The sequence below is a fragment of the Hydractinia symbiolongicarpus genome, chromosome 4, assembly GCF_029227915.1.
Source record: "Hydractinia symbiolongicarpus strain clone_291-10 chromosome 4, HSymV2.1, whole genome shotgun sequence".
NCBI classification, from domain to species: Eukaryota; Metazoa; Cnidaria; class Hydrozoa; order Anthoathecata; family Hydractiniidae; genus Hydractinia; species Hydractinia symbiolongicarpus.
This window is the reverse complement of record NC_079878.1, coordinates 9,434,242-9,557,845: the sequence shown is the minus strand read 5'-3', so window position 1 is coordinate 9,557,845 and position 123,604 is coordinate 9,434,242. Positions and strand designations below refer to the sequence as shown.

The following is a 123,604-nucleotide window of genomic DNA, read 5'->3' as shown; positions in this document are numbered from 1 at the left end:
TTGTTTATAAAAAAAAAGGTAGCATAAAAAGGTCCAAAAACTGTCTTCTATGCTCAACACTAAAGGACCCCATCTGGTGTCGTCGAATTTGTTTAGTGTAAGTTTTATCTCCTTCCCCTTGTCTCTCTTATTTGCAATTTACGATATAGCTGTTCTCCACCACACATGTTATTGCACATAGCACAGTTGTGACGAGCATAGATACTTCAGAGCACCAACACATCCTCAGTGGTATGCTAAAAAAAAGACATATACTTTATTTCAATCATAAAGTTTGGAAATCTAAAACTTTTGCCGTTTTTTAAGAGAAGTTGTACAGAGTTAACTATTAACTTTCAATCCAATATTTTGAACATTTTTCTTACTACTATGGCGGCTGTGTGATGTGGAAATTCGACTCCTGTATACGAACGCGGTAAACAATGACGTCAATAAAATGATAAACAATTTCTTATTTCGTGTTTGTCATCTTGCCCTACATTCTATTTATACCTGAGAGTATTAGTAACGAATTACTACTTTAAACCACAGTCACGTGTTTCTAAAATACAATACAAAAAGCCTCTGGTAGCGAGGTTGTAACCTGCATGATTATACTGTCAACTTTATACCAGAGGTTATGATAAGGGTTTGTTTCTTTTTGTTTGAAAGGATACTCTGAACTGCAGCTGCATCATTTTACCGCCACATTTTTTAATTCTATTGTTCTCTATTAGACTCTTTTGGATTATCGTATTTATATGAATAAAAGTCTGGGCGCTTGCATCGACTGTAAAAATGAATTTATTTGATTCGTTAACTTTGAAATGATTTATGTTCACTTTGGGAGAATTGTCTACTACATTTCGACCACTTAGTATAATTCTCAAATAAGTACCTCACTGAGAACTTGAGGGGCGTTTTTTAAAAATTTATGCCGTCATAACAGGGCGTTAAATCAAGGTCCCTTTTTTTAACTGACACTTTATCTAAATATGTAAAAATTGCCATCGTGTCAATGTTATAACATCTTAAGTTTCTTGTTTAGAGAAAAGTCTCATGTTTTGCATTTTGAAATTTGTGGTTAAACGATTTCCAACGTACACTTCAAAGTTCTCCATTTGAATTTTGTGTTGTTATAGCAAAGGGATGACCAGCAGAACAATTGCATGTTTTAGATAAGTTAAATGTTGTAGAAAAGTATAAACATGAGGAAAAAATATATACTAAAATTAGCAATTTATGCCTTTTATGAGCAACTGATCGGGAAACCAATAGGGGCAATCGAGTGCAACATAAACAAGCTAAAAATTTGTCCCTACAAGCGTTTCTCCAGTGCCCAGACCTCCGTGGTATGAAACTCCGTAATGAACGCGGATGTAAAAATTGCTAAAGTGTGGCTAAAGCAGGAACGAATTCTTATCCTAACCCAGGGTCTAAGGCAAAGGTTTTAAACTCATCAATCAGGATTTAAAAAAGAAATGGCAGTAGATCACATTAACTAATATGCCAGTATAAATGTACCCATGTGAAGGGTAGTGTTACACGTACAATATTTCTTTGAGTAACGCTTTTGCTTACTCCAGAAATTGATATTTTACCTGTACGTTTCAATCCAGTGGTCTTCTAATCTGACCACGCTTGTCCAGCCCATTACCTGCATTCGAAAAGGATCAATAAATTCGAATTTTCGGTAACCTTAAAATAAACTCAAGCATGTTAGATTTATAAGAGCTAAAATAAACAAAAAGAAGAAAACATAATTGATCATTAAAAACTAGTATGGTGCCACTTATTACCCGAATTAACTTTTTTATGTAGCTATCCAATCTTGTCATCAGCGTCTGTAGCGTTTTTTTGTATATCAAAGTGAAACCCTCATATCAAGAAAGGCTGCAGGTCCCGGGATCGAAGTTGGTAGTTATTATGATAATTTTAAGAAAAAATGTACCTGAGACAAAACAAGCTAGACTTGCAATCAGCCATGGTTTTTTTGTTTTGTTTGACAGCCGCATCAGCTCAACACAAATGTATATGAAGGTCATAAGAAGCATCGCCATAGCAACAACCATTCCATATCGCCATATTTGAAACCAAACTTCAAGTGAAAAAAATGTTTTCAGTACTGAAAAAAAATTTCAGTAACTGCACGTTTTTTTTTTGCCTTGTTTGAAAAACAACTTTGTTTTCTTTCTGAAACAGTAAATAATTCGCAAAAACGGCGATCTTTTAATTGACTCTGATTTCCATGGTCGCAAAATAATAGCACATGCTAAGCTAACACAAGAGAATAAAATCATAAGAAGTGTGACCACTCTCATAATAACTAACTTTAAAATCTTTTGATTCTTCATATCGCGGGAACGAAAGGAATAATCTTTATATTTTCCCGCCATTTGATATTTGTAGTTTTCTCGATGTTTATTACCAAAGTTATAATTTAATCTAATTTTGGCTAGTTCTGTTATTTCTAGAGTCGATTTAGTTGGATCTGACACATTGGTTTCATCAACACCCATAAACTGCTATTTTTAGCAGTTTCTCTCATTACACAAATAAATTTAACATGTCAAAATGTTGAGACAATCACCCTCTTAAGTTCTTTTCTATTAGCTGGTTTGTTCTGCTTGTTTATGTAACAACTCGTCTCCTATCAGTCCTACCTCCTGTCAAAATATTGGCATTAAAAATGTTATTTACGGGAAATCTTTTATCATGTGATAGTAAGGGGTATATGCTGGGTGAGATCTTTAAAAATATTTATAGGCTTCATTGAAGTGGCATTCTACACTTCAAACCTCTTTGAGATAAACCTAAAAACTATTCAGGTTACGAATCGCTAAATTATCTATATTGGACGTACAACCGACCCTCTATTCATTGACGAACAAAAATAAGTTAAATGACGGTGCCCATAATTTTATACTGCCCGGTTCAAAGTCCGTTTAGGTCACTAAAGTCGAATTAGGAGTTTATTACGTACCTCTTAGAATTACAGGACACATGCTACTGAATGCAACTTTATAAGTTTACCAGTAAACGACAGCGCACACAATACACTACCCTGACTTTAGCGCATACAGTACCCTGCATTTAATAAATAAAAGCTGTTACCTTGATACGCCTAACGTGTTTGCGATCTTGATACGCAGAAGAAACCGAACCAATGATATAGTAGAGATCAAAGCTGGTCCAAATTGCCATCTTCATCATCATCAGCGACAAGGATAATATAAAAACCAAACACTAAATGGGTTATATTTTTACAGATTGTTCTAATCATTTCTCAAGATACCTCACGTTAAATTTCTGTATAAAGAACTAAGGGACGCTAATTGTCACATCAGGGTCACATGTTCTGGTGATCTCACCTCAATCTCTGCTATGGTGTTTTTGTTTCTTTCTATTCTGTTTCAGATTAGATAGATATATACATATATTTCGCCGTTATATAAACGTTACAGGTTTTAATTTCTTAAAATATTTACAAAAATGGCTGGAGCAAAAAGAAGGCACGAGTGTACTCATAATCTCACTTTGCTACGTTTGAGCAAAGCCGATTTGCAGGTAGCCCAGCTTTAAATATTTCAAGCATGAAACACAGTCAAAATAATTTGGGATTGTTTTTTCTGTAAATTACAGAGGATGGAATTTAGTGACGCCATGTTTTTAGTACTCGACGTCATATCACATTTTTTGCGTCACGATTTTATTTTTAATTTTCAGTGTTATTTTTGTTGTTAACCTCAATGCTTTTTTGGTTTTTATTTTTTTTATAAACATAGTTTCTCACTCAACATCGTTCAAAACTAATGCCTTCATCACACCTATAAAGCAGACGCAGACGCAGAAACGGAAGCAGATGCAAGCACAAGTCCAGACTTTGGTCCAGAAGACTTTTTTTTAAAAAAACAACTTAAAAACTGTCATATCTTTTTCTTTTTAAAATCGCTATCTTAGATTTTTTACATACCTAGTGTATGAATTGAATCAAAACATTAAAAATGACTAAACCAATTGCATTTCTCCATAAACAGTCGAGAATAATTAAAGAGTTTGTTTACGTTTTTGTTTTAAGCACATGTCTAATAAAAAATGTTGTTTTTGATGCGAAGTTATGCTCTCCATCACTACCTGAAAAAGCCTTGACTATCATGACTATCAAAACCACGATTCAGCCAACCTCGTCCCTAGGGCATCTTGTATTTTTTCTGACATCGGGGATAGAAAAGAGACAACAAGCGCTGGGAATGAGGTTGCTATTCAGCTTATCTTTGACCTTTATTGTTAACGCTGTGATTCAATATTTTGCCTTTTCTTAAAAGATGGTTGTAGCGTAGTTTTGTCGCAGCTTCCTAGCCGACAGACTTTCTTGTTAAAAAACCTAAACCCATCCATGGCCGTAGATCGAGGATTATTTAGTTTTTTTTAGGCATTACTAATATCATTTTTTATTAATTGTACAAATAAAACCATGCGATTATTAATTAATTGTGCATTTCTTATTTTTAATTTAGTTAAAATACCCATTATTTTTAACCTCGACGGTTCGTAGTTATGTAATGCAAGTTTTAAGGAACGTCTGAAAAGTCACTGCGTTGTATGACATAGCTTTGAATACCAGATCAAAAATAATGGAAATCTTTGACCTGGTATTCAAATTTAATATTTTGTTTAAAAGGGCACAAGGTTACGATAATTTGTACACTAACAATCTAAAGAAATTTTATGCAATGTTAACCCCTTGTCCCCAGGATTTTGTGTCTCTAATATGCTTGTCTTGCTGTGAGATATACAAAAAGATACAACATGAACTGGAATCTAAGTTGGTAAAATGTGTCATGATAAATAATAATAAACTTTATTAGCAACCATTCAACGAGCTTTGTTTTTTTGTGGTTTCTTCTAAATGAGGCGCAAAGCGTCTACACACAGGACTTTAATTAATTACATCTCTAAAAGCTTACGTGTCCCGACTAATTGGAACTAAATGTATTTGGAATAGACATCAGTCTAAATTTGTTACAGGCAAAGACAGACTGCAGGGATTATAACTAGACACATTTCAAAGGACAACATTATAATAGCAGGTACAAATTTATTTCTAGCCCTCATTTGTCAGTGTACTACTCAATATTGTTAATTAGCTGGTTTATCAAGACCCTTTATTTAATTCTAGTACAATAAAATGGGCAAAAATTTTCTTCATCTATATGATGCATAAAATTAAAAAAGGTAGCAAAATCTTCAAATTAATAAGTGCAATCTTTTATCAGTTTCATTTGTTAATTTAACGGACAAAAATTCTGTTAGTTGGTAAAAAGTAACCAACGCATTTTCCAACTTTATGATTGATGTTCGTAAAAAGCATGTCCAGCTTAACCAGACTTGATAGACATTTAAATCAAGAGGTGCTTAAAAAAAAGGTGTTTAAAATTGCCTTGATTATTTTGTCTCGCTTGTTGTATGTTTTCTAAACATCAATTTGGTGTCAAATTCCAGACACATCAGGTCTTTTTAGGGTTGTTATTGTTTTTATTTGCTTTCAGAGTGAATGGAATAGCAATGACTGGAAAACAAAGTATTCGGAGATGTCTTGTTAAACCAGCCCAGGTTAATAATTGATATGCAATTTTTACAGATAGATATGTATATTTTTGTAATGATTTTTTTTCTTCAACATACGTTACATTTCACAAAAAAATGGGAGTCGTTCGAACTCAGACACATTTTGTGCGCGTCTTCTATATAAATACCCGTATTTTGTTTAGCATAGTCCAATCGCCACCCTATGCTAAGGTTACACGAAATAGCGTTACCCAGGATACATATGTACGACAGGCGAAAATTTGAGGACCAGAATATGTACAACGACCGAAACCGTAGGTTTTTTCCACGGGCCTAATTTAGAGTAATAGTTTTTCTCTGCGCAAAATATTTGCAACGCAGCGTATTTTAGATACCCCTCCCCCCACAGAATAGCTCCATGCTAACAGGCGAAATATCGCGGCTTAAAGATTATAGCTGCAATTAGTGACAGGACGATTTTTGTGGATTTTTTCACGTGTCAACGGCTTCTATACAGTAATGCAGTCATACATTTGCATCCCCAGAGCTCTTTAAGATTACAACCTACTTTCGAGTTTATCACAAAGAGCTCTTGGGTCGAGAATGGTAACCATGCTAAGCACGGTATGCCAATGCTGGACGCCGCTTGCGAATTTCGTGAGTTTTTTCTACGGACTAAAGAATTTTCTTTAAATAAAAATCGCAATGAAAAATAACTAAAATAAGAAGTTTTATTTAAAATGAGAATAGTAACTGTTGTGTTTTTTCTGATATGACTTTTATTTCAATCGCAGCATCCTTCGAATCTCGTTTTCCTTGTTATTGCAAGAGTGGCCACGACGATGTCGTTGTTCTTATGTATGGTCACACTCACAATCGCAATAGTTTATCGTCCGTGGAAGATTGAGAAATTTGGTGAATACTCCATGGAGATCGGGTTGTGGACAATTTGCCGATTTGAGGAGGATAACCAAGTTGATGATTTTAGATGCTATGATGATTTTTACAAAGAAAATGAAGTTGAGCGTAAGAATTAATTGCGCAAGCATTCTGATTTTTATTAAGTTATTAATAATAAGAGGTTTGGAAACGATATATAGGGCAAGCTGCAAGAATTTACACAATTTCGTTTCCAGTCTTTCTTTTTTCTCTTTTTATGGCTAGCGTCTTTGATATCAAGGCGGAGAATTTTTTGTTAATTTTTTAACAAATTTTTTATGATTAAGTCTCTCTACAAGGCAGAACTTTAAAAAACAAACAAACAGTAATTTGGCTGTAACTCTCAAAATAAATTTTGCACCATAGCAAGGACACCCTCTAAGAAAACGCAACCTTGTCTCTAGGTCTATCTGTTTCTTAACGGCACTGGACTTTCCGATAGTTCTACCGGAAAGTGCTGGGAACGAGCTTGGACGAATTTTCCTCGACGCATAAAAAATATCATGCATAATGTCAAAGGTTAATATACTATCTTTCATCTGTTTAATTTTCACTAGCTTGGTTTCATTGCTGGAAGTATCTCCTGATAACATCGGCTGCCGTTAATTTCTTTACTCTGGTATATTTATGCATGGAATTATACAGAAAAAGAAATGACCAAAGCAAACCCTGGTTTTTTACATCATGTTCATGTCTTCTCGCAGGTAAATAAATTTTACCCCTAAAAACCAATCTTGTCCCCCAGGGCACCCTCGTCCTCAGGGTTTCATATCAAGAAGGCAAAAAACCCTCGGGACAAGGTTGCTCAAAAAACACGAAAAATGTAGAATTCCTTTGCGTCGCATGTATTTGGTATAAACATTCGAGATAGTAAGAGCAGTGTGTCATTTTCTTAAAGTAGTTTTCAATTTCAGGATTACTGACCTTGTGTTCTTTGCTGATTTTTAACTACATGGCTGAATTTGACTTTTTGGAGGAAGGATTCCGGATGGAAATAATGGGATGGACCGAAGAAACAGGACAAGCAGATGGCTTTGAAGAGATAATAGGGTATGCTATTTTGACAGTTAACTTAGCCATAGTCCGTTAACTTAGCCGTAGTCTGTGGATCGGCTGGGATTTGTTACGTAAGGTCTTTATGAGACGTGGATAGAGAATTGCGTCTTTTATTTGTCTCCTATAAATGTCGCCTTCCAATAACCACTATTGCGCCAGTCAGAAAAGTCATTTAAAAAAATCCTTTAAATATTGAAACCTATATTTTTAATCCAACTTTGACCCCAGGGGTTCTTGCTTTTTTGACAGTAAGGCTGTCACGTACTTGATGGCGCCTCTGGACCATACAAAAAACCCTTGAACAAGAACGTTTTATTCCTATATCGTTATATTTTTGTACTTTAGATATCCATGGACAATGTGCTGGTGTTCGTTCGTTGGAATTCTTTTAACATCGTGTTTCGCATTTTACTCAAAATATCAAGAAGATTTGTACATTAACCAGAATTACTCCTGAAGAAAAAACAACAAAATCTAAATCCAGTGGCTTTTGTTATAAAAAGAAAGAAATTATTGCAGACTGAGATGATTACATACGATGACTTAGTAGTCGAAAAGAAAACATAATAAAGTATTGCTTTCTTTTCTCCAATTTTGTAACTGCCATCTTACCGACTAGCACACATAAAACACTTCTATGTTGCTGTATCTCAACCTCCTCCTCAGGGTTCTTTTTTATCTCTTTCTGACAATCTCTGACTTTAGAAAGACAAAGAGAAAGAAGGAGAAAAGAGCCTTGGGGACGAAGTTACCTGTCTCTGTATATATATGTATAGTAAGATATAAAACGTGTAATTTAGTACAATGAAAAGTCTCTACAGTGGACACCATGGAGACATCAAAAAAGTGTCTGCTATAGGAGATGTCCGCTACTTCCTCTAAAATTGCATTCTATTTCTTCATAAACCTGCTCTGAGGTGTTGAAGTGGAATTAACCACAAAGTGTGTTTAGAGCTTAGTTGTGAGACCATGTTCACATTATACAGGATAGATTTTTCATGTCGTTATAAAAATTTATCCGGTATAATGTGAACAGAATCATTGCATGTCGACATGTGTCCTTCATGGGTGTTTACATTACACTTTTTTGACTGAATCATCCCTAGCCGCACAATTTCAATTCAGAAAATCTATCTAAATAACATCAACGGGGAAGTGTATTTCCTGTATTTTTGTGGGCATATTTGGCATGTCGGAAACGTGGGTGCGGCAGGCTGACCGGGACACGGGATTTTCGTTTATTTTTAACAGACTTAACAAAGTATAACGAAAAATAACAGAATTTTAACAAGTTCAAAAGAATGTGAATTATAAAAAACACAAAGGATAAGGGAAAGCGACTTTGCTTTGAAAATTTTTAAATGTGCAGAGTGGGTAGTATTATAAAATTAAATTCAAAATTCAAAATGTGTAAAATCTTGTCCAGCAAGCTAAAATCCAAAATCCCGTTACAAAATCGTGTCCAGTAGAATAATCGAAATGCGTTCAAAATCCAGAATTGAGTTTCACACTACAAAATAATATTCACAATGATAAGAATAACAGCTTGCAATCATACAACGTCTCAAACACACTACACTGGCAAGCTACTCGCGCAAAATTTGCGAATGTTTTCAGTCGAATAATTTCCCTGATCATTTCAGTCGGATAGTTGAGTTTAGATGCGAGAAAATGAGACAGAGTTGTGTTTGCTCTTATATGCTATATGCTGTGAAAACTTGGTTTCTACTCCTAGTTTTTATTAAAAAGAAAAAAAAACAATTCGTAGGCACGAATTTTTTTTCGTTTTTCTTACCTAACGAAGTAAACACTCATACATAGACTGGTTTCTCCAATATCAACTATTTCAATCTCTTTTCAGAGTTTATAGCTCGAACGCACTACTTTTTCAGATCGGAGGCATTTACATTTGTTGCTTGACATCTCAACCTCGCCAAAGGATTAAAAGTTCAATGTCAAATAAATTGTTCGTATCACATTAAGTTCACCAAGCGAAAAAAAATTAAGTCATGCATTTCTAACTGTTGCATTCTTTTTAGAAAATTCTGGCGTAGTTTATTTTAATGCCTACGCGATGTAACAGCATGGTCCAAACTCGTCCCCAGGGCATTTTGGTATCTTTTCTGACCCCGGGATGGCGATACGTTCGTACGAACATGGTCAGTATTTTATTTCGGTGAATTTTTTGCATCCGGCATTCCGCTTCTCGTATCCCGCATCCCGATAGGTCATCCCGCATATTTCGCTCAAAGTTATAGCTAATTGCCCTTCTACATATGATAAATATCATATGAAGCCTTGATTGTAAAGAGAAAACTTGTTTAAGTGAAGAAATAATACGAAGATGGCTCCTAAAAAGGCCCAAGAAAAATATCCCTGGACGAATTCACACTCTCCCTTTTTTTCCATGTTTCTTTCGTTTTCCCAAATTAACTCTTGATTGTTCAAAAAGGCAAGTCTAAGGAGTTCATTTCTTCTTTATGTTATTCAAAATACTGTTTAATTAGGGCGGCAGTAACCCTTAGCTGTCCAAATAGCTGAATTATTTACTCAGTGTTTACTATTTCCTAAAAATATAGGCCGTAATACATAATAAAATGATTTTAACTTAACACTAAAATTGCTGAGTCAGCAGAAATCTCTATTTAAAAATGTATCATAAACAAGAAAAAAATCAGCTTCTACGAGCTCCAACTTTTTACAATCTCGTTATTTTTCATCAGCTTTTGGTTTTAAATGAACCTTGGGATTTTTAGCTTTTCTGGTATGAAAGAAGATGGGGAGATTTTTTTGTCATCGTTTTGATATCAAAGAAGTAAAAATTCCTGGAAACCAGGGTGGGATTTGTACAGAGTGCAGTATAGCAAAGTAGCTTGATCCAAAGGGAAATGGGTTCCTGTTGGAAGTTGTTAAAAAAGAGGCGAACTGCTCTGCGGCATGGCTGCTGAATAAAGTTTGACGATGAGTGTTGATTTTAGTCATCTGTTCCACAAAACCACTATTCACTATAAATCAATTTTGTTTACATCTTTGTGAGTGCTGAATTATTTATAATTGAGTATTTTTGCACATTTGCCAAACGAGTGGCTAACATAAAAGCCCGACACTACACCCGTCCATAAATCTAAATATTTATGTAAATAAATTTTTGTATTTTGTGAATTGAATAGGCGCTGCTTTTCTACCATATTGTAATAGTTCGTGCCTTTTTTACACGACTGTGCTGATCTAATATTTATAAACCAAAAGTTGTAAATAAAAAAAATAATTTATCTATAGTGAAAAAGAAAGTGCGAAAGACTTTTACGTGTACGAGAAATAGACCAACATTAATTTGACGTCAAATGTAAGAACTACATTGCGAATTATTTATCATCATTTGCAAATAGCGTTCACTTACACACACGCACATACACCTAAATGAACGTACACATTCAAAGTAAAACTGTAAGAACGATACTACACTTCATTCCATTAATCCTGTATGCAGCTACGTAGCAGACATATCACCCCTTCTCCGCAAAGTGAGAGTAAAAGAAGAATCTCGTCAAGCAACGTCGATAGTTTGAAGAGTTCACAGGCTACAACTAAAAGAAGAATCTCGTCAAGCAACGTCGATAGTTTGAAGAGTTCACAGGCTACCGCTGTTGTTGCACACCAAAACGATATTAACCCAAAAGAACCGAGTCATACGCGACGCTCTCAAAGATTATCATCATCAACGGAGACCGCTCGCTCATCTGAAAACAGCAGCAACACCAAGAAATGTTTTAAAGGTAAACCACATCAAGATTCTACAAATTCAAAAGATAACCAAGCTGACACTGTTCATCGCCGTTCGTCTAGAATACAGAGTCAATCAAAACCGATTAAGGAAAATAAAAGAAACACAACATTTAACGACACTGAGCATTCGATACAACCACCCCGTAAAAGCTCCAGGCAGTTTGAGCGATCTGATGATAAAAAACTATCACCATCTAAGCGACGCTATGCCGTAGTAAAAGCTTATGATAAAACTCTAGACGCAAGGATTAAGCTTGCTCAGAAGAAAGCAAATGTATTAATAAAGGCAGCTCGACGCTCCTCTGCGGGTAGTTCCACGAGTAAACAAGGCAAGCGAAAAACAGACTCGAGTTACGCTGTTCCTAAATCACAACAGAAGAAAATAAATAAACATGTTAAAATGATAACTGAGACAATCAACGAGTCCGGCGATGGTTCTTCTTTTGCCGATATCATTGAATACACGAAAGCAATGTTCGAAAGCGCGAATAAATCATCTTTACTCGTTTTACACGCGTTACAACACGCGTTATCAAAGAAACGTGTTTTGTTGTATGAAAATATGTTTGTACGAGATGAATGTTATCAAGAATATGTTGAGGACGAACGGAGAAGAGCAAAGAAAAGTAGAAAAACCATGCCATATGAGAAGATACCTTTAAGTAGACTACGCTCGGGAAGAAAAAGAAGAAAATAAAAATATCTCTAATGGTTAAGTAAAATACACAAGATTGTAATATTAGTATCTCGTAGTTCTAAAAAAACAAGCTGCCTAAAGAACACACGAAAAAAATGTTGTTAAACTTCTTACAATAAAAAGTCTGCCATCGGTGTAATTTTTGAGGGGCAAGAATTAAAATGGCGACAGCAAATGTCAACATAATTCTTTCTTTGTGTTAAAATATTTATAATCTGTTTGCATGGCGCTGTTCGAATTTGTCACATATGCTGACGCCAAAAAGAAAACTTGCATGTCTAAGAGAATTTCGTCAATAACTAAATACAGTTACAGAGCCTTTCACTACCGAACACCTTTTCTCTATCTGCAAATTAGAAGGAATTTTCGGTAGTAAAGTTCATTTCGTGCGCAGCAAAAACCTTTCCGCTACTTAGAAAATTTTCTGTGAGGATATGGCAGTGGATTTGCTGGCTCCATTTGCTCATTGCTCAATGGGTCAATTTTATTTATTAATAGTGTACACTTCTTGGACTATCCATAATTAGAAACTTTAGAATCAGAAAATTGATTTCTATGGAAAACCGTTATTCGACAGAGCGTTTATTTCTAACAACTTTAATGTATGTCATCATGTTTGTGATACAATTTGACGTAAAATATGGGCAAATAAAAAAATGCGATCGGGAAACTGATATAATGAAGCTCCGTAAACATACGATTTTATCTTGAACGTAAACATATTTTTGTGTATTCTCGTTTGAGTTTACATTTGTTAATCTAACTGGAAAAAAAAGTAGGCTCTCCTTCGCCTTTGAAGAACCCGTGTCTCCGCATAGAGCTTAAAAAGTATACATTAAGATATTTTTTCTACTAAAAAATAAGCAATGATGCAGAGGAAAATGACTCGTTTGTTCATACAACTTTTTGACAGCGGTACATGTTTTTGCTTTATGCAACCTCAGGGCGGTCTCTCTTTTTACAGCCGTCCCGTTATAAAAAAGAGACGAAAAGCCCTGGGATCGAGGTTGGGCTTTATGGTTATGGCTGTTTATTACTCAACCTAACAGTGACAGAGAACTTCTTTAACCCTATTCGGTTTGGGCGGATTCGCCCCCCCCCCCCCCCTCCGACGGTTTTTTTAATAACTCCTTTATTTATTAGACACTTACATGCCAAATGTTTAGGTTCTATGCCTGTCAGGGGCTTTGATATTGGCTATTACTCGAAGCTACCCCTAAAAATCACACGGCTAAAGTTTATCTAAAAGCCATATTTGTTGGTTTTGATCAAATATCATGGCCGTCATACGTGTATAATACAAAGAGATTGGAACAACTTTGAAAAAAAAACGAGTAAATAGATAAGCTACAAATAACAAGTTTTTTCAATGCAATTTAAACAAGCGATTTGTTACATGCATGTCGTCGACATATTTTGTCATCGGGCTGTTTATAATAGGAAAGCGAACTTCTTTTTTGCTGACAAATTTGATCGGTTCACTTTGTGCCGTTCCCCATCTTGGTGGTAATGTTTTCACAGGCCGTCCTTTTGAAGGCAAAATTTGTCGTAGTGTTGACCATTCTTCGCATCGTGTCGACGGTGAAAACTTGTATAATGTTTGTTCTTCCTTCCGTCTTTCAAAGAGATGTGTGGGTGGGTTTACTGGTTTTTTCCATGCCTCTGGAACTGGCGGCAATTTGGAAGGAATGATGAACTTGAATCTGGGAACGGGCGCAGTACCTCTTAGTTCTGTCGGTGTGTACCGTTGATGTACCCATACAACTTCATTTGTCTGTGGCATGATTTTTTGATACGGCGACGCCATCCTTTTATCGACCATGACTAACGCAACTCTTTACTTTTATTTTCAATAGAAAAGACTTTGATAATTTGACGTCAAAATGTTCTGACGTTTTAGGTGTGGAATATTGGATGAAAGTGCACATCGATTTTGTCCTATTAACAAGTCGCATTTTAAAGGTGGGTTGGGACATGCAATGCATTTTCGTTGCATCATCTTCATTCGGCGAATTTAAAAAAACAAGCTTTTATTCAAGTTTTTATTCCCATGGATCTTTTCTTTATAAAAAATGTGATTGCCGACCCCAACCTCGTTCCCAGGGCAAATTTGCGTTGTTGATGAAGTTGATAGCGACGATTGTTGTCCACTCCGTAATAACGGCCCAGGGGCCACAAGACCATGGGGGCGAAGCTGTGCCTGAATTTGAGATCCTTCAAAAATTAAAAAAAAACCCTAAAAACGAGGTTGGTTTTTTAACAAGTCACAGCCCAAAAGTTTTTTTATGTATTATTTTTACATAAAAGAAACGAAAATGTTACCTCTGTTGGTGCTCCTCTTTTTTTGGGGTCGGCGCTAACCTCATCCCAAAAAGTATTTCCTTCTCTACATAGCGTTGCGCTTTTTGCTCGTTTAGCCGAATCTAACATCAGATTTTGAAAGTAAAACTTGTTGCATCATTCTAATGTTCTTCAAACAAGAATTTGCATGTCGGTGACTTTGATCTTGAATAATGAATAAAAGAGAGTAGCCTCGTCCCCAGAGGGTTTTTGCTGTCCGTCTCCACAGGGGTATATTTTTGCTTTGACATCAGAAACATACCTCCGGGGGGACGAGAATTAAAACCTTCAAAGAGCTTAGGGGTCGAAAATTAGCGGGTCTTATTTTTCTTACCCTCGCTCAAGGAAAGAGCAGCAAATTCGTCGTCAAAACAGTGATGGCGGCAAGAGCTGTTGCTCACTTGTGCAAAAAAGTGTAATATAGTTATTTTTAAAATAATGACACTGAATCCTCTTGCAAATCCTAAAGGAGTTAAGCTGTGCTGTGAACTATGTTCGAAGCCAGCTTTTATATTTTGCACCAAATGTCGAGTAACCTATTACTGGTAAGTAAAGTTCGTTCTCGCCATAATTGATATAATAGAATCAAGCTGAATAGTTAGCTACCTAGCTAGTTACAAGAAGGAACTTTTAATAATATCATAAATAGGATGGATGTCATATTTCACATACATGGCTAGTCTCACAAATGTCGAGGTATATACCCTGTTTATTATTTCCATGAGAGGCCATAATACTTATTTTGAACTATGCAGTCTCAATTTAGGGTCCATGCTCTACCAGACAACTCCAACATTTAACAGGCCGTGCATTGTCCAGTCAGGGATAACCACAAATTAGGCTATGATAGTCTAATTAGTGTATGATAACCTATTTAGGCGATTTATCTCTCCTTATTAAACTATCAACATGGTTTTTGCTGCTTATCGCTGTTCTGTTGCATAGCCGCAATGATTTTATTAGCTAAAAACATTCTATATAGAACATACTTTTGATACTCCAAATATATTTTTATATATAGGTGAATATTCTGTGGCTCCCAGTTCTACGGACTGCGGATTGAATCCCGCTCACTGCTTGGCAGTATGTTAGTGATGAACAAAGTAGTTCTTCTTCAATAAAAATATATTTTTCTTTATTATTAGCACTGTCAAAAGATATAGCGCTTAGTTTGTTTTGATTATTAACGCATGCACTGTATTACGGCTTCTTTGTTTTACGGCCACGGTTGGTTCTGGAAAAAGGCTAAATATCCTGCGTGCATATTTTCACATAGCCTAAATAGACTATTTCTTGTCTAATTAGCCAATCCAAAGACTTTTGGGGTATAATTTTGGTCCTTTAAAGCAAACTATTAAAAATCTTCTTTGAAGGAAATAGGAGATGATCTCCTAACTAGTCTATAGAAAATCTCCTAACTAAGATACTATCCTAATTTGGCGAATAGCCTAATTTGCGGTTATCCCTGACTGATTGTGCCATCTCCGTAATTTTCCTTCCCTTTCCTCCTCCCACACGCCTACTATGAAGTGATCTAGCTAATAAGAAGACTCTAATCAATTGTTTTTTGAAGCTAGCTATAACCTCTTGTGTGAAATGAATTACGTACTTACTTCTAACTTAGCTAGCAAGTCAATCCATGACCATCATGTTTTACGTACGTGATTACCTAAATTGGCTCCTGTGCTAAAATGTCAATTCCACTTGATAAATAACTTTATAGTTTTTCCTATACCCACCTCTTTAACACATTATTTTGTGTACAGCCTTTAGCAAAAAAGGAATTGGCTAAAATATCCTAGTCCCATGATTTATGTCTCACAATAGTGATGTATTGATTTCCATCTAAAAGACTCATTTTAATTATTCAGGGCTTGAGTTAGAAAGATAAAGTATGCTTGCAAACTGTATCAGGATCATTTTTTTAATTGATTGGGTTTATTATGGAAATTTTAGTGATGCAGAACATCAAGCAATAGATTGGATTGGTATTCATGAAAAAATTTGTCAACTTCTAATACCCTTACGAATGCCTGTTCCTTTTATCAGTGGTTCTGAAAAAGAAAGACAATATCAAAAGCAACAGCAAAACTTAAGACAGGTAAAGAATTTATATAAACATGATTAAATGCATGTAAACATCTTGTAAAAATATTTTTTGAGATACTGTTCCTTTTTATCCCTTGTTTTTTGCTGTGATGAATTCCCAAGGTTTTATTAAAATTTTACCTGAGTGGCAACTCTAAGTAAGATAAATTTGAATCATCAATAAAGTTTTGGAAAAAATGCCTAAAATTTTTCAACAGGTTTGTTTTAAAGACCTTCAGGGCTAAGGTACACTAAATTAGCATTTACATATGTTTTTTTGCATATTTACACAGCCTAAAAATCTCCACACTATTATGAAGATATAACAAAATATAACAAAACTTGGTTCAATTTATGACTTGCTGGGTCTTATCCCTCATATAATTTAAAGAATTCATGTTTACCAATGTTACTTTAACATTTCTAAGAAGATGTACATTGTCTAGAAACAAATGATTGAATTAACTCAAACTGCTGGTCAAAAGTTATTGTTTGAAGGGAAGTATGAGTATGCTATACCAGCTGCTATGCAATCCCTGAAATTCTCAATAGCAGTGTATGGATTGGACAGTATTCATTTGGTTCCTTCCTATCTTATCCTTGGAGAAGCATGCATTGGTAAGAATACTTTGTGAAATGTGGTGATCTCCTCAATGATTCAAATCCACATGTTTGTATGAAGTATAGTCATTCCTGCAGTTCAAACCACAAAATTGAAAACTATTATGCTTTAGTGGCAGATGAAATTTAGGAACACAACAAATAAAAGAAAAATATGTTAAGTCAGTTGCACATTAGGTGGATTTCTTAATCATAAACCAATTTAGGCTGCATTGTTGATTTGTAGCATAAATTGTGCATCCTATTTGACTCACTTTAGCTTTACACACACTACTCTGGCATTTTATAACAAATTTAACCTAAAAGGTAATTTTTTTTCAGTATGGTAGATAAGAGTAGTATATATATACTAAATAGATGCAAATGGAAATTTACTACAAATTGGTATTCCTGTGCTCTTTCATAAAAGCATTTAAAATTATACACTTAAGCAGGAGTTAACATAATTTTATACGGTTGAGTTCAACTGTAAATGACGTATTATCTTTCTGTAGTTTCGCTTTCTTTTTTTAGGGCTTGGCCGTCTGAAACAAGCTGAAGATTACTTATCCCAAGCTCAATGGACTGTCTTGAAAACACCTGAATGTGAAAATGATATTAAATCAAGATTGTATCGAAATCTTGGAATGATGTATGCGACACAAGGCAATGATGACGAGGCCTTGAGATATTTAGCTGAAGATGTAGGCTTTAATTTTTTTAAGCAGAGGCTATAGTTGGTAACTGGCAACTTAGATGAGAACGGTGTATAATATTTTATAACGAGTTCCTTTGGGTACAAATGTAAATTTTAGGCGCGACTAAAGTTAAGGGTCGATTTTTAATCTCGTTGACGCAGTTTTTGTGCAACTTGTTATTTCCTTTATTATTTTTCCTATAAACGTTACTTAATTGCTCAAATTATTTTAGAACTATGCTTCTTATGACTTGTAAGACTGTAGCAAAATTTGTTTTTTAGATCTATCATGCGTCGTTAGCATTTGGGCCTGATGATATTCGTACGTCAGGAGGATATTTTCACATGGCAAATGTGTTTTACCGCAAAGATAAGCTTGATGTTGCATTCTCATTGTATTCACAGGTATATATGAAAACAGGGTAGTTCCGATTTAGATTTACGTCTCCCTGAAGGTATTGGTTAGGACGCTGCCGATAGTTGGTTTGAACTACTAGTATTCTTCGAGAAAGCGTCGGAAACTTCGGTTGCGACATAAATATAACGTGCGTGATCAGGCATCTGAGACGGATCGTTTACAGGACATACAACAAGGCGCCTGAAATTTCGTGCACGGCGAATTTTATTCCATGTATATCCATTTTTTTATTATTATTATTTTTTTAAGTTCTAAGTTCATTTACCTCTATAATGATAGCCGTAGTCTGTCTGTTCGTGCGTCTGTTTGGCTTTTTGTTATGGAAACACGAAATGCGATATATAAAGGATGGGTGACCCCGTGGACGTTTTTGCACGGGTTAACGTCTAGTCTCTATAATAATAACAGCTGTTGGAAGTGTGTTTAAAATAATAGCGGAATCACTACATTGTGCTAAGAATGCGCGAAATAGCGATACAACCTCAGAACGTGGAATTTTCCACGCGCTAACGACTAGTCTAATATTAGTGACTTCTTTAATACGAAAAATTTCATGTTAACGTTAACGGTGCCTAACTTCACTTTTTTCTCATTGTTGTGCTCGATTTTAATCGTATACGACCGCGTACCGCAATATTTTTACCCAACTCGATTTTTCGTATACAATTAAAATGAATCTTTTGTGACCTGAAATGTAACGGTTTTGTGACACGTAGAAGAATAAAAATAAGGCTATCCTTTCATATTCATTTTCTATTATCCCAGGATTTTTGTTTCGTGAAATATTAAAAAGCATGAGTGTGATCTTGGCTCCCACGCTATATTTAAAGAAAGTAATACCAGAAAGATGAAATTCGTTATTGTTCAGTGTGACCGATGCATTGGTTATAATTTAAGAATGAGCTATTCTTTTTGGTTACTTTCTGCATTGTTGTAATGTACATTATCTTCTTTAAGCTGACTACTATGTGGTACGATCACTTGTTGATGTTGGTCAAACAAAGAATTCGCGTTCCACCTCCACCAACGGGGATTGGACCAACACAAGGAACACAGCAAGACGAGGATTTTGATTTTCTTGGTAAGTCTGAAGTACGGTAACTGGCTAGACATTTATTAAAACCTCTATCGTGTAAACAGGGCTTAAGCATGATATTAATAGCAATAGTAGTAGCAATAATAGTTCTTGGATATAAAAAATGATTAATTTCGACAAGGATAATATGATTCTTCAACTTTTTAGATGAAGCCGAGGGGGCTGAAGCTGTTCAGATTTTAAATGCAATTCTTGAAGTGCGTGAAAAGCAATCTTCCTCAACACCAAGTGTATTGCTGAAAGTTTACTTTACACTAGCCATGTTATACCTTGTGTTGCAAGACAAAACTTTAGTAAGTATCCTTCTGAGCAAAATATAATCACATTTTACTTATTTTAAGTTGTTTTTGTATATTATCGTCGAAACACCAAAAAACATTTTTCAGCCCTACTTTTTTGTCGGCGTTCATCTTTGTCACTTCTTCAGAATTTCGTCATTTAGGTTCGACAAAACATTCAACCGACTAATATAATCAGGTTGCTGACTATATTAGTCGGTTGAACTAACACCAAGAATTAAAATCCAGTCCAAAGTTTGTGGACATTTTAGGACCTATTCGCGATTGATGGCATGTCTAAGAATACTTCATCATACTTCATAATTAATACGCAAAATTGTAAAAGTTAATCTTTGCAAATACGTTAAGTTGGTTAAGGCGTTCCTTTTGCGGTGTCCTAATAAAATCTATCCAAAAATTTAGATTGATCTATATTATCCGACCGCCCAATTAATTTGTCTACCCATATTTTCGTTTGCCTGAATTTTTGTCATAACTTATGGATGCCGTAAAATCTTATTGGCAGATGGTTTAAAAAATCCATTGATGGCGTCATAAATTAGGCGCGCTAGAATTAAAAGCTGATTTTTTTTTACTATTATTTAATTTAGAGGTAAATTACCTGCAATGTCTATGTCAATGTAAATGTCTGCAAAATAACCCTAAAGAAAATTTAACAATAGGATTCATTTCTTTTTTTTAAGATCTCCGCGCTGCGAACTTAAGAAAAATATTTTTTAGAAATTATTTTGAGAAAAAATTCTTGTAATGTGAAACATGTGCAGCTGTTCATGTACAACAAACATCGCGTTTTGTGCTGTAACGCGCAAACAAAAATCTTCAAAACATTAGAAATGTTTACTAAACAATCTGTTATATAAAAAATCCCCGCGAAATTAAGATTTCGTTTTAAACCATAAACAAGAAGCCCTGGGGGCTCTAAGAATTTCCGCTCGCTACCAAAATATTTGATGAAAACCTGCTAATTCGTTGTGTTATATTGTGCTAAACATTTGAGGAGGTTTGGTGCATGAACCTCTGAAGATAAAGCACACAAGTGACATTATATCTTACAACAAACGCAAACAAAACGAAACGTGTCATAATAAACTCACATTTTAAAATAAATTGCTAACAAAAAATACAGCCTAACATTCATGGTAAGTCTTGCGATTGAAACGTTTATGGTCTTAAACGGCATTTAGTTGACAAAAAATCAAAATTTTGCTGTGACCATCATTTTCAGCATACTTTTTTTATTAACAGTGCCAATTTTTGTCGAAAATAAAGCAGTTTTAATTTTTGGTTAAATTTTGGCCTAAAATGACATTTAGGTGACAAAAATCAAACTTTTGTACCATCATCATTTTCAGCATACTTTATTTGTTAACTGTGCCAGATTTAGCCGAAAATAAAATGGTTTTAATTTTTGGATCAATTTTGGCCTAAAATGGCATTTAGGTGACAAAAATCAAAATTTCGATGTCACCATTATGTTCACCATACTTTTTTTGTTAACTTTGCCAATTTTTGTTGAAAACAAATACTAATTTTGTTCTGAAACATCATTTAGATGAGTTCCCAGTAGTTGGGGAGCTTGGGTGCGAAGTTTACATCTGTGACGGAGGAACGTGTAATCCCAGGGTCGATTTTTTCTCAAAAAATGCTCCAAAAGAAAAGAACGACGGTTTTAAAGAATTTCCTACGCATTCGGGCGCGGAAATTCAATAATGTCCAAAAATCAAAAATTACTATGGCATGAAATGTCGAGGTTTTATCTTTTTTACGAAATTCTTGCGGTATGAGACTGCGATATGTACTATGTATATAACTAATATTTTATGACTGCGATATAAAAAGAAATAATTGATAGTTGTACAACATTTATTCAGTTCATGCATTAATTTATAGTCTTATGTAGAACTTTGCAAAAATAAGTCCTCACGTTGCAAATTTATCCGTTGATATTTTCTATTTTTTTATTTTTATATTTATATAAAAATATTTTGATTTTTTAATACACTAGGTGAATTTATTTTAAAAACAGGTTGACTACAAATCCTTAGTTTGCAAGTGCGATATTCACTTTTTATAAGTTGACCTTTCGCTCTATTAATATTCGTATATTCTATCTGTCCGCGAATTCAAAGTCATGTAAAAGTAACTTAAACTACACACAAAATTCCACTTGCAATGCATTTTACGGGCTTTGTTGCGATGTGAGAACTCCTGTGGATTTTCCACAGGAAAGCGACTGTTGTTTACAAAAATACGCAAGTAGAATCCTACTTTTAAACGTTTTTAGCGCACTTGCAATCGTCTGACTATGCGCGTTAGCATTTCCGTCTGTGTTTTTGCAGCTTTGTAAGTTGGCACGAAACTTACTTTCAAAGCCTACAACCAATTAAATTTTCGAAAATGCTTAAACTTTTGGGGCTGCGGCAAGAAGGCTTTTAGTTGACCGGAAAACTAGAAGCAAGACTATTTTGAAGCACTAGATAATTAGACCAGTCATCTGTTTGAAATGTTCTTATTGTGATACATTAAGTGGATAAATTTTGGCGTGCATTAATTTTGGCGAATTTGGCAAATTTTGGCGAATTTTGCCAAATTAAATCCTCGCCGAATTAAATACTCGCTAAATTTAACATAATTTACCGTTTGCAAAATTAAATTCCCGCCAAATTTTTTTAAAAAAAAACGTTTTTTTTTTTAATCAAAAAAAGAAAAACGAACTTTTTTTATTTTTACAGCAAGTTTTTACAACAAATACAAGTATAAAGAGGATTGTTACATGTAAATCGTGTGTTTTACGTTTATTATTATTATAAAACATTTTAAGACTTAAAAATTCATTTCTTTGTGTCATTCGCCAAAATAACCCCTCCCCCCAAAAAAAATAAACATTTTTTTTGTATTCACCAAATTAAATCCTCGCCAAATTTTATAAAATTGATAATTCACCAAATTAAATCCCCACCAAATATTCCATTTTGGTCATTCGCCAAATTAAATACTCACCAAAATTTATTTTATAGGCAAAAAAGTTTTCTGAGAAAGCTACAGAAATGGCTAGTAAAGGAGTATCAATGGAAGCTGGTCAGTCACGAGTCATGATGGAAGTTCAAAAAGCTATCAAGAGTAGTTAAATAATTATGATATAACTTCTCGTGTGTTTTTATGATACAGACAGAAATTGTATATACTGAAACTTATCTTAAATATTTTAATATATATTATTTTTAACCCTGTATATGTTTATCATTTTTTACGTTATGAATGGATCTTCTACACCAACGTCGACCCCAGGGCTCTCTTATTGATATCAGTAAATTTGTACCGCACAAAGAGCCCTGGTGTCCAGGTTGGTCCTAAATTTCTTAACTTCTGTCTAGGCATGTATTTCAAGTGTGGATGGATGTTGTATCAAATTATATTGTTTTTGGTGTACAATAATAAGTTTGATTTATTAACAAAAACTAAGATAAAATAAGTTAGTAGTCATATTTTTTGTGTGTAGGTTCTTGTAACGAAATGATCATGTGATGATTCCAAGGGTTTTTGGGTAATCTAATCTTAGACAATGTTTACTCTTTTGATTCACTATAGTGGTCTGCACTGTATAGTGCACTATTTTGAAAAAAGCCGAAATCATTCCTCTTCGATGTCTGAAGTGTTTGGAACTTGTGTAACTTTATGGCGACTTCAAAGTGTAGATTTTTGTGATTATATGTGCTTTTTATTTCTCAATTTATATAGTCACGTGATATCGTTTATTTGGGTAATTATCTCTCAGATTCTGCAAAACGCCTATTGACGTCACAGCAAGACAGATATACCGTCAAGGTTGATATAGCTTTTGGTGGGGTATAAAAATACAATGTCAAAATCTACAATGATATTACTAGGCTTTTGTTGAAAGAAAGGGAAAAAGAAACTTGCGAAGGAATCTGCATTAAAACTTTAATTTGGATCCCTTGATCACGTGTGTGCAAGTGTGCTTTTTTATGATTCTCTTTTCTCCTTCATTATTCCGTCGAATGTCACTTTTTCTTCTTTTAAGGTTTTCTTTTTTGTTTTCTAATTAATGTCATCAACACTTTTTCCAACACGTTTGTGTCAAAACTACGATTTTATACTGTACTTCTTTATAGCGTCAAGAATTTCATGCTCCTGAAATGCTTCCAGCCTCTCGAATATTAATCTCCGTAAGGTAGCGAAATCAAAAAGTTGAGATGTCTTTGAAGTCACTACATAATTAGAAGTTGAAATTTTTGGAAATTTTTCAACATCACGGAATTTTCTGCCTCAACTTTTGCTGACGTAATAATAAGTAGCTTTTCCTAATTTCTGAAATTAGAAGAACATTTTAATTGTTTAAAACAATTTATCCCTGGTGTTTCCACAATTATCAGCAACGCGATTGAATAAAAAAACATTTATAAATAGTTGACGTCATCTTTTCATGGGCAAATATAAATAACTTCTAAAATATTTACTAAACTTAATTTTACAAATAGATCTATGAAAATTCCAGTGTTGCAATGCGTTATAAAATTAAAACGGAACAATTCCTGGATAGTGAAAAATTCATAAGAAAAAAACCAGAGCGTCCGTAAAAACTGAAGTCACGTGAGTGCTCAATCAACCGCCCAGGCCGGATATCAAAAAAGTATTGCTCTACGTGCTAACAGGTACAAACAACGCCTATGATACTAAAACGTATTTGATTAGACAAGTTTTTTCGAAATATCGAAGGGGAGGGTGGGGCGCTTAATCAATATGGGTACACCTAATCAAGGATATACAGTAATATGCGTTAAAAGGAAACAAAAAAAGCCGGCAGTTACTAAATTTTGGTGAGTGATTAATATTTTTTGCCAACCAACCATTTTTGCCGATTTTTTCCCCAGCTATCATTTTTTACCGATTTTTCTTTTTTTTCGTTTTTTTTTTCAAATCAATATTTTGACTCTGATTTTTGCCAACTTTTTTTACCAATAAGGTAAATTACATGCACAAACTTGAGTGCGCAATACAAAAAAAAAGAGAGAGAAACTCATGACGCACTAGCATAACTAACGTTTTTATGCAGCCCTACGGGTGAATAATAAAAACGTTATGACACTCTTTTTAGCTAACAAACTGTTATTGTTCCGTAAAATTCAATCTTGGTACTCTTGAACAAAAGTATGCAATGCGTGATTTGGGTTTGGATTCGGTAAATTCGAGGTGGAGTTTAATTGGACAGCGACAGCTACTTTTTCACTTCATGTTTCTTCCTGTTCAACATCTCGCTCATCACTATCATCATCGCCACCTTGTACATTCTGTTGTCCAGCTTGATGATCAAGATTCTGATCCCCATTCTCGTCATCTTCAAGCGTGACACCTTTCACATCCATTCTTTCATCTTTGTTGTTGTTCGCTTCAAATTTATTCTGAATCATTGGTTTGTTCAATTGCGAAAGCTTATTTTCATCATTTTCATTTGAGATATCTTTCTGCTCATATACGCCGGTTTTTTTATTAACGAAATCGTCCTTGCTTTTCTAAATAAAGAAATATAATTACAAAAAACAACAAACAAACAATATCAAGAGAGAAATAGAGATCAGCCGTAAAAATAAGGGCAAAGAGATTTACTTAAAGAGTACGATAAAAATACTAGAAAATTATTACATATCAGGTTTCCACTTATACTCCATTTTCGTGTGATCACCGCATATTTTTTAGTACGCACGAAGTTTACTATGAAAAAATAGTCAGGCTGGCGTCAACAACAATTAGCATGTTTCAACAAAACCAACACCTGAAATTCTATGTCCGTTGTAAACATTTACAAGTCAACTTTTACATGTTTAAATTTCGCGACTATGTCATAGAAACAACCAGTGTGGCGGCTAAATTCGAAATTAGGCGTGCTATTAGAAAATTATTTTAATCGCAGAATTTTTTGCAAATTTTGTGAAAAATTGACATATTCGCCAAATTAATTGCCATGAAAAAAGTGTTATTTTGCCTGATTTTCAAAAATAAATTATAAAATTTTTGATTAACTGATTTGCGAAATAATTCTGTCGAAAATAATCTAGGGGAAGCTGAATGTCAAGTATTAAGTAATTCCAAGTTTTATATCATATTTAAAATGCATGTTTTGTTCCAAATCTTATGTAAATTTACCTTTCATTCTTATCTGTTTCTTTGTCAAATAGACAAATAGCTGAAGGGAAGGACAGACAGAGAAAAACAGACAGAGAGACAAGCAGACAGAGACAAACAGAGAGACAGGCAGCACACAGAGAGACAGACAGACACGTAGAGACAGACATAGAGACATAAAATCATACAATTAAACTAACCATTATTCTCGGGCGAAGAAACTTCTTGAAAAGACCAGGCATACGTTTATTCGGAATGGGCATTTGTTGTTTCGGGGCTATCATCATCTGCGCTATAGGTTTTACCTTGTTTTCTTCATTGGCTATATCTTTGGAGGGTGGTTTTAATTGATTAACTCTAGCTTTCGCTTCTAAAGCCTGTACATTTTTAGGTTCTTTAAGGTCTTTTAATGTATAGTCTGTATCGGAATTAAATTTTATTTTCTGTCCTCCATCGATCAACCCACCAATTTTCTTTATTGGTCGAATGTTTCTGTCCTCTCTGATTTTTTGGTTTTCTTCTTCAAAATGATCATCTTTCTGCGCGATGGGTTGTATAGTTGACTGATATAAAGATTGTTTTTCTTGTGTTTCTTCTTGTTGCGCCTGTGCTAACGGGCTTAACTTATCTTTATCATCGCTGGCAAGTTGACGGTACCGGCTGTTTTCTTTGATAGTCGGTTCTTCGTCTTTTCCTCGTATTATTTCGTTAACTACGTACCTATTATTCCCGTACTTTTTTCTGATGACGTCATCTTCAGTCAATTTCGAAGTTTCTTCTTTAACGGTTTTCTCGTCATCACTACCTTGATGGTCATATTTTCTTGCTCCAGGTAAACCGTCTTTAAATAATTGTCTTTGTTTATTTATAAACTGATTGGCATTGCTCTCTAATACTTCGTCTCGGTTTCTCTCGCTGACTGAATTATCAAGTTCTTGAGGTTTTTTCTCGGTTACTCCGGCAAAAACTCGTTTAACAATCGCGTCATCTGCAGGAACCGATGCTACAGTTGACATAGTGTCGCTAATTGATGGTTTTAAACCATTATCTTTAGGTAATGAATTTACATCACGTGTATCCTCTAATGCACGGTCATTTTTTGAGGATGTCAGATTTTTCGAAATATTTTCCAACTCATCAAGCTTAGCATCATCCCGATCCAACTGATCTGGAGTGTTTTTCTTATCTCCGGTACCTGAAATGTAAGATTTGCTACAGAAATAGGATAAAGACGAAAGCTTGTTTGCACAACACCCTTTTTTCTTTATACGCATGAAATATTTAAAACTTGGTATTTTTAAGCATAGGCCAGACTCGATTTCTTTTAACATTTTTCTCCAAAATGCACAGCCGTAGCAAGGCCTACGCTTTATTAAGACATAAATTGCATCGAACATAGACAATTTTAATAGTCAATTTTGCCAAATTTTTTATTGGCCATAGGGTCAACCATTGTAGCTCCTCAGGTACACTATAAATCATAAATTTGTTTTTTTAAAAATGTATTAAAATGAAACTTAATAAAATGAAGTGATAAAGTATCAAACATACGTGTGTAGTTATTACTTGAGCCAAATCTACAAACAGTAAGTTCATTCTAAAAAGAAAAATATAAAGTGAAAACACACAAAACAACAACAACAACAAAACACCACAACCACCACCACCATCAACAATAACAACAACAACAATAACAATAACAACAGCGACAACAACAACAACAACAATAAAATAAAACAACTTACTTTGACATTTCGTACTTCTTTAGCGTATAACTTCACTCGGTCTTGATATTGCCGCGCAAGCTCGGTAACTTGTTCCAAGCGATCCTAAAACGACAAGTCGAACAAAGAATAAGTGCCTCTCGTAAGTTAGTTTGTGAAAGTAGATGTGCATATTAAAGAAAAAGAAAATTAAATCTAAATCTTATTTTACTCTTTTTTTTAACTAATCCATCACAATTTCGTTTCTTCCATTATAACAAATTAATGAGATTCAACATCGAGGAAATTTCTAACAGTTCTTAAAATACATTCGTAAAATACTCGAGCAAATAAATACATGGCAAGAAAATGGAATGATTTTGCCTCTGATCATAACAAAGGATCATTAAAAGTGTACTCCTGTTCATGTTTTATTGAGGTGCTTTTTTTTTCAAAAATCCAAAAAAGAATCATCTGCGTTCATTAATATCATTAATTACCTGCAAAATGTATTTCTATAATCTGGAAAATTATTTACCCGCAAAAATTGTAATCATGAAGGTACGCTTAAAGTAATAGACCCAAACTTACCACAGTGCTTTTGTAGTTTTCTTCAAAACGTTTCGCTAATTCTTGGTACTGGACTCTTTGATTATATAACTCTTGCACTCGACCTAAATGCAAATTTCAAACAATAACTAAACAAAAGATGTGTTTATGTTAACTTTCAGTAATTTGCAGCAACAAAAAAGGACATTTTATTAAACCAAATTAATGACTTCTGTGAACTTTTGGTTCCAAAAAAATATTTTGATTACAGGGCTCCAATTAATAATAATTTATGTTTTAAATTGACGGTAGCCACCCTGTAAATATTTTTAAATAAATAAAATAAATAAATAAATAAATACTGTTATTTAGTGCTGAAGTTTTTAAAAAAATAAAGACTTTAGTCCTATCTAAACCTTAGTTGCCTATAAAAAAAGTATAAGGAACTATTTACTTTGCAGACTGATCGATTCGCTTTCTTTGGAATCCTTTAACTTTCTATAATCTTCTTTATATTCAGCAGACAGGCGAGTATGTTCGGTGCTCAATCTTGAATAAGTTTGCTGCAAAGCAAGGTAGTTCTGCTTCATTTCTTCATGGTTGGCCTGCATGAACCGAAAATTTCACACGTCAAAAATCTCAGCGAATCGACAACACCAAGTGCACATTTAAAAAAAGTTTATTTACACAAATTACAGAATTCGTCTCACAATAAATATCCTTTTTTAATTTGCCAATGTTTTCTCTACAAAATATCAACTTTTTATTAGGTAAAAGTTAATTTAATATGACATAGTGCATTTGATGCGTCCTAATGACTCAACGTGTCACTAAAACCACCTTCCATCTTTGCTTCTTATGTCTGATCAAAACAGAAATGCTCTATACAACATAAACAAAACAACGGTCCACATTTTTGCATCCTGGTCTGGTTAAACTCGGTACACATGCTTCAAGTGCTTACCTGGCTATATGTTATTTTGATGGAATTAATTTTCATAAAAAAAATATTTAATTTTTCGGCGTTAGCAAGTCCATTCATTCGATGAGTTTTTTATTCTCGATTAACATCCTTTCAAGGACTTGTATGTAGCAGATATACACATATTTTGTTTTATAAAAAATCAATTACTTAAAGAGAATCTTTAAAAATTCTTTTCAAATTTTTTAAAAAGCTCTTTCTGTTCTCAAGATATTCACATTTAAAGAATTTCAGATTTAATTATGTGCATAAATTATGATGTCATATTTAAGTAATAGCAAATTTTGACATTTTGTGTCATCAGTAATTTTAGACCTGTTACAGAATATGCATTCAAATTTTATCAATGTATAGATATTATAAGGTGAATTGGTTAACATAAACTTTTTGCCAAAATAACACTTGTTTTCTCGTCCTATAGGCCTCTTAATTTTTTGCTGATGACTCAATAACTCAAGATCTGCAACTTGGTTTGCAATTTAATTTTCTGGGTAAGCTTGTATTTACCCTATATGTACACTTACAAAATTTAATTGAACCCAACAGGCAGATCAAATTAAAAAAGACTTGTTATCCAACTTTTTAAGCTCTATAATATAAGTCCAACATCATTTTATACATTAGGGGCTCCTTTAAAGGGAACCAAATATATAAAATGATGTTGTACTTATTTTATAAGGATTAAAAAGTTGGTCTTTTTAAATTTTTTAAAAAGCTCTTTTCGTTTTAAGATATTAACATTTAAAAAATTTCAGATTTAATTATGATGCATAAATTATGATGTGATATTTAAGGAATAGCAAGTTTTGATATTTTCTGTTATCAGTAATTTTGGACCTGTTAGGATTGTACAAACTTTATTAATGCATAGATTTATAAAGGTAAATTGATTAATATAATTTTTTTGCCATAATTATTTAATTTGCCATATTGTTTGTTCGTCCCAGGCTCGTCCCAATAACTTGGAACTGTAACTTGCTTGAAGGGCTGATGTTCTTTCTAATTTTCGTCTCTGATTTTTTCTCTTTTTGTTCGAGAGTGAGTAGAAGTATTTCAAATTGTATTCGAAATAGAGAGAAGAAAATAATTTTGTCCAATCAGAAGGTGAAGTAGTTGAAATGTTAGAACGTAGATCTGTTGATATGTGTTGTGTTCAGGAAGTTAGGTGGAGAGGAGCTTCAGTGAGATTTGTGGAAGGTAGGAGGGCAAGGTATAAGCTTTTTTGGATTGGTAATAGTGATGGATATGGAGGAGTTGGCATATTCGTTGCAGAGAAGTGGGTAGAAAAAGTAATAGATGTTATGCGTGTTAATAATCGTATTATAGTGATAAAGTTTTTGATAGGTAATAGGATTGTCACTTTTCTGTCAGTTTATGCTCCACAGTGTGGACTCAGTGACGAAGATAAAGATAAGTTTTATGATGAGTTAATAGCAGTCACATCAAAGTTTGGAGACACTGAACTTGTCATGGTGGGCGGCGACTTTAATGGTCATGTTGGGAAGTCATCTGAAGGTTATAGAGGTGTGCATGGAGGCTATGGATTTGGGAGCAGAAATAAGGAAGGGGAGAGATTGCTTGAGTTTAGAATGGCAACGGACATGGTGGTTTGCAACACATCATTCAGTAAGAGACAGAGTAAGCTGATAACATATGAGTCAGGTGGTTGTAAGACACAGATAGATTACTTTTTGGTTAGAAAGTCAGACAAGAAAGTGGTGAAGGACGTGAAAGTTATATCGGGGGAAGAGTGTGTTTCCCAGCATAGGTTGCTGGTTTGTGATATTATCTTGAAGAGTGTCAGAGAAGCCAAGGGAAAGTACAGGCCCCGTCGAAAAGTCTGGAAGCTGAAGGAAGAGATTGTAGCAAGACAATTTAGTGCAAAAGTTCAGCAGTTAGCCTACAATAGTCAATGTGATAGTGACAATGTTGAAAGTACTTGGACTACTTTGAAGAATTGTCTTCTAGAAGCTTCTGATGATACCTGTGGGTGGACAAAAGGACCAGCTAGACATAGACAGACCTGGTGGTGGAATAATGAGGTTGACCAGTGTATAAAGGAAAAGAGGAAACTTTGGAAAAAGTGGAAGTCAGGTGGTAGTAAAAATATTTACTTAGAAGCTAAGCGTCGGGCTCGTACAGCAGTGTATAAGGCAAAATCAGAAGCAGAGAGAAACAGATTTGCAGATGTGTTAAGAAGGGAAGACCAGCGCAATGAGGTATTCAAGATAGCAAAGCAAATGAAGAAGACTAATCAAGATATTGTAGGTGAGAAGTGTATACGTAATGATGAAGGTGTTTTGGCTAGCACAGAGGAGGAGAAAAGGGTAGCTTGGAAGAATCATTATCAGAGGTTGCTTAACACTGAGTTTGATTGGGACGAGGATAATTTGTCTGATGATGATGTCGTAGAAGGGCCAGCCATGCAGATCAAGACAGAATGGGTAGTGGAGGCTATTAGGAAAATGAAGATTGGCAAGGCTGCAGGAGTATCAGGTATTGTTGCAGAGATGGTAAAAGCATCTGGATATATTGGAGTTGAGCTTATTACAAGTCTTGCTAACCAGATTATAAAGGATGGTGCTATTCCGAGTGAGTGGCAGTCGAGTGTAATAGTGAATTGTTTCAAGGGCAAGGGTGATGCATTAGAAAGGGGTAACTATAGAGGTTTGAAGTTGGTTGATCAAGTAATGAAAGTTATTGAAAGAGTGATTGATAAGTTACTTAGAGAAAGAATTGATATAGATAAGATGCAATTTGGTTTTGTTCCAGGGCGTGGCACTACAGATGCAATATTTTTACTCAGACAGCTTCAGGAAAAGTATTTAGGAAAGAGAAAGAATCTCTATTTTGCCTTTGTAGATTTAGAGAAAGCTTTTGATAGAGTGCCACGTAAAGTTATTTGGTGGGCTATGAGAAAATTAGGTGTGGATGAGTGGCTAGTTACGATGGTTCAGTCTATGTACAGCAATGCTAGAAGTCGTGTCAGGATTAACGATTCACTTAGTGATGAATTTAGTGTAAATATTGGTGTACATCAGGGTTCTGTATTTAGTTCTTGTTGTTTATTCTAGTCTTAGAAGCACTGTCGATGGAGTTCAGAACAGGTTGCCCATGGGAGTTATTGTATGCAGATGATTTGGTTCTCATAGCAGAGTCGATGGAAGAATTAGTTGAAAAGTTTGAGAAGTGGAAGAAAGGTAGTAGAAGAGAAAGGGTTGAAGGTAAACACAGCAAGTCTAAAGTCATGATAAGTAGCATTGCAGCCAAGTGTGACCTTGTAGTTGGAAAGTGGCCTTGTGGAGTTTGCAGGAAAGGGGTTGGTAGTAACTCAATTTTTTGTCAGACTTGCAAGCATTGGGTACATAAGAAGTGCAGTAGTATTAGTGGAAGGTTAAGAGCTGGCATACAGTTTGTATGCAAGCGTTGCAAAGGTGAGATTATAGAGAATAAAGTATTTCCAGCTTTAATGATGTACAACAGTGGCTCGTTAGAGATAGTTAAGAACTTCTGTTACTTAGGTGATATGTTGGGCAGTGAAGGGGGTGTTGGAAGAAGTGTTACTTGCAGGATAGGTTCTGCTTGGAAAAAGTTTAGAGAGTTACTTCCTTTATTGACTAGCAGAGTCCTGTCAATTCAGGTAAAAGGTAGGTTGTATGAGGCCTGTGTAAGAAGTGTTATGTTGTACGGTAGTGAGACATGGGCAGTGAAGCAGGAAGATCTTGACCGTTTAGAAAGGAATGATATGAGAATGGTTAGGTGGATGTGTAATGCCAGTCTAAGAGACAGAAAGAGTTCAGATGAGCTAAGAAGCAGGCTAAGTCTCTGTAGAATTAAAGATGTTATCCAGATAAGAAGATTGAATTGGCTGGGGCACTTGGAAAGAATGGAGGAGGATAATTGGGTAAGAAAGTGTAGAGACTTAATAGTTCCTGGGGCAAAGCCCAGAGACAGACCGAGAAAGACTTGACAGGAGGTTATAAGGACAGACTTGATAGAGAGGAAGTTGAGTTTAGATCTAACACAGTCTAGATCAGATTGGAAGAGGGTCATTAATATACCCCGTCCAACCCATGCTAGCATGGAAAACGGACGTTAAGCCGAGAATGATGATGATGATGAGAAGTTGCAAAAATTGCTGACAGATCAATAATGCCAAAATAAATCTTAAAAGATATGGTGCCTGCTCCATAATGCGAAACCTCTACTGCAGAAACTTTAGAAAGTAAAATAACTTGAGTAAAACTTTCTAAGATACTGAATAATGTAACAAGAATAAAGAAATGAGCCTTATTGTCAAAAAGTTTTTCGTTTATTTCATTTTAGTGGGAACAAATAATATCAATTCGTTAATTTAAATTAAAAGCGCAAAAAAAACAATAGACATCAGTAGAAAATAAATAGTATGTCTGATTCCTTCGTTGCATTTGTTTTCAACAATGGATGAGGTTTCTTCTTATAAATGATGACACTTGCAAGCTCAATATTTAATATTAAATAAATTATCCCTTCATTCCTAAGAAATCACATAAACTTGACTACTAGGCCCTTTGCTCTGTTTCTTATAAAAAATATATGTGTAAAATAACCAGTGATGAAGTTAACGTTTTTTTTATTGCATAATATAGTTCTATATAAATCAAAAGGGAAAATTACGGAAGCTAATATGCGTGAAGAATCTTTTTCCAAATTGTGCGAAACTGTTTTTCGAAATAGTAAAAATGTTATTCGAACTGGTGAAAATGTTATTCGAAATAGTGAAAATGTTTGCTGAAATAGTAAAAATGTTATTCAAAATAGTAAAAATGTTATTCAAAATGGTAAAAATGTTTACCGAGAAATAGTAAAAATGTTTCCAGAGAGATGGTGAAAATGTTTCTCTAAATAGAACTGGGACAAATTAAGGTCTGGTGCCGAGTATAATGGTGGTACCCTCAAGTTCCCTTTTTTAGCGGGAAAAGTAAAGTAAAGAGAATGAAATGGACAGTCCAGGGAATAGTCCATGGACATTGTCCTTTAGCTTTATTATATATTCATCATGTTTTGCTCTGAGTGTGGATTGCAGTTGACTGGAAAATTTTGTGGTCATACTTCAACTACTTGATTGATTTTCTGGGACTGTCGCCACATAAGAACTTCAACTCGGCCAAGTATTTGTATACCGTAATTTTTATCACATGCGGAAAAATAAAAATGAACTTCTCTTTGTGTTACTTCTTTTTTAGAGTTAAATGATTTCATATTTGCTCATGTTGAATCGCTATTGACACTTTCTCCAGTAATAACTGCTAGGAAGTTTAAAGGAGTGAGAAATCGTTTTTCGTTAAAGTCTGTTTTCCAATAGGTAGCGAAGCCATCGTTTATTTTGAAACACTATATTCTGATTGATTAACGTCCTGAATCTGTGGCACAAAAGTAAAAACTTGTTCCAACAATAGTTTGCTGGGCGGGGCTGTGTGCACTGGGTATATAAGGGCAAGTCTCTAACTCTGTAATATTGCTAAAATAGCTAATTTTTTATTAATTCACCTACCAAATACCAATTCAGTTGTATTTTCTGAAAATTAAAAGAGATGAGGTCTTGTACCTTGTTACTATAAGCCCTTTTACACTTTGTGGTCATAGCCTTTCGCTGTGTTCTTGTGGCCGATACAAGATATAAAATACCCTGGAAATACGGTTAGGGTCATGTATTTTGAGAAATATTTTCTCTTTTTTCTGGAAACATTTTTACCATTTTGAAAAAGATTTTTACCATTTTGAATAGGATTTTCACCATTTCGAAAAAGATTTTCATGATTTTGAAGGAGATTTTCACTTATTTCAGGAAAGTATTTTTGCACCTATTGCCTTCAGTAGAAAATAGTGTAAATCATCTTAAAAAAAAGGATCTGAATTATTGTGAAAATTAATTTTGTGAATAGTGAAACTAATTTTTTAAGAAACTAATTGATGTAAAACTGATAAAACAATAGTCTCATTGCGAAGACTTAGTAATAAACCAACACTTACTTTCGCCATCTTATAATCTGTATCCAGTGCATTGAATCTGTTCATTGCCTCATGCTAAAACCATAAAAAGGTGCATTACAATAGGTCGAACCTACAACAAAAGCTGCCCTTATGACATTATATACGAAACATGCAGTGGTCTACAACTGTTTACATACATACCTTTGTTTTTGTTAAATTGTGTGTAAACATTTCCACCTTAACCATTAATTCTAAAAAAGGGAAATTTCCTTAATATATGAGATTCACTTGGTATATTTCTGAATGTACAACTTAGTATGAACGTAAACTTTTATAATAACATGTTTAAATTTACTCTAGAAATTCGCAGACAATGTAAAAACTCAAAATATAGAAGAATTAAATGATCTTAATTTCTTTTTCAAATTATGTAAATATATAGTTACCTTGCTTTGTCTCTTTATGATTCTCCCGTTCATTTTTTAACGCATCTTCTAGTTTCGATGTGTGCTGGTACACAACTGAAAAAAACAATCAAAGAAATTATGACTAACTTGTACTTAAAAACATACCACATGCTTTAAGACAGTTATACCATTACCATACCAAACTTGCATTAAAAAACATATCATATAATGTACCTTATTATAGTTAAATTATGTAAACTATATACCTTTAAGTTGTTCTCGTAAAGTTTTGCCATTTCTTATTTGTTTCCTCAGCTCTCTTTCCTTTCGGTCAACCGTTTCTGTCAAATCGCTCATACTGTAATAACAGTAACAAAGCAACAACAAGCCACCAATGGAAATTAGAAGCACACCTGTATTTCCTCTCCTGTACAGGCTCATTTTAGCAAAGAAGTTTATTTACATATTCTCTAAAAAAATAAGAACTTATCATTGCAGTTAATATCAACTTAACTGGAATTTTTAGGTTTTTTCGCATTTATTAAATATTATAATCTGACAAGTTTCAGTCTCATTAATAATTGAACAGAACTTAAAGGAATGTGAAAATAATGTTAAACTGATGTTAAACTAATGCTTGATTTTTTAAAGCTCTTTTTTAACAAGTTCTTCAAGATTTTTAGACTTTATAATAGGCATAAACTATAATATCACATGTGAGTAATGCAGCTTAGAACTGTCAAGGAAAATGGATTTAAACTCTACCAATGTAAAGGTATTGTGAATCAATTCAAACAAGTCCATTTTGATATAAATTAATTCATTTATGTAAAAATGGCACTTGTTTGCTCATCCCAGGCCTCTTAATTATAGGGTAACTTTAAGATCTTTACATAAGATAATACAACGGTCTGTTGTTTATAGTATCTATATTATTTATATTATGTATAAACTTTATCCACATTCAGCATTTACAGTATGTTTTTTTTTGCTGTCATACTTTTCTTGCTGAACGTGACAGATTAGAAAGATGTAGCCAATCTTTAAATGTCATTGTTCACCAATTTTCAAATGGACTGTTAGCCTTTTAATTACAAAATGCGATCTAAAAAAAGCATTTCTATCGCGTTTTAAAAATTTATAAACAAATGGTTTAACATTGCCGTTTGTGATTAAAAACAAAAGATACTTAAATCTTGGTTAAATTTTATTTGACAACTACAGCAATTAAATATAACAATAAGACAAACGGACTTCACATGAGCTAATTAAATTTCGCAAACAAGACATGAACTCTATTGTTTTCAACATGCAGAAATAGCTAATAGCTAATGTATTTAACAATAGGTTAACAATAACAACGAAAGTTTTGCTCTACCAAAAGCTCATGCGACGGTGATAACTATCGCGTACAGTACCGCTCGAATGTAACTTTACATGTAAGAGCTCATTCGCTGCCAGTTTTCTGGTTGTTCTGTTGGTTCGCTGTTGACTCTTGGTCTTAAATAGTTGTGTACATTTTCAGCAGCAAGCTCTGCTTTTGGCTTTGGCGTTTGCGTGGCAGGAAAAAGATGGGCTGTTAGGTGAAGCAAAGTAATTATCAGTTCATTAATTATCACTTGATAATAGTTTATAACCTCAACAATGTTTCCAAGAGAAGAAATCCATGGGAAAAGACTTTCCTTCACCAAATCCTAGCATTTTTTGTCTGTCACGCCAAGGTCAGAGTCAAAGAGCTTACCGCTGAAAAGTAAACAAATAACGTCATGCTGGAATCCATCTATAGACCGCTCGTTTGCTGTTGGTTCTCTGATCATTCTGTGAATACTGATAGTTACCTGTTTTAGTCCTTACAGGCAATATTAGGGTAGATGATAAGAATAATAAGGTCATGGTGTATACTTTTAAAAAATTATTGCATCCGCCTGCTGATTGCTGCTGACGGCTAGTAAACGCTGGTTTCAACATAAAAAATGGCAAGCTGGCTGCTAAATTTCCTTTCAACCAAACCTCAGTAAAAATCTACTTAACAAACTTCCTGATATACCGGCGATATATACAAAAAAAATTGCAAGTATCATGCAAAAATCAATCACTGCTGCGTAGCTAAAGCTACATGACAAAGAGCAGGAAGTGTGAGTGAGTGAAATTCAGAAGTGGTTCTTGATTTGTTTTGTTTTGACATATGAGAACACGGCAACGACTTCATTTAGCACCGGGCTAAGTGGTCCCGACACACGACGTACAACATAACTAACAACCTTCATACTTTATCGACATAAAAAGCCGACAGACGTTCAGTCATACTTCTCCAACCAAATGGACCCGACAAATGAAACCGCATTATCCGACATCCTCTCTATATAACAAATACATCTTTTTCCGTCGATGGTCATACCAACGTAATATCGCATAATACTGCATAATACCTTCATAATACTCTCTGTCGCTACATAACAAATACATATTTTTTCTGTCAATAATCCATAACCAACGTAATATCGCATAATACTGCATAATACTGCATAATACCTTTATAAATCAAAAAAAGTACATAAATTTTCTGTCGATGGCCATACCAACGTAATATCGCATAATACTGCATAATACCTTCATAATACTCTCTGTCGTTACATAAAAAATACATATTTTTTCTGTCGATGGCCATAACCAACGTATTATTCCAGAATATTTCGCATAACTGCCATTTACGGAAAGCTGTTTTTATAAAGTAGACAAAGTTTGAGGTTGGATACACATCCATACACAAACAGAAACGATATTTCGCTCAAATATCCTTTTGCAACAAGACATAATAACGGCCCTATTGCAGGCTAAACAAAGAGGCGTTTTTGTACAATATATTGAACAGGCGGTGGTGTTCTATGCCCACCGATAGCCAATAGAAAAGATATTTTGGACTAATACCCCCGCGAAATTACATATCACAAGTCCTAAAAAATGCCAATCTGAGGCAAGGCATTATACTATAAATTTACCGGGCTTTACTGTTATGTACTTATCGTGCAGCAGTAGAAACAAGTGTCCTCCCTGAAAATGACGCATCAAAAGCGCTAAAGCAGGCCAATCAATCCAAAGACATTACGTGTGTTTTTTATTTCAGACCATGCAAAAGTGTAAATTCTATGTCTTTTTTTCGGGGCAGTATTTCAATAGTATAGCTTGATTAGTTCTTAAACCAAATAAATTCTTAGATGCATAAAAATTTAAATGTTCCAATGATTTTTGTCCGACTGAAGAAGCTGCTGCCGTAGAGAAGCTATATCACATTAAAGTTTAGAGCCGTTTACGATGAAATTATTCCATTGTTTGTAGTTAAAATTTCACAGGTCATAACTTTTTATCGGCAAAGGCTCTTAGGCTGAAATTCTGTAGAAGGCATGTCAGTAATATAACGTATCATTAGGAAAAAGAAAAAATACTTTTTTTAACAGATATGGAAGAATTCCAAATTAAAAGTCAAAACTTCTATTTACATGGAACAAAGATGTTCCAAAAAGGCATAAGTATAAAATTTATCTCATTTAAAGAGTCTCCGTAGATTTGATATTCCATTGAAGTTAGGATCAGAGTACAAAAGCTGAAAATAGTTCTAAATAATGTAAGTATTATTGGCTATTGTTAAAAAATCATATGGTGAGTTAACAAGATCAACTTTATGAGCAACTGACCGAAAAACCAATAGACGTATGATATCGTTAGTCTTTTTAATAATAGCGGTATTTTGCCTGTTTGTCCGCGAAGAGAATTTTGCCATAATATCATTTCTATTGGTAAATGGATGTATACTCAACCTCAATTGTTGTTTTTTTCAATATGTGATCACTTTGCATTAATTGGTCTACTTTAGAAATTTTGATACGTCATTTCCAGGGAGAACACTTGTTTCTACTGCGGAATATAATGTGGCATATTACGTTGGTTATAGCCTATCTACAAAAAAATGCATTTGTTATGTAGCGATAGAGAGTATTATAAGGGTAACATGCAATATTATGCGATATTACGTTGGTTATGGATTATTGACAGAAAAATATAATATTGTTATGGAACGATTGAGAGTATTATGAAGGTATTATGCTGTATTATGTGATATTACGTTGGTATGGCCATCGACAAAAAAAATTTGTATTTTTTATGGAACGATAGAGAGTATTATGACGGTATTATGTAGTATTATGCGATATTACGTTGGTATGGCCATCGACAGAAAATTTTTGTATTTTTTATGTAACGACAGAGAGTATTATGAAGGTATTATGCAGTATTATGCGATATTACGTTGGTATGGCCATCGACAGAAAATTTATGTATTTTTTATGAATTATGAAGGTATTATGCAGTATTATGCAGTATTATGCGATATTACGTTGGTATGGCCATCGACAGAAAATTTATGTATTTTTTATGAATTGTGAAGGTATTATGCAGTATTATGCAGTAATGTGCGATATTACGTTGGTATGGCCATCGACAGAAAATTTATGTGTTTTTTATGAATTATGAAGGTATTATGCAGTATTATGCGATATTATGCGATATTACGTTGGTATGGCCATCGACAGAAAATTTATGTATTTTTTATGAATTATGAAGGTATTATGTAGTATTATGCAGTATTATGCGATATTACGTTGGTATGGCCATCGACAGAAAATTTATGTATTTTTTATGAATTATGAAGGTATTATGCAGTATTATGCAGTATTATGCGATATTGCGTTGGTATGGCCATCGACAGAAAATTTATGTGTTTTTTATGAATTATGAAGGTATTATGCAGTATTATGCGATATTACGTTGTTATGGCCATCGACAGAAAATTTATGTACTTTTTTTGAATTATAAAGGTATTATGCAGTATTATGCAGTATTATGCGATATTACGTTGGTTATGGATTATTGACAGAAAAAATATGTATTTTTTATGGAACGATAGAGAGTATTATGAAGGCATTATGCAGTATTATGCGATATTACGTTGGTATGGCCATCGACAGAAAATTTATGTATTTTTTATGAATTGTGAAGGTATTATGCAGTATTATGCAGTATTATGCGATATTACGTTGGTATGGCCATCGACAGAAAATTTATGTGTTTTTTATGAATTATGAAGGTATTATGCAGTATTATGCAGTATTATGCGATATTACGTTGGTATGGCCATCGACAGAAAATTTATGTGTTTTTTATGAATTATGAAGGTATTATGCAGTATTATGCGATATTACGTTGTTATGGCCATCGACAGAAAATTTATGTACTTTTTTTGAATTATAAAGGTATTATGCAGTATTATGCAGTATTATGCGATATTACGTTGGTTATGGATTATTGACAGAAAAAATATGTATTTGTTATATAGAGAGGATGTCGGATAATGCGGTTTCATTTGTCGGGTCCATTTGGTTGGAGAAGTATGACTGAACGTCTGTCGGACTTTTAATATCGATAAAGTATGAAGGGTACTAGTTATGTTGTACGTCGTGTGTCGGGACCACTTAGCCCGGTGCTAAATGAAGTCGTTCCCGAGAACACTGCGTGGCAAAAGCGCTGGTGGTCTCACTTAGCTAGAGCGTATAAGTGTTAATTTTTGATAAAGAGACCGGGACAGCGAAGCCATATACTTTTGATTACCCCGCAGGAAAAGTAAACAAGTTTCATATTGGTTCGGATTTGCAAATTGCATGTCAGTCAGAAATTTTTATTTATTTTAAAATTTCCTAGCTCGCTAACTAACTTTTCTAATATTTTTAGGAAATCCTGTTGTTGTATTGGGTTTTATTTAAATTTAAAAGCGAGACTCAATTTTGTTTGGACTTTCCTTTATTGTTGGAGCTGTTGCCTGTTGCATAATAGTTGGCAGAAGGTGGCAAAAGGGGGCAGAAACCGCACCCCCACCCCTTACTCTATTTTGAAAATACCCCCACCCTTATTAAAAGGACCCAAAACCCTTCTTATTCCGAGAGTATATAGTGGATATAGATTGGCACATAATAAATTAAGGAGAAAAAGTGCTCCAGTACTCAATGAACATACTATAACATCACCTATTAGACCACCTAGAACTAACAGACCAAAAAGTTCATCACAATTAGCAGTAATTTGTAAGTTCTACTAACATTTTATTAACTTATTACATTTATTATCATCGTTTCACATTTTATACGAACTGAAACAATGATGATCATTTTAAAATGCATTATCATCTTTTCAAATCTTTTAAGATTGTTTGATAAAACATACCTAAAGCAACTTAAAGCGATTTGAAAACGATTGTAATTTATTTTGTTTTTTAAATTCAAAATGATACAAAGTGGAAGCAAATGGAACACAAATAGGATACGATTAACAAACAATTTTGAAACTATTTTGAAATAAATCTAGAAACAAAATTTGAAACAAATTCTGAAAGGAATTGTTTTCCAAAAGCAATTAAAAAACAATTAGAAATGTAATGAATTTATTATATACGTGAAACTATTTTTAAACATTCCTTTCTCACTTTCTCACAAAATTTTGTGCAAGATTGGGAAACGATTTATACGAAACAATTTTCAATAAACGAATGGATTTAAAACTATTTTTAAAATGATGGTGGAGACAACTCCTATTGTACATTGTTGTGGACTTTAAGTTGTGGACTATATATATTCCCTGGAAAATTAAATTGGCTTACTTTTTTTCTTTGCCCTTAAATAATTGCAGTTTATTATCAACAAGGCATATTTTTAGTTTTTTATAAAATTATAGCTCTCTAAATTAAACAAAACACACATTGGCAAAAAAATTGGCAATAATTTGCTCATGCAAAAATAAAAGAAGATAAAAAATATAAAGCAAGAATACATGCATGAAGTACATGCTAAAAAGAGCTCCTTTGTCATAAAAAAGCAGCTAAAAATTAGGAGCTTATTTTTAATGTGCCTCCCATGGAAGTAACAAAACATTTACTAATAAAAAATATCAGTAAAAATCATTCGAAAATAGTTGTATATATATATATTTTAATTGCATAATTTAAAAAATTTAAGAACCATTTTTGGGTAAATTAAATTATTGTAAAAGTGCTAATAATGTATTTATTATATATGTTGTTTTTTCTGCCATTCATTCATAAATCAAATATTTCTTCTACATTAATATTTTTTATACAATTGTATTATTGTGCACTCTTTGTTGTTGCAGTCTAATGAATTCTTCCTATTGCAGTTTTTTATTCATAAACTTTCAAAAGTTTCTTTATACAAGGATAAAAGAAACTTTTCTACCACATTCTTTAATCTTTCAAGTTTTAACACACAATCTAACGATGGCTTTTATCGCCATTCTTTGCTCCTGAGCTTTTAAAGCAAATCTAATGAAGCCTGTCTATCATCAATTTTTTTTGTTCACTTTTTAAACACTATTCTCCTATTACAGTCTTTTTTTCAGACTTGCAATTTATTTATGAATGCTGTAATCATTCTAAAGCAAATTGTACTGTTGCCTTTTAGATGATACAGTGCATGAACAAGGTGGAAGTTTAGATTTAGAAAGTGAGTGGTTATTGCAACAAAGAATACAAGATATGGATACACAACACGTGATCTTAGAAACCGGTGACAATGTTACAAGAGTTGAAACTGGTATTCGCTATTATAACCCTCGTACAGGTAAGAAATGTTACTTTTTATAAAATAATATATATCCTGTAAGTATTACTGTGGAAAGTTTATCATTTCTTGAACATTATAGTTTAGTAGGCGACGTTTCGGGAGATCCTTCTCCCATTATCGGCAAAGTAAAATGATGGCGCATGTATTTATATAATTGCGGAGGATTGAAATTTATAGAAATTAACCAATCAAAAACGAGCTGATAATTATAGTTAATTATGGTAATTAACATTTTCGGACCTAGATGTAGGTAACTACTTCTTCTGTAGGGCTGGTAACCAAATCTCAGGAAGTTGATACGAGATGCTGTTTATGTGTTTGTTACGTTCTACACTGTTGATGGTTTCTTTAATCTTCCTGGCCGTTGTTCTGGATTCTCTGTCAATGATTTTCTTCTCATCCCAATTAAACTGATGACTTCTGCTCCCGCTGTGGTCCGCAATTTTGTTTTTCTTCACATCTCCGTTTCTCACTGCGCGCATATGTTCTTGTACTTGTTGCTTAAACTTTCTTTTTGTTTCGCCTATATACACTGCATCACAATCTTTGCATGGGATTTCGTAAACAACATTGCTTTGTTCTTCCAGGTTTTTTTTGTCTTTTGGTTTAGACAAAGTGCTTCTTAGGGTGTCTCTAGAGGTAAAAATGCATTTGATCTTGTGTTGCCTTAAAACTCGACGAAGGATATCGCTGATACCTGGTACGAAGAGTAGGAATGCTGATGCGATAAATTCCTCTGATGTTTCCTTGTTGTCTCCGTTGCATCTTCTCTTCATTTTATTTTTCACTTGCGTGATGACTTTATGACTGTATCCATTTGACATGCGCAACATCATTTTACTTTGCCAGATGATGGGAGAAGGATCTCCTGAAACATCACCTACTAAACTATCATGTTCAAGAAATGATAAACTTTCCACAGTAATATGAATACTGAACAGACAAACTGAAATAATATCTTCAATAATATCCTGTAAGTAGTTTTAAAACTATGAATTATTTGGAAGCTCACAGCGCAGTACGATGGTAAACTTTCCTGTACGGGCTATACAACACATCTTCCTGTATGCCGAAAACCCTTTTACCCATTGTTTATCATAATTACTTCAATAATGGTCTTTGGCAGAGCTATGTTTTAAGTGATTTAACAGAATCTTCGCACTAAAACATTACAGTAATTAATCATTTATAGTCCTGTTTCGACAGTTTTTAGGCGAACTAAGGCATTAATCTCTTGTTATTAATCTTCTATGGTACGGTTTTAGCAGTTTTCAATCGAAAATACAGTCCTTTATTAGCTTTTTACGATCCTGTTTTGAGAGTTAACTAGGGTGCCGTATTAACCCTCTAAGAAACTGTTTCAATATTTTTCAATATTTTTCAAAAATCCTACATAAAAAAGTTTGTCTTGTAGCAAACATGTATCTTAATTTTATAATGTGATCCAATTGAAAAACCAGAGGTTTTGTAATAGAAAACGTCATTACAATCGCACCCACAAAGTAAAAGTCTAAGTAAATTTCTTTATGCACTTCATGTAAAAAGGCAGCATAAATGCACAATATAGTGATGCAAGAAATATGTACGATGGCTGATCCACCATGGAATTTTAAGAGGATAACAACTAGTTTCTTTCAGTTTCCAAATACATTCCTCTCATATGCATCTTGATCCGTGTTTCGTAAACAAAAGCTCCTAAAACAATAGATCTACCAAAGTTTAATAGGGAAAGATCATCTGTTTAAGCAAAAAAGATGAACACATCCATCTTTTTAAGAAAGCTGATAGGTTAAAGTTAACAGGTAAAAATAACATCAGTTTTGAAAATGCACAATATGTACATATGACACATCTGTCAGGCTCAGTCGTTTTATTTAAACTGATCATGTATTTCAGTCTTTACATTTGGACTGTACTGTAGGTAAAACTTCTCTAAAAAAATCTCTATTTTACATAGAAAACGAAAACTGTATAAGAATTTAGTACATATGGGAAGACAAATTTCACTGCGAGAGATCATGTTATTATCAAGTAATTTGCAGGAAAACAAGTCTGATATTTTAAATTAATTATAAAAACAGAAAGATTTTTTTTTAATAATTGATTCTATAAATCATATAGCAGTGACAAGTATCTAACAAAATATTGTTTAAATTACAAATTTATGGTTGGCACATTTGACCTGTGTATAGGAAGGATATTGATTGAATAACAAATTATAAGTAATTAAATTGAAAACATATACATTAAGTTTGTGACAAAATAGAACAAATGGTAAAATGCGTATTAGGTACTTTAATAAATATGCTGCATTCCCAATGTATATTTTTATATATTTAGTAAGGTATATTTCTATTGTTTTTTGTTTTGTTTTATTTTCTTTATTGATTTTAATAATGTATCTAATAATTTTAAAGTAAAGTTATTGACAGTGTAATAAATATCATATTTTAAATTATTTATAAAATAGAAAAAATTATTTATTTAATAATAGATTTTTTAAACACAACACAAACCACTACAACTAACAAACAATTGACCTGTGTGTAAAATAATATTAATTGGATAATAAAATAATTGTAAAATGATAATTAAACTGGGACCATATATAGAGTGAGATTTTACATGTTTAGCCTCACAAATATCGAGTGATATACTCTGTATATTATTTCTAGGAGGCTTCGATAGAGAGTCCTAGAGTGTTTAATGCTTATTTAAAGCAAGGCAGACCCAATTAGGGTCCGCACTCTGCCAAACAACTCCCTGCAACATCCAACAGCCCACATAGTGTGCATCTTCCCAATTTCCCAAACATGGCTTGAGTTAACCCTAACATTCACTCGCCCATATTTAATCGCCGCCAAAGGGAATCAAACCCCAGTCTAATGCACAAAGAGCAAGAGTTATACATATAGATATGTAAATTTGACAAAACAGAAAAATTGGATGAATGCTTCAGACACATTTTTTTTGATTTTCATATTTTGTTTCGTTTTATTTTTTGTTTTGTTTTATCTTTGGTGTTGATTTTAATACATACCTATTATTATTAAACATTTCTGTTTTGCAACTTATAGATTCTCCAACTCGTCCAGCAAGTACGGTAGTATTACCTATGTCTCTTGACGATGATATGTCTGATTCAGGCGATTCCTGGGGATCTGATTTTGATGAGAGCGGGGATGTTGAAGAAAGTGAAATTTACGAAGTTCTAGGACAACCCAGAGAGAAAGTTGGAACAGTAAGTTAATAATTAAATTATACAACTTGGTTGTTTTCCATACAGAGAAGTCAATAAAATGACAAAAAAACGCTAGAAAAAATGGTAAGAAAAAAGTCATAAGTCACCTTACTAAACCTTAACAAATTTATTTAGTAACAGTTTTTTTAAATAATTTTATACTTACAACTTGATCAGAATACTTGAAGTCAATAGATAGATAGATAGATGTGCATATTTTACATGGCTAGCCTCACAAATATCGAGGGATATACCCTGTCTATTATTTCCAGGAGGGGCCATGGCGTAGATGGAGAGTCCTAGAGTATTTAAAACTCATTTTGAGCTACGCAGACCCAATTAGAGCCCGTGCTCTACTAGACAACTCCCGGCAACATCCAATGGCCCACACAGTGTGCCATCTTCCCAATTTCCCTCACATGGCTTGGGTTAACCTGGGGCTATGGTAACATTCACTCGCCCATGTTGAATCGCCGTCAAGAGGAATCGAACCCCGGTCTCCCGCACAGAGTACGAGAGCTATAACCACTAATCTACGGCGCCACCAATGTGTCAAGAAAAGGTGTAATGTATAACAATTTGTTGACTTCATAACAACTTTGTATGTTTACTTTTGTACATTCAAAGCTTTTGGCAATAGACACTTTCCATACAATTTATCAACATGTCACAAGGCCAATGAAGACTTTGACAAGACTTAATGATGTTTTGGTCTAAAATCTCTAGCTTCATACCGAAATAATTCCTTGAAATGGTGCTAATTATATACAATTTGAATAAGAAGAAGGCATGGTTTTATTTAATGGGTGAAATGACAAAAGTTTTTTACATTTTTATGAAAAAAGTTGTCAAAAAACTAAATAAAATTAAATAAAACCATGCCTGTGTCTATTGCCAAAAGCTTTGAATCTACAAAAGTAAACATACAAAGTTGTTATAAAGTCAACCAATTGTTATACATTACACCTTTACCAGCTACCATAAATAACCAGTTGGCTAGCTATTCAAATTATTGTGTTGTTATAAAATGTCTTGTTACTTAAATAAAAAAGAAACCCAAGAGAACATAAAGGTCTTTTGAATTTGACTCGAAGCTTTTTCAAATTTGTTAAATGTGAAACAGTTTTATCTTCACACTTGCTAGCACAGCAATAGAAAGCAATTTTATATCTTACTCCAAAATCAATAGAATTAATAGTAAACAGATGAACCTGAAAGCATAGTCATTAAGTTGATACTATGATTTTTGTCATAAGTTAAAGCCTGCTTTTTACCAAACTGCTTTTCTTCTGCAATCACGGGTGACACACAGAATAAATGTTTGCCAGTAATCTTTCTTCTTAGCAACATTGCTCAACTTCATTCCACAATCATATATTCAAATGTTCCACTTACTTGCTGCAAGTCAATACAAAACAATTCCTTAGCCTTTTTTCAGTAGACATGAATTGGAAGCAAACTTTGGAATTGCAACTTGCCGAAGTTTGCCTAACCTATTAAACAGACCAGCTACCGCCAGGCAATAACAATAGGAAGAATAAATTATTCCTACGCACCCATCCCCTAATATTAATCTTTCTGTAACTGTAAATTTCGACAACTTAAGTGAGATTCTTCTTGACGTCACAAATTCTTTTGTTTTAAGTGAGTCCAAAAGTCCACACTTCAGTGAGATTCTTCTTGACGTCATAATTCTTTTGTTTTAAGAGGCTCCAAAAGTCCACACTTCGGTGGCTGCTGAAGTCGACTGTTTTTACAGCAGAAAACAAAGAAATCAAGAGCAACAAAATCAATGAGATGGGGCAAAATGTAGTTCGACTATTGTGAAAACCATAGTACAGACACACGTAGTTTTAATAATCTTGGAGAAAGAGTATTGTTTTCCATTCAGCCTTAAGATGGAACAGTAGTTAGTCATAACACACAGTGCTTTGTTAGTAAGTCTTCTTTTCAGAGTATTTTCAAAACAGTTTTATATCTCATCTGTTCAAACTTCACCTTTCAGGTTGAGTCAGATTATGAAGATATTGAAGGGTTTGTGGAAAAATTGGAAAGAAAGAAGCCACCACTTCCTCCCAGGAACAGTGTTATATTTGAAAGTTTGAGTGACTCATCAGGTATGTTTTTACTGAGGTATGTTTTTACTGAGTTGCATTACTGCATAAAACACTTGAATTTTGACTATTGCAAAAAACTATTTACAGAGAGGTCTTTTTGTGTTTAAAATGAGTTATTACAATAATTCGTAATTTTTCAACTCCAGTGGCACTTGCAATTACTGACTTAAGTAAGATTTTTTCAATGTATGAAAATTACAATATGCTGATTCGGACATATAAGATTTCTATTAAATAATTCGCAATCAAACTCCTGCAAATTTTAGAAAAAGTTTGTTAGCTTTAAGTGCCATTTAAAAATTTTTCTTCTATATTTTTCAGATCTTGAAAAGGATACTTATATTCCAGTAGAGATGGAAAATGAGCAACAACTTGTTCAACTACCTCCCTTAAATCAAAATGCAGATGAGTATCAAGTACGTTCCTTCATCAAGCAAAGTTTTTTGTTTGTTTTAAATACAAATAGGTAATCTACCTCAACTTACAAAAAAACACAATATAATATAAAGGTTGTATGCTGTGTGTGTTGTTTCTAAACTCTTCATCTAATTTGAATGCATTATAAAAAATTTTTCAGCCAGAGGAGGCAGTTGGTTTCATTTTTAACTTATTGACAAATATTTTATATAGTTTTTACATTACATATCAAATTTATACTATCTACAAATTTTACACAAATTATATTTGTTCAAATCCATCTAACTTGTGAGCTGCTTTTTCATTGTCAGCCCCAACTAATATCTATAGCTCAAAAACACAAAGTGGCATTCACTATGCTTTTACACAAAAATAATAGGTTTAGTAAATAAGTAAGTAATCTGTAATTTGGGGCTAAATTTACCCCTGAAAACCTATAAATTTAAATTTTAAGTATAAGTATAAGAAAATCGTTTTTTTTTTCAACCTGCATAAAAGTCATTAAAATCTCAGCATCCTATATCGAGATGTGTGCCATTGTAATGTAACTAAATTCACTGGACTGAACATTCAACACAATAATCACCCAAGGAACTTATTATAAAGAAGCCATAAAATAATGGAAATGGTAAATGAGACAGTTTGGTGTGTGCTAAAGTGCACTTTTAATAAGTGCGAATATATTTCAGTGCATGCTGACAGAACTCTTGCAGTTATAGTCTGATATTTTTAGACTTTATGGTGTATATATAAACCAAACAATTTATTTTTAGGTTAAGCGATATCAAATTGTGAAATGCATAATTGAGAATGAGAAAATTTATATGAAGTCATTAAATAGATTAATTAAGGTGGGTCAATCACTGTTAATTCTATTTTAAATGAATTTTTTTATAGTCCATGGTGTAACAATAGCTTTATTTTCTTTGCAAGTAAAGTGTAACATGCTAATATGTGACTAATAGCAAAACTGTATCCATAGGTTTATATTTTGCATTTCAGGAATATGAAGAACCGTTACTTGATCGAAAGCTTATCAGTCAAGACCGTGTCAAAGTCATTTTCAAACACATCCATGAAATTCTGCAATGTCATCAGTTATTTAACATGGCGTTGAGTGATCGTGCAAATGAATGGGACACAAGGGAGGTTATAGGAGATGTCATTTTTGCATCGGTTGGTACTTTTGATAATAAATATCACAAATTACGAATTTAGCATCTCGAGTGCTAACTTTTTCACGTTTTTAAGTCAATTTGTTTTCGGCAAGGTATAACTAACAATGTGTTACAACTAAGATTCTGTTGATGGCATTTAATTGAAAAACTGTTATGGCCAGTGCAACTAACAAGGGTTGTAAAAGTTGCACATTTTTTCTGGATTTATGTTGTTTTTTTTATTCAGGTAGTTGAAGTTTTTCTTGTTTTTACATTTTCCTCAGGTTGCTATGATTTTAATGTACTAACATAAACGATTTTATTTAGTGTAAACGTTACTTTCCTTTTAGTTTTCTAAGTCAACTGTATTAAAGGCTTATAACTCATTTGTGTCAAATTTCTCTGTTGCAATGGAGAGCATAAAGGAAACATGCAAACTTGTCCCAGCTTTTTTGAAATTCCTCAAGGTAAAGTATTATTTTTTACTATAATCTGATTATTTAGAATACCGGGCACTCAATGATATTTCTCGTTATAAATAAAAATAAAAACAGCTTTGTAATCAGTATTAAATTTCAACTAAATAACATTATATGCTGTTAAATAGGTAACAAACATTAAAAATAAAGCACTTGTAAAATTTTCATAAGTCTATTTTTTATGTTAGGCTACCTGGTGATTACTGTTATTAACATTAGGTACTTTTATATTTAAAACATCTGTTGTGTTCTCGTTCCATTAAGACTTTTACTAAATGACGGTTAAAAGGCTTAAAGTACCACGCATCCAGAATGTAGAGAGACCTAATTCCTGCTTGAATTCTTAGTACATTTCTTTCTGTCAGAATCACTATGCTTATAGAAAAAAATACAATGAGAAAAGTAATGAGTGTACTTTAAGATAAATAAAACTAATTACTTTTAGTAAATTAGGAACATAATAACCCATAGCAAAACCCCTGTTTTTTTGCAGGTGTCAACTAATGAATTATCATCATGTTATAATACAATATGCAGAACTAAAAAGTTTAAATCCATAAAATTTAATTCCATCCCTATTAACGTAAGTATCCATAGTAAAAAAGATCGTCATACTTATAAACAAAAGAAACTTCACTCAATTTCAATTAGCATAGCCGCAATAACCAGTAAATTACTACGTTATTGAATTAAAGCTTCATTATTTCATAAAGTGTTGTTATACTGAAAAAACACTGAATTTAAAAACTTGTGTAATTATAAAAAACTGTTAAATTTGAAATTATTAAATCACACAGTAATAAATGGAGAATTGATGAAAGTTAATAATGTATATGGTGTGACTGAAATAAGGTATTAACTCTCCTATCTTAAATTTAATTTTTTTGAATTCATTGTATAACTATAACTTTATAAATTTATAATGGAGTATGAAGATAATAACATTGATAGATTTCTGTAAGTTGTATGGTAACATAGCCCTAAATTTATTTTCAATTCGGCCTAATTTTAGAATCGTTTATACCGACACAATACCAAACAATCTTTGTATGACTTAATGAGGCAACCACTTGAGCGCATTCCTCAACTTGTAATACTGACCCAAGCACTTGTGAAAGTCACTCCCCTTCTTCACCCTGATCGACCACCGCTTCAGATGGCACTGACTCATTTAGAATGTTTAAGCGAGACTCTTGCAAAAAAGCGGAAAGATTCCATGTGTAAACACAAAGTGAGGCAACTGGATGGCTATTTTACAGGTCTTGATAAAGTAAGTCATTTGTTAATTAGTGTTTATTTCTCTTTCACTTACATATTTACTTGTCAGGCCTTGTATAGAAAAAATGTTTACAACTGGGCAATTTTCTTGAAATATTTTAAGAGATAATCTGTTATATTGTGTGGGTAGCCAAAAATGTTCCAAATTCTTTCGGAGACTTCAGTTTATTAACAATCTGATCCTTCACTAATGTGTTTTTAAATATATAAATTTTTACTATGCGTAGGATGTTCAGTGTTATATGATTACCTTCTTCTTATAGCCTCTTGCTTCAAAAAAGCGATACTACATAAGACATGATGATATGCTCCTTTGTGTAAGAAGCTTTATTTTGTTGTCTTTTGTTGTACATTCAGCTTTGCTTGTTTTAATTTTGCGCCTCTATGGGTTATCCACAAAAAGTTGTTGGTGCTGCCAATAAGATTAAGATCATTTGGCAAGAGAGAAATGATATCCATAATCTGTTTGTAGTTTAAGTTTTAATGCACAGTTACGCTTGAAAAGAGTGTATTAATTTTAATTCAAAAACCTAGTATATTGTATTTCTTGTGCATTTGTACCTTACAAGGTTATGTTTTTAGCTTATTGAAGACAATAAAGTTGTTAAAACCAAACTTCGCAGGATCTTTTTGTTGAGCGATTTAATTGTATGTGCAAGTATTCTCAACAAGTAAGTTATTATTTTTCTCTTTTAACATTTCCTTATTTGTGTAACATTCAAACCATTGGTGTTTATTGACTGGAAAATTGCTCAAGGTCTTCTCAAGATTGTTTTAAAGTTAACATTTGTTTTTTTAGCACCATCCTTGGCCTTTACTCAATAAACCATTTATTAATTCATCTGTAATTTAAAAGTTTTTATTTATAGTGTTTTCTCTCTATTTTTTAGACAAAAGCAATTAAAACTGATGACAAAGAAGAAGTATAAAGTGAAATGGTGTTTACCTGTGAACGATGTGGAATTGATTGATGTTGGTTCTGGTATTTCTATAAATATCGACAAGAAAACAACAACTATCAAATACTCTCAATCAAGTATGTGTCTCTTAGATAAAAAAAATGGGTGTGTCTGCAGAGTAATGCCTGAGTAATTAACTAATGATTAAAATTTCATGTTCGTGAGGATACCAATGGCATTTATACAGATTATTTTGTGCTTCTGAAGCATACTGAAGTTGAAAAAAATGCAGTAACACTTCATAATTTTTGTGAATGTATTATAGACTGTACAAAAATTAACGTATAGGTGTGTAGCTACTTGATAATGCAATCTAAGGGACTGGTTTTAAACTTGGATTTACTGTTGTCCTGGAATACCTGCTTAACAGCTCTCATTTATTTACCCCAAAAATTTAGAAACTTGAGACGCTGGATATCGACGTGTTTTTACAGATAACGTTGATTTATTGTAAATAGTAGTTTTACCCAAATTTCAACTAAAATAGACAGTTCCTCAATATTTAATATTTAAAAAAATACCCCTGTTTTCTTAAGAATCGCCTTGACTACTACTCATCATGAATAAATTTATACTATTTTGTATTTTCATTTTTTTAAAGGGGCTGCGATATGGTTTTAAACTTTAGTGACTTACACGAAAGTCGAGCTAATAGCGGTGAAACATTTATGATCACTGAGGACAAAAACAAAATCTTAAATCATCTTGAATATAATTTGGGTATCCAAATATAACTGAAAATGACAGAAGAGTTCCCCACATATACTTGATATCCATGATTTATTCGCTATATATAATATACCTTGCTTTTAACTCAAACTTTTTAATAAAATAAACTTCTAACCTTTTGAACTAGCTAGCTAGCTACATCCTTCGAAATTTTGCATAGAAACATACAAGTTTATCGCATATAATGCCAATCGCAGTATCAACAATTTCAAAATCTTTTTAGAGGTATTAATTGCCTTCTTAAAGCTAGTAACATAGCTTTTTTTAACAAATACAGCTTCTCGTGTTGTTTCTGCTCCCTCGTCAAAACAAACTTTCGATTTCCTGATATTTAATACATTTTAGAGACTGTAGCTTATTTTACCGCCAAAAAGATTATTGAAGAAAAATTTTTCTTTTTTTTTTTAAATAAAAATAAAAAGAAGCAGATTTATCATAAAAAATTAATTATTTATAAGCAGGTTGTCTATGTAGACGTCTATGTAGTTCTAATGTGTATATAATTTCTTGCACCTTGACTCTTTGAGTGGTCCGTTATTACCCACCATTCTTTAAAATGTGTGGGGATTAAACTTATTGAATCGTTTCGTAGCACCTTTAAAACACATTCTTAAATATAGGGAAGACATGGAATTCTACTGGAAAAGGATATAATATTATTTTGGATTTCAATGATACGTTTATTCACTAGTTTCCAGTCCTCGACCGGGTGGAAAGAACTCTTCCCAATTAATTGAAGATCTTCAACATGATATAGCTTTGATTGGCGAGATTGCAGGAAAAGTGGCTTCACTGCGCAGATCTTATAGGGTAAGATATTTATCTGTTATTTTAACTTTTGGTTTTTAAGGTTCTTATTGAGACCAAGTTTGTTTCTTTACCATCACGGTGATCGTTGTTATCGTTATCATGATTATCACTGTCATCATCCAGCCCTTTTTAATTTACGTCGGCACTCGTCGTTGTTGTCGTTGTCATTGTCGTTGTTGTTGTTTTTGTCTTTTTTGTCGTTTTTGTCGCTGTTGTTCTTGTTGTTGTGGTGTTGTTTTTTTTGTTGTTGTTGTTGATTTTTGCTGATGTTGTTGTTGTTGTTGTTGTTGTCGTCGTCGTCCTCTTTGTTGTGGTTGTTGTCGTCGTCGTCGTCTTCCTCTTTGTTGTGGTTGTTGTTGTCGTTATCCTTTGTGGTTGCTGTTGTTGTCATTGTGTCTGCTCCGATTTCTTTAGTTCCACGTATTGTTTTTAGTTTCTTGATACGAAAAAAGTAAACAACTGGTTTAAAGATGTGAAAAATCTGCTGGATCGCGAAACAGAAATTGCTAATATGAATTGGATCGAATTATCCATTCCAGTACGCGACAGACAGTACGTAAACATTAATGTGCAAAGATTGATCTGCTCATGAAATGACGCAGTATTTTATAAAAATAAGTGGAAATTGCAACTTGGCCATTAGTGGCATTTCCTAAACATTTCTAGTCAAAAGCGTGATATTGTAAAAGTAGTTTACAATGTTCATCTTATTTTTATTATTTTGAGTATAGTTTCTTTTTACGATGTTTTTAGTCGTTGTAGGATTATTCTAACAAAAAGAAAAAAGAAAAACAGAAAAAAAAGAACTGAAATTTTACTTTTTCTTTTTCTTATTGTTTAAAGAAGCAACGACAATAAAAAAATACTAGTAGAAAGAGTTTCTTGTTCGTTATTTCTCTGTAGCAAACAATTTAAAAAGCAGTTGCGTTATTTTATTCAGATATCAACTAATTAGAAAGGAAAAAGTTCAAAAATACCCATTTCATGTATAAGAATGTGCCTTTAACTTAAATATACGCTAATGCCTTGTCTGGTTTTTTTAAAGTTTTCTAAAAGTTTTAAACAGAATTTAGCTGGTGTAATGAAATGTACCCGTTTTTTACTGTTTTAGAAACGAGCGCATGCGCTGTTTATTCAATGTGCATTCCCCCTACAAGAAACTCGAATGGTCTGCGGAGTTGGAGAATGTGAAGTTGCGGTTAGCACACAACAATAATCCAGGATGGTTCTTGCAGGAAGAAAGCATTTACGATGGAGAGACAGCTGTTTTGAGAAGAACTCAACCGTTGGTTGCAAATATGGTACCCCTGTTTATGATTGAGCAGAAGTATAGTGTAAGTGCTTTGTGTTTCACAATAGTAGCCACTGATTAAATCAGACCTTTAATGCAAACGGATATTTTTAAGTTTACAAAAAATTTGGATAATTAAAAGTGTTTGATAACTTGCGAATATAATATTTTAAGATAAAATCTGTTGTTAGCAATATTGTTTGTACCTACGAGCCTAAAGCAGGTCAAGGTAGAAACATAATGAAAGGACAGCAGGTTTAAAGGGAACCCCAGGTATAAAATGATATTGGACTTATAGAGCTTAAAAAGTTGGTTAACAAGTCTTTTTAAATTTTTTAAGAAGCTTTTTTCATGCTCAAGATGTTCACATTTAGAGGATTTTAGCTTTAGTTATGCTGCATAAATTATGATGTCATATTTCAGGAATAGCAAATTTTGACTTGTTTTGTCATCAGTAATTTTAGACATGTTAAGGGATATGCATTCAAACTTTATCAATGCATAGATAATATAAAGGTAAATTGATTAACATAATTTTCTTTGCCAAAATGCCACTTGTTTGCTTGTCCCAGGCCTCTTAATTTTTTGCTGACGACAACTTGGAATCTGCAGGTTGGTTTGCAATAAAATTTTCTGTGTAAACTTGTACAGACCCTTTATCTAACTCTAAATTTAAATCTAAGTCTAACATCGTTTTATACATCGGGTTCCCCTTAAGGCCGTTTTGGGGGGCAAGAACACGAGATGTAATATTTTTTGATCATTTTCAACCCTAACTCTAGAGTTAACCCGTAAAGGGTAGTATTAACGCAGAATCGAAAGGAAATGCAAAAAAGTTTGAATACAGGATAGTTTTAGTTATCCGGTATTTAAATTAACAGCTAAGAAATGTGATACAAGATTATAATCTTTAAGGATGGGAAAGACAATGCTTTTTTTTGTTGATTAAATTAATGCAAGCAACAAATTTCATGGAATTTCCGAACGATTTGTCACAAAGTTGAAGAAAGAAACATTGTAATGTGGAGTAATTAGGAAAGCATTGCTGGATTTGTTTATAACCAGTCAGTTTTTGATTCAGCACTACTGCTGCCAATTTTCGAGAAGAAGGTTAAATCACCTTTATATATTTTAAAGAAAAAGATCCTCTTTTTCCCTGCAGGCCAGCAAATTAGGTTAAATTGTAGAATTTTAATATTCCATTATAAAAAGACCTTATTTTGTGAAGAATTTATCCTGATAAATGAATAAAAAAGTCCCAGCTACTCAACGTGCGAGGTAGTTTATCTGAAATTTGTTAAAACTTGAAGAAGAATAATTTAAACCTGGTCTGGGCGTGGCAACATTGTGATGACGTGTTTTTTTCGACTGTTATGAGTTATAGTTTTGAATGTTTTTCACGTATGTACAGGGTATAAAAATACTTCTTTCGTTGTCTGTCTCATAAAAACACAAGATAATTCTATGTAAGTTAATGAGAAAAAGGTCAGGAAATTCTAAATTTTGCAAAATATGACCGGTAGTATATTTTTTCATTTAAAATTTGTTGTCTTTCATGAAAATACGTGCTTTTAAAGGTTACCTCCCGCGAAAAATTAAGTTAAGCTCATATGAAAGTTCTTTGAAAGTTCTCTAGGAATGTTTTTATTTTTTTGAAATTTTTTTTTCCGTTCTCGAAATATTTGTCTTAAAAGTTGCGCTAATTATGCAAAATTACTACATCATGAGTTAGCATTAAGCATTATTATGGTAAATAAATATTGAAATTTATGTAAAATGTTTAAATGCGTCAAAGTGAACGGCCAGAAAACATTTGTAACACTATATGTCTTGTCAAACATGTTAAATTAACCTCCTTGTGCAGAGCGTACTCATGACATCATGCATAAAGAAACAACCAAGAATTTAAAAAAAAAATATTGAAACTCCTAGACAATCTTTTAACCCTGATCGATCCAAATCCGCCCCCCTGACGGTTTATTTTTAATAACTCCTTATTGCTATGTTATATGGCTATGAAACTTACTGAGTTTCAATATTTATCTATTAGACACCTGCATGCCAAATGTTTAGGTTCCATACCTTTCAGAGGCTTTGATATTGGCCATTACTTCAAACTACCCCTAAAAATCTCTATGAAATCCTTTTAATAGGGAAGATTTAATAACTTCTGTTAGGATCATCCTTAGAACTTTAAACTTGCAACACAAGTTTGTTTTATTAAAAAGAATCATTTTGCATAATTTGGACACGTGAATAATCCGATTTCCCGATTTTGTCGGATTTTACCCGAAAATCGGAAAAAAACGGATTTTCAGCCAATTTTGGGCAATTTTTTTTGCGATCTACGTAAAAACCGAAAAATATGTTAAATAACTTTTATTGAACTTTCAGAAACTTCAAACAGAATGCAAAAATTCGCTCTGGAACAAAAGTAGTTAAATTTTAAGCAGATTGTGGCATTTTTAACAAATTTCAAGCTTCTGATGACGTCACAGAAAATGTGCTGACACAAACAAAAATTTATTGCTGCCATTTTGTTCCTTTTATAACGTACTATTAGCGTGCCAAGTTTGATTCAATTTGAACAATCTTATAAAAAGATATTGAGGAGGCGGATTCCGCCCCCCTCCCCCCCCCCCCCCCCCCCCGATCATAGTATGTTTGAAAAACCCCGGACCGAATAGGGTTAAGCTTTTTCATATGCATTTAATTTCATTTTGGCGGGAGGTAACCTTTACCTTTGTTTTGTAGGTTCAATGTGTACTTGAGGTGTCAGACACCACCATTCCACATCCAATGTTTTGGGTATTCTCCGGCAACGAACACGTTGGTTTAATAACTTTGATGGAAATGAATATGACGTCCGAGCCACATGCTGTGGAGAGCTTCGTAGCGTGCAAGGCTAGAATATGTTGCGCCGAGTTGTCTCGTGAACCTGAAATCTCTTCTGGCGACGGGGATTACAGACCAAGTTTACTCGTTTGGATTGGTACTATGTCTGGCAGGTAAAACATAATTATAGAAGAATGTATAGAATTAATCATGGTTTTCATTGAAACCTAATTCCACATTGTAGTCTGGTGGTCGTCTCTTTTCGATCGCTTTTGTTTTGAAACAGTCTGTATACTGGTTATTTGACCAATCACATTGCTAATTTTCTACATTTTATAGCAATTTTATTAAATATTATTCCATAACATTTTGTGTTTCGAGCGTGCGCAATGTAAAGTTATAGATCGCTATAAATAATATTTTATCTTTTTTTATGTAGTATTCTATTATTCGACCCTCACAGTGGAGAAGAGAAACCATACACTTTTGCTATGTTGAAGGATTCTATTACAACGTTAAAGTAAGTCGAACTTTTGGACAATGACTAATCGTAGATCCTTGCCCAGTTAATATAGTGCGAATCAAAAATGTTTTTTGTGATGTTGGATTTAAGCGTATTATACCTGGACTAACTGCCCGTGGCTTCTTAGACTAAGCATAACTTTTGTTGGCACGTGATAGAGCCCTAAAACCCCTAAAAATGTCTATAAAAATGTCTATAAAATGATAGAGCATAACTTTTGTTGGCACATGATAGAGCACTAAAACCCCTAAAAATGTCTATAAAATATTTTGTTTTTTTACCTCCAACATCTTTAATGGTAATATTCTACATATGTAGCAAAGTTTAATGACATGAGCGTCAATATTTTTTGAAAAGTGGATTTTTTATCTGTATCCCTAAAATAGCAAACCTTCCGGCCAATATGCCAATGACGTCATTAAAACCTATTTTTTTAATATATTATTTTTTGGCACATAGTCCACAAATATACCAAGAATCAAGGTTGTAAGTTTGTAACATCAGTAACAATTGAGAAATTAAAGTATATTGGAGAATGGAGACAATGGCGTATCTTAAGAATGTATGACGTCATTTATACACCCCGTAACGTCATCAATATGCCTTTTGACCTGCAACGAGAGTTTTTAAGAAATTCTACAACTATACCAAGTTTTATCACTTAAGCATAGGTAGTTTGGGATTTATGACCCAGGGGCACTTTGTGTTCCCCCTATAGGGTTACACGGGCAAAACAGCGCAGGGTTGAAATTCTCAAATACATAGTAGTTAAAAGCACGAATAAAAATAATTTCCGTTGCAGTTTTATGCGAAAATTTGCCCAGTGTTATAATACAAAAAATAGATTTCATTTTTAAAAAATGCTTAATCAAAAATAAAATTTGATCTAGCCATTGTGCTTCACATGAGGTTTTGCTCACTGCGCCAGTTTCTTTTCCTTTATTGACCAATTTTAGTCATATATGCCGACAATTTTATAACCATTGGCTGGCGATTCTCTCTATGACAGCTGTAGAATAGTTCGTATTTCTATAAATAATTATAATCCGAATGTTAGAGATAAGGATTAAGTCTTCGATTGAGATACATTTCAACGTCCATTGGACATGGATAGCCTAAAGTAACTCATACAGTTATTGTTTTGTATATAAATTTTCATTTATCAAGGATTTAGTAGAAGGGGCGTTAATTCGAGCACTTTTTAAAAAATGGCGGTGTTTATAAACCGTTGCTATCACGCATCATTGTATAGTCTATTAGTCCTTTCATAGAGCATGGACAATTTAAAGCTAAGCTCTTTATGATTCTTTATATTTTTTTTAGATTTTCTCACGGTAAAATGTTTGCAGGTTTGGCGAACGGGACGTTAGCATGTTTTCAACGAAAATTAGGTAGGTTTTGTAACGGCGGGCGCAATTTTTGCAGGTGCATCTATTATTTTATTGAATCCTTGAGATTAGAATGTGAATATTGATTTTAAAAACAAGAGATGTTTAAAAGATTTGCGAAATAAAACGGCTAATTTCTTAAAACAATGAGTTTTTTTGCGAGAATTAATTTTCGCAAATGGCTGTCTTACGTATATTTCGCGAGAAGTTGTTTTTGCAAATCAAATCAATAATTTGCGAAATTTTCTATTTGAGAAATTTACTTCTCTTAAAATAAAATATTAGAGAATATTAACAAGTAGAGCACTCCCTTACATTAAGTACAATAAACCGGTAATGTACTAATGTTAGCCCATTTAAAGTCATTTATTGATTGCGACCCAACTTGTGTAGCAAGCAAGTAAAAAAAGGGAGTTAGAGCAATGTAATACTTATATCTCTTGTACCAATGTACGTAAGTTACAGTCAAAAGGGATGAAGAGTCTTCATGGTACTTTACTCTCTCTTCTAGATGGTACATGGAACTTAAAAAATCCTACTATAGTGTGTTTGGGTGTAAAATCAATCCTTGCTTTAACTGAAGCTGGTAAAAAATTGTGGTGCGCTTGTGGATCAGAAATAATTATACTGGATGCATTAACGTTGGGTGTTGAGGTAACTATGCAGACTTTTACTTGTGTGTAAAAGTGCTTGTTGCAGCATGCCTAGTATGTAATTTCTTTGTTTTGTTACAAGTAGAGTTTTTCTATCTCAGATCTTATATCGTGAACATTTCCTTATCTTGGACAAATATTTTAGTCCTCTTTTCTTTTTGTGCCCTTTCTGTCCTTTCTCTGTATCCTTTCTCAATCTACAATCGGTTACTTTGGTAAACAGCATTCGAATTTAGCAAAGAGCATCAACTCGTCAATTAAGTGCTACTTCTATATATAAGTAGGAATTATGGAGTCCCGAAAGATCACAAAAAGGAGCTATGCTGCTGACATCAGCAGAAATTAGCACAACTTAAGAGTTTGGATTTATCCACAAACCTGAGTTCGCCGTTAACATTGATAAGTGAAATTTCAAATTGTGCGAATTTAATATAGAAACAATTAAAATTACTACTTGTGGCTACAAACAATTATATATTGTTCTCCAGTTTCTCCAGTTTTTTGTGAGTTCGAAATAGAGAGAATCCACTGTATTTTGAAACGCTGACTTGTAACCTAGCCATATCTTAATTTGATCATAACAGCGAAAAATAGTTGCTGTTCTGAAGTTAAAGGATGTTGACAAATGTTTTGTGTTATGCTTTAGAAGAAAATAGACACGTGTGAATGGAACAAAATAGATGTGAAACATTTAGTAGCGTATGGTATTGGAGTATGGGTTTCTTCCTGGAAGTCTTCAAAACTGCAGCTTTATCACGCAGAAACGTTGGAACATTTACAAACTATAAACATAACAACACCCATATCCAGGATGAAAAGTGGTTAGTTTTTACATCCTAGTTACCGCAAGAAATTTGTAATTTAATTTCTTGCAAAAAATAATCATTACAACTGCCTCCATGGCTGTTTATTTAAAATTCTAACTTGTGTGTACTTTTAGAGATTGATGGTAAAATCCAGAGCATCAACATTGAAAAAATCTACGTCACTGCATTACTTGCGGAGAAGGGATTACTCTGGGTGGGAGTCAATCAAGGACTTATCGTAACCTATCCTTTGCCACGTCTTGGAGGCATTCCTACAGTAGCAGGGCAAGCCTGCGTTTCGTTTCATATCCATGAAGGACCTGTGAAGCACCTACACTCATTTAGAATATCTACGAAACTGTTTCCACAAATTGAAACAGCTTCAGGTATGTTTTTTTCGGCATTTAAATGATTAGAATTTCCAACTTGGTTTATCATCAGATGGTACGCGCTTTTTTATGTAAGCAATATTTAATAACTTAACACGAGGCTCGAATTCTACAGGAAAAAAAGCAACTTTTAAGAAGCACACAGTCTGAAGTTAGTAAAGAAAGATAAAGGACAAACAACACGGATACTGAAGATAGCCTTAGAATTTGGAATTTTACTGTTTCTAAACTGTCTGTGCAAAATCGTTAAAAGGGATGTTTGATTTCTATTGACGCACTAACCAAATTGAGCAAGCAAACACGTGAATTGATATAGGTAGTCAACAAAAAAACAAGTAAACAACAGTCGAGCCCACAAAATACAGAAACATAAGCAATTTTGAACATCAGCTTTGTATAGCTTATAAAAAATGCGTGTATGTTTATTATAGTCAGAGCCTATTTAATTTAGTCTTCCTTCCAAATTTCAAATGAGCACTGTGGAGTTTTTACTTTAATTTGTGCAATATACTTTTGCCAGCCTTGATGTGACGTATTTGAGCATTTCAATATGTTAGTTTGATTAAAAACCCCACGCAACTCAATCTCAAAAATACTGGGAATACATTTTGACGAAAATCTGAATTGGAAAAATCATATTACCAAAGTTACACAATCTTCCTATGCAGTAATTCGAGCACTTAAACAATGGAAACGATTTACTCCGTATCATGTGAGAAAGAACCTCGCTGAAACACTCATTCTATCCAAACTTAATTATAGTAATGTAGTATTTGGCCAATTACCAAAGTACCTATTAAATAGACTTCAGAGAGTGCAGAACACAGCAGCATCTTATGTTCTTGGAAGATATGTGAAAACAACAGACGTTATCGATCTTGGGTGGTTGCCAGTTAGAGAAAACATTGATTTCGCGACTGTTAAACTGGTACATAAAGCTTTACACACTGATACATGGCCAGACTATCTTCCATTACATATGAACACATTTAATCCACGTTTGGGTAATGAAATGACATTACAACATGGTGAAGCAAAAACGTTTTCTGAACAAGCTAACATATATAATGACCTACCACGTAAAATAAGAGTTTGTGAAAATTTTTACAGGTTTAAAACAGATGCAAAAGAGTATTTCAAAGACAAAGGTTTAGCGAGGCTTCTGTCATTGTGATACTTTTTCTTACGTATAACTATTTTATTTTCATCTTTAACGACTTGCTGAGATCAGTTGAATGGTACTTCAACTCTTCAATCGATTTCAACAAATTAACTTTTAGCAAGTGAATAATTTTCATCATATTTTATATATATCTTTTGTGGTTTAGCGTCCTGGTGTCTACTACCCCAATTTACTTAGCAACATGTGCCTACTTATGTCTATTTTATTCAATCTATTTAAGCTACAATTTAATTGGTGAACTCATGCACTTTTGTCTTCTACTTTTTCCACGTTCCAATTTTCTTTTGTCTCCCTTTTTTCAGCCTTTTCTCAGCGTTCTGTTCCAATTACCATGTGTCTTGACTTATCTTAAGTGTAGGATTTTATAGTATTTTATTAATTGTATTATATGTATAAATTTATCATAACTTATTTGCAAATAACTTTTAACATTTTCTCTTTTTTTATTTTTTTTTATGGAGAAGAACCATTTGTAAATAATGGAACCAAATACATGATGATGATGATGATGATGATGACGCTCTATCAATTATATATTAGACAGGCATTAAATTGGTTGTTATTGAGGTATGTTTTGTGTTTAAGCTTACTATGATGATCAAATATTTTTTTTAGCGGAACACAACGAAGTAAAGTCGATGTTAAACGTAGATATGTTCAGCGATTCAATATCAGAGGTTGAGAGCTCTATGGAGGTTGTTCAACAAAAGCCATCCGGCGAACCAGTATATTTTGTAGTGGATCCTAACGCAGAAAACCAATATGGTGGAGTGAATAGTTATGTTAAGAATAAAGATGTGTTACAGCAGGAGATGGTGGTGGTAGATAATGATGTTAAAGATGAGGACGAAGAACATAATGAGGTTAAAAGAAAAGCTGACACTGAACCTGAACCTGGTGCTGTCATGGAAGAACCTAGGGGCGTGCATGAAAGATGTGATGAAGTTTCTAATGAAAAGGATAAGCTGGTTTATAATAAATTAGCTGACGCCAGAGACGAAGTTCTCCCTGAAATTGTCCTGACTGAAAAAGAGGCTACCCAACCAACAAAGCCAACCAGGCGTGACACGTATGATAGCGATGATGACATAACAGCCGACCAAGAGTTTTCATTTATCGAAAACGAAACGAACGGCTACGACTTAGAATCATTTAAACCAGAGCAGGACTTTTCTATTTATATTGACAAAGATAAAGCCGTTGTTAAATCTACTGTCAATGCCATGCCGGTTTTAAAGGAGGGAGGGTTTGTTAAAATGATGGAGCAGTTTGAAGGGTTTTCTTTACCTCCTACATCAACTAGCACGCCTCATAAAACGGAATTAAATGTACCCTTGGTCCAATCAACACTGCCAGTAGATGAAGTACCTAAAGAAGAAAATGGCCTAAATGGTAAGAGTCTTGAAGTAATTAATGAAAAAGAACCGCAAAAAGAATGTGACGAAGAAAGCGCGAAGGTTAAAGGTGATTTGCAGGAGCAAGGGGAAGGAGAGTCTAAAGAAGAGCCTACTAAAAAGGACGAGAAAGAGATGGTGATTTGCACTCACGGCAAAGCAATCGATATGTGTGAAGATTGTGAAGACAATAGATTTCAGACCACTTCTGGTTACGAGTTACCGTTTCAAATTGAACTTCCTCCTGTGACGCAACCATATTCCGTAGTCAATAAAGAAATTCAGCTGTTACAAAGAGAGGATTCAAAGAATGCGGAACCATCTAATCCAGCTTTAGAATCGTTCTATGAACAATATAAAGTTCTACCGCTACCGAAAAGCCCTAAAAACAGTGTAAATATTCGTAGCACAAGTAACCCGGCTACTCCGAAAACGCCAATCGGGAGTTATACGGATAAAGGGATGTATACGCCATTGCTTAATAGCGATAACTTTTCGACCTCATTAACATCTACGATCGGCTTGCGTGCTTATGAAAAAGAAATATCGTTGAGCGATTCTTCTTTAGTACGTGAAACCAATGAAAGTTACTATGCTTCGTTAGTAGCCGTGTCCAAACGCGAAGAAGAAACAAGACGAGATTGTTTGCTAATGCCTTCTTATGTCGTCAGTGTTGGAGTTGGACATGTAGATTTGCGTAAGAAAGTGAGACCATTGAGTGGGCTAGATTTATTTAAATCATTTTCCGGGGAAGCTCAAGAGCCTCTCCTTATGATATGGAAATTGTCTTAACATGTGCAGTTTTTGTTCAACGCACTTTAATTAAGCTTTTAAATAAGCTCCTTTATGGTTCTCAATGTTGGAGAATGTTAATATATTAATATGCCCGATAAAATTGATAGAAATATTAAAAAACGATGTTTTTCCTTTTTGTAGTTCTGGCGTTGAACAAGCTGCAGATGTTCCTGCTTGCAATCATTCTTAAAAGGCCTCCATTTATCCTTAAAATTATCAGAATTTTTCTACGAAAGGCCTTATAAAGTGGCAATAAAAACCTTTTTTCAATTTATTCTTGCTAAGCTTGACTGTTTATAGGTTTAATACACTCACCTTTATTGGCGTTAAAAATAACTGAAAAAAGGGTCTAAAATAGTAATAATAATTAAAAATAATAATAATTGAAATCATGATAGTTTTAATTTAATATTATTAGTAAGATTGTGAAAAACATCCATAATACAAGCCCAGAAATCACGAAATTTTAGTAAATAATATTAGGGTAGTTAGAGAATATTATATTATCCTCTGGCAGCACGATGAGGCATACTTTATTTCGCCTTAATTAACATGTATCTACACTGGAATATAGCACAATATTTTTTAATTGGAATTTTTAACACTTTGTATAGGTTTTGTACCAACCTTTGAAGATATAATCATTTTCGTTAAATTAATAAAATCAAAGATAAAAACGCGTGTGAAGAGTTTCTTGTTGAGCGCGGTTCAGACTTTTTACTTCTTTTTTTTTCGCTACACGGCCAATAATTGCCAGCGCGAATCTGTACTAAGGTTTTATGTATGGCGTAATGAGTTAGCCTAACTTAGTTTTTAAAAATTATCATATTTTAAATGGTCAGCAGTTTATAGTTTGCAATTATTTTATACGGTTATAATTTAACTTTTATTAATTTGTATTTTAGATTATATTTATGTATCAGTTTAAATATTTTTTAATTCTGTTTAGGTACAAAACCTAGCCGCACCTCCGTGCACGGCTAATCAACGTTGTTCATAGAAATTATATTTTTATTGAAAAAAGTTGTGAGCCCGTGGTGGATTCCACAGGGAATCTTCCGTCCACATATTTTCTACATCGCTTTTTTATGGATTCTGTTCTCTTGTTTTCATGAAGTAATAGAATTTACTTGGACGGGGTTAATACCATGATTATAGGTACAATTTAAGCGCGGTTTTTTTAATTTAATAATTACCCTGGTTTCTAAAAAACGGCCAAATGATCACAGGGATATAATCAACCATTTTGAACAGACAAACAAAATAACTGTCTAATTAGATGCTTGCTAATTTTTTGCCTTTTTTAGATTTTTTTTTGCCATCGCACAAAAATTAGTACAAATAATGCAGGAGGATTTCCACGTCACGAATGTAAAGTTTTTTAAATTTATTAGTAAAAAAAGCAGTCGGAATGTAAAATATTTTAAAGGGCTTTTATTTTGCCAGATTTTGATTGCTTTTAGATGTAATTATATATGTATATATTGATTTTTTCACAAATAATATAATTTAGTTATAATTTGCACAATTTAATAGTACATTTTTTTGTATTTTTTTTTAAGTTTTTATAGAAAATATGTATTTAGTACTCAAACTGCTGGATCTTTTGTTAAAAAATTATTTAGAAGGATAGTGCGAAATAACGTGAATGAAAGGAATGAATAAGTAATCCAAAGTAACAAGAATGGATAGAAGTAATAAACAAAGCGTAGTTCATCCATACAAATAAAGAAGTCAACCTCGTTCCCAGGAGTTTTTGGATGTTTGCAGCGGGGCTAAACGAAATGTCTTGCTCCTTGCTGGTCATGTGACGAAATCGTAGTATCCCACTTTTTTACCTCAACTATCGTTTACATAAAAAATGAGGAAGCCTGTGAAGTCGTGAACAAAAAATTTCTGTGACACAATCTGTTCCGGTCCAAGCTTTTTAGACCTTTTCCCACCAAATATTGATTTTTCGAGCTATTACACGTTTCCCGAATTTCATAAATTATAATAACTATGACGTCATCCAAAATTTTATAATGGTTCTGTGCTCTTCAAATAAGGATATTCGGATAGAATATTAAATTATCATGACAAAAAATGAAGTTTTCAGAGCAATATAATATTCTGGTTGAATTTTATTTAGATTTAAAGAAAATAATTATTTTGAAAACGAGACTATTCTTGAAAGACTCAGAATTTTAAATGGTGTTAAACACAGTTTTGCTTAAGCTAAACCTGAACAGGTCGTAAGAAAAATTAAAAGATTTAGCATGAAAATCTTTGACCAAGGGGGAAAATGTGAATCTAAGAGATCCAAAAAAAAGGTTAAATCTCAAAATATCTCTAGTTTTTAGCAGAGAATTTTCCTGAAATCCTAGCTGTTAAATCTTGTATCTGAAATCTGCAAAATAAGTTCCACAAGAACTTTAAAAATCGGTTATCCGCAAAAATTTATTGTATCTCTATTATAATAGCCGTATTCCGTCTGTCTGTCTCTGCGCGGACCCCCCGCTGAGATAGAAAATGATGTTACGGAAACACGAATATCAAATGCGATATACTTTTATCCACTTTGTTGCGACGGGTAAATATAAAGGACGGGCGAACCCGTGGATTTTTCCACGGGCAACGACTAGTTTATATTATAATACTCGTATACGTATGTCCGTCTGTCACGCGAAATGGTAGCTTAGCTGCGCGCTAGCGAGAAGCACGCAATGCGGTATGAAAAGGACGGGCGAACCCGTGGGTTTTCCACGGGCTAACGACTAGTCTGTTATAATTTCTACTGCAAAAAAAAAATTCATTTCTTCGTGCTTCGATTTCTTGTTAAGCATAAGCTATCGAGTTATACGTAATTCTTAAAAGATACTTATCTTACATCAGCAAATTTAATAAAGTTCGGGAAAATGCAATCTTGCGCAAAAATAAATCCCGCACAATAAGCACATTAGTACATCCACAAAAAATTTACCCGTAAATAGTTTGTCGTCCCCATAAGGTTGAATAACCCACGTGTTTCCCTAATGATAATAAAATGAGAAGCTATAAGATTTGTGTCAAATACGAATAAGTTTATTCCCAAAAAGTTTGCGTTTGTGATAATTCGTACTAAATTTTGGATTTTTCTTATCCCTCATCTTCGTATGCTACCTATATATTCTGTGTGACTTATCACTTCCGCATATAACCCCAATTCTCCGGGTTATCACTTCTGCATGTAACCCGATTCTCCGGGTTAACACTTCTGCATGTAACCTGATTCTCTGGGTTAACAAAATAATTACTTGCTGTGAATAATGGTCCACAGTAAGTTGGACTTTATTTTCAACTTTATAAAGTATAATAAACAAAACTAATAATTTTGAAATTTTGTATACATATACTTCTTTCTATAACAAAATTAAAAAGGATTAAACATTAAAAACTCAAAACAATTTTTTTAGGTAGTACCACAAGAATACTCGTTTTGTGGGCGTATTATTATTATTACTAGAAATTTGCTTATTTGTTTTTCTTTATAACAAATATTCACATAAATAGAAGAAATCAGAGCATACTTGTCGGCTCTAACCCATTGCCATATTCTCAACCCTGAGCTTGACCCTTCCCACCTTTTGGTGGAAAAGGACAACTATACTATACTTTTCTTTTGCATATATTATTTTTCGAGCGGTCGCAAAAACGTTTGTTAGTGCGGGAGAATTAAATGCACGTAAAATTTAATAGTCGCAAAATGATAAATTTTTTAAGAAACAGAACTGATTACGAAAAGGTGTTTTAAAAGCTTTTTTTACGAATTTAACAAAAATAGGATAATTCTACAGTTCCCAAAAAGGTATTTATAACCTTGTCTAAAGTCCTTCCTCTTGTCACTTGGATATTATGCGCGAAATACGTTCATGTTGTTATCGCGCGAAAATTCTAGGGAAATAAAAGAGTTTAGAAATAATAAGAGAGTGAAAGGTAAAATCCAAAAAGTCGGGTTGGCGGTTAGAACCCACTTTCTGATTTAAGTCACTCTATTTACCTGTAAATTGATTAAATCTGGCCTGAAATTTAGTATAAACAAACCACCCAACAAACAAACAAAAACAAGCGAAATTAAATTAAATTTTTTAGCGTATATTTAATTTTGCCTAAAAAGTCAAGTTTAAGTCACGTAAGTTTAATGCATGTCCAGCCCTTTAATTTTCATGTCCATAACAGCTTTCTTAATACCTTCTCTATCAATTAATTTATTTAAATTAGTAGAATTCACAGTCTCAGAGTGTGTACATTTATGATCATGTTTATGACTAACGTACTTTGAAGCTGGTAATAAATTAGATTTCTTATCTGGTGATATAACTATATGTTTGTAAATAAATATGGACGTTGCACATCTAGACATTTCGTTTAAAAGTTCTTCTTTTTTATAATCGAGGGGAGTTTCGGACTTCACTTCATCATCCAGCATGCGACTTTCTTCAGAATACAAAATCTCAACAAGATCGGGTCGTCCATGCAAGCATTTCTTGCTCCAATAACAATCTGACAGAACCTGAATATGCAAATATGTTAGCAGCTGGCTTTCCACTGCTTTTTCCTCACACTGTTCAAAATTTTTACCAATGTACATAGAGCCTCCCGCCTTTAACATGGGAATCATTTGTTTAACTGTTTTGCATTGCAGATCTGGTGAATAAACTGAAATAATTCCATCCACAATACCATGATCAAATGAAACCGTAAAACTCGATTTATGCAGTTCAAATGGTTCAGAAATCTCAAACGTTCCATTAACAAGTTTACGTACATATTCAATAGAATCAGGGTCTTTGTCGACTCCATACAGTTTAATATTTGGAAAGGTACCTTTCAACGCAACAGCCCACTCGCCGCAATGAAGGCCATTAATAAAAATGCTATCACCATCATGAATATTTAACTGTTGTGCCACAATCTTTACTGGCGGATATTTACTACTACTGTTCCATTTTGTCACATGCTTGCAGAACCGTTTTTCATATGAAATGCCTAAGACACGTTCGCCTAACCAATTCGAGATTGTATTAGTTATAATATTGAGATTCACTTGCATAAAACTTCCTTTAACAAGCTCAACTTTCTTTGCGTTAAACTGCGTCGAAAATAAATAGAAAGTGATAATTACAAATACAATGCCGATAATGAGAAGTCTTTTAATTTTTACTGCACCCATGTTGAAACATCAGTCACTAATTTTGAAACTTAAAGCCTAAAAAATAAATATTAGGAATTTAATTATTAGTAACTAGTCGATAAGTAAAAAATCCAATAGGGCAGAAAAACAATGGAATAGTTTTGTCATTCTGAATTTTGCTGACGTCGTCAACAATAAACTGTTGATACACATAAAATCATTTTCTTAGAAATTTATTTACCCGTTGTAGAGCTTCAAATGCTGATCAAGAAAGTGTATAGGATCATTTGCATTTGACAAATAGTTATTTTTGATGACATCATCAATCTGTCTCTTCCGAAACAGGTGAGTTCACCCAGCTTTAGGAAATTTGTCCCAGGTGGTTCCTAGTTACCCAAGCAGAAAATGTCAGTTATCTTAACTCGTTTCCAAGTTATTTGACTTAAACTTAAAAGTGCAGTCTAATATCTAATTATCGACATTGCAATGTGACGTCAAAATGCTGTTTAGCAATTAAGATATAGTTCCTCATTTTATTTGTAATGAAAAAAGTGCATGTCACCATTGCCCCCACAAACACACTGAATTTTCGTATTATTATATAAGATTCAAAGCCACATTAGTTGGTAGCATTGCCCCCATCAGTCCCACAACAGAGGCACAAAGGCACAAAAAAGGCTTTGTTTTTGTTTTTTAGGCTCTTCCTTATGTATAATTAATTTGTATAAACTATGCTTAAGGACAGACATATAAAAGTTTTTAGCAAGCTATTAGCTTTGCTGGTCCTGTTGCTTTACACGCAACAAGTATATTATAATACACAATACGCATTTATGACGTCAACCATTGAACTTTTAAATTGCTTTTATTCAATGGTAGAATAGCCCTGAAAAAAAATCCACTTGATTAGGGAGAATCTATAAGAGAAGATATTTGATGATGTCATCAACCTGTTCTTATACAAAAAGTAATTATTTAGAAACTAATTATTAAAAGCCATGGAAGAATTCACTTAAAAAATCAATTTCATTAAAAAACCATAAAACAACAATCAAAACTTTCACACAGAATAGACAACAGTAATAAACAATTTTAACATTAATTATTTATGAGAAATACAGTGCCGATCGCGAGTAAAGCTACACATTTTCGAGAGTAAGAGTACAAAAATAAAACAGTGAGAGTGCGAGTAATTCACTCCCGAGTACAACGCGAGTACAACTAAAATGATATTACTCGCATTTTTGTTAATCATACTCTCAATGATTAATTATATTTTTACTCGCAAGTGTACTCACATAAGTACAGTTTTTAAAGTCAAAGTAATACGCGCGTGAACACATTTAATTTTTTTGCGAGAGATATTAAATTGTAAACGTTAAAAAAATCAAGTTAAAAAAATTAAACTTTTTTTGCGAGAGATAATAAATTGTAAACTTTAAAAAAATTAGGTTAAAAAAATTAAACTTTTTTTGCGAGAGATATTAAATTGTAAACTTTAAAAAAAATTAAGTTAAAAAAATTAAACTTTTCTTGCGAGAGATATTATATTGTAAACTTTAAAAAAATTAAGTTAAAAAAATTAAACTTTAATTTTAAATAGTGAAAAAGACTGTGTTGTTTAGAAAGTAAAACAAATTTATTGTGGCATAAAAAAACTGAGAGTAAGAGATTACATGTTTTTTTTTAATTTTTTTTTTGCCTATTAATAAAAAGTCTGTGCCCAGAACTACGTTTCAATATCATCAAAAACATTGAGGATAAAAAGAGAAAAAACAAACAACAACAAAAGTATAGTAAAAAATGTATTAGTTGTTAAAATGAAAGTATATATACAAATAACTTTTACCGTTCAGTTTAAAAACAATAAAAAACGGACAACAGGCGAAACATTAGTAAAACCTCAGAAGAAGTTCGTCAAAAAGGATGTTAGTTTATAAAAAATTTGTCGTAAGAATCAGCACAGAAATTTTATTCTTTATCTAATTTATGTATTATAAACTTCTTTTTAGAGTGCAGCTGTTGATAAAAGACAACCTTCATTAGTAGAAATAAATTACAAAGTCCCACAACTAAATTACCAAGTTGATTTTAGTGATGTTTTACGAGAACCGCGGAAGGCACAAAATGGTAAAGTAGAAAACACCGCCGAAGAACCGCCAAAGGATAAAGTGGAAAACACCGCCGAAGAAACGCCGAAGACGCAAAACGATGAAGTTGAAAACACATTCTCCTTTCTAAAGTTATTGGTTTCACCTGGAAAACCACTGCCATCATTTTCGCCACCTACTTCGACACTATCCACTTCTATTCTTCCCGACCTACCTTTTTCTCCGCCTTCACCAGCCAGACCTCTGCAATCAACACCTGCCGTTAGAACAACACTTTTTCCGAATTATCCCGAGCAAACAAAGCAGTGCACGTGCGATTGTGCTGCTATGCGACAAATCATTGAAAGACTAGAAAAGCGACTAGCTGCGTTGGAAGGGAATGCAATTGCCTTATCCGCAAACTTTATCGACGACAGTGACGAAGCATTACCTTCAGTCCAGGGGTTGTCTCCACTAAAGGCGATGCAGAGGACGAATATTGATGATGACGATTTTCAAATAAATGAAAGATTAAATAGAAAAAAATACAAGGTGGACACAGCTCCTACTATAGAAATTCCGACCGAATTCTGGCCGATAGCCAATGAAGTGAGACAAGGGGCGACATCTTTCAAAAACTTTAGCTATCTGTTGCTGGCTAAATTATTTGACCACAAGGAGCTTGTAGGAAGAAATTGTCGAGGAGTTAAAAAACCTGCGATTGATGGCTACAAACAAGATATTGTTAAAGCTTTTTGTTGGAAGTTTTATCCAACCAACATGGCTGCACCGGGTGCATGGAGGGACTGTCAACGTGCAATTGATGAATTTATACGACGTAGCAACAGAACAAAGAAAAATTATAAATCATGCATGTTGCAGTCATAAAACTCTTTCAGTTAATAACTTTTTTGTAAATATTTTTTTAGATGTAAATATTTTTTATTTTTAGATTTTTTTAAAAAAATATATCATTAAACATTAAACTGTTTTTTTTTATAAAAAAAATCCCTCACGTTATTTTGTTGCTTCGATCTTTAAACATCCCAACAAAAACAAAAAGATAACAAGCTTAGTGACGTCCTGTTTCTACGGCGATATTTTAAAATTATACAGATTGTTGTCTGAGTTATAAAGCAATGTTTGTTGAAAAATATTCAGAAAGCAAAGTCTGCATGTGGCAATTGATCACCATAACTATAATTAGATATCATTCTGACTCTGTGTTTGCGAAAGAACATGCTGGAAGTGATTTCACATAACGAAAGTAGCGAAAGCATTTAAAGAAGAGACACAAAAGTTGAACTTAAAAATTTATTTTTTAATTATAAACTAAATTAAAAAAAAATTAAATGGTGAATTAAAATTAATGTCTTATGTTTTTCTTTAATATAACTCGCGAGTAACATGATATATTTTTTTAAAGATTTACTCGCGGGTAGTTTAATTATTGCGTACTCGCGTTATTAAAAAGATTACTCTCGTTTATTTTACTCGCACTCGCATTGTACTCTCACTCTGAACTATTTTACTCGCATTTATTTGCACTCGTACTCTCAAAGATGTGTAGCTTTACTCGCGATCGGCACTGTAATTACATTAGCTGTGGTTTAAAACCCTTCACAGTTACTTTAAATAACAATATAATTGCTAATTTTTCAGCAAATATAAGATTGCTTATTTTATCATGTGTGATTTTCGAAAATGTAACAGCAGAAACAAAAAACTGAAATTGTATAGGGGTAATTGACGACGCGAAAACAAATAATATAAAACTATAAGCTAAATATAAAAATAAACAAGAAAAGATGAAGCATAACAAATAAATGAAATCTTACTCAAACACAGTCCATATTCCACTTCCACAAATCACATTACTTTATAAAGGACTAACACATACACAAAAACATATTACAAAAAACAATTAAAATTATAACAAATAAACTAATACAACACAATACCTATATATCCTGAGGAAATACATACAACACATTAACTTCCATGATGGAAATATAACACAATGGACTATAAATATAACTTCATAAACAACATGAACTAATGAAGTTAAATGACATGTAACAAAAATTTACATCAAACACAATTTGAAAAATAAATAAATTAAGGACATCATCAAAAACACAACTTAAAATAATACACAGAAATAACACAAAGAAAAGAAAACCAAAGGTTTCTGTGTAGGTTGTGAGGCCTATAAACAATACAGGAACAGATAACACTTCAATGTTTGAAATAAGTAATAGTTACATCTGAGATAAGTCGGCAAGCAAAAATTTGTAAAAAAACAAGTTCATGTTGTAAAAAATTTTGCTATTTTATAAAATCCTTCAATTGCCTTAAACTATTGTAAATATATAGAAAGTATAGATAGAAAAGTGATAGAAAGTATTCCTTACATGCAAGAATTAATACAGAACATAAAGTGGTTTCTGAGTATTCTTCTTATTCCCCTAAATAGAATTAAAGTAGTTTAAATGTGAACAAACTGGCTTGGAAAATAAAGTTCAAATTTTTTTGTCGAGTGAAATGGGTAAACGCTGACGCAAACAGTACAATAAAGTTTCGAAAAAATTTGAATTAGAAAGGCTGAGGACATCAAGCCTTGCATCCCAAAAGCCCTACACATAACTGACAAAAAAAAGGGTTATATAATTGAAAATATTTGTCTTTTAGGTAGTGTTTGGGGTGATAGTTTTATTCTATAGACCATATCATCATACTCTCCTTTGCCATTAACTTCTAATTTTCCATGTAGAAAACGTCCCATAGGATCTTAATGCTTTCCATTAGTGATAATTTCCAAATGTAAATAATTTTAAAAAGGGTTCATCCATTGAAGTTTCATTATAGCAATTCTATAGCAATTTAGTTATGTTCTCTTGTTAACAACCAAATAGACTGGGATGAGCAAACTTGCGAAAAAAATTATGTTAATCAATTCACCTTTATAGTATCTATGCATTGATCCCTTAAAAGGTCTAAAATCACTGATGACAGAAAATATCAAAATTTGCTATTACTTAAATATGACATCATAGTTTATGCAGCATAATTAAATCCACAATTCTTTAAATGTGAATATCTTCAGAACGAAAAGAGCTTATCAAAAAATTTAAAAAGACTTGTTAACCAACATTTTTAGCTCTATATATAATATAAGTCAAACATCATTTTTATACCTTAGGTTCCCTTTAAGGTGAGTCACATTGATTACCCAGAATATCTTGCTTCTTTTTAACAGTAAAAATCTGGCTAGAAATTGTACCTATACACTGGCCAAATTGAACCACTTAGAGTCCCATTGTTCCACGAAATCTGTGGTTCATGGGCATTTAGGATTTAATTTTTTTCATATCAAATACAGCATATTTAATCTCTAAAATAAGTCAAAGAAGGGCAATGCAACACGAAGAGAAAGGCAAAATACTAATGTTTTTGTAAAAAGTGGCAAAATTGTGCCATTGTACGATCTAAGCTTTAAATATGAAAATTAGCTGTACTTGAACCATGATTTATTTAAATCCAAAAAACATAATGGCAGAAAGTTTGTTGTTGTAGTGTTCTCAAAAAGGATTCATTTAAACTTTGTAATATTTATACTTTGAAAGTTTGGACGAGTTTCAATGTTTACGTTTACAGAATTCTTCCACATGTGCAGAAAAATTAAGAAAAATTGGCAGGCAAAAAAATGGAGACCTTAATGAAGTGAAGTGAAGAAAGTCAAATTATGGTTAAAACTTTTGTACTGTGGCTAATAGCATCTTTTTACCTATAAATATATGTTCTAAATCTAAACTACATGCAAACTATATTTTTATTTTAAGATCAAAATATGCCTGTAGATGCCAAAAGATGCCTGAGTGTCACAATGAAACTCGTCTATGGCCAACTCAGCACAACTGAAAGCACTATTTTGCATTTAGAGAATAATTCTAGTAAGTTCAGAAATAATTTGGGCCAGTTTGGGAGTTAAACTTATTTTATTATTAACTTCTTGTTAAATAATTAAAATTACAATGGAACACCTGGCTTCTTCGGAAGTTAAAATAAATTAAATGTTCTAAGAAAAAAACTAAAGAAATATTATAATTCAATAATAATTCAAGACTTAAAATGAGTTGCTAGAAAACTTGCTTAGAAGGAATATTTATAGTCTCCTAAAAATTGCTGTCCTACTTCATTTCAGCGATATTAATTTTTTGCTGTCGTAGCGCCATCATATTACATCACAACATCAAAAATTAAATTAAAATTGTTGTCGCCCTAATTTTTAGATTCAGATGGTTGCAGTACTTAGCTTGCTATAGCTATGGTGTTAAAAACAGTTTAACGGGTCTCCATTATCCAGTCAGGGAGAACTGATATTTAGCCTGTCTTGAATAGTTAGACGATACAGGATAATTATACAGTACATACAGTTTAATTAGTCGTGTAAGTGACTAGTTATACTTTTGAAGATTCTTTTTGCTTAAATTTCCACACTTTTCTTTGATATCAATCTTATAGCTAGCCATATCTATCTTGTTTCATAGCATGTTCTGCTTCAATAAAAAACAAAATAAGAACAAGAAACGACTGCACAAGAATGATATTTATTGCTTAAACTGATAAATACCGTCTTTACAAAACACTGCATGGGCTCCAACAACATCATCATAACAAATATGGTGGCTGTTATCGTATAATTAGCTGCATATATACTACGTAATTAGCCGATTTAATTTATGAATGCTCTTGAAATAAAAACGCCCTAAGGATATGGAATAAAAAACATTAAAAAGATGGAGTCAGTGTATGTAGTCAGGAATGAAGAACATGAGAAAGGCCTACAGTTGATACCAAAGAAAAATGCAGAAATTGAAGCAAAAAAGATCTCTACTTTATAATTAGCTAGTGGTAAACTATACTGTACGTACTGTATATTTATCCTTCGCATCGGCTATTACAGTACAGTTCTCCCCATGGACTGTTATACCTCTTAGTTCCACAAAGACAAAAACGCTAGGTATCTCTAAGAAGTCTTCACTATTTTGAAAAGGTGATTTAAATGAAATACTAACTATGGTTTGAGAATATAAATATGCTAGCTTGTCCAACAACATCTCAAAACCTTCCAAAATAAAGCAGTGACTCCTGGTAAAAGTTAAAATAGAACCGAAGCTTGTTTGCGTTGAAAAATACTTTTCCTTGCCTCGAAAACCAATCGGTTGTTCTCGACTGCTCAGTCATAATAAAGATAGGAGGATTTCCACGGCGGGGTCGGGAGTTGACTGGGCCTTGACTTCATTTAACACTATGAATTTTAGCCTTGTGTTGCCTTAATTGTTGTTTATATAAAAAAGCGTGTTTTTTTCTCGCTTAATCAAACTAATAAAAACAAGGCCTGTCATCCTAAAACCATGTGGGAGTATTAAAGAAAAAGGGGTGATCACCAATTCTTTTTACAAGTGGCAGGTCCGAAGGAAACAAAATCGTTTCAGAAACAGGAGTGAGGAGAGGGCAAAATTATAGTGTTTACCCCTCGTTATCCCCAGGAATTGCTATGTTATTATATCTCCGGAAGCCCTGGAGATGAGATTGTGTACCCGGACCTGCCATGGTCGCCATTCATATGATACGTTGCATTGTTACATCCCCATCCAAAAAATAATAACGGGGACGAGGTTGACCTTGCTATAAACTAATTACACACAGTTACACACTACATAAGTAATATATACTGTATTGTTTTTTTTTTCGTGTGTGGAAGCAAACTCTAACTTTACCGTCATAAAGTATTATCCCTAAGCATATTTGATTAAAAAAACTAGTACTTCTGTTCAGTTTTGCGAGAATAATTAGACAACGGGGACAGGAGCAAAATTTCTTGAGCGATAGTAAAAAAATTAAGGTAATTACTATCGCCTTAAAACTTGTGTTATAAACCTTTCTGTTGCTTACCACAAATCGTTGATTTATTTTGTACCTACAAAACTGCTGTTGTAAGTGTTGCAAAGGGTATCTTCCTTCTTTGGAGCAAAGCCTAATTCAAGTGAATAATGCGTAAAGGGGATAAAATACGATGTCCCGACCCCCGTCTAACAAATAAATAGCTAGTCGATAGCACATGTGCAGTGTTATTGAAAAGCTAGAATCCCACATCAATTTTAGAACCTTAAAGGAAGAGAACCTAGAACCTTTTGTGTATTTTCTTTGATGGTGTGAAGTTTTGGGACATCAAGCAGGTATTTAAGGTGGCCAATAGAAGTATAAGTGTGGTTTCAACAATTCGCGCAATGGCGACAAAAGTTAGGCTAAATGATGTGCATGCTATCCCAATCAGAAACGGATGTCAATGATGCTGTAAGATACTTGAACATTAGCAGTACACTTGCGGGGCATTACAATATCAACACCAACTCTAAAATATGTGATAAATGTATTTTAGTATCAATCTCCTTTGCGAGATCAAATGCTGTGACGCCAGCATAGGACGAGTCTTCTTCCTACCAGGAGGTACAGCTCAAGTGGGTTGCAGGAGGTACAGCTCAAGTCAGGTGAAACAAAAACCTAGCAATAGCGGGTAACCTTGTTAGGTGGCTTAATCAACAGTACGTTGAAGTTTACTATGATTTGTTGAAACAGACCACCATTTGATGATACCATGTGACTGGGATCACCATCAAGAAGTTTTTTGTCAGTGCATTGGTACTGAGGTGCATGGTATGCAACTGATTTGGCTTTTGTTTCGGGAGACCTTCAATACGAAAGAGTGTGGGCGCATGTGGGTGTATGAAAGAGCCGATGATTATATTGTTTTTAAATTTTTTATTATAAACATTATAACAATCCAAAATCTCATTTCTACTTTCAGTATTCACCCCGTGTAACATGTACGCCAGCTCCATTTCGCACCCCGGGCTCCTTTTTCATGGCTATCACCGCGCCAGATTCACATCTACTTTTTTTCCCTTGCGTTCCTCGTCCGTGAAAGCGATACGAAAATTTAGTTGGCTCTCTGTGAAGGAGGTTTTTTATTGTGACCAATCATCTATGGGCTTTAACATATTTTAGATTTTTACAATAATATAAAAATTCATTCCCTGTGTTCCCAGAGCATCTTGTATCCTTTTTCCATTTTGATCTAAAATGCAGCTGCCCATTTTTGACATGGAAATAAATATGACCTGGTAGGGGATTTCCCAATAAGTTCAAATGCAATACTGTAGAACTCGACATACACACATCGTCCAGGGGGCTACTTGCAAGTGGGAGGGGGAGTATTAGCATCCAAAATTTGTGGACCATCACAAAAGAATTAGTGAAAAGAGAAAAAAGAAGAAAGGACGATAACTTTTTTTATTGGCGTTTATTAGGGAACAACCGTAAAGCATAAAGGTAAGGTAATAGTAAACATGTTTTTTTACTTTCATCCCCCCCCCCCGTCACGACTGTTGATGAATGTAAAATATGTGTGACCAATCATCGAAATTTTTATTTTTAAAACGAACCGACACAAGCGCTTCACCAGACCGCAGAAAGATAAAGAAGAGTTGAGCTTCAATATATGGAGAAAAGTTAAAAGATGAATTCAGCAGTTGAATCATATGTTCACTGGGCTCATTTCAACTATGTTATTATAAAAGAAGGAAAATATTTGCTGGAGATACTCCATGATGCTAAACACGGAATTCCAAGGAATCCTCGTGATTTATACTACAAACTTCAGCAATTCAAATCATCCAAACCTTTTTCAAGCCTTCGGGGAAAGAAAGTTTTAAATCATAAGCAATGGCAGATGATATTTCCAACAAGCACAGACGAAATAGATTCGTCAAAGTTCGACGTAACTTTAATTGTGCTTTTAATTCAATATTGTACGACTATTCCAGAGCCTAGAAATGGGTGGAGACGCCCACCAAGCGAAGATGATTATAGTATGGGAGCATGTTTATTGAGATTCAAGAACTACAGAAACAAACAAGTACATAATGGACACATTGGAACTAATTTAGTGGAGATAGAAGAAGATTGGAAAGAACTATGTGACATTTTAAAGGACTTAAATCCAAACTTTAACAGCATTAGTTATCGTAAATCTTTTGACATGTTTGTTAAAGAATCTATGGGGGTGCTGCATTGCATGTGAACTTATTCTTTATACAAGAAATAAGGCTCACATGCTTGTGTAGCACCCCCAAAGACAAATTATATTTAGACAACCATGCTTAGGCACTTTTCTTGAGGTATTTCTCTCACTTTTTATTTTGATTGTTAATAAACAGACAATGAGCTGTACAACAGGTGACGAGTGACAATTAACAACAAGAAACAACGAGTGACAAGTGAGTTGTTTTCACTCGCTGACACTTGTTGTTACTTGCACTTTGTTGGTTGTTGTATAGCTCATCTGTCTTTTTATCAGCAATCAGGAATAGGGAAATAAAAAAACATCAGGAAGAGAGTCTAAACATGGTTGTGGAAATATAAATAAGAGAATGCGACAGGTTAAGCAAAGAATACTACGTTTTACCTGGTCTTTTGTCGATTTGAACCCAGGAAGAGAAAAACGAAAAAAGTCTTTTTCTTACCGTGGATACAAATTGACAAGAGACCACATAAAAACGTAGTACTCATTACTTAATCTGTCCCATTCTCTTATCTCTCTGAGGTTGTCTTTAGAGTGTGACCAAGCATCCCTTGATACATTCTGTAAATTTTTTATGTGTTAACTGTATGATAATACCAAGTGTAATGATTTTATGAAAAAAAATTTCTTAAGTTCTACTTTATATATATAGTTTTCTTCCTAAACTGCAAATAAGATTTAAAGAGCAGAATGGGGGGAACTTTTGTGACATCAATTTCCTGAAATTCCAGATTTAAAACCATGGTAATGAGAAGTAGGGGAAAACCCAGTGTAAATAATATATCCACCGCAAACAGTTTTCAAAAAGAATTTAAAAATTTGATAGAGCTCGAATACAGACAATCTATTGACTGCCATTTTTTCCTTCTTTGTTCAAATTCCTGGCATTTTCCTGATGGTCAAAAGGAATTTCTTTTGAAAAGCAGTCATAATGTGCGAAAAGAATAAATGCAGAGGCACGAATATTTTTTTAATATTTTTTTCTTTTATCAACAATGAGAAAAAGCGAAATTCTTTTTCTTAGTAAAATGTATAAGATGTGCGTAATTTATGAAATTGCTGACCCGGCCTCCTCCCTAGAGCCCGTTTTCTTTCTAGTGTGAGCCCTCTGTCACATAAGTTTTCTAGTGTGAACTCTCTGCCACATGAGTTTTCTGGCATATGAGAAAAGTGAGACCCGATACCCTATGTGATACCCGAGACCCGATACCCTGATACCGATACCCGAGACCCAATACCCTGACACCGATACCCGAGACCCGATACCCTGATTTTTTTTTTTATTAATTTTTTTCGGCGATGTTTTATTTCAATAAAAATCTAATTTTTTCTCATTATTTTCTTGTTTTTTCAACCTAACATATCAGAGATGATATGTTAAGTTTATTCGAAGCAAGACGTACGTTCGATCGAATGAATAATTAATGAGGAAATCCAGATTAAGCATGTGAAAGTGTCTGTTCGATGGATTGAATGGGAAAGGAAAAAGCAAAGAGTGAAGTTCGTGTGTTTAGTGAAGTAATAGTAATTTTAAAACGCGTTTTTATTATAATTTACATTCAATTACAACTACAATGGAATCAAGGTATGTTCTTTTTTAAATATAAATTGTTTTTCGAGTAACAGAGGCTATGTAATCTCACCCAATTTTTCTTCTAACAGTTACATTTTGAAAAAAGTGAAGTTGATGGAAGCGAGAATTCAGAAAGTAAAAGGAGATGGTTTTTGTGCACTATATGCAGTGTTGGGTGCTATGAAGCAAAAAGAATTTAGCGCAATGCCTTCGTTGGATGGTCTCATTGAAATGACAAGATATGAACTCTTAAGCAATTTAGATTATTACGGAGTGTTTACTGCCGATGACACTAATATATTATCGAAGAATTTGATGAATACGTAAAGATGAGGAATTATTAGAATATAGTTGATTTAATCTTACACGCTATTAGCAATAGCATGCATTTAACTATAAAAATATTTTTACAACAAGAAAAAGAATACGTGTTGTACGATCTCAACAATATTGTGCCCAACAGAACAACATCGTATAACGAAGTAGACGTGTTGAAAGTTGGCGAACACTATGATATTTTGACATTGGGTGAGCATCATTTATTTCCGTGTATAATTCTTAGTTTAATACAGACAAGTTTTAATTTGAATATTATTTTTTTTATTAGGCACCCATGGCATCTGTGTGTGGATTTCATTAATCTTGATTCTGACGATGAAATTTCAGACGCAATGTCCGGTATGTCTAATTATCATATACTTTAGTTTTTCTCGCATTTTGATTGAATAATCTACACAAAATATTTTTTCTTTTTCTACCGAGTGCATTTTTCACTTACTTTTTTATTTCTAACGTGCAGAAAGCTTATATTATTTATGTGTCTAAGTGATGATTCAGCATAATTTCTCTAGGCATTAAAAGAGAAAATGATGATAGAGAATGGATCCGGGTCGGAAAAGTGGGGAAAAGAAGTAAGTTAATTTTTTCGATAGCTTTTCATGGTGAAACAACGTTGGTAAAACGGTAAAATATTATCATTCATAAAGTAAAAAAAATTATCATTTTTCACTTTTTTATGGTTTAGAGCAGCGGGTAGATAACAAACATGATACGCAAAGAAAAGTTATAATAATAGGTAAATAATTTTATTTCCATTTTTCAAACTTGAAGACAAACTTGATGTTCTGGATCCTTGGGTATGGAGCTAGTAGAGTTTAACGTTATAATTGATGATAATTACATAATATTATAGATACAAGTAGTGATAGTGAAGATGACATTTTATCGAAGAATCCATTCGAATGCAACTTTCCAACAGGTTAGGAGGTTTAACATTTTTAACAATATTTTGGTGTGTCTGTTCAATGATTTTTACGTGTCATTAATTATTCAAATTAGATAACGCGGGTTTAAATGAAGAAGAAAGTATCTGTGATGAAACAGCTTCCGATAGTTTCAATATGATGGATGAAAGTGATGGTAATGAAAATGATGTGGATATCATACCAGACGGTAAGAAATCAGACGACCTCTCTTTGGTGCACCTGATGGCTTAATGAACCTTTTCAACAGGATAGCCAATAATAAAAAGATTATGTTATAGGTATATCCTATTACAATAACGACTTGACGCTACCAATTCTTAAATCTGGAAGCTCTGGGTCATGCGAAACAAAATGAATAGCAGATATGATCATTCGTCAGGACTTTCCTACCGGAAATATTGCTTCTGCAACACCCGTTTATGTTCAACATAATGTTGAATTTGTTGTCGACACAACTAAGCTTGGAGATTGGAGGGATGTGAAAGTCGATCTCATTCCTGACATGAAGAAGAAGGCTACAAAGAAATTTTACTATGTCACTGATATTGATGGTGAATTAAAATCTGCAGATCAGTTCGAGTCGCAAGAGTACAAATTCACGAGATTTGTTTATTCACATGGACAAACTGGTGATTTTCATAAAGTCATCATCACTGTAACCGAAGGAAATGGTGGAATGAACCCGTTGGTGTACATAAAATACTACTTTGATAGCCACGAACATGCAATAGATATGAAAAAAGAAGGAAAAAATAACCGCATAAAAACATTGCACTCAACAAGAAAACAATTGCTAGAAACACGTAGTAATATTTACAAAAAGGGTAAAAATACTTTCCATAAAGTCAGTGATAACATTGGTGGGTTTGAAAATGCACGAACTGTGGCTGAAATACCTAATAACTATAGACAATCATATGATGTCAGTAAAAAAACTGATGGTCTACACAGTAAAAATGAACTAGTTGAGTTGCTGGATTTATGCCAGGGTCAACTTGGCACAAGTAACGCGTTTTTGAGAGATATAAGAACTGCACCGGAGCAAACACTGTTTATGGCCACTGATACTCAGTTAAATGACCTTGAGCGTTTTTGCATTAACAGTGAACCGCCAAGTATTTTAGGTGTGGATGCTACTTTCAATATTTGTGATTATAACGTAACAATCACCACTTACAAGCATCTGTTACTTGTAAAAAGTAACACTGAAGAACATCCAGTTATGATTGGACCTACCATTATACATTCTCACAAAACCTTTGATTCATATTACACACTTCCGAGTAATATCGTCAGATTTAAGCCTAATGCTGTCAATTTGAAATCGTTTGGAACCGATGAAGAAACAAAAATCCATCGAGCATTTACAACAACCTTCCATACATGTCAAAGACAATATAGTCAAACAAGCAAAAAAACTTGGTATGGAAAAAAACGAAATTTTGTGGGATATATTTGGCAAGATCAGTGGTGAAACAAAAATAAAGGGTTTAGTGGACTGTGAAACAGAAGAGGAGTTTGAAGAAATGTATGAAAAGATATCAGAAAAATGGAAAGTTAAACCAAATGGGCCAAAATTCATAGAATATTTTGAAAATTTCAAAAAACATTCAATGAAAGAAAAAATGCTGTCGAGTGTTAGAATCAAGTGTGGCCTTGGTAATCCACCAGAACCATATTCACAAAATGCGAATGAGTCAATCAACTCAATGATAAAACGGAGCAAAGAAAGTGGAAAACTAACGTTGAAACAAACAGTGAAATTGATGCAAGATGAGGTAAAGAAGCAAGAAGAGAAAGTCAAACTTGCTTTAATTGGGAAAGGTGGGCTATTTGATATTTTATTTCTAAAAACTTTATTGCAATCGTAATACTAAGATGAAATTATATGCTTACTCTGATTCAAAGAACTCTTAACTTGTGTTTTTCTCTATATTCGACGAAAATTCGCCAAACATTTTCGTCTGGGACTTAAGTTTAATTATTTTTCCTGTGTCTCCATAGGGGATTGGAAACTGGCAAAGGGATACCAGCAGTTCTTTATAATTGAGAGCAAATTTTACAACATGATCCCGACCCAAAGGAAAGCTGAAATCGATAAGTTCAATACATTCTTGCCCGAAGCTGAAAAACAAGATACACCAAGAAAATCTGATATAATTCAGAAAAAGAAAATTACTTCTTCTCAAACTCAAAATTCAGATGGAAAAGACGTCGAGATTGTGAAAACGTTAAATTGGATTCTAGAGTCTATAGTTGAAGAAAAAATGAAAGATGCCAGATTGTTAGCTGGTAACAATGAAGATGTCATCAAAGGATTTGGCGATACATATTATGTTAAAAATGCTAAAAACGAAAAACAACCATTCACAGTTGGAATAAACAAGAAAAAAAACATTTTAACTTGTTGTGAAATTTGCTATCGGTTTAAAGGTTTTGGAATATGTGCGCATACTGTCTGCATAGTATTTAAGTTGAATGTGGTCGAACCTTTTTTAAAGCAATGCGAAAAAAAGACAACTAATGTCAGAAGCCTAGTAGACTTTTCCAAAGAGAAAAACGCTGGCAAAAAGAAAACGAAGGCAACTCAGAGAAGAAAAGGGCCAGCTAACGTTAAAAAGGTTCCAATCACAAATTTAATCAATCCACAAGCTTCTGCACAAACGAGAACACCATCAACGCAACCTATTCCACCTTCAGCAACAGTTAATAAACCAGCACCACCTGTACCAACAGATAATGGTTATGTCTTGTTCCTACTCAACTACACCCACAAAAATGTATCAACTTGCTATGGTTGTGGAGGAAAATTTCAGTCAAATATTCCATCAGACAATATAGAAAATTTAATCGTGGTTTCGAAAACTAAAAGGAGTTATTTCGACCCTACAACGAAAAAACAAACATTCTCTAATGAATTTAAAAACGTCTATTATCACTTTAATTATTCATGTTTGATCAGACAAAATAATTTTTTTGATGCTAGTTTCATTGTAGTTCCTGGTGATAAAAAACCATTGTTGAGCCAGCAACATATTCGCATATTACGTGCAACAAATATTTCCGTATAATGAAGAAATATATACATATCAAAATGTGTTTTTATTATCGTTCATATTCAAATAAAAAATTAAAAAAAATAATAAAAAAAAATCAGGGTATCAGGTCTCGGGTATCGGTATCAGGGTATTGGGTCTCGGGTATCGGTGTCAGGGTATCGGGTCTCGGGTATCACATACGGTATCGGGTCTCACTTTTCTCATATGCCGAGTTTTCTAGTTTGAGCTCTGTGTCACATGAGTTTCTAGTATGAGCTCTCTGTCACATGAGTTTTATAGTATGAGCTGTCCTTGTTTCATTTTTTCTTCGTTATACGAAGTTGTATTTTGAACGGTATTTTGTCACGTCCTACAAGACAATCTTCTCTTGCAGTAAAAATACTTTTACAGTAAAACACATGCAACACCTTTGTTTTAAAAGAATCAAAACAAATATCGTAATAGTCTACAATCCTAGACAAAAATATCGAAGCAAAAGCAATTTTGTCGTCATTTTTTTAAATATGGACAAAAGTGTCTAACAGTCAATGCTCTGCTATTTTTTCACACACGCAGGGCAGGCAGTGTTTTAAATTGCCACTCATATTCTTTAGCGCGCCTGCGCTCAATTTTTGAGCTCTTCGTAAAAATAAGTTTCTTCTAAACGGGTTCCTTATATAAATTGTTGATAGCGCACAATGTGCGTGACAAAGAAAAGCCAATAAACACTCACAGAAGTATGCTATCCTTTTACAGCGGCATCGCTCCATTTTTTTTTCCTGAGAATAAAATTGTTCTATTTTTATTTGGGGTAAAAAAATTAACAATTACTGGCTTGGTACATCATCAACCTCGATCCCAGGGCCTGTAGTGTTTTTTGATATGAGGATAAAACGCGACATCATCGGAGTAACTTATAAATTCCAAGACAAAAACAAATGTACAATAAAAATGTTTTGACAAATATTAAAAATACAAATAAATACAAATTTCAGCTTAATCTTTATTATCAGAAATAACTTTTGCTTTTTCCCATTCTGTACGAAGATCAGAAGCCACTTCTGTAAATATGCGGTCCCACTCCCAAACTTTATCGTCCTAAAAGAAGAATTCCACAGCTTGGTTTTGAATACACATAAACTTACCACCTCTATGGGCAATTACTGAATGGCTGGTGATGGTTAGAATAGTGTAGAGGATTTTGTCCTATAACATTTTTTTCTAATTTATGTACTGAAATTCTTTCTGAAATTCTAGTAAGAGGTAAACCTGAGATGTTAAGCTTAAAATTAATTTCGCTTAAAGTTTTGATTGATACACGTTTTTTATAAGAAACATGATCTTTGGGTTCAGCCTGGATATTTCTTAACTTTATAGGAGATTTTCTGACAATTTTCAGCCAGACCACTGTTTTATACCCATATTTAGTTCAACAAAATAAATCCCTGTCCATCTGTCAACCTAACTGTGCAATTTTATCAAAATTTTGTGAGTTAGAAGTAGAGAGTACATATAATCTCAGCCTCAAATTAAGAAAATCGTGTTTCTCATAAAACAGAAATTCTGCGAAGATGATTTTTCTTAAGTTTCTCTGTATATCAGTAGTATACCACGTGTATATCATTAGTATATCAGGTGTATATCCGTAGTATATCACGTGTTAAAAAACATTACCTACTGTCACAAAGAGATAGAACAGGGGCAGATGATTGCATCTGGTTTGAAATTTGAGTATCAGGGTTGACTAATAAGTTGTAAAAGTGTACACAGTGACCAAATTTTAAATGGACTCAGGCTTTAACCACATTATGTTTCCCATCTATAGCGTTTTAATCGAAATCAACCTAAGCTTGTTAGATAAGATGGTCTTTCGACATCTCGTGACTGGTTAGAATTTAAAGATTAGCGCATCACACCACAACATCATTTTTCAAGAACAACAACAACAACAACAAAAACAAAAAACAACAAAAACAACAACAAAAATCAAATCAGACATTAGACATAGTGTGAGCCAACCACCTTGGATTAAAATAAACAATATCAACATAAACAATAAAAGTCTTTACCTCGATTACTTCTGCTTCAGGGGAAAGTACACTTCCCAAAAGTTTTAAATCGATATCTCCGTCCTGTGGTGAAAAAATGAGACAAAGAAATAAGTCTTAGTAACTTTATCAATACTCGCAATAATTGGAGTACTGAGTATCGCAAGTGATGGGGACTTTTTATAAAATCACCAATAGATTCAGGACTAGTTTGTTTATAGTAGTTTAAATGCTTTGTTATGGTTGGTACACCCTCGCTGAGATTTAACAACACCGTTAAACACACCTAACAGTGCCGTAGGAACCGGGGGTTGGGATGAAAGGCTTAGACTTCCATTAGTTTTTTTGTTTTTTTTAAAAAATGATGTTCTTTAAAAAAACTTTTCAAAATCTCAAAACCATGGTTTGCACTTGCGAAGATACTAAAAACAATTGCTTTCTATCAAACTGCATAAAAGGCCAACAAAATGTCTGACTTTCCGATTTCCAGGATTTTACTTATCTCGTTTCGCATTTATCCAAAAGGTTAATTTGCAAAATTAAAATTCCGAAAATGGTAAAATCGAGAAATTAAAACACTTCAATAGACCTTTTCCGAATTTCCTAATTATGCTAAACTTAATTAAAGAGGTCGATACTAAAAATAATTCCCATCCCTAAGTTCCTTATAAAAAAGTAGAACAAATTACCTAATTTCGTAAATATCTCTGTTCCTTAAGTGCCTCAACTGCCAGCTAAAAGTTACGGTCAAACCATTCATATAGCCGAGCTTTCTAAGAATAGCCTTGTTTCAAAATAATTATTTTTTTTTAAATTAAAATAAAATCCAACCAGAATATTATATTGCTCTAAACCTACAGTTTTGTCATGATAATTTGATATCTGAATATCCTTTTTTAAAGAGCATAGAACCTATATGAAATTTTGGACGACGTCATAATTATTATAATTTATGAAGTTCGGGAAAGGTGTATTGATATTTTTTCGGCTTTTGCGAAATTGAAAGTTAAATATTTCAGGTAAAGGGTTGATTTTTCTCTTCTTTAAACATATTTAAAGTTTATTGATATAGTGAGACAAAACTTCATTTGCACACAAGCTTTACATAGCAAACTTACACACATACTCGCTTGTTCATGAAAAAAGAAAATTACGACGCATTACTTCAAACACGTTTAATTATGCATGTAAATTTACTATCCTGATTGGTTCAGATGTAATTATTTCCGCAAAATAGACAAAGAAAGTCCAGCTAAGAAGCTCACCAGTGTCAACAAGCCTGCGTGTTTTTCAAAATCGTGATCTAGTTCTTTATACGTCGCCACTCTTGTGACTTGAACACTAAACAACAAAAATATATTACTTATTTTTAAAGTTAATCCAACTGTAGGGAGGGGGACTATTGAGGAGGGAGGGACTATTGAGGAGGGGAGGGAGTAGAAGGCTGGTTGAATTGGTGGTGGTTGAATTCTTTTAACCAGTAGTTGGGGAGGGTGTTAGTACATTAAGGTTGGTGGATTTTCATTCTGATTCATTCTCAATAGAGTGAAGTCAGCAATAGCTGAATGAGGGGAGAGGGGGCTGTATCTTTTATTTATTTGGAAGCGAATTTTCTGAACTTTTTTGAACACAACGCAATTGATTTATTCTGACTGCCTTGTCATAAGACTGTTTTTTGTATAACATGACGATGCTTTTAAAGACTTTCACCGCAAAAAGATTTCATTCTATGTAATTCTACGTGATAAGAGAGGGTTCTTACAAAAGATAGCAGGTGGAGTTTCTGGGTTTTCTGTTTCTATAAATCACAAGGTATTTTCCTTAGTTACCTTGCGTAAATAATGTTAGCAATGTTGAAAATTTGACTCGCATTAAAAGAACAACAAACAGTAGTCGATGAGCCAATGCGGCTGGTATTAGTGTTTATTGTAAACCGTTTACATATGGTTTGCCAACATATTCACAGCTTATATCCATAGGTTGTTGCCGAAAATGAGGTTTGTCTCTTTTAATAAATCAAAATATGTGTAGTCGGTTTGGAACAAATTAACAATTAGGGTGGACGGGAGGGTAATTTTTATTACGCGAGTGGTTAAAAATTGTTGTTTAAGTTGCAAAAGTCTTGATTTCAGTCCTGTTTGTTTTTATTATAACCGATAAGAAAAAAGTTGGGTATTAAAAAAAAAGAAGCGATATTTTAAAGTTCGTTTGCTCAACTAGTCAATATGCAAACCTTGGCGGAGCAGCCACTTGTAAAGCCATATCATCATCCTGAACTTCTTCTAGATCTGGAATGACAGGTATGTCATCAACATCATTATCTAACAACACTGTCGCGTCATGCTTCAGTCGTTCGCTGTGAAAAAAATATAAAGAAGTTAATTTGAGGACTGTCACAATTTTTTGACTGCTACATTGAATATAGTTCCCTCGTGTGTAGATTCCATAAAAAAAACCTCGAATTTGCTACAATATCTTTTTTATTTGATCCATTTTTTTTATTTGTGTAAAACAAACTATAGACTGCCCTTTTAAAAGTAAAAAAAAAAACGAATGTAAAAATTACTGCAAGAAATTCAAAAAATGCCAACCAATCAGATTTTTTCTCTTTAGCAAGACAATATTCCTTCGTGTCGAGATTTCACCAAATAATCTTTAATTTTTCTATCTTGCCTCCTTCAATAACCATCATAATAATGATCTTGGCATGAAAATTATTCCTAGAAATTTAAAAAAAATGACTTACTCATCATCGTTATCACTTCTTCCTCCTTTGCTAAAAAATAAGATCACATACATGAATATTACTGAAGTAAATATCAACAGCGCAGTAAAAAGTGTTTTGATAATTGACAGCTAAGGAAAATTGTGTTTTACTGATATTTCTGATGGCCTTAACCTAACAAAACATTCATTGTAGTTTTTATTTAGTGATGATCAGTCAATAAACAGTTATGATCTTATAAGGGGCGACATTAATTTGGGTGTGGGAGGTGATAAATGGCAAGTTCTCTATTGCTGGTAGAAACAAAGAAATTAGAACATACTTTTATGATTGGTACTGCTTTTATGGGTGTGTTTGAAGGTGGAGGAGAGGGAAGGTGTGTGTTCAAAGGTGGGGGAGGGGGAGGGTGTGTGTTCAAAGGTAGAGGAGGCTGCCAATGGTGCCAACATCTAAGTTAAGAATTCTGAAGTTACATGTTTGTGCATTTTCAATTTTGATGTGCACACTATATTATATAAAACTAGTTTTATTAGTTTTGAATTTATGAAACACTTCGAGTAAGAATTTATCAACTTCCTTTAGATTTTACGTCAGGTTTTAAGCACAAGATTTAACTATATTTTTATGGTAAATTTAACTGCCTTTTATGTACTGCAATAAAATTTAATTTTGCAAAAATTAAAAATAAAATCATACCACAAATTTTCTTTTTGCAAAATGTACTAATGTAAAAGTAGTTTTTTCAAACACCAAATGTGAAGGCATTTTCTTACATATATACTTTATTATTTAACGGATGCATAAAGCAAATAGCGTATTAATGCAGAAAGTTTTAGTCTGAAAGTTTTTCCCAATACGATTGTGCATTATTGCGAGTGCTTCACAAAACCATATTTTTTAGGTTAAAATTTATATGATTACAACTAGTTACGTTACTAAAAGTTTTAAAATTTAAATTTATATTATTTACCCATCGTCATCATCTTCATCAAACTCTCTAAACATTAAATATTATTTTTAATAAGTCAAAAATTTAAATAACGTTTAAATGGTCCACCTTCTGATTGTACCTTTAAACAGGTACAATCAGAAAGTGAAAAGACAGATAATGGATGCCCATGAATGCAGCTCGAATGTAAAGCATGTGTACTTTATGTTACATCCAGTTGACTAAAATCCTTAAACAAAATATAATTAAACTGGCTTGGGATTGAATCTTTTCAGGCTTAGCATGATTTGTAAAAAACTTCTTAATAGGGTTTTAAAGCCTACTTTTACAAGGAATTTCTACAAAAAAACTTACTTTGGTCTTTTAGGAAGAGGAATTATTGTCATTCCTGTTATACACTGCTATTAAAATATAGAAGATGAAAAGGTCATAGTTACAGAACCAAAACCTTTGTGATTAATACATCATAGGCTGTGTCTGTAATATACTCTGTCTTACATTTTTCACCTTCATATGGATGGATATCATATGGACTTTAATTATAAATTGAACAGAAAAGATTACGATTTGGAAAATCTTTGAGCCTTTTGCTTGTTAAATTGGTGGGTTTTTTTTGTCTGATATATTTTAAAATGTTATAAAAATAAGAAAGAAATTCTTAAGTATTGAAATAGATAGATCTTCACAATGTAGCTAATAACTTTGACAAGAAATTTTATTTTCATGCATATTTGTGTAAATTAGAGACACAAAAATGTACATTACATATTGAAAAACACCAAAAGGCGTCTAATATCCCTTAAAAAAAAAGGTTTGCTGCCCTATACATTAATAGTATTCATATAGAAATTGTATACCTATCACAGTTTAACTGTTTTAAATCTCAAATTTCTCATAATTATATATGTTCTTCTATAAAAATCCCAAATGGAAAAACTGTTTTCATTATAACAGATAGATTTTTAGACATCATTTAATTAGGAACACGGTGAAGCCTTGCATGTTTCCTGATAAAAAAGAGTGCATTTTGAAATGCAAAACATACCCTTTCTTTTTACTTGCATCTTCTGCCCAACCTCCTTGTCTTCTTGCAGGACGTGGTGACTAAAACAGTATTTTAATGAAATTTATTGACAGTCACACTATGGGTTAAAAAAATCTAATAGTAACCTTTTTTCCTTTCCACTCAAAATAAAAATGTTTTTGAAATACATACAGTTCCTTGGACGCTAGTATTTGAATCACTTCCACCAGATCTTTGGCTTCCTGCTTGAAAAGGATTTCCTGCTCTCCTGCCTTGCTTAATTTCCTATGTTAACAAAGAAAGCTATAATATTAAACTAATCATTTTTTTAAAAAAATCAAAAGATTATAGAAGATTTAAAATATACAGACCCTTTTTGGTGACAATTCATCCATTTTTTTATTAGCACTCCAGATGCATTCGTTTTTACATTCTTATCTAAAGCAAACTATTTTTTTTCAAACTCTTACAAAAAAGCCTTTAGCCCAATCTTTATTTTTTTCTTATGATGGGCATCACTGCATTTACATATAGTCCACACATGTCTTTTAAAAAAAGCTTTATTCAGGACAGAATTAACATTCATTCTTACAAAAGCATGAATACTGTATGTTACTAACCAACTGACTAACAAAAAAGTGAAAACAACAAATTTTTTTTTACAGGACCAGAATGGTGCACTTTTTCTTTATTGCCTAAATGTTGATCTACCATAATCATGTTTTTCCATGACATACTATAAATTATATCATAGGGGTAGCTAATAACTAGAATTAAATCTATAAATAGAACAGAAAAATTTTTTAAGGGATCATTATTTAACAATTATTTTCTTTGACACATATTTGTCAAAAGTGTTGATCTGCTTCTGCAAAGTAGTTAACAAATGAGAAGGAACCAATTTAATTTGTAAAATTAAATTGTTTAACCTCATAGCAGACTAGTCAACATGTTTAAGCCACCTTTAAAAACATTTTTGGTTAGTATCACGTGATTGACCCACTTTGAAAAGCAAAATTTGAAAAATTTAATTAAACTAAAACAATAGTAGACTTTCACATCAGCATCTACACACAGTATAAATCAAAGTGGATTAATTACTTTGTGCACTTTTCACATAAGGCAAAAGATCACTTTAATCACAAATAATACGATGTACTTAGGGCTGCACAGCAACAGTTTGGCAACTCAAAATATGAAAAAATAGAACAATACAATTAATAACGCACATGAAACTACTTTCCCTTTATTGACTCTAATTTTATTATACACAAAATGCTCAGATAAGAATGAATGATAAAGTCATATACATAAGAAAAAAATCCTCTGTAATTTGTGTCAGCATTCAGCACTGTCGACGTAATTGCCGACGTAAACTACAAAGATAGCATAGTTCGTCGGCAAAAAAATTGCCAACGTAATATTGTTGCGAAATTTTTCAAAAAAACAACAATTGTGGTATTGTTTGAGCTACTACCACTCATTGCGACTGAAGAAAAACTACATTGGATTTTCAGTATTATTCAGTATTATCACTAACTAAAATCATTCAAGCTACAGAAATACCGTGGTGCCAATCGATTCGCATTAATAATTGACAAAGAATGTATATCGTATTAAAAGAAATCCAGAAGTTCTCTCTTCCACACAACATAGCAGGCAATAAGTCAGCCCTACCTTCAGTTTTGCGAGGAGAGACATTCTGCAAAGACTCTAACATTTGAGTCTCCTGTACAGTTTTGCTTCATGTTGAACTGTGCCTGTGACAAGCATTTTCGAACATGTCACCGTCAACTTCTGCGATATGCAACATAATGTGCCCCAACCTAATGAGTTTAACTCGAAACATAAAAAGCTAGTTGGCAGTGAAATATTAACTTAGCAAAGTTCACCATAGGGAAGGTATGTCAATGAGACTTGTACTCCATTTCTATTTGTCATTATCAATACATCTAATTTATGAGAAATCTAGCCCCAATACAAGGTGAATGGTGTGAGTTTTTTCCAGTTGAAAAATTTCACTACCAAAAAATATTGCAGACGCAAATAAGTTAAATGTGTTTAACGTCAGCAGTTTTATTGACAACGTAAAAAATTCTAATTATAAGGGCTGTACATCATAATAATTATTATCATGTCTATTCCAAGAAAACTTACATAACGATAGATTACTTTAGGATTAACATTAAAAAGCCCAATTTAAAAGAATTATAAATAGGGACATGTCTTTCTTTCTTTTTTTCTTTAAATTATTTATTTATTCTTAAATATTTACGCTGTAAGAATAACTACTGTGGTCTCTTTAGTTTATGAATCAGTAAATTTATATAAATATGCATTTTTCAACTACACAAATCTCTACTTATACACATAAAAATAAACTTACATGTGCTTTACTTACAGGATTCTCAACACAAATCAGAGTTGGAGACTCATGTCAGATTGCAAGTCCTGGATATCTATTTATCGTTTTGAAGACATTTGTTTACAGGGTTTTCTGAATCCTTTTATACATTTATAGGGGTTGTATGTATAAGTGTTCTAACCTACAAGGATCAACTGCACATATATACATTGGAGACACATTGCCAATTTGTTAATCCAAGTTGGTCAAGAATGGTAGTCTAAGTTGTAAAAAGAGAGAAAGGAAAAATTAAGTTGTTCAGCATGAGATACTTTAAAAGAATAAACTTTGATGAAAAAAAATTTCCAGGACTTTTTTAACTTTTCCAGCAGTGTTTTCCAGTAGTGTATTTTATTTTCAGTAATTTTTTAGGAGTAGTGGCCACCCTATTTTTAGGCTCATAGATTAAAGAATTTTCTTTTTGCTGTAGAGTTAAACCTAAACTTGATAAAATCTTTAGATTAAATGATACTGGTTATAGAAGGCATGTCACAGAATAACAAGTGTGTATACCCTATTTCACAGTTACGTTGTTTTTCATTTTTTGTATTATAATAAGGAAGTTAACAAAGTTTTGGCCTTGGACAATATGAAAATTTCTCATTTTCTTAAGAAATAATAATAATAAAAAATTAGTCACATTGCATGAAAATTTAGCATATTGGCAGTGAACTTACCTAAAACATATATATGTAAAGGAATTGTAGCCAATAATTTTCATTTTATTTCCATTTTCCTCAAATCTCAATAAAAGTATTTTTTCTGTGCAGTTGATTTGAGTGGTCATTTCTTTTGAAATATTAAATGTTTGGCTACTAATAGAGGTATATGCACTTAGTGTATAATTTTAAGCATGTTAACCTGGATCCGAAGAATAGCTATTATAGCTAGCTAGCTAGCTAGCTAACTAACACCTCTGGCTATACAGTAGAGATCCCCTTTAGTCCACATTTGTTTGGGGTTTTTCACATCCTCTAGCCTTGTTTCTGGTATCATAAGTAGAAATACAATAAAATGAAATATAGAAAGGGATACTTAAAAGTCATAAGAAATTAAAAATCTTTGTTTTCCACAACCAAACCAACACAACTTTATCCACTTTTGTTGTTGTTGTTATGTTTGACTCGTTTAACCCTGAATTGTGCGAACGAGACAAAAAAAACTGCCAGTCCTTGTCTCCAGGGTCTCTTGACCGCTGGGCCGTTATTACAGAACGCGGCAAACAATTTTAACCGATAAAAATGACCAAAAAAGCAAAATGTCATGGGACAAGGTTGGTCCTTCCCCGTCCGCACTTTACAGGCACGTATAGAAAGAGGGTTCATAATTTTTAATGCAGCCCAGTCGAACCTGCGCTCTGAAGGTGTCATGACGTAAAAATTGCTGCTATAGAAGATCTCGAAGTGATGCACAAATTCGACACGCCGTTTCTACTGTTGAGAGGTTTATGGACGAAACTTATCTCACTAGGCTTTTCCTGTGAAAGTTGTTGCGTGCATTGACTTCATTTTGCGCGTCAGTGAGTCAATCCACCTGTTATTTTTCTTTATAAAAATTTGGCCTGCCCGATATCTATTTTTTGGAGCTTGTTCCCCAACCTCGTTACCAGGAGTTCCCGTCAATCACATCGCGTGGCAATGCGGTCATGGAGTTCGCTTGTGATACCGGTGTATGCGTAATTCAGAGCACAGGACCCACATTGATAAAAGTGTTTTCAATACTGAAGTGGCTACATCCTGTATAAATATTCAGAATAGTAATAATTAGGCGAGGACAAGGATAAATACTGAAGTGTATGTTCTTGAAGAACAACACTTTTGGATGAACAAAACAGTTAGGTTGGAATATTTGCTTCCAGTACTAAATTACTAAAGATAATATCTCCGTAACTCGAACCTCTATTACTCGAACGTCTCCTTAACTCGAACGAATTCGTTGGCACCGTGAAAATTTCCTAATAAACTCTTATAAAAAAACCTCTACTACTCGAACCTCCATAACTCGAATGTTCCCTTAAGTCGAACAGATTATTTTGTTCTTAAAGTTTTTTGACTCCATAATTCGAATTTTGTGGCATTTTGAAAAAAATTGATAAGTTTTCCTGATCATTTAACTCTTTATCATTTTCATATTTTAATGTTTACGTGTGTTGTGGGCCTTATATTGTTCGAATGCATGATTCAAATGTTTTGTTTGTGTTTCGAACGACAACGCTTTCTCAACCAATTTTCAAAAACAGAATTTCATAGCAATCTGACAATGGCGTCTGTGTGGCAGCGTCAAAAAGAAGTAGAGCCGATAACAAGTCTTGTAAAATAAAATACAGTGTCCTCAAAGAGCTTGAAAAAGGAACTGCTCCAAAGGATGTTGCAAAAGCTTTCAATATTCCTTCAAGCACATTGTCGACGTGGAAAAAAAATAAGGAAAAAATCTTTAAACAGTTTAACAAAGGGTTAATCTCTAAGAGATCAAAACCTGAAAAATTTGAAGATGTAAACAAGGCTGTTCATAAGTGGCTACTTGTGATGAGAAGCGAAAATATTCCAATAAGTGGAGTGATTCTGAAGGAGAAAGCTCTTGAGTTCGCAGAAGAACTGGGTGTTGAGTCGTTTCAAGCTTCACAAGGGTGGTTAGCTTAGCTAAATGGAAAACCAGGTTGGGTAAACATACTTTCATATTTAAATTTATATAAATCTTATAAATATTACAATAGCTTTGGTAGTTGTCTTTGCAAAACATCAATAGATTTTTTTTCTGAGATGAAGGATAACTTGCATGGAACTTTCATCCCCAAACCATCACCAGCATTTAATGACTTTCCAGTAATTGTTATTTTGCAAACATTGAAGCTGTCATTCTTGAGAAAATAAAAAATGACTTTTGTAAAACGGCCGTACTTCCCGAGGGGTAGATGACCTATGACTTCTGCATCATTTTTCTTGACTGCAACTGCATATTTATCCATTTTATTTGTCGGTTCCATAAAACCATAAAATTCGTCTCCGGTAGAGCGTGTCCAGTTACTTTTATAAACATGATAACCCATTACAAAAGCGTTGATTTCGTAAGTAAGAGCCTAATGATGGGAAGTTCCTTGCAGCAAATAATGTCTTTTAATTTTTTGACTTGTTTGACTTCCATGGCATCCATACTTTTTTTAAAATTTTGTTCCGAAAACAAAGTAAACAAATTTAGAAAAGTCGAATCTTTTATATTCGAATCAAGCAAAGATTAAAGCTCTAATCACACTTGACAGAACAACGGAGATACACATTTTTCTTATCTTATATTTTCAGGTATGGCGTATCCTTCAAAACCATCGCCGGCGAATCAAGATCTGTCACTGAGGAGATGACAGCACCATGGTCAGAGACAACCTTACCAACCATTTTGTCCCGCTATCCTTTGGAAAATATTTTCAATGCCGACGAATTCGGGCTCTTCTTTCAATGCCTTCCAAATAAATCTCTGCACATGGAAGGTGAAAAGTGCTCTGGAGGAAAGCATAGTAAAGTCAGACATACTGGGTTAGCTGCTGGCAATGCCTTAGAAGAGCTTTAAACGTCTCTAAACGAAAAATTGCTCTGATTGTTGACAATTGCACCGCTCATCCTCATGTCGAAAAGCTGGAATGGGTAGAATTAATCTTCCTTCCTCCGAATACAACGTCGCATACTCAACCTATGGACCAAGAAATCATTCGTGCACTGAAAGCGAAGTATCGATCGTTAGCAGTCCGCAAGTTGATAAAAGCATTGGATGAAAAAGTCTCTATCCCGAAGTTCTCGATTCTTGTTGCTATGTTCATGCTTAGAAAAGCGTGGGACGATATTGACAACCAAACCTTTACCAACTGTTTTCGGAAATCAGGAATTTCCCAGAAGGATGCTGAAAATGTCATCAACAATGATGACGATCCATTCAAAGACCTTGCCAGTAGCGAGGTAGAAGAGGACCCAATCCCAACCCTCGATGCTGATCTCTCGTACATAAAACGAAGGTTTCCTGACCATATTGATTCTACCATATCAGTTGAGGATTTCATTGATCTCGATATCGGGGTGAGCACATCCCATACAAGTCTAAAAACTGCTGACATCATTGCTGATATCACTGGAACTCAAAATGAGGAAGATGAAGAGGATGAAGAAGATGACGATGACAAGGATGAGGATAATCTTTCAAGACCAACGGCCGAACAAGTGCGTTCAGCAATCACCGTCCTTGAGGACCTAAGCGTTTTCTTGAAATTTGGGGAAGAAATGTTGGCTTCCCTAAAGGACTTGAATAAAAACATCAAACGAGATTATGATGATACTTGTATAAACAATCAATTATAACTGATTTTTTTCAAAAAATTTGAGCAAAAAGCAACTAAAACGCTCTGTTTTTGTATTTCACCAACCCAGAACCCCCAATAAATAAGACTACGTACTTAATATACTGTTTTTGTTCATCTGGTAGGCAAATAAGGGAAAAATTTGGAAAAAACTTGAAAACCTCTACTACTCAAACGTCTCCTTAGCCGTACGAGTTATGGAGACTCTACTGTAACAAAATATAATAATCTGGCATCGCTACTGTATCTCGTTCTTTAAACTTAACTCGGTCGATAATATGGAATGACGTGTTGAAATTAGCAGATGATTTTGGCTTTATGCAGCAAGAAATATTTCGCAAAAGAGACATTTGTTACTCCAATGTGCTTTAAAACAAGGCGTATATTCGTTACGAGAAAAATAAAAATTGGGTTTGTGAAACTTGATTGATAAAACGTTTTGCAGCAATGACTTTGGTCATGTCAACATTTGTATAGGAACGAGTTGCAGTATTATAGTTTTATATTGTTTGTCCAGTTTCTCTAAGCGAAAATGTACTTTACCATTCCCTCCTCGTCTACATATTCCGGAGTAACATATGACGTCATTTTGAATAAGTCATGATATCTGACGTCAATTTAGTTTTCGATGACGTTAAATTGCATCGACGGATTGACAATTCTTTGGTTTCAATCAAACCTTGCTACAGAAAAGACGTATCTAAGTAGAAAATACTAAACTAGTTTAATCTGTGGTGTTTGAAAGAAGTAGCTGAAATGGAAGTTAATATTGCTGAAGCGATGTTTAAAAAGCGTTCTTATGAACATAAATACCGGTTGCCGATCGTATACAGCGTACAGATGTCTTTTAACAGCAACGACGATGACCGTGGTGATGCTGAAGATGATACTGCTTCTGTGATCAGCTTCGGCAGGATTGATGTACCTTTGTGTGATAACAGTACGAATGATTTAGTTGATGAACTGTTTCCAGCACGAAGACATGATGAAGACGATTCTGTAAGCGTTTGGAGCAGTCAGTTTGGAAGTGTGGAAAGCTTAGTTGACGACGAAAAGTTTATAAATGCTGTAATGAGCATGTATGATGAAAAGAAAGCAAAATTGAATTCTGATAATCAAGGTACGTGAAAAGAAACAAGCATCTGATGTTTACTTTTTTTATCTTTACCTCTTTTTTAACATCACTCTTTTAATCAACAAATAATCAGCTTCTCAAAAAGTAGGGCAAAACAGTTTATGTTGGGCACCCAATTAATCCTCTTCGTAAAATATGATTCCTCAGAAGTTATGGCGGTTTAACTGTGGCGCTTTTTTGACTGATTTTACCCGGATATTTGCAGAACCCGTTCCTTAAGAGTTAAAATCGTTAGCATAACCACAATTTTTAGCCTCTTTGTTTTCTTTGACGCTAAAACGCTGGTTATTGAAAAGCGAACAGAAGTATAAATTTTAGTTCAAAGTCAATTTTATTTTAAACATTTATTAATTTATTGTTTAGATATCTACGATTCACTTCAGCAGTTACACGATTCTCTTGAATCAATCTCTTTTGATTTTGAACCAGTACCATTTTTCAAGAAGGTTCGATTCCGCGAACCATTAGTTGACGTACACGTGTTCCAATGTGACGGAGGTAATGTTAACATCTCTGCGGTGAGAAGTGAAAGTGAAGCCTCTACGATGAACTTTGCAGTTGAACTGCGCATAAAGAAACGTCCTAATGCCTTTCAAAAATTTTTTAGATGGTGTCGAAAAAAAATTAAAAGCATCTAAGCTTTACGTTGTTCTGTCTGAAGTCCGTCCTTTCGAAGACAATTTTTTTAATCTAATTTTTCAGAGCCCCTTAATAGCCCAGTCTGGATAGGGTTAATACGATTCACCCTTTTAAGTAATGTACAGCTAAGAAGGTTTAGTATGATTTTACTACTGTCCAAGGTTAGTCCGTGGGATTGGAGGTTAGAGTTACCTTAAATCGTCAAATGAACGCCCAGGCGTTTATTTACCTTTCCTAGTACTGAATGGGGGTGTTTATCAGTGAAAGGCGTAGAAAAAGACGTTTAAAAATAAAAAATTTTATTGAATTTCCGCGCCTAAAGCCGTAGGAAATTCTTTAAAACCGTCGTTTTTTTTCTTTTGGAGCATTTTTTGAGAAAAAATCGACCCTGGGATTTCACGTTCCTCTGATTTTTGTTACCTAAATGTCATTTTAGGCCAAAATTGGTCCAAAAATTAAAACTACTTTATTTTTGACAAAATTTGGCACAGTTAACAAAAAAGTATGCTGAACATGATGGTGACATCAGAATTTTGGTTTTTTGCCACCTCAAATGTCATTTTAGGCCAAAATTGGTCTAAAAATTAAAACTACTTTATTTTCGACAAAATTTTGCACAGATCACAAAAAAAGTATGCTGAACATGATGGTGACATTAAAAATTTGATTTTTTGACACCTTAAATATCATTTTAGGCTAAAATTGGTCCAAAAATTAAAACTACTTCATTTTCAACAAAAATTGGCAAAGTTAACAAGAAAAGTATGCTGAACATAATGGTGACATCAAAATATTGATTTTTGTCACCTAAATGCCAATTTAGGCCAAAATTGGTCCAAAAATTAAAACCACTTCATTTTCGGCCAAATTTGGCACAGTTAACAAATAAAGTATGCTAAAAATGATGACGATACAAAAGTTTGATTTTTTGTCACCTAAATGTTATTTTAAGCCAAAATTTAAAACTACTTTATTTTCGACAAAAATTGGCACAGTTAATAAAAAAAGTATGCTGAACATGATGGTGGCATCAATATTTTGATTTTTTGTCAACTAAATGCCGTTTAAGACCATGGGCGTTTCAATCGCAAGACTTTCAACCATGAATGATAGGCTGTATTTTTTGTTAGCAATTTATTTTAAAATGTGAGTTTATTATGACACGTTTCTTTTTGTTTGCGTTTGTTGTAAGATATAATGTCACTTGTGTGCTTTATCTTCAGAGCTTCATGCACCAAACCTCTTCGAATGTTTGGCACGATAACACAACGAATTAGCAGGTTGTCATCAAATATTTTGGAAGCAAGCGGAAATTCTTAGAGCCCCCAGGGCTTCTTGTTTTTATCTTTAAACCAATCTCGGGTATTAAAAAAGCAAAAAATTGCCCTGGGAACGAGATTATGAAATCACTTTCCAACCTCGTTCCCCGGGCTCTTTGTCTCTCATCTGACTTGATGGTATCATTACTTTGGAGTCGCCGCTAATTTTAATTTTTGATTTTTGTACTTCCACCCTTCGCGTTTATTTCAGCAGCTCTTTATTAATTTCTTGTGATAAGCAAATTATTAAAACAATTAGAAACATCTAGCCAATAAATATGTAAGTCGAAAACAGAATACCACGAAAACGGAAAAATACAATGTAGTCTGATGTCTCACGAAGGAAATTAAGAACGATCTTGCAGTGACGTGCTATTTAACTGAAAACCACAATGATCAGGGCTTTTTTCGAAATATCCTTGTTTTCTATTTTTGTAACCCATTTTGCCCTAATTCTTCCAACCCTCTCCTCAATTATTGAATATCGATACATTTTTCACTCCCACGTCACCACGTCCCCCCTAAATCCCTCCCCCCCCACCGACTCACTTTTTTTTTATTCTCAACTCTCCCTGTTTAGTAGGTATTTGTGTAGCCATTATTCGCAAGCGTATGGTCTGTTTTTATTCTTCTGAGCCTGTTCCACGGACTGGTTCAGAAGGCAAATCTCAATCAACTCTTTAATAACTTAATTCGAAATTCAACAAAAAAGCGTAAAGTAGATTAAAAATTTAAAACGTAAAATGTCTTAAGATACCCACTAAGAACTTTTTGAAACAAAATTGCAGTGGAAATAAACATTGTCTATAAATATAACCATAAACGTTTTACTTTACAAATGGGTAAAGCTGTAAAAATTTAAGAAATATGGTACCACCGGTATTTTCATTAAAGATACACACTGTGTTCTCAAGGTTAAAGTTTCTTTTTTTTTCATTCAAATTTTCACTACAAATACTGTGAGAAAATATAAGAAAAAAAATGTGTTTTAAAATAAATATTTTAGTATTGTATTTCTTTTCTTTTGAACTTGAACTTAATTGTTTACAGTTACCATTATATCTTGTGTTTTTTCTTTTCTCTTTAAATTATTAAAACCTTAAAATATAACGCGATGAAATATGCGAGTAAGTTACCCTAGTTCTCAGTCCTATGTTTAAAACACGTAGTGTCGCCAAAATGAAGAAGAACGAAGAATCTTGAACCGAGGTTGCAAGAGAGCACTTTATTGCCTATAAGTGAATGTAAGCACCTGGTTTTAGAAAGTTGTTTATCATACTGTCAGTATGTCGGCACTTATAGAAATAAAATATCAAAAAAGCAGCTTAAATCAGTAGGGAGCCAGTGTAAAACAGCTTTAAGAAGATGACCTTATAATTAACATTTTTAACCATGTAAAGTTTACGTTTGTGCTTTAAAGAAGAATCACTACAAGACACTTGCTTTGTTATATATACAAACTGGATGGTGCGAAAATTAGATTTAAAGCTTAAAAGTTTTTCTGATTTGCATTAACGTTAAGAATTTATATGGAACAGTCATTAGGTAGACTAATATTTGATTTTATGCTTCGTTGTGCATATAAAAAAATGACAACTACCTTTGATCAAATACACTTAAACTAAAAGGTAAGATTCCATTGCTTATACCTTGAAGGAAGATTCTTTTTTCTCTCCTCCAAGCATATACATAGTGTTTACATCAAAAACGTTTCTATTATTAATATATTATGTGAGTGTTTTTGTTGAATACCAATACCAACCAAAATGGTTTAATATCTTCTTATTTTATTTTTCTGCAATAGTTGAAGACGCAAAATGTCACAGCCCAAAACGGTGTAATTAACAGAGAATCTAATATAGTGGAAAAAATTGTCGCAGCCAGGGACACCGCAACAATCTCTGTAGGGTTTCTTTTTTGTCTTGTGAATATAAAGTTAGCGTTAAAAAAACAATCGTTACCAAAAAAGTAGACATAGGTACTGGATTTGTTTTGCGCATGCGCAGAGAAAACAAATTCCAGTGGGTGGTTTTAGTCAAAAAACGTGAAAACCTCACGTCAAACGTATATTCGAATCGGTGTTGAGACAAACAATATGAACTGTAATATTTATAACATTTCACACTTTTAAAAATATTTTTTTTCTTCTTTTTATATGTACAGTTTACTTGAAAATTAAATTCGTCTACAATGTTTGTGAATTAAATTGTTTTTCGACTAACATGAAAGAAATTGTGTAATTTGCTTTTGATGGAATGAAAATGGAGTTTGATTCGTTAGTAGTTGTTGGAATGACAAGTAGCTATGCATTAGCACAATGTAGCTAGTTAATTAAAACTTTTTTATCCTAGTGGATATACCTTGAGCGAAATAAATTATGGCGTAGGTTTACAATTTGGCGCACGACTCAACGACGAACAACGGTTAAAGAGGTATGATGTGAAAATAAATAAATAAAATAATTAAATAAAAAATTATTCATTTTAAAAATATTACCACTTATCTGTTCAGGCATCGTCATTGAATAATATAAATATTATCATGTCATGAACAAGCGAGTTTATCCTAGGCTAGTTTTCGACAGCTACAGATGTCATCGACGGGCAATGATCGTAATCATCTTTGGCTATTTATTATTTAAGGGGATAATTAGAGGATCGAAATTAACAAATAAAATCACAGCAATTAAAGTAATTAACTTTTTTACGGACCCAGATGGAAGCAATAAATTGATTAAAATATTTCCTTTTTCTAAAAGTTCGCTTTATGTTACGTTTCTTTTTCTAAAAGTTCGCTTTTTTGTTACGTTTGTCCCGAACCATTTTTTGCACTTTTTTCATAATGTTCGCTTTCCGAAGTGCGGGTAACCATATCTCTGGAAGTTGATAGGAAATACTATTAATATGAGTATTTCTGTCTATACTATTTATGAGCTTTATGAACTTCTCTTCCAAAGAGTTTTCGGAGAAAGAGAGCAGTGTTCTATTAAAAAGAATGAATTATTGTCTACCTCCAACAAGTTTACCAACTAAAGAAATTGTTGCGAGTGCAGAACAGGCAATTAAAGTATTGTCAAAGGAAGAAGCAGACACTGTCTGACTTTACAAAATGCAAAAGTGCCAAAAGATAACATGACGAAACAGGAACGCATCACACTGTCTAAATTAAGAAAGGATAAAAATATCCAGCTGATAAAGGTCAAACGACGGTCATTTAAGACAAAAATGATTACCTTGATAAATGTTATGACCACATTAACAACGGTCCATACGCACGCCTCAAACGAGATTTAACAGAAACTATCAAGCGTGACACAAGGAATATTTTCCTATGTATACGGAACTTCCAACTTACGGAACTTAAAATATACTATATATACGGAAAAGATTTTAAAGGTTTGGCTTTGTATGAAATAATTTGGTGTGTTTCTGTGCAATATTTAGAAGAAAATAGCTTGCTAGCTAGGCCAAAATAGTCATTAAGGTCAAAAATCAGCAGCCACTTTTGTAGCCCCCTTAAACTCTTTTAACTTCTTGGGGATAGCGCTAGGTCCTACTTTCCTCCTTTATGGGCCTTTAAAAGGTAAAAAAAAATTAAAAATGGCTGACAAATTGGCTCTAATTTACAAAAGACCCTACGTGATGTGTTAGAATGGGTTCAAAGAATTAGTTTTGATGATGAAGAAATTATTTCGCAAACACTTCATACCGAGCAAATCTTGAATTTTTTTAACCCTATGTCAACTCCTCACCTAAGAATATCTGAAGAAAATCGATTACAACTTACACTTGTTTTAGATTTTTTGAAAGATTAGAGAATCAAGAAATGCAACAATCTGTACCATATTATAAGTATCTATTCATGCTGATAAAAGACAGGGCTGTCCGAAACTTGTTTCAGGTGACGTGTTGAAGAAGCTCAGAGGCCTTGGGTTCAGTTGGGACAAAAAAATGAAAAAAGCTGGACGTGTAAAGATTGACGACTATTTGAAGAGTCAGTGACAATGATCTTCAACACTTACAGCGTTTTGCTGATATGAGCGACGAAGGAATTGACAATTCATGGATCAACAACTGAAAATCCATTAATACCTCTTTTTTAAGAGTACAGAAAATTACAGTCAAAAGAAGAAAAAGAATATAAGATTGCTTCCCCTCGAATGAGCCCTAACCTAAAGAATTTTACCCCAAAAAATATCAGAAATATAAAATATTCTTTCCTTAGTTAAAGCTTGATTGGAATTGGATTCTGAAAACTAACATGCATTAGCATCAAAACTTTAAATAGCTGGTTGAAAGAAGACTGGATCAGTACCACACACGGTATAAGTAGTTCAACTGCAAAGGCTAGAGCAGGCCTCTGAGACGAAAGTGAAGCAAACTCATTGGGTGTCGCATATTTACTTTCTTGAACTAGAAACAGATTTTTTAGCATAATTTGTGTTATTTATGCTGCCCATGTTGTAAGGTGCAATTCTTCTCAGCCTTTCATTTCTAATTAAGGTGATTGAAGATTCTACTTGATAAACGTTGCTGTAACGTTGCTGTTACTTCTAATTTTCAAATTCCATGGAACCTTCTTCATTTCGAAGAAACTTTACCAGCTTATACAAGAAGCTTATGCAACTGGTTTTATTATTATATTAGACGCCATCTTTGATACATCACACCATCACGGTGGATAACATAAAATCGCGCTCGCCCGCACATAGTTTTTTGAAGCATTAAATTGTTTTACAATGATCGAATAGCTTAAAGAATTGATTCGTTTTTGAAAGGCTTGATAGTTTGAAAAGACTGAATGGTTTTTAAAGGAGTATATTTAAATAAATAAGTTTTTAAACCTAAAAATATTAAATTTGCATATATCATACACCTTTCTTTCCAAGAGATTGAATTTAAACAAAAAGATATGGTTGAATACTGTTGCAAAAGGGCAGGCCTTGGTTGTTACTTTTTTAAAAAGAAGTAGAAGCATAGAAAAATTTGATTGATTAAAATTAACATAATTCCGGCTATAATATCAATATCGCCAACGTAATTGACTGACAGGAGTAAATACAATATCTCGTATTTTACACCTGCCCAAAAACTCATCGTACACTATCGAATCTTTACTTACATGGCTTTCGTTAGTATCTTGTGTTTTTTGAAATTTCTTTAATTTTTTACAAAAGCACGTTTCTAATAAAATGACCATAAAAATTGTCATATAATAGTAGAAAAAAACATAATCTGTAAATCTCGTAGAAGTTTATTTGTTGATACACGCTAGACAAGATTGGGCTAGATTTTGTGTCTAGACAAAACAAATTAGTTGAAAGGGATGATAACAACCTCGCCCCCAGGATCTTGTTGCCCCTTATAACGGAGTTATCAACTTCACTAACAAGGCGAAATCCCCTAAGAACGAGGTTGGGATTACCTTTTTCCAGTCTTTTAAGAAACTAGCAACACTTCTTTTTTTTTGAAAAAAAAGACAAATAGCTAAAACAATTTTAATTTTAAATTTAAATTTAAAATAAAATAAATATTAAATAATTTTTTTTTAACTGTAGAATAAATAAAAACACAAAAAGAAATTTAAAAGTAAACAAGAAAACTGTTGCTTTCAGATACTAGCTCTGGAAATGAGAAATCTGTTGTTGACTTTGGTCGACCAACAATCCAGGGGTGGCATTCGCGCGCTTTTAACTTTACTTTATCCCGCACGAGGGTGCAGGGTCAGTTATACCCCTGAAAAAAAATGTAATAGAACCTTATGAAGTTGCTATGTTAGGAAATATAAGGAGCGTTCTCTATGACTCAATGGGTCTGGAGACACAAATAGCGTATAGAGATTGATCTTATTATTATCAGGTCGCGGTCACTCCCAGCAGGCGCACGACGTCGTACAGACGTCTGTTGCTAGTCGCTGCTACGTCGCGACGTCGGCTACGTTGTTACAACGTCGCTTCGATGTCGTAATTTCTGACGCCGTATTTCGACCATAAACCGACGTCGATCCAACGTCAGGATTTCCGACGTCGCATATCAACCATAAACCGACGTCGATCCAACGTCAGGATTTCCGACGTCGCATATCGACCATAAACCGACGTCGATCCAACGTTAGGTTATCAGACGTCGGATTTGTACTTCGACACGACGCTGTACCAACGTCGCATCTCGTAAGATTCGATAAATCTTTCAGGGAAAAATTATTCTTAAAATTTTCTTAGAAACATAAAAAACGGTTTTTACAAATGCAATAACTTACTGACTTTTGGAGATTGTACGAGGGATACGTTTTTATTATAATTTTATTCTTAAGAGAGAAAGCGCAAAAGTTTCCAGTTCAAATTTATAATAGATGTGACCAAATCATGTGATAAAAATTGTGCAATTTAATTTGTTAAAACATCGTACTTTCGAACGAGGAAGTATCCGAACGGAAAAGAATCGCTTCGAATTTAAAAATACACACAACGTTTTTCTCTTTACTAAAGAAAGTTGAAGTTGCAAACGTTTTGAAATTTATTTGTCCAAACGACGTGATATATGTGTCCATTTCTTTCGCGCTAAAATCGTTGTGTGTTAATTTCAAGCATTTGTTGTTGGTAAAGTATTGTGGATTCTGTTTTTACGAAAATATAGAAGAAAAGAGAAAAGCGACAAAATGATTGCCGTTTTAAGAAGAAGAAACAGTAAGTAATTCTAGTTACTTTATAACTAACATTGTATCTAGGCACATCAATTGAAAAATGTACAATCTGTTAATATATATTTCTTTGAACATCTAGCTTTACAATTACACATCTTGTCATTTCTGAGAAATGTTCTTATATAAAAAGCGTGTATCTTCGCTATATGACTGCAATTTATATCACTAGTTAGATCATATTTTAATACCTTTACTTTCTTTCTATAGCAAACAGAAAAAATGTTGATGAACAATCGTTTCAATCCTGAAGACACACGTGAAAAATGCAGTGGTGATGAAAATGGTTTATGCTTGGGAACATAAAGTTATTACAAGCTCGTGAGCTTGTATTAAAACGCAAATGTGTCCTACAAGAATGGAAATTTTTGCCTCTCTGAGCACCGACACGGGAGTAGTCGTGTGTTCGAATCTCATCTTGGTAACTATTTTTACTTTTTTTTTTTTTTTTACTATCTCGCCCGCGAGGACGTGTTTACAGACTGACCTAACGAAAATTGAAATTTCGAGAAATTTTCTATCAATATTATTGCCTATCCGAATAGCAAAATATGTCGTGTCTAACTTCAGCTTTTTATACACTTTTTTGGCGAGGTTGTTTGCGTATATCATACGTCTTGTTGTAAATAAATAGGAGTTATCAAGTGTCTTCTGATACTAGTGTAATTTAACGAATGTGAATGCTAGTGGATTATAAAAGAAAATAATTTTAATAATCACTTTTTGTTTTAAAGAGCCTCTCTTTTTGTTACGTCTGTTAACATCGCAGCTAAGTTAATGTAACGTCGTTTAACTTCGCAGCTATACGTTTGTAAAAGGTCGGCGGACGTCTTTACAACGTAGGAACGACGTCGATAGGACGTTGTGCTCTGACGTCGTACAGACGTCGAAGTCCGACGTCTGCGCGACTTTCCATTCTGACAGTGAGCGGACGTCGCACCGACGTTAAACTCGACGTCGCTACGACATCTCTGCGACGTTGGTGTGCCGGCTGGGCTCTATCAATAGTTTTGATGTACAGAGCTCTACAAAACTGTGCACAGCACCGTTTTTGAACATTAATTAAAGCTCAAACGAAATTAAAGAAGAGTAAATTACACTGTACCACAATCATACAGGTTCTTATTTGCTTCATTATGGTACCATCTTATTTTTATCGCATCCCTGAAATTACTCGCTGCTAACTCTTCAAAAAATATGCATAGTCTCCAAGGCACAGCCACTAGTTTCGCCTTGGTGTTCCCCAAATAAGGAAGTTTAGTCCTGGGAATAAGGTTGGTCTCTGATGCTTTTAACCAGGCCATTATTATTGAAAGGAATGAAAAAATATTTGAGTTGATTACGATTCGTAAAAATAGCTTTCAGTCGACTATCTTAAATTTTTTTAAATTTAATTACTTGGTAACGCTTTTTAAGTTTGCTGAGCTTAAAATGATTGATCATTCCAAATCAATGTCATATCGAAAACACGCGATGCCTTCAAGAATGATGACGAGGAAAAGACACGTTGCATTCCGTATACAACTTTGTTCCCAAGGCATTTTGCCTTATTGATAAGTTGATAGCAGGGAAAAACTCCGTCATAACAGCTCAGGGTCCACAAGAGTCTGGGTACGCGGTTGTTTGGTATAATGTGAAAAAAAACTAAAAAATAACTAAAAACAACTTTGGTCAAGTTGATGTTAAATGTGGTCAACCTCGTTGCCCTTGGGGACGAGGTTGACTCACTACTATACTATGTCCAAATCAGATACAGTTCTTATCAGTTTTGATAGTTATATTGTGATGTATTGGCTGAAGGGTTCGCTTATTCATTGGTGGATTTCTAATTAAGTATATTTTTCAAAGAAAGTGTAATAGAAAGCTTAGCATTTTATTGATTTTCTCTTTTTAACTAAATGGTACATTGGGGTAGAGGGGTTTAAGATTGAAATATTTACACGACCATGTGACCTTTACATGTTGGGCAGTGGCTGATGTAATCCACAGAACGCATGAAACTGCAGACTTTACCGAACAATACAACAAACGTGGAAATATATCTTTAAAGGCGGAACTTTTCCAGAATCAGTTGTTGCAATTTGACGAAATCCGTGGCCTAACTTCTTAAATTTCATGTCGCTAAAATATTTTAATGTACTTTAAAATGGGTTTAAATACTAAAAACTCAGGGATAAAATAGGAACAGTTTAAGGCTGAACAAGTAGGTAATCTTTGTATTCAACGAATTAAAATGGTTATCTGCTTATGACTTTGTGATTAACACAGCTTGCGTTATTGATTAATACGGGATTATCCATGTGAAAATCAAAATCATAATTAATGGGTAGCTGATGTGACAAAATTATTTTGAAAATCACAAGTTCTATGCTTCACCAAGTCTCTGCGAATTGTGTCTGAACATCATTTCGTATATCTAAACGGTAATGTATACGTTTTTTATCAGAACCAGTAAAATTAAACCTAAGGCTGGTTGTTCTTATTTTCGAGCCTTTTTTTACCCTTATTTGTTCTCATTTTGTTCTACACAAAAACTTCAAAGCCTCCTTTTATTCTTAGTTATGGAAAACGTATAGGTTCATAATAGAAAAGGGAGTGTTTTTGTTGCTGAAAAAACTTTAAAACTGTGTCATGTACAAGAGGTTGTTCACAAATGATTCAACTGTTACAGGGAGACAGTGAAGAGGAGTGAAAGGTGACACAACTTTTGATTTTCTAATTAAGAAAGTTTACTTAATTAGATCAGTGTACACGTTAGATGTAAACGTTGTTTATATCTAATGTGTTAACTGAATCAGCAGCGTGTGAAAATCCTTCCCGTGTTGTTATTTTTGGATTTTTGTTCCAAAGTTCACTTAAAATAGACTTAATGGGTTTCTTTCCAAATGACGATGTCAACTCAGAGGGGGTAATGTAGTTGATCAAGGGGCGAGGGATTGTTGGTCACAAATTTTAAAACAATCCCATATGATATTTTAACATAAGAACAAAGCAAACAAGGGCATTTTAAAATTTGACAAGCCTAAATTCGGTAAGCTCACAAACTTCGTGTGTGATAAGATGGCATATTAAGACCTTGTTTCTTATATTTTTGGTGTTCCCAAAACAGGTTTCTGTTTCTTATTAAAAAAGCGTGTGTTTTGCGTGTTTCTGTTAATTAGTTTTACATGTTTCAGTTCAAACTGACGCATTTGTCAAAGTTTGTTTATAGTTTTGCGCCAGATTTCTTTATTGAATTACAGGATACATGTCAATTTCTTTTACATATGATTTCCGCGGGTTTTCTTTGCTTTTTGTTTAGGTCAGAATAACATCATTCTCTCTATTTCACCATCTTGTTTCACGAGCTCAAAAATTTTCTCCAGCCTTTACCATAGAGTCAAACTTGGCTCGGAAAAGACACTCGCTTGTCTGTCAGTTTACAAAAGGAATTTAGAATCCAAAAGCTGGTTGAGGTGCGACGCAATTTTAATCTCAAAGAAAACCGGAATAAAAAAAGTATTTTTGGACATGCAATGTACACTTTCAATGTGTGAAGACATTCCAGTGAACTGCGAATATTTATAAAATGGTAGCAAAAACGAAACAAAACTTTACATCAGCTCTTACGTAAGACACTCGCCATTACTTGGTGGTAGAACTGTAGTTGCTAAGACACTGTTAAGACTAAGTTTTAAATATTTGCACATACTAAACAGTGAACAAATAAAAATTAAATTAAATGAATGTACAATTAAATTATAAATAGTTTTATTTGGTAACCTTGATGTAAGCAAACGAGTTCATTTCCAGGATGTTTTGTGAAAAGCAATTTTTCACTTTTTCATTAAACGCTGCCAGATCGTACTAAGATCGCAAGATATGTTAGATATACATGATTTAAACTACGTATACTGATAGATTTTTATAACAAACAATCAACCTTAGAGGATAGAGAAATAGAGTTTGGTTGGTTCTTTCTAGTAGAACCAACTGGGATGGTAAATTATTAGCTAATCTATTTTTAGTGATTTGTATATAAAGAAATTAAAAAGGAGCTTTTTGTTAAAGAAAAGTAAAATTTCATCAAACTAAAGTGATGACATCTGGTCGTTTAAGAAAAATTTTTTAAAAAACTATTCACTTGACGATTAAAATCTGTCACATATTCCCCATTGCGTTGAAATAATAAAATTATCTTCGGTTAAATTTATCTTTTTGTTTTTCCACATAATAGTCAATATTATTCTGTTCTGTTTTAAAACGTTTTTTTAATGCATCGACTTTCCTAAATGGGTCAGTCTTACTTAATCAATATATGAAACGCGGCGTTGAGAATTTCAGTATATTATTTTTGAAACTTTTTTTAATGTTTTTTACATTTGTTTTAGATTTAGAGTTGATAATATATTGAGTTGGAAAGCAGAAGTGGTAAAGCTTGAAACTTGAAGTTTTAGAAGAACAAAAGTAGGATTTGTTTTTTATAAGTTATCATATTTACAAAAGTGTATCTTTATTTGAAGTAAGAAAATTCTTTTCCCTTAGTGTTACTATTACAGACAATGGATTTCGTATACAAACAGAGCTTATCTTTTTTGCGTGCTGTGGATATTAAAATTTTTTAGGAGTTATAGAGAAAAATGAAGGAAATGAAGAAAAAAGAAAAAAAAGAAAAAAGAAAAAAAAAGAATCGCAGAAAAAATTCTATATGTTATTTTCTCTATTAAACATTAGAAGATTAAGATGTGGGGCTCGTAAATTCTATTAACGTCTGCAACACTTGGAGTTACGATGTTGCGATACACAAATAATTTATTTGCGCAGTTATTTTGCGACGTTATTTAAAGCCTTCTACACTCATGCACATTGCGTTACCGTTTTTTCAGCAATTACCAATGCATGCCGTCCAATTATACATAATTTGATTAAAATTTCGTTTCGTTTCGTTTTCGTACAAAGACGCTAAAATTAAAGATTAAAGATTATTGACTCAAAGATTTGCGTTGCCGTATTTTCATGCGTTTACATTAATCATAGAAAACCATTAAAATTTTTCGCTTACTGTTCATGCGTAATATGATTTTCTAAAAATACCGTTGTGTTTACACGAAGTAAAACCTTCTCCAGGTTAGATTTCCTTTTCGAATTTACCCTTTCCATCAGAATTTCACCCAAAAAACGAATAATTTTTTAAAAAATGGGTGTAAACACTATTCGGAAAATTTTCTATTTTTAGTAACATGACTAATGAAAATAGAAGAATTTGCTCCAGTATAAACGCAGTATAGGTGAAGACAATTGGCTTAAAATTACGGAAGAATGATAAATTCGTAGTACTTTTTTTGCGCGAAAAAAATAAATAAAAAAATTACAAAACCTTTTTCTTTAATGAGATAAGAAAATGAAGTATAAAAAGGATATAAAGAGAATTTTTTTAATCATATGCGCCATTTTTTTTACTTTGCTTGGCATGTGCAAGTGCGGCGACATGCTGTAGTTGAAAATACTCATAGAGGATCAGCTGGTTTTATTTTATATTTCCTAATCTAAAACTCTTAAAACAGCTATATATACCGTTAGAGCAATTCCTTTTAAAACTTATTAAATCGGATTGCTAAAAAAAAGGCTTATTATATGAAACATGTGAAAATTTTTGTCACGCATTTTTTCTTTTGGTCTTCTAGCTGTTCGCGGTAAGTTATTTTTATATCTCGTCTCCTTTATTATTATTTCATCTTCTGATTTTTCTGATTTTTTTCTGATCTTTTCTTAATTCTGACATTTTTTTCGTTATTAACAAGTAATTTCCTCACTTCAGAGCGAAAGAATAAAATTTTTCAATACAGAATAGCCACTACTCCTGAAGACTTTTGGAAACCTCCGGAAACTTCTAGGTAATGTAATATGGAAAAACTTGGCCCATAAAAAGTGATAAGTTAAAAAGGTTGAATTTCTTATATTTGCATTTTTTACGTCAGAAATAGCAGCTGCATGTGCAATATTTTATGTTATTTATTTATCGATATTTCAGAAAGGTACATTTGAGTTGATATGATAGTTTTTTTAAGAATTTTTTATAACTCTTGGAATACTGTATTAAAACACTGGAATTTAAAAAGCAAGTGTATGCATGTATGCATGTACCAACCTCGTTTCAAGTCCATTTTGCCTTGTTGTTAGAGTCCAATCCGTAGTAACGGCTCAGGGGCCACAAGACCCTGGGAACAAGGTTGTGAAGGTTGGACCTAATTGTCTACACTTTATATAAAGAAATTATTTTTCGGCAATTTAAAATCTTGAGAATGGTTGGGTTTTTTAAAGAGCGGTAAGCTACTTGAAAATTTGGAGTTTCGTATGAGTTTTAGAATTATAAGGAACTTTTTAGTAGCTGCAGAAATCTTCTTGACTAACTAAAGAAAATTATTTGGAACCGTATACGAACAATCAATGCTCGTGTACCTTGCAATTTCGCGAATTTAAATTCTAGATTTCTTGAAAACGATTTTTCTGCTTTTTTTTAAAAAACCAAAACTGCCATCTGCAAGGAGATGACCTAGTTTTTTATTTTTAGGTAGTTCTGCTCCTTATATACCAATAAGCCGTTGTTCCACAATTTTGTTCCACGGGGTGTTTTGCTTACCCAGTAAAAGGGAATTGGGTGGGGTGGGCGGGCAAGCGGGCGCTGTGAAATATATTGAAAATTAACAACTGAGGTTTAGAATAGTTAATGGTTAGAAAATAGGAAATATTGGTATTTTGAGAAAAGCATTTATTGCTCATTTAGGACGTAGTGATGTGCTTAATTCATTTCTTCAGACTTTTTTTTATTTCAATGTACTAATTAATCGAATGGATTAAAAACAAAAGTAAATTGACTGGATATTTAAACGAATTAAACACTTCAAATTAATAAATGACAAGGTAGGCTATGTTTAGCGCAGGAGGTTAAAAAATTTCTAAAATTAACAATCGCGGGAGAAAGGGCTCTATATTATCTTTATATTGATGGTAATGGCTCCTGTTGACTTTCCACAGGTTAGCGACTACAATCCCGGACTTAATTTATTGGAAAAGAGGGGCGAATTTTATAGTTCGTCCCACAAGCAGTTATAAACACTGTTTCTACAAAAGTCAAAGTTATTACAAAATTTTCAAAGTTCACTTGTCAATGACTGCAAACGGACAAAGGTATTACGAACTTGTCAAAGCTCGCTTGTCAATGATCGCAAACGGACAAAGGTATTACGAACTTGTCAAAGCTCGCTTGTCAATGATCGCAAACGGACAAAGGTATTACGAACTTGTCAAAGCTCGCTTGTCAATGATCGCAAACGGACAAAGGTATTACGACATGTCAATGATCGCAAACGGACTTAGGACTTCGAATCTTAGGTGATATCATTAGTTTCAAATTCTCAACCCATACTAATTTTTGCTGACGTCAGCACACCCCGTTTCCCCGAATTTTAGCACCTTAGCGGGCCGACGTGTGGATTGTTCCGAAATGCGGACATGGCAGAAACTGCCGGTAGCGCATATTCGAGGCTATTTACCTGGCCTACACACCTCCCAAAGCGAAGCTTTTGCAGCCTGTCAGCTTGAGAGTTTTGACAAGGCGATTCCATTTGGCTAGTTCAAAAAATAGCCAAAAATCGACCTTTTCCCATAATGTTATGTCCAAGATTGTAGTCTCAATATAAACACTCTTTTTCTTTAATAATAGCCGTCGCCTGTCTGTCTGTGGGTCCGCGAAAGCCGTGTCCCGTAACGGAAACACGAAATTTTTAAAATGCGCAGCAATACCAAATGCGATATATTTCTGTCCACTTTGTTGCAACGGGTTAATTTAAAGAACGGGCGACCTCGTGGATTTTTCCACGGGTTAACTACTAATATATTAATAATAACCGTGATCCATCTGTCTGTTATAAGGCAAAAAGTTGGGTCGTGTTGCGAAAACACAAACCACGGACTAGTCTCTATAAAAAGAAGTTGATCTGTCGGCTAAAACAGGGCCAATCTCAGCCACTCACGAAATCTCGTTAAGCTAAAAATAGCGACTAAAACTTGTTATAATTCCCGTTGTTAGTCTTTGAGTCAAATAAAAAGTAGCGACAAACAAATTTTCCACAACGACAACGGTTATTTTCAAGTATTTTGCTTCGAATCCAATCATTTTCCCGCCAAAAACTCTCGATTGTATTTTGGCTCTGTAATAAAAGTCCAGGTTCAAGACACCCTGAACATTCCTCTGGTCAGATGACAAGTAGTGACGGTGGAAAGTCGTGACGGTGATAATTCTGACGGCGAAAAGTCGTGACAGTGATAATTGAGACGGTGACAAGTCGTGACAGTGATAATTCTGACGGTGACAAGTCGTGACAGTGATAATTGTGACGGTGAGATATTCAAAAATTGGGATGTGTGGGAAAGCTTTCCGAGTATAGGTATCTCTGCCAGTTAAAATAAAAAAGCCTCAGGCGGAAAAGAAGAAAGATGTAGCCATGTAAAAATATTAACCTTTACGTTCCTACGTTCGTAAAAACGTTAAAGTTGGTCATTTTATATTCATTACATAGCTGTCTGTATTTTTTGTAAACATTGTAATCAGAAAGAATGGTGTTTAGGTTACACGACATCATAACTTTAATGTCACGTTATCACGTTTTAATTTTGTGATTGTATAGTCTTCCCAATTTTATAGCAATAGAAAGACAGATCTCGGTGGAGATAAGAAAGAAACACAGCAGCCTAAAAGGTTAACGCGAATGGATTTTAGTTTTTTATTATACTAAGCTGTTGTAGATTTCGTGCAGCATCTGGCAACGGGTAGTTTGTATTGTATTTACGTCCAGGAGGTTTGGTTTGCTTCTAACCTCGTTCCCAGGGCATTTTGCGTTGTTGATGAAGCTGGCCACTCCGTAATAACGGATCAGGGGCCACAAAATCCTGGTAACTAGGTTGGTTTGCTTCATTAAAAGCCAGGTTATATTAGTGTGTTGAATTGTTATGTGGAATTCTTTGCGTTTAATGCGTTCGTTTTCTTCATTGAAAAAAAGCAGACTTGAGTTATTCTTTTTTTCTGTTTTTGCGTAATAAATTTTGTCGATTTTGTGTTTTAGGTTAGATTCAGTAAAAAGTTTGAGAGGAATGAATAATTCCACGATTGGTGCATATGGCCATAAATTGGGCACACCATTTGCAACATCGATGGCTATATATTTCATCTTCTTAACCATACTTGGTATAACATCCAACATGGCGCTTATTTACATAATCGTAGCCGCAAAAAGGCTTCACACTATTGCAAATGTGTTCATTGTCAATTTAGCAGTGTGTGATTTAATAATGGCAGCTTTGATCATGCCATTCGATGCGGAATTCTTATTGCGTGGATATTATTCTCATGGAGACATACTTTGTGGCTTTAAAGAAGTTGCTTTAATGTTTTCCTTACCGTCATCTGTAGTTAACTTGTTGTTGTTAACGTTAGAACGCTTTATAACGGTAACATTTTCATTCCAAAGACATATTATATTTTCAAAACGGAATATTGCGTTATTGATTTTCGTATCGTGGTCATATACATTATTGGTGGCCATCTACCCGTTAATGCACAAAACTCACATTGTGTTTGTTGAGCAAGGTTTTTGCTGGATGGAGATACCATTCGAATACGTTCTGTATCAGCTCTCTGCAAACTTTCTGGCCCCGTTATTATGTATCATCATACTAAATATTCTGTTATTCAAAGTTGCAAGTAAACATGAAATTGCCATTCGAAATCAAATCCAAACATCACAGCGAAACCAGTCAATGTTGTCGTATATTGCGAACATGAAAGCAGCCAAAACTGTTTTGTTGTTAGTTGGTGTGTTCACATTCTGTTGGTTAACTTTCATCATCTTAGTGACAGCCAACGTCCTCTGCCACATTTGCCATCCAAGGGAAGTGACATGGACAGGCAATGCAGTAAACTACCTAAGCGTAGCATTGAACCCTTTGTTGTTTGGTCTCAGGAATAAACATATACGGAAGGAAATGGTTCGAAAGATTTCAAGCATTAGCTATTTTAGTAAATGGTCAAAAAAAGCGAATTCACATTCTGAATTTACTGCGGCTACTTTCTATTGCGCCGCTAATCCTGAATCCGCTAATTCATTATTACCGAGAACACCGAGGACATCTGCCAACACGGTTGAAAGCACGAAACCCTCATGTTAATATTTTGTCATGACATAGATGATCTTTGTAAATATGTAACCCTTTCTTTATTAGCATGTTAATTTTTTCGTTTTGCTATAATTTGAATAGTGGTTATCTGTAAATACATCTCCTTTCTTTTTGGTTACAGCCGCTTCTTATACCAGCGCAAAATGGATGTCGCATAGTACCCCGTTAAATGGGACATATAATGCAGAACCAAAAACATAGATTTCGATATATTGATGACCATTGAACTAATATATTGTTTCACGTCAAGCTCTCAAGCACCTTCCAATTAAGTAGTCATTTAAGGTTGTTCCCCTAGAAAAAAAGTCTAAATTTAAAAAAATTTCTTTTACCTATTTTCAGACGAAAAATTCATCTTAGAATACGGTAGTAAGTAGCGCTAATTATAAATTTTGGTTTATAATGTGCAACCAAACGCAAAAAAACCTGCCTAGCAACGCCCATAGCTGCATCTTCTTCCATGTTTACCGCTTAAAATTGCTAGATGCCACTTTCCCGCCTCTCAAGACAATGAATTACAGTTTTAAATGCGAAACGTATTGTTGCACAAGCAGTCAGACAGCTGCATTAACAGTGTACCCACCAAAGTGAACTCGTCAGAGTTTACTAGTCATAAGGTCTTAGGTATTTGGTGTTTTACAGGTCGAAATAGTGCTGCCGTACACCTTTTGTCGGTCCACAAGTCAAGAATGTCCATAAAATAATCTTTAAACAAGTTTTTTGCCGTTTTAGTTCGGAATCCAGGCGAAACAAGAATTCTCAAGATCAAACCACACACACTTTACAATTTCTTCTGAGGTTGCAGGCATTATTACCACCTAGTTTTTAAATGAAACCGATTTTCAAATCGAAATTTTGCCTTTCAGCTATTTTGTTAAGATATTGCCTGTTTTGCCCTGTTTTAGCCTTTCCTTCGTCCAAGAAATACCGCATCAGTTCTTACGAAAATGCGTTTCACTCAATCCAAACACACGTGACCCTTGAGGAACATACGCGGCCAAAAAGGCGCTTGAAATAGCGCATTTTATTCGCATATTTGGTTAGGCGTTAAGCAGCAAAATGTCGTACTTTCCCTATATTTTTTCTAACAACGGGTAACCATGGCACCCAATCAATTAAATTTTCACATACTATCATATCATCATCAAGTAACTTCAGGAAAGACAATCCTCTGCGATATATTTTTTTCTATGGGAACTACCCTAAAGTTATCTTTTTCTTCTTTCTCACAATTGCGTCACTCTTCTCTAAATTAATCCGCGATAAATAATCGAGAACTTGCAAGTACATTGTTACTAAGTTTTTGGATCATATTCGAGATCTCGTTAAAACGGGCGGCCTTCTCCTTCTCCTTTTTTGATCGTTTTTTAAAGCGATTGTTCTTCGACCCTGCGTGCAAGCGGCTGAGGTCTGTGACGAATCACAGAATTATGTCATGAACCGTAATAATCGAACATTTAATTTGATACATTTAATAATTCGTGAAATATCTTTGGCGATAACAGGATTATCTAAGTTAATTAGATCGAGCCCCAGCGGCCAAAGCTCAGGAACTGGCTTACGACGAACGGCTTCAGTTTAAACTCCATATTGAATCGACGATACGCTGACTGAAGCTTTGTTTTTGTGTGGTTAGTATTTAGAATTTCGACCAAGAGAAGTGAACGTGTAGGTTCGTACCCCATATCTCGGTACAAATGTATCTTGATTTATTTCAATACTTTCAAGAGATTTTCAAGAGACACGCGATTTCAAATGTTACCAAAGTGAAAAACCCGCGGTTTTCTTAAATTTTAACAAAATGTGTTACTTTTTTTCTCTCTTATCGTCCACTATGCCTCCCTTTTTAACAACAAGGCTGATGTAATACCGCTATAATTACTTTGCCGAACATTGTCTTACGATACAAAATAACTTGCATCATTGTTTTGTGGGACAGCCTAGCTCGTTCACAGAAAAGCAAAATGGTGAAGAATTTTGATAGCAAGTAACTAATTAATTTCATAATTTTAGAGATTACTATTTATAACTAAAGCCCAAAATGTTTTCTTCAATATAATGTAGGATTTAGATTAGGTGTTTTTTTTTTTTGTTTTTTTGCTTCACGGCACGCTTTTAGAAGATAAACATGACATCTTTGTAGTAAAAAACCGCCCTATTATCACTCGCCTTTTTTCCAGCGTTCCGTGTACCATGATATGGTGTTAAGTTTCTTATTCTAACTTATATTCTCCAATTAGGTTATCATTTATAAGCATCAAGATCATTTCTTTCGTAAATAGCCACTAAGTAAGGTATTGATTTGTTGGTCACAGGATTTTTAAGACACTGTGTTTATCTCAAAGAGCTCTAGTAACAAGACTGTGGTTAGAAAACCAGAAAACAATACGAATGACGCAGATGACAAGTGATTTATGGATGCAAAAGATGACATCCTTGATCAACAGTGTGATAAGTAGCTGGCATTTGTATTGTGGCAGGATGTCTGTTTTATCCCAGAGTCTTGGCTGACAGACAAAACACGGCTGTTATTACAGAGAATACTTATAAAGTGTATCTAAATTCTCACAGTTCTTATTTTTGGTCAGATTTAAATTCGGGCATTTTAAATTCGCTCACCCAAATTAGATGTATTCCATCGGACGTAAATTCGTGCACCTCATGGAAGCTAAAAGAAGTTGATTAAAAAACTAGTCCAAAGATTAAAGAAACTTTTAGAACTACCTATTTATTTTAGAAACGCTCATTTTACAAGAAAAATTAGGAAACTTTCGGAACTAAAAACATGGAATTTCAGCCTACAAATAAGAAGCTTTAAGAACTTTTAGGCCCTTCGCCAGGTTTCTTATAAAGAAAAACATGTAATTAACGAGTGTTTCAATTTATTTATTTGGCACCTGTATGACAAATACTCAGATTCCATATCTCTCAGAGCTTTAGATATTGGCTGTTACCCTAAATCACCCCGAAAAAACTCAATGAAATCCTTATAATCAGGGAAATTCAATTACTTTTCGATAGGACTATGTTTCGGACTTGAAACTTGCAAGGCAACTTTATTTCTTCAAGGGAAATCTTTCTCTTCTGGGTATTTTGGTCACACAAATAACCGATTACCGGAAAATCGGGAAAACATGGATTTTCGGGCAATTTTTGGTCACTATTTATGCGAACTATAAATAATTATGTAATAACTAGAAAATTTGTTAATAAATTTTATTTGGCTGCTAGAAACCTTAAAATGAATTCGCTTTGAACGTAAGTAAATGAATTTTGAGCAGATAATGGTATTAGACGAATTTTAAACTTCCGATAACTGATATAATCATAATATATTTGTCCATTTTGCTCGAAAGGAATTAACAGTTAATAATCAACCTTGACCCCAGGGCCTGTGGCGTTT

General features: G+C 33.6%; 10 protein-coding genes across 13 annotated transcripts; 7 read left to right on the top strand and 3 right to left on the bottom strand.

Moving 5' to 3' along the window:
* Window positions 1-14,703: 14,703 nt before the first annotated feature.
* LOC130641138 (zinc finger MYND domain-containing protein 12-like) lies at window positions 14,704-23,035 on the top strand. The gene is made up of 8 exons (XM_057447810.1): window positions 14,704-14,910; window positions 16,322-16,466; window positions 16,900-17,071; window positions 17,588-17,757; window positions 18,033-18,155; window positions 19,126-19,249; window positions 19,412-19,557; window positions 22,581-23,035. Exons 1-8 carry the CDS (start codon window positions 14,804-14,806, stop codon window positions 22,689-22,691), a joined length of 1,098 nt encoding a protein of 365 aa, XP_057303793.1. The 5' UTR covers window positions 14,704-14,803; the 3' UTR covers window positions 22,692-23,035.
* A 945-nt stretch (window positions 23,036-23,980) lies between these two features.
* Window positions 23,981-35,997, bottom strand: LOC130641137 (Golgi integral membrane protein 4-like). Its single transcript, XM_057447809.1, has 10 exons — window positions 35,585-35,997; window positions 35,358-35,432; window positions 35,113-35,162; window positions 34,951-35,004; window positions 28,411-28,561; window positions 27,999-28,081; window positions 27,450-27,533; window positions 27,256-27,301; window positions 25,905-26,899; window positions 23,981-25,094 (listed from the first exon to the last, which is right to left on the bottom strand). Exons 1-10 carry the CDS (start codon window positions 35,757-35,759, stop codon window positions 24,813-24,815), a joined length of 1,995 nt encoding a protein of 664 aa, XP_057303792.1. The 5' UTR covers window positions 35,760-35,997; the 3' UTR covers window positions 23,981-24,812.
* A 5,008-nt stretch (window positions 35,998-41,005) lies between these two features.
* On the top strand, window positions 41,006-63,854 carry LOC130641136 (rho guanine nucleotide exchange factor 10-like). Its single transcript, XM_057447807.1, has 23 exons — window positions 41,006-41,449; window positions 42,839-42,997; window positions 46,078-46,241; window positions 48,247-48,358; window positions 48,680-48,774; window positions 49,549-49,626; window positions 49,778-49,951; window positions 50,283-50,399; window positions 50,905-50,994; window positions 51,424-51,681; window positions 51,953-52,006; window positions 52,272-52,360; window positions 52,580-52,725; window positions 54,069-54,187; window positions 54,621-54,739; window positions 55,299-55,521; window positions 58,233-58,486; window positions 58,753-58,833; window positions 60,160-60,227; window positions 60,736-60,878; window positions 61,524-61,698; window positions 61,818-62,069; window positions 63,717-63,854. Exons 2-23 carry the CDS (start codon window positions 42,913-42,915, stop codon window positions 63,848-63,850), a joined length of 3,030 nt encoding a protein of 1,009 aa, XP_057303790.1. The 5' UTR covers window positions 41,006-41,449; window positions 42,839-42,912; the 3' UTR covers window positions 63,851-63,854.
* A 4,940-nt stretch (window positions 63,855-68,794) lies between these two features.
* On the bottom strand, window positions 68,795-77,884 carry LOC130641135 (uncharacterized). The gene is made up of 2 exons (XM_057447806.1): window positions 77,765-77,884; window positions 68,795-70,671 (listed from the first exon to the last, which is right to left on the bottom strand). The coding sequence occupies exon 2, from the start codon at window positions 70,633-70,635 to the stop codon at window positions 69,601-69,603; it is 1,035 nt and encodes a 344-aa protein (XP_057303789.1). The 5' UTR covers window positions 70,636-70,671; window positions 77,765-77,884; the 3' UTR covers window positions 68,795-69,600.
* Window positions 71,700-73,672, top strand: LOC130641134 (uncharacterized). Its single transcript, XM_057447805.1, has 2 exons — window positions 71,700-72,524; window positions 72,609-73,672. The coding sequence occupies exons 1-2, from the start codon at window positions 72,417-72,419 to the stop codon at window positions 73,572-73,574; spliced, it is 1,074 nt and encodes a 357-aa protein (XP_057303788.1). The 5' UTR covers window positions 71,700-72,416; the 3' UTR covers window positions 73,575-73,672.
* A 2,384-nt stretch (window positions 77,885-80,268) lies between the features above and the next one.
* On the top strand, window positions 80,269-80,832 carry LOC130642217 (E3 ubiquitin-protein ligase DZIP3-like). Its single transcript, XM_057449303.1, has one exon. It carries the CDS (start codon window positions 80,269-80,271, stop codon window positions 80,830-80,832), a length of 564 nt encoding a protein of 187 aa, XP_057305286.1.
* Window positions 80,833-84,855: 4,023 nt separating this feature from the next.
* Window positions 84,856-86,741, top strand: LOC130641132 (uncharacterized). Its single transcript, XM_057447802.1, has 2 exons — window positions 84,856-85,494; window positions 85,675-86,741. The coding sequence occupies exons 1-2, from the start codon at window positions 85,008-85,010 to the stop codon at window positions 86,739-86,741; spliced, it is 1,554 nt and encodes a 517-aa protein (XP_057303785.1). The 5' UTR covers window positions 84,856-85,007.
* An 871-nt stretch (window positions 86,742-87,612) lies between these two features.
* LOC130641133 (intraflagellar transport protein 43 homolog) lies at window positions 87,613-93,892 on the bottom strand. 2 transcript variants are annotated; one of them, XM_057447803.1, is made up of 9 exons: window positions 93,826-93,892; window positions 93,647-93,739; window positions 93,476-93,534; window positions 92,452-92,478; window positions 91,503-91,532; window positions 90,990-91,112; window positions 90,022-90,097; window positions 88,778-88,840; window positions 87,613-87,806 (listed from the first exon to the last, which is right to left on the bottom strand). In XM_057447803.1, the coding sequence occupies exons 1-9, from the start codon at window positions 93,847-93,849 to the stop codon at window positions 87,705-87,707; spliced, it is 597 nt and encodes a 198-aa protein (XP_057303786.1). In that variant the 5' UTR covers window positions 93,850-93,892; the 3' UTR covers window positions 87,613-87,704. The 2 variants fall into 2 exon arrangements, with proteins under 2 accessions (XP_057303786.1, XP_057303787.1); XM_057447804.1 differs by lacking the exon at window positions 92,452-92,478.
* A 5,649-nt stretch (window positions 93,893-99,541) lies between these two features.
* Window positions 99,542-100,198, top strand: LOC130642216 (uncharacterized). The gene has a single exon (XM_057449302.1). The coding sequence runs from the start codon at window positions 99,542-99,544 to the stop codon at window positions 100,196-100,198; it is 657 nt and encodes a 218-aa protein (XP_057305285.1).
* A 12,429-nt stretch (window positions 100,199-112,627) lies between these two features.
* On the top strand, window positions 112,628-120,300 carry LOC130641131 (alpha-1A adrenergic receptor-like). Of its 3 annotated transcripts, XM_057447801.1 has the most exons (3): window positions 112,779-113,969; window positions 114,360-114,435; window positions 119,091-120,300. In XM_057447801.1, the coding sequence occupies exon 3, from the start codon at window positions 119,119-119,121 to the stop codon at window positions 120,190-120,192; it is 1,074 nt and encodes a 357-aa protein (XP_057303784.1). In that variant the 5' UTR covers window positions 112,779-113,969; window positions 114,360-114,435; window positions 119,091-119,118; the 3' UTR covers window positions 120,193-120,300. The 3 variants fall into 3 exon arrangements, 2 of the variants coding, with proteins under 2 accessions (XP_057303784.1, XP_057303782.1); XR_008982434.1 differs by lacking the exon at window positions 119,091-120,300 and adding an exon at window positions 114,514-116,539 and having other exon boundaries at window positions 112,628-114,435; XM_057447799.1 differs by having other exon boundaries at window positions 112,779-114,435.
* The last annotated feature ends 3,304 nt before the right edge of the window (window positions 120,301-123,604 follow it).

Excerpts from the sequence above, each read along its gene's own strand:
- LOC130642217 (XM_057449303.1), top strand. The coding sequence starts at position 80,269 with ATGAATTCAGCAGTTGAATCATATGTTCACTGGGCTCATTTCAACTAT.
- LOC130641136 (XM_057447807.1), top strand. The coding sequence starts at position 42,913 with ATGGATACACAACACGTGATCTTAGAAACCGGTGACAATGTTACAAGA. Across the intron at positions 51,682-51,952 it reads ATTTTACAGGTCTTGATAAA|CCTCTTGCTTCAAAAAAGCG; the intron begins GTAAGTCATTTG and ends TTCTTCTTATAG. Across the intron at positions 52,361-52,579 it reads TGTGCAAGTATTCTCAACAA|ACAAAAGCAATTAAAACTGA; the intron begins GTAAGTTATTAT and ends TCTATTTTTTAG.
- LOC130641137 (XM_057447809.1), bottom strand. The coding sequence starts at position 35,759 with ATGAGCCTGTACAGGAGAGGAAATACAGGTGTGCTTCTAATTTCCATT. Across the intron at positions 28,562-34,950 it reads CAGATTATAAGATGGCGAAA|GCCAACCATGAAGAAATGAA; the intron begins GTAAGTGTTGGT and ends CGGTTCATGCAG. Across the intron at positions 25,095-25,904 it reads TTCTTCGCCCGAGAATAATG|AAAAGCAAGGACGATTTCGT; the intron begins GTTAGTTTAATT and ends TTCTTTATTTAG.
- LOC130641131 (XM_057447801.1), top strand. The coding sequence starts at position 119,119 with ATGAATAATTCCACGATTGGTGCATATGGCCATAAATTGGGCACACCA.
- LOC130641138 (XM_057447810.1), top strand. The coding sequence starts at position 14,804 with ATGACACTGAATCCTCTTGCAAATCCTAAAGGAGTTAAGCTGTGCTGT. Across the intron at positions 17,072-17,587 it reads CCTTGGAGAAGCATGCATTG|GGCTTGGCCGTCTGAAACAA; the intron begins GTAAGAATACTT and ends TTCTTTTTTTAG. Across the intron at positions 18,156-19,125 it reads CATTCTCATTGTATTCACAG|CTGACTACTATGTGGTACGA; the intron begins GTATATATGAAA and ends ATCTTCTTTAAG.
- LOC130641133 (XM_057447803.1), bottom strand. The coding sequence starts at position 93,849 with ATGGATGAATTGTCACCAAAAAGG. Across the intron at positions 92,479-93,475 it reads GATGCAAGTAAAAAGAAAGG|AGAGTTTGATGAAGATGATG; the intron begins GTATGTTTTGCA and ends TTTAATGTTTAG. Across the intron at positions 88,841-90,021 it reads ACGCAGGCTTGTTGACACTG|GACGGAGATATCGATTTAAA; the intron begins GTGAGCTTCTTA and ends TTTTCACCACAG.
- LOC130641134 (XM_057447805.1), top strand. The coding sequence starts at position 72,417 with ATGAAAGTATATATACAAATAACTTTTACCGTTCAGTTTAAAAACAAT. Across the intron at positions 72,525-72,608 it reads AGAAGTTCGTCAAAAAGGAT|AGTGCAGCTGTTGATAAAAG; the intron begins GTTAGTTTATAA and ends ACTTCTTTTTAG.
- LOC130642216 (XM_057449302.1), top strand. The coding sequence starts at position 99,542 with ATGGACCAAGAAATCATTCGTGCACTGAAAGCGAAGTATCGATCGTTA.
- LOC130641135 (XM_057447806.1), bottom strand. The coding sequence starts at position 70,635 with ATGGGTGCAGTAAAAATTAAAAGACTTCTCATTATCGGCATTGTATTT.
- LOC130641132 (XM_057447802.1), top strand. The coding sequence starts at position 85,008 with ATGAAGAAACAAAAATCCATCGAGCATTTACAACAACCTTCCATACAT. Across the intron at positions 85,495-85,674 it reads ACTTGCTTTAATTGGGAAAG|GGGATTGGAAACTGGCAAAG; the intron begins GTGGGCTATTTG and ends GTGTCTCCATAG.